Genomic DNA, 144,179 nt, shown 5'->3' with positions numbered 1-144,179 from the left:
TAGCAAAATATATATTTTAAATATAGTTTATCCTTCATGGGTCAATACCTCAACTCACAAACGCTGCAGTGTTAGCTTCAGCAAAGAAAGCTTGGTGACCTATAGTGCTAATTTGTGGGCAGAAAGTTTGTAAAATAGCATCAGAGCACACTCTAGATCAAGCTGCATTGACCTCTTCCCAACCTGCCTCATGGTGGTATGTTCTGATGCCACTTGTCATCATTTATTTGCCTGCTGTGATGAGAATGATTACCGTGATAAGGAAAAGCAAGAATATGTGTTCTCATTCAGTTATGTCTGATGTGAAGTCTATTTTATCTTTTGTGTGTGCATGCATCATTTTTTCCCCCTGGGGAAAAATAACTCCTCTCTAATGTTCATTGACCTAAGGCCTGATGTGCAAATAAGAGAGGGAAAGTTCTGCACCACTGGAAAAAATTCTGTGTAATTATTATTGTTATTCCAGTGGACTTCATTATTGCAGCAAGCGGCCAAGATTCATTCTTTGCCACCGTGTTGTCTCTGATTAATTATTTCGGTCTTAGTAAAGTAAATATTATTCATTCCTTCTGATACCCTAATTATGTCTACTGCAATGTGGAGCAACTTATATCAAAAGTACATTTTGTATAGTATATGTATATTCTATTTTATTCTGGAATGTAGTTTTAAGGGGCCTGCAAATCACACAATATTTTTGGCAGTTTTTGGTGTGCTTTTTGGCACAATGTCTTCGTTCACCTACACAACACTTAACAGGGCAGTTGAGGCTGCTTTCTCTTACAGGCTGTAATGGTTTTGTGATTCTTCTCCTCTTGAAACTATGCAGACAGGGAGCATTTTCACGTTCAGAGCATCCAATTAAAATCCTGTCTTTTACACATGCCTGAGATGACACTAAGTTTCCTCAGTTTCTTCTTCTTTAATGTAAAATACAAGACACTATGGCTCAAAAGATAAATTCTGCTATAGGTAAGCAAGGTCTTTGTATGGAAATGTCTCCTCCACCCAAGACGTGGAAAGAGAAGCATATTGGGTGTGTCTACACTAGCCTCTTGTTTTGAAATTAATTTCAAAAGGGGGCCCAATTTCAAAAGAGTCTGCGCCGCATCCACACGCTCAACGGCCTCTTTCAAAATTGTTTTCGGTGAAAAGGGGCACAAGTTTCAAAACCGCTCTTCCCATTTGGGATTGGGAAGACCAGCCCCTTTTGAAACCAAATTTCAAAATAGAGCATGTGTAGACACTCTGGGCCTGCAATTTCAAAATTACAGGTCCGCCATGGCAGCAGCTCCAGGGAGCTTGGAGACACACTAACAAGCCCCAGCGGGGCTCTGTGGGCCCCAGGACAGACCCTTAAAGCTGCATGGCCCCGGAAACCCCATGCAGGAAGCTGAGAGCGTGCCCAGGCCCCGAGGAGCACGAGCTCTGCCTGGCGCATGCTCCAGCAGCCCAGACACAGCACACAGCCCATCAGCTGGATGGTGAGCTCCCCACACTCTGGGAACCCCCAGGAGGCCCAAGGGGTCACCTGAGGAGAGCGATGGCCAGAAAAGGAGGGGCCCCTCCTGCACAGAGGCCGAGGTAAAAGACCTCTTTGGCCTCTGGGTGGAGGAGGAGGTGCTGCTCCATAACATCGGTCATCCCCGCAATGCAGCTGCCTTCAAGCAGCTGTCACATGGACTGGGGAAGCAGGGACACCCCCAGCACATGGCCGTCCAGGTCCAATCAAAGGTCAAGGAGCTGAGGCAGGCCTATAGCCGGGCCTGGGACGCCTGCAGGTTAATGGGGGCTGGGGCCAGCCTGAAGCGCCTGCATTACTGGGCATTGGAACAGATCCTCGGCCTGAAGGACATCCCCAAGCCATCAGCAGTGGTCGACACAGGCGGGCTCGACACCAACCAGGAGATGGACCCGCAGGAACAGCCAGGACCCTCAAGCCAGACCACACCAGTGGAGCCAGGGAGCAAATCGGGGGTGGGGGGGCGGGGAGTGCTGCTCGTGATCACCGTCAGCTCTGGTACCTCCAGCCAGGACCCCTCGAGGCTGGTGTCCTTGGACCTGTTCTCTGGAGCCCCAGGTAGTTAATGGGTGGATCAGGCAGGCCGGGGGGGCCTATCAGTTGGTCCCCTGCCCCATCTCAGACCCAGGTGCAGCACCATCCAGCACCCGCACTCATGGACAGCACCCCGGCCCTCCCGACTGGGAAAGGATTTGGGGGCTATGCCGCAGCCAGTGGTCACCCCACAAATGAAGTGCCAACAGGCACATGGGAGCCCCAAGGTGGGGTCATCAGGGGAGGCATCACCTCAGAGGATGGTTCGGAGATGGCGGGGTTGGTGCGGGTGGAGCCCCCAGGCCTGGATGACTGCACTGACGGGTGGCCTCTCTCCTCATTGTGTCTCCACAGCATCATCCTCTGAGGGCTGGACTACACCCATGCCACCATCCGACGGAGTTGGGGAACCCTCCTCCCCATCACCTAGGCTGCCACCTGCCCAGTCCCAGAGGGTCCGACGGCGATGCCGTTATGACCCCTAGGAGGCGGCAGAGGCTCACACTGCAGCCATCCAGGAGCAGGCCACTGTGCTCCGGGAGTGGCTGCAAATGGAGCAGGAGGGCAGGGCCACGCAGAAGGAAGTCTGGGCATAGGCAGCTGCAGCCCTCTGATGGCTGGCTCCCCACTGACCCCACTGCCACCCTCATCCCCTCCACTGCCCCCCAAACCCACTCCCGCTGCCCCTGAACTCACTGCCCTCATCCCGCCCACCCTCACCCCATCCGCCTCGCTCACCATGGGCTGCTGACTAATTACCAGTGCGAGCCAGGGGGAGGACCTCCCCCCCGCCAGCACCACCAGCACCCCAGCCCCCCAACCTCACCCAGCCCACCCCACCCCTTCGCCCCTGGCTGATCCTACCTCCCTGTCCTGCCAGCCCTCTCACAGCCCCAACAGGGCCCCCCGTACCTGCTGGGGGTCTTACCCCCCACCCCCGTGGGGAACTAGACCCGCCCATGCCTGTGGCCCTGGCCACGGGGGGCATGCCCCCACCTCACTGTATATAGTTCTCCCCATTCCCTCTCATTTAACTCCTATAGGAAGACCCCACAGCATTTTTCCAGAGCTGTTTATTTACATGCGTACAGTTGGCCCTCAGTTATTAAACCTTTTTTGTGCACCCCAGTGTCCCCTGTGTGTGGGGGGCGGGGGTGCACTGCAGGGTGGGTGTGAACTGGAGGGTGCCCAGTGGAGGTTCGTGTGGCTCCCATTCAAAGGCCTGCCGGAGGGCTTCCCAGACCCTAACCCCTTCTCGATGTGGCTGGTGGCACAGGGCCATGGGCAGCTGCCCATAGCCAGGGCCTCAGTCTGCAGCCCTCCCTGGCATGTAGTGCTCATATTTGCCCTCCATTATATTGTGCAGAGCACAACAGGCTGCAACCACCCCGGAGATGTTGGGCAGGCTGACGTCCAGCCATGCATTCAGGCATCGGAAACACCCCTTGAGGCATCCAAAGGCCCGCTATACAGTGTTGCGGGCGTGGTTCAGGTGATTGTTAAAAGTGTGCTGGCCGGGGGTGGTGTGCCCAGTGTAGGGGCGCATCGGGCACGGCTGCAAAGGGTACGCCCCATTGGCCACTATACATGGTGGCATCGTTTTGTCCCCCATGGGGAGCTCTCGGGCAGGGATGTAGGGGCCCTCCTACATGTGCTGCCCCAGCCAGGAGTTGCGTAGTACCCAGCTGTCATGGGCTTGCCCAGACCAGCCAGGCAAATGTCACAGAACCGGCCCTGGGCATCAACAAGGACTTGGAGCACCACTGAGTCGTACACCTTACGGTTTATGTAGCATCCTGCGCTATGGTCCAGGGCACAGATAGCTATGAGGGTGCCATTGAATGTGTCGAAGTAGTTCGGGAAGCCAAGGGCTGCAAATCCTGCCATGGCGTTGTCCAAGTCACCGAGGTGGACGCCCTCCACAGGATGATGCAATTGATGGCCCAGACCACCTGTAGAAGGGGGGCACCGACATGTGGGGCCTGCACTTGAGGGTGCCCCCCTGCCCCCTCCTCCTTCCCCTGCAGGCCTCCCACCCAGGAGTCCCCCTCCCCCTCCCCCTTCCTGGGGTGGGTGTGGGGCCCTGGTCTGACTTCCTTCCAGGAGGGTGGCTCTGATGGTGGCCTTGCTTACCCAAATTGTTGCCCCACTGAACGGTTGCTGTCCGGGGTGGCAAGCTTCCAGACGGCGATTCCCCACATGCTTCTCGACTGGGAGCATGGGCCACATGTGGGTGTCCGCATGCTGCAGGGAGGGTGTGAGCCATTGACACAGCTCCAGGAACGTCTGCTTTGTCATCCTAAAGTTCTCAAGCCACCTTTCATCGTCCCACTGGCCCAGTACCAGCCTCTCCCACCAGTCCCCACTGCTGCGTTGGCTCCAGAGGCGCCATGCGGGAGAGGGGATGGGGAGCAGCAGTTGCCCCATTGCCAGGGCCTGCAGGACCCCAGTGGGTGGGAAGTTGGGCCCCAGGACATCCACCACGCCCAGGATGGCAATCACCACCTGGGTCCCAGTGTGGGTGGGGGCATTGGCCTTGGGCAGCTGCTGTTGCTCCATTCTCCTCCCGTTCTTGGAGCACAGTCCATGCAGTGGTGTGTACTGCTCTGTGGTGCTGTGTGTATGCAGGGTGGGTGTGTTTGGGAGAGGCCCTTTAAGGTGGCTGCTGGCTGTTGGACCCGGAAGGGCTTGTCGGCCATGTGACCCTGTGCATGGCGTTTCCAAGCTGCTTATTTTGAAAGCACTCACGTTCCTGTGTGGACGCTCCTTTTTGAAGAATGGGGGGGAGTTCTTTCGAAATAGCGGATCGGTACAGCAATCCGTTTTATGTGTGTAGCCACGCTATTTTGAAATCCCTTATTTTGATTTTGTTTTTCGATGTTCCCCCTTTCGAACTTTCTTTGTAGTGTAGACACCCTCATTGAGAATTAAAGTTACTCTGTATTACAGTTAGACGAAAAGGTTTTTTGAAATTCAAAGGAACAGTCGAACAATTTTCATGATACTTTGGTTCTCCATCCCTTCTCTTCTTCTCTGAATAGTTCTTCCCCACACCAGGTAGGACTGTCCCCTATTGAATAGGTCTCGATCACCACATTGTTATATTCTCCCATTTGTAAAATTTCACATTATAATTTGTTCATTTTGTCTTGATAATCTGCATTGACATTTGAGGATGAATTGTTTGCCTAATTCCCACAGACTACTTCTAGTAACATGTATACTGTAAGGGGAGGGTAGCACTCAAAGGCTGGACTTTTAATAAAAGGATATATATTTTAAATTGTTTGAAGATATCCAATGTGTGTGTCCTGGAAGCTATATATGCTTGAATTCTCATTCATTAATTTCCTGACGGGGATTCTCCATTTGTAATGAAGAAATAATGACCAATCCCTGATTTTCTGCAGTAAGAAGTACGTAAAATTACTGTTTTTATACCTCCTCAAAGTGGTAAAAATGGGCAAGTAGCTTGTCTTCCAGGGCGAGTAGAACTTCTGTGTGATTTCTTGTAAAGATGATTTATACCGACCAATCCAAAAAGATACATGGATATGCACTTCTGGAAATGATTATCTGACATGGTATTGACAAGAGCTGTCAAAGAGCCAACTACTTTAGTGGTTCCATACATTTAAATTCCCCACACCTCATTAGTATAGGGGCACATGATTCCGGAAGGAGGGTTTCTTTCCGGAAGATCCCCACGGACCGGGAGTCTGCATGTATATTTTGGAGTCCGGAAGAGCTTCTTCCAGACTCTGAATCACATGCCCAAATGTTAATGAAGCATGGGAAATTTACATCTGTGCCTCATTAGCATCTTCCAGACAACTCATTACCATGCCACTTCTGGAAGACGTGGCACATGTCGACATAGCCTGTGACTATTGGGGATAAATGGAACAGTAGGTTTACAAATTAGCCTTTTAGCTTCTGAAGGCCTATGTTTAGGGGATGGCTGGAAAATGTGTTGATGTTTTTACCTTCTCTGTCATCACGCATGTCTCTGAACTACCACTCTGTCAACGTCTCTTCATGGGAGTGCTTTGATAGAGTTCTCAGTTGTTAGGAGTGAAATTTCAGGGGGAATTGAGGAGAGGCAGGATTTTTGCACATCTTGTGTGTGGCTGAAGCCAGTGCTTTTACAAAGCTTTCCATTTCATTTAATGTCTGCATGACTTGTTCTTCTATTTAATTGGATTAAGACTTAAAGAACTAAATCACTTGCATTAATAATGAAACATCCTCCACCCCTTTAAAATCATTTTTGGTTATAGGGAGAAGTCATTTTATAGAAAGAGGCAAACCAAGACTCTCAACAAGGCTAGGCCTATAGGATACCATATCAGCAACTGAAGGTTATTGTGTCATTTCTGCTGACAATGTAAGTGCTATTGTGCCCTATCCCTTGGTGATTTATATGGTCAAATGAGATCAATTATGTAAATTAGTCAAAAGTGATAGGAATGGATTAGATTGAAAAAAGTAGAGGCTTCAGTTCCCTAAAACAGTACGTATTTTTAACAGGGGAAATAAGATTCTTAAAAGGCTGCAGTGCAGTTTCTTCACCAATTGTGAATAACATCAGTACTAAACAGAAACAGCCTGTAAACAACCAGTTCCAGGCTTTAATATTTCAAGGTAAATTTCATATAAAGTTTAGGGATTCTGAATTTAAATACAGTGGCTGTGGACTTCTAGATTGTTAGTACTGTTGAAGATTGTGCTGTATCTTTTTTTAAAGGTTTGCTTTCCCTGTGTTTGCAGTTTTGACTGAAGATCTTTGCTGTCATGAGAACTTGTCCATTTTTAACATAGTGCTGTAGGTGATTTTTAGATGGGTCCTTCCACTTGGTATTTTGAGCATCATTTTTAACTGGAACAAGCCCCGTTCTTAATATTAAAGCTCCAGGTGTGTCAACTGTCATTTTTTATTTTATTTGTCTTCCTTTTTGTGAAATGTGAGAATTTCTAAAAGAAATTTGTGTGTAACTGGTATGAAAAAAATGACAATATTCATTTGTCTCATATAAAATGGGGCAGAGGGCTCCAGAAGGTAGAAGCCATTTCTTCATGAAGTCCACAAAGCAATTGAAATTGAGGGAGACCTTGATGGGCTTTTCACCTGAAAGCTGCATGACACTGGCATGGGAAATCATGAAAATTGGGAATACAGGGAAATAAAAAGCTACTTCTGTTAGTGGTTGTGCTTTCTTTTTCTTGCTTCCCTCTTGTTCTTTTAATTTTAGTACATGACACTTCCCTTTGTTGTGGCAATGCCTAGAGGTCACCTAGACCAGGGCTGTCAAGTTGCTGAGGTAACTGGATCCTTGAACTGTTCATGGCCTCCTTGAAAATACCTTACTCAGGTGTTGGGCCTTTAGCTGTCACTTTTTTATTAGAAACACTTACATCTCTCTTAAAGCCAGGTGTTAATGCTGAAATTTCCTCCTGACACTCACTGTGCTCCCCTTAATAAATCTGAGTTTAATTCAGCACCTTTTGTCAAGTTTTTTCCAGGCGGCTATGACATGGTTAACCAATGATCATCCAGCCTTCATAAAGCAACAATAAGTGAGATAAAACTTATCCTGAAAACAACAATCAACTTGTATGCATGCTTGTCTGACCAGGTGCCTCGTATCTTCCTCTTGAAGGCCTTGGTAAGTTTCAAAGTCCTTCAAAAATTTTCTGCTGGCTCTATCCCTCCTGTCACAAAGGCTATGTCTACATCACAGCAATTTGTTGATTCAAGTCTTTGTTGGCAGATATCTTCTAACAAAACTTCTGTCAACCATTTGCATCCAAATTACCAAGCAGATTGCAAGATCTCTCAACAAAATGCCTAACCAGAAGCACAGCAGACAGGACTGCCTGATGTCTCAGAAGCCCTGTCTGTCAACAGAGGGACCCCCCTGAAATGTCCAGACTGCCCTTCTGTCAAAAGGAATTTGTAGACAGAGGTGTTATGCTTCATGGGGAGCATGTTATGTAGGATACAGCTAAATCAATGCTTAAGGTTTGAAAACTAGAAAAAAATGGTACTAAAAACCAAATCAACTGTAGTTCTCCTCCAACTCCCTTTTTATTAAAACAGAGCAAATGATAAGAGTTTATAGGAGTGAACACAAAATACACTTGATGGAATTCTGTGCAAAAAAAACCCCCAAAAAACCTAAAATATTAATAATCCCCTTTTTAAAAATTCCAAAATAAAACTTAACTGTATAAAAGTAAACTTCGTTTTTGAAAAATATGATCACTTGCATAAAGCATTGATATCTTCCTTTTATTTTTCAACTTACCTTAACTTACTTAAGGACCCATGCAATGCGAAGTAAATCTGCTTGTATAATAAATAAGAGTTCTTATCTCAGAACCCACAAGCTAAAGGACAAGATGTATCATCCATGTATCCAACCAGGAACGGATAAAGAGGCAGGGAAGTTGGGGATAACAAAATAATAGGCACCTCCATTTAAAGAGAAACTTCTCTAGCTATGGTGGATTATTTTCAACCTTTTTTGCCAGGAGCATAAACATGGATGTAGGTTTACAAATGTCAAATCAAGTTTCTTTAAGTATCAGAAGGGTAACCAAGTTAGTCTGTATCTTCAAAAACAACAAGAAGCCCTCTGGCACCTTATAGACTAACAGATATTCTGTAATATAAGCATTTGTGGGCAAAGACCCGCTTTGTCAGATGCATGAGTCGGGGGTTCCAAAGAAGGGTTTAAATATATGGGCTTAGGAAAATGGGGGCGTCTCAGTCAAGGGAAGGGCCATAGTTGACAAGGTCTATTCAGTCACAGAGGACGTCACCCTTATCAGCAGTTAATGTAGAATTGTGAACATCAAGAGAGGAGAAATCAGGTCAGTTCAGTCAGGGAGGATGTGGCCCCTTAACAGTAGCTAATGTGAAGGTGTGAACATCAAGAGCAGAGAAACTGCTTGTGTAATTGACCAACCACTCCGATCTCTGTTCAGTCCTTGGTTGATGGTATCAAATTTGCAAATGAATTGCAGCTCTGCAGTTTCTCTTTGGAGTCTGCTTTTGAATTTTTTTTTTTTTTTGTTGTAGGATTGCTACTTTTAAATCTGTTTGAGTGTCCAGGGAGACTGAAGTGTTTTCCTACATATTTTTGTATAGTAACAGAGAGGAAGCCGTGCTAGTCTATACACTATCAAAACAAAAAGCAGTCAAGTAGCACTTTAAAGACTAGCAAAACAGTTTATTAGGTGAGCTTTCGTGGGACAGACCCACTTCTTCAGACCATAGCCAGACCAGAACAGACTCAATATTTAAGGCACAGAGAACCAAAAACAGTAAACGAGGACAAATCAGAAAAAGATAATCAAGGTGAGCAAATCAGAGAGTGGAGGGATGGGGGGGAAGGTGAAGAATTAGATTGAGCCAAGTATGCAGACGAGCCCCTATAGTGACTCAGAAAGTTCCCATCATGATTTAAACCAGGTGTTAATGTGCCGAATTTGAATATAAAAGCCAGCTTGTCACTATAGGGGCTCGTCTGCATACTTGGCTCAATCTAATTTTTGACCTTCCCCCCCACCCCGCCACTCTCTGATTTGCTCACCTTGATTATCTTTTTCTGATTTCTCCTCCTTGCTTACTGTTTTTGGTTCTCTGTGCCTTAAATATTGAGTCTGTTCTGGTCTGTCTATGGTCTGAAGAAGTGGGTCTGTCCCATGAAAGCTCACCTACTAAACTATTTTGCTAGCCTGTAAAGTGCTACTTGACTGCTTTTTGTTTTGATATTTTTATATGTTACTGTCCCTGATGTCTGATTTGTGCCCATGCATTCTTTTACCTAGAGACTGTCCAGTTTGGCCAATGTATATTGCAGTGGGGCATTGCTGGCACATAGTACTAGGCATCCTTCGATCCCGAGGGATCATGCGTTTGCTCCCCAGTTGTACTGATTCGAGCAGCATTTTCTGTGGCTGTGCAATCCAATCCAGGAGTGGCAGTCCTTTCCGCACCGTGAGCAGCAGTGGGCAGATGTTGCTCTGGTATCATGGGCACGGATCTTCCTGAGGGCTCTCCTGTCTTCTGCTTCCTTCACCAAGGTAGTTTCATACATAACAAGAGCTTCCTTCACTCCCTGTTTCCAGGCATGCCTGTCTGAGGCAAGTGAATGCCAGCTGTTCACACTGATAGAGAGAGCGCTGAGGTCACACTTGCACGTGTCCTTGTAGCGCAATTTAGGTCGCCCTTTCAGCCTCTTTCCAGATGCCAGTTAGCCGAAGAGGAGGTCCTTTGGTATTCAGCCATCCGTCATGCGTGAGACATGGCCCAGCGGGCGCATACGCCTCTATTTGAGAAGGGTGAACATGGAGGCAGTGACTGCCCTCTCAAGCACTGTTCTATTGGGACCTTGTCCTGCCATGAGATACCGAGTATGCGCCTAAGGCAGCGCATGTTGAATGTGTTGAGCCGCTGCTCTTGTTTTGAGCGCAAAGTCCATGTTTCACTGGCATACAGCAGTGTGCTCAAAACACAGGCTGTGTAGACCTGCACCTTGGTGTGTACAGTGAGCTTATTGTTAGCGCATAGTCTTGTTGTCAGCCTGGAGAACATTGTAGAGGCTTTTCCAGTGCGCTTTTTGATCTCGCTATCAAGTGACAAGTTGACCGAGATCGTCGAGCCTAGGTACACGAACTCATGGACGACTTCCAGTTCATAGTCTAGCACGCTGATAGATGGTTCATTACCCACATTTTGGCTCATCACCTGGGTCTTCTTTAAGCTGATTGTGAGGCCAAATTCCATACATGCATCCACAGAGTGAGTTATGAGTGACTGCAGTTCCTGCTGAGTGTAAGCAGCAATAGCTGCATCATCAGCAAAAAGGAACTCCCTTAGACACTTTGTAAGCACCCTGGTCTTCGCTCTAAGCCTCAACAGTTTGAAGAGGTTGCCGTCTGTTCTCGGGCGGAGAGAGATGCCCACTGTAGCAGTTCTGAAGGCATATTTGAGCAAAACTGCAAAGAAGATGCCGAACAGCATTGGAGCCAGCACACACCCCGCTTCACTCCGCTGAGAATCTCAAAGGGTTCGGATGTGGATCCGTCGTATATGACGGTCCCCTTCATGGAAGGCACTAATAATGCTGAGCAGAGTTGGCGGACAGCCAATCTTAGGCAGAATCGTGAACAGACCTTTTCTGCTGATGAGGTCAAATGCCTTGGTCAGGTCGATGAAGACAATATACAGAGGTTTGTTCTGCTCCCTGCGCTTTTCTTGTAGTTGCCTAACAGAGAAAACCATGTCTATGGTGGACCGTTCAGCTCTGAACCCACACTGAGACTCAGGGTAGACTCTCTCCGCAAGAACATTGAGCCTTTTCAGAACAACACGTGCAAATAGCTTCCCCACGGTACTGAGAAGGGAGATGCCATGATAGTTGTTACAATTGCTTTTGTCACCCTTGTTCTTGTAGACAGTAACGATGTTAGCATCCCTCATATCTTGCGGTACTCTGCCTTCTCTCCAGCATTGGCAAAGTATTCCATGCAGCTCTGAAACTAGGGTACCATTGGCACATTTGAGGCTTTCTGAGGGAATACCATCTTTCCCTGGGGCTTTTCCAGAAAAGAGTGCTTTTAGCACGTCACTGAGTTCCTCCAAGGTGGGCTCAGCATCGAGTTCAGTCATGGTGGGCAGAGGCTCAATGGCATTCAGGGCTCTCTCTGTAACTACGGTCTCTCTGGCGTACAACTGCGAGTAGTGTTCCACCCAGCGTTCCATCTGTTTGGTTCTGTCCTTCAAGACCTCGCCTGTGGCCGACTTAAGTGGGGCAGTCTTTCTTTGTGATGGACCGGTGGCCTGCTTGATCCCATTTTACATTCCTTGCATGTTACCAGTGTCCACGGCCTGCTGAATCTTGGAGCAGAGTTGGAGCCGGTAATCATTGGCACACCGCCGAGCAACGTGCTGCACTTGACTCCGAGCAGACCGGAGCTCCTGCAGGTTCATCTCACTGGGAGAGGACCTCCATGCATCCAGTACCTGTCTCTTCTTCTCAATCAGGGGCGTCAGCACTTCAGTGTGGGCTTCAAACCAATCAGCAGACTTGACTGTCTTCTTCCCAAAGGTAGATATCGCAGTATTAAAGATAGTGTCCTGTAGTTGTTCCGATCTCTTGCTGATATCAGTGTCATCTGGGCGGGGCAAGGCTTCTTCAAGTGCTTGGGCAAACTCTCATACTTTTGAAGGGTCACGAGTCTTGCCAGTGTCAATACGTGGCCTCCCTTCCTTTTTGGAGCGAAAGAATCTTCGTGGCTGGATGTGCACCTTCCTACACACGAGCAAATGGTCAGTGTCACAGTCTGCTCTGTGGTAGCTACGTGTCACCCTGACATTACCTAAATGGCTGTGTTTGGTGAGGACGAAGTCAAGCTGGTGCCAATGTTTCGATCTTGGGTGTCGCCACGAAACTTTGTGCTGGGGTTCAACATTGAAGAAGGTATTGGTTACGCAGAGCTCATGTTGGGAGCAGAGTTCAAGGAGGCACTGTCCGTTTTCATTCACCTTCCCTATTCCAAACTGTCCCAGACAGGATGGCCAACTGTGGTGGTCGCTGCCAACTCTGGCGTTGAAGGCGCCAAGGATGAATAGAGGCTCATGGGAAGGTACCTCACTGCTGGCAATGCTAAGTTCACCATAGAACTTGTCCTTAACTTCCTGGGCAGAAGTTAAAGTAGGCGCATAGACGCTGAAGATGTTGACCATGCCCACTGGTGTTTGAAGCTGGATTTTCAGCATTCTCTCAGTTCCCACATTTGGTGGTATGACTGAGCCAACTAGGCTGTTTCTGATTGTGAAGCCAACACCGTGTTCCCTGCTCTCTTCTGGAGGCTTCCCATACCAGAAAAAGGAAAAGTCCTTCTCCCTGAGACATCCAGAGGACGATAGCCTTGTTTCCTGGAGGGCCACGATGTCCATCCGCAGTCTTCTCAGCTCATTGTTAATGATTGCTGTCTTCCGGGCGTTACTAATGCTCTGTAGGTCTTCTGTAAGGCCCGGAGTCATGGTCCTTACATTCCATGTGCCCAGCCTGAAGGCTGGATTATTTTGTTGCTTGTTTGTTTTGCCTGGTGTAAGGTTAACAATCCAACTGATGGCATATATTATATTAGTAGATGTGCAGGTGAAAAAGCCCCTGGTGGTGCGAGTGATTCTGTTAGGTCCTGTGGTGATATTGCTGATGTAGATGTGTGAGCAGAGTTGGCACCGAGGTTTGTTGCAGGGATTGGTTCCAGGTTTAGAGTTATTGTGGTGTGGTCTATAGTTGCTGGTGAGAATTTGTTTAAGGTTGGAGGGCTGTCTGAAGGCAAGGACTGGCCTGCCTCCCAATGTCTGTGAGAGTGAAGGATTGTTGTCCAGGATGGTTTGTAGATCACTGACTATGCACTGATGATGTTTTAGTTGGGGTCTGTATGTGATGGCCAGTGGTGTTCTGTTGTTTTCTTTGTTGAGCCTGTCTTGTACCAGGTGGCTTCTGGGTACACATCTGGCTCTGTCAATCTGTTTCTTCACTTCCTTAGGTGGGTATTGTAGTTTCAAGAATGCTTAGTAAAGGTCTTGTAGATGTTTGTCTTTGTCTGAGGGATTGGAGCAAATGTGTTTGTACCTTAGTGCTTGTACAGCTTTTGGTGTATTTCTAGAGCTTCTCCTGATGAGACATTTTGTAACCTGCCTTCATATTTTTGCATTTTATTTATTTTTTTATATCCCTCCCCCAGCATTTGTTGTATGAGAGGCAAAAAAATCAATTACAAAATGATAACATTTAACAAAAATGGCAGATTCTTTCAACCAAACAATGCAATTGTATATATTGTTTGTTTTTGACAGTCAAATGTTACATTAAGGATTTTGCAGCTACTGTGGGGTCATGTGGATGAGTGTTGTCAGGCGCTTTGAAAGATCCCTGTCAAATTATCATCAGTTTAAAAAAAAATACTTACTTTGCTTTCACATTTCTGAAAACGTCTAATAAAAATGTCTACTTCAATAAATCTCTTGGTGGGGTGAGTCAATATTGGGGATGATGGCTGTTGTTTATTTTCTCAACAATAATTCAAAGACAATAGACAAGAAGCAGAGTGGTGATTGGTGTTGCTTTAGTTAACGATCTCTTATAGCTCTTGTTCAACTTCATTCTGCAGGCATTTCCATATAAATGCTTTTGAATTTCATAAGTAGAATTTTGGTGTAAAGATTGGCTCACTTAAAATTTTTTCTACCCCAAATCATCAAAATCCTTACAGTTGTTTTCATTTACGGACACCTCTAATAAACAGCAGTGATAACTGTAGTTGATGCTTTGAAAAAAGTAGTCTGCAGTAGTAGTGCTATGATATGTATTGCTCCCTCTTCTATGCTTTTCTTAACTAGAAAGAAGTTACCGTCTCAAAAATATCCTATTGTATTTTACTGCAGTACCCTGAAGCACTGTAGAAATACTCATGGGAATTACAGTACTTCCCTACATCACATTGACTTACTGATTAAAAGTGTTATGTGAGATCTAGATATTTGTTGTTATCAGTCCTGGATCATTACTGAAAACACGCAGAAGCGTGTTCTTGGGTTTTTTTGTTTGTTGGCGCTTTTTTTTTTTTTTGGAGGGGGAGGATTGAAATAGAGAGGTCTCCTTAACCTTCTATGGAATTATTGTTTGCTTGTTTGAGACAATCTACAGACCAGGCCTGCAGATGCCTGCTGGCAGCAGGTATGAGGAGTGGCAATTTTTTGGCGCCCAGTGTTTCAAAGGGGCCCAGAACTCCAAGCTACCACCACTTACTATGATAGATACTATGACAGATGGAGGCCCTGGGCCCTTTGAAATGCCATGGAAGTGCCACTCTGTGCAGCTCTGAGGGTTGTGGGAGAGCCAGTGTCAAGCCTCAAGGTGGCATTAAGGGCCAACTGTCCTCAGCCTGCCTCTTCTGCCTGAGGCAGAACAGGTCCCTCCCACATCTTGTCCCCAGGCCTGTGGTGGCTCTTGGCCCCACTGCTAGACTATTTATATGAACAAATAATTGCTCGTGCTAATTGCTTCTGATCAGTTATTTTCTTTTGTACCTCAGCATACGAAACTACACAAGGTGGAACCAGAGTCCCTTTAAAGAAAGGGAGAGTAAAACACAGGGTTGCTTCTCACCTGTTCTGCTTTGCCAGCTATTTTAGAATTGCAGTCAGAGGAATGATGTACATCTGTAGGGAACATACTGATTACTTCAAAAAGGTCAAAGGCCCCAATCAGTTCTTCAAGTGACGGTCAAACTGCCGCACAGGCACATCAGATCGGATTCTTTCTGTCAGCAGTGTGCAGTGAGGGGCACGCATGCACTCTAGGTGGATGGATGAACACACACACAATGGCTTGAAGGTCAAAGTAGGCCCACATGTGCCGCAGTTCCTCTTTGGGAATGTTACATTGTGCGCTTTTCTCTGGGCAAGGTGCACTTTTTTCTTAGTGTATGTGTGTGTGTGTATCTATATAGTACAGTGCAATTTCTCTTCCCTTAGCACTGGCCTTTTGAAAAAAAAAAAAACAGCAAACTGTTTTTCCTGTTAGTTAGGAACTTCCCTGGTACTTGGATATAGCCTCTATGGCAATTACTGAGTCCAACAGAGCAGTCAAGACTTTCTGTACCCAGTAATTAGAAAGGCGTGCATGGAACTGTTCCCACAATGAGTACACACCGAGGTTACCCTCCCCAGGGCTTTAAAAAAAGAGCAGAAAATTTCAACCTGCTCATCCAAAATACAGTTCAGTCTATGCTCAGATGTTCAAGGGACTAGATACAGTCCCTTCACAAAATACGTAACACTGATACAACAGTAGCAATTCACCCAATACTGACCTCTGAGTACAGATATCATCTCAGTGGTTCCTGGCTCCAATCCTTAGGCATACTGAGAGAGATTTAAAGAGTTGATGACTTCCCATTTCATAGCTATGACTGGTTTAACATGTAATAATGAATCATTGAATAGTAGAACTGGAAGGGACCTAAAGAAGTCAGTGGGTCTGACCGCTGCTACAGGCCCTGGGGCAAGGTGGGAGGCGGGGCCAGGCTCTAGGTCCCTTTGAAATGTGGGCAGCTGTGCAACTGCCCTTTTTCCCTTCCTCCCCATCAGTGGGCCTGACGGAGAGTTACAGTCCTTCCCCCGCAAGGGAATAGGCAGCCACCGAGGCTACTACTGAGCTGCTGCTGCAGGAAAAGGTGGGCAGCGCCTCAGAGTATTCGTGGGTCCTGTCAGAGCTGTTCTGGGGGCAGCAGTCAAAATAGTGGGAGACAGATGGAGCAGCAGTGCTTGTACCTCTTCTCCCTCTTTAAAGACCTCCTTGAGATTCTTCTGTTTTAAATGTCTCAAGGTGTGACTCAGCAAGCATGTTTCCTGTGCATAATGAAGTACAGATTCTTTAACATAATTGATTTTGGAGTGTAGAGCAATAGGAGCCACAGAGTGGACAATCTTGCATGACAGATTTCCTTCCTTAAAATATAATATGCTCTCCTGATCATTTGCCTAATTGTTTCACCCAATTGGTGGGGTACATACTATCCCTTCCTGTGATGGAGAAATGATCACTTTGTCAGGCACTGACTCCCAGTAGTCAAGCCTAGCACTTGGATTGGAGGCCAAACCCAAAGGTACTGTTGGAGCTAGAAGTGAGATATGAGACCAGGCTGGACTCAGAACTGAGATGAGCATCCTCACCAAGCCAGAATTAATTCTGTGACTGGAGTCCAGCTATTGGTCAATGGTCAAAGCCAGGTAGTCCAAATCTGAGCATCAGGAGGCAGAAGTAGGTTTGCAGTGAGGTCAAAGTAGGGTAAGGACAAGACAAGAACAGGGCTCAGGCAAGGATTGGGCGGAGATAGGTTCAAGAGCAGTCTGAGAATCTGGAGGATCTGTTTGGCTACGGTTACACTGGTGAGTTTTGCCGACAAAACCCCAGAACTGGAGGAACGTCCACACACAAAATGCGTTTTGTCGACAGCTTGTCGACAAAACCCAACACTTTCTCTGGCAGGCTTCTGCCTCTCAGCCATGATTCTGTCAACAAAAAAGCTGTGTGGATGCTCTGGGCAGGGGGCTTCTCTCAACATCCAGAACAAGGGGCAGCCCTGTCTGCTGTCCTTCCGGGTGCCTGTTTTGTAAAGAGAGCAGAGCGCTCTTCATACTGGCTTTTGTGTGTGGCTGCACTTCTGTCAACAGGGTGTAACTGCAGCCTTAAACTGCAAGGCAGCAGGATGGTTCCTGGCCAGGTAGTACTGTTGCACAGTCTGATCTGTAGATCTTGTGTGGACGAGGAAATACTGGAGCTAGAGCTAGAGGGAGCATCACGCTGAGATTCCCTTCAGGGACAGCTTGCTGCTGCATGCCTAAAGGCTGAGTAACTGCAGACACCAGCCGAAGCAAAAGACAGTACAGCTGACTTGTTGTTGCATGTTGTAGTGAAGACTTGGTGCGGCTCTCTTGGGGTGATGGCTGAGTGAGCAGCACTACTTTTGGCTCTGGGTTTGCATCACATCCTCCCTAATAGGCAAAAAAAAACCCTGTGATTTTGCTGAAGAGTTGAAAGGGTAGCTCAGCTGAGACTAAGCTAAAGGGGAGCCATCCCCTCTCCTCCTCCACTTTGTGCTCCCACAGTACTTGGATTTCTTTAATAAAGTCTCAGCTGATTGAATGCCCAATAGACCCAGCTCATGGTACCAATGACTGAGTGCTTTGCCATATTAGCTTGCAAATTAAATTGCTAATTACATTTCTGAAACTGGTCACTTTTCTTGGTTAATTTACTCAGTGGACAACTTTACTTTAAACAGTCTGCTGCTGCAGAGTACACGAGTCTTACAAACATAATTACTTAGAGCACAGCAGAAACCAGGACTTGAAGAAAATAGATGTTTTTATAATTTATAATGAAAATGAACAGGCTGTACTCTTCAGTTGCCTTGGTAACTAGGATCAGCAGTTCACCTGGTTTATTCTGTTATGAGCAGAAGAACACACACTAATTTACATGGTTGGGTCTGATCCAGTTGTGAGAGAGGTAGGGGCCAAAATCAGCTTAAAATCTGTCTGTTACATGGGCATGGGGAGAAGAGGGATCAAGCAACAGAGAACAGACCAATGTATCCGTGCAATTTAAAGAGCTTTGCCTGCCATTTTATTTTTTTCTTATAATGGCTAATTCCATCACAGCATTTACTACACTGCCCATCACCATGGTATGTGAACTGAGTGTCTGACTGGATTTCCAGCTGCTTCTGGCTGTCCACATAAGCAGAGGGGTAGATTTTCCATCTGCACTAGTCAAGATTATAGACATATATTTTGTGTGCAGACCACATGTGGAGCTATATTGGAAGAACATTCAGAAATCTGAGCTGGTGGTGTGTACTATGTATATCTGCATTCTTAATGTTACCTCTTGCAAGGAACAGATCAGAGCTTCCAACATCTGGCTGTGTGCATTGCAAGGTGTTGAAGTCCTAAAGGTCTTGGAAGGTCCTGCCCTTGGAGATCATAATTCTCTTTGCTTGATACTGCAGCAATTGCGATCCGCTGAGCCCAAGATTGCTGATTTTCAGAACATGCTGCAACGAAAAACTGTTTCATCGGGCTTTTGTGAAGAGCTTGAAGATGAAAAATTCAAGAGCCATCTATTCTGTTGGAAGAACGTGTGTTTAAGATATACTGATCCAATTTGCAACACTGAAATTTAACAGTATCAGTATCAGTAATGAGCAGCAGATCTTTCTCTCTCCACCCCCACAGCCATTTCTGATGCAATCCTTGTTGCTTCCAGGTTGGGACTGAGGATTTCAATCACTTCTGCTCACTTTAGTTAATAAATCCCCTTTCCTTAACTGTGCTTGAGGACACCATCAGCCTGTTCACCTTTTATTTTCCAGAGTAGCTGCAACTGTTTCCCCAGTTTCTCCTCATCTAGACTGAAAACTCAGGGGAGACAATGCATTGAAGCTGGAGCTACTATAGGCACAGAGCAGGATCATGAAAGGATGCTACTTTGGCCTTAATGTTCATATTTCATTTTTGACAACATTTTTCACTGAATGGCTACGTCTACACGTGAAGCCAACATCGAAATAGGCTATTTCGATGAATAACGTCTACACATCCTCCAGGGCTGGCAACGTCGACGTTCAACACGTCTACACGCCAAAGTAGCACACATCGAAATAAGGGTGCCAGGCACAGCTGCAGACAGGGTCACAGGGCGGACTCAACAGCAAGCCGCTCTCTTAAAGGGCCCCTCCCAGACACAGTTGCACTAAACAACACAAGATACACAGAGCCGACAACTGGTTGCAGACCCTGTGCCTGCAGCAGCAGCCAGAAGCCCTGGGCTAAGGGCTGCTGCCCACGGTGACCATAGAGCCCCACAGGGGCTGGAGAGAGAGCATCTCTCAACCCCCCAGCTGATGGCCGCCATGGAGGACCCAGCAATTTCGATGTTGCGGGACGCAGATCGTCTACACGGTCCCTACTATGACGTTCAACGTTGAAGTAGGGCGCTATTCCGATCCCCTCATGAGGTTAGCGACTTCGACGTCTCGCTGCCTAACGTCGAAGTTAACTTCGAAATAGCGCCCGACGCGTGTAGCCGCGACGGGCGCTATTTCGAAGTTAGTGCCGCTACTTCGAAGTAGCGTGCACGTGTAGACACAGCTAATGTGTGATTTAGCTAAATATATTCCAGAGTCTATCTGCTGTAATTTATTCCAGACACATTTGTGCTGCCCCAGGAAAATCCACAGTGAGCAAGAATGGAATTTTAGATGGTTCTATCTCCCATTTAGGTGCCAAAACAAATGACCAGGCACGCAGTTGAAAATCTGGCCAGGAGCATCACAAAAGAAACAGATGGATTCTGAGCAAATTTGAAAATCTCTCCTCAATTGTGAATGCCAGAACACTTGTAAACTCTTCAATCTATCATCCCACATGATTTAATACCATAATTAGAGACAGGAGCTGTGTCCACAGATATACTACAAATGTCCCCCGTCAGCTCTACTGCTGAGTCTGTGATACTCAGAGACACCTGGTGGGAGTTTGTTCCCAGTGAAGACTTGGAATCAGACCAAAAAGTGCTGCCATTTTCTAACCAGAACAAATACTCTCAAGACATTTTCCTTTGTGATCTATACAGAATTTAATGCCTGTACTTCCAGCAATGAAACTCCAGTATAACATTGGTGTGTGTGTGGTTTTTTTTCCAGGAGCTTTCACAGAATTCTATTTGCAATGGACAATTTGTTCATTCTAAACACCTGTTCTTGGCTCTGCCATTGGATACTCTGTTTAAACCTATGGATTGCCTGTTGCACACCCTTTCAAGAAGTCCACAGAGAATGTAGAAGGACTGTACGATCTTATTTGTTATGATAGTCCTGGTAGCTATGGTAGCACGCTGAGCTGTTTCGCATATCATGCTCCTGCAAGTGAAAAGTCACGTAATGTTCCACTTCTTTGTTGTTCAGTTGTTGAAAGCCTGCATACAACCCCCCTAAACAAAATCTGACAATAAATGTCAGCTGATGTTAGTAAAATTGAAAACTCAGCAGTAGAAAGTTTAGAGGTTTACTGGTTTACTCGGTGCCATGGCTTCTTTCTTTAGTAGATTTACTTTGCCATGCTTCTGAGTAAACAGTGCCAGACAATTGCATTATAGGCTTTTGTTCTCTGCTCCTAACCTGACTTTGCTTCACAGTTCTAATAATAATACCTTTTTAAACTTGGGCTCTGTTTTAAAATGATGTGTTTGAAATGGAGATTCCATGAGCGCAAGAAGCAACGTGCTAATGATGTGGAAATGGTGGTGCCTGACAGGTGAATTATTTGGTGAACATTTACCAAGGACCAAGGAGAAAAGGTTTCTGCCAGCAAGTAGACAGTGTGCTGCTGCAGTCTGAATAATTCATCCAGTCATGCTTACAGAACAGCATGGGTCCCTGCTCAATGTTAGCCAAGCAATAGCTATCCAGAAAACGTGCTAATGTACTTACTTTTGGATTATCCCCTTACCCTTCTGGCCTCTTTAGTGCTATGTAAGAACAGCTCATCTCTAATATAAAACTTGTGTCCAACCTTCACTTAAATCAGCACAAACTTCTCCATTGTGATGCTTACTGTGCTCTTAGTGAAAGGCAAAATTAAAATAATTTCTGTTGATTAGATCTCCTAATCATTGCACTTCAGACCAAGGGTAACCCATCTTTCCTAGAATAACACTCCACACAGTACCATAGGGATGTATTGTAATAGAAATGGATTCAGCCTCTAATCTTCTGGATAATGGAAAAGTTGAAAGTCTGATTTTACTGATAGTCTTTTGTTAATAAAACCGTTAATTTAAAATAATATTGATTTATTATTCTAAGTCCCATAATCAATTTCAGACCGAGACTGGATGTATCCATTGGCTGGACTAACCATTAAGGTCAGTATCAAAAAGTTAGCAGCCTGTTTTAAAAATAATTTATAATATAAGCAGATCCCAGTTAAGTATCGTGGAAATTTACTTGACAGAGGAAGTGAATTGAAGAGTTTATTGCAGCTAGTTTCTGGATGAAAGCAAATTTTCTTTTAATTTTTTTCTTTTAGTGGGAGGCAAGGGGAGTGAATAAATTCATGAAGGTGAATGAATTCCCACACAGTGGTTTCAGCTATCGTTTAAATTATACCATGTTGGAAATAAAGTAGATGTCCCTCTTCTGCCAAAGTAGCTAATGAAAAGGAAAGCTGTCAAGGGGGCCAAGCCCAAAATGTGTGTCCACCTGACAAAAGAAATAGCCTTTCCATAATAAAGGCAAGAGTCAAGTGAAATTCCTTGATTGCTGAAATATTGATTGGTAGGTATTGAGAGGCCAGCAGAGTTTACTAAGGTTGTTATAATGAATTAGTGGAAGAGCTGACTACAGAAATCAAAAATTGGGTGCCAGTTTTCTGTACCATACCAAACCATTCAAAATGGAGTAATCCAATGCTAACTAGGTGAACTGACCTGGATAGGCTGCTGCTGCATACATTTCCATCCCAGAATGTTGCCATGTTGTTAACGTTTGCTAACATGCTTGTCCACTCAAATTGATAGCAGAACAGGGAAAATCCATTAGCCACAGGAAAATATTGAGCACATGCCTAGAGGATTTTAGATGCCCTGTTAAATTCATAGAATGTAGGTTGCTGGCACTTGTTTCCAGCTTCATCAGTGTATCTGGAAGCAGAAATCCATTGGTTAGTCAAAGCACTAATATGTAGGCTTATAAGAAGTTTGAGAGGAAAGTACCCTGTCAGCCTGCTGGAGTTGTCAGAAGCGTGTGAAGTTCCTAAGGCCATATAAATAACAAGTTGTGTAGGAGGGAAGCCATATGGCAGTAACTGCTTTAGTGGAGGTTGGTATGCCAAATAAGTTTTTACCTCTTTAAATGTGAAAGGTTTTGCCCTTGACTTTAAAATAAGAGAAGGAGAGAGAATTATCATGCTGTCTGCTTTTTTTTTCAATTCATACACAACACTCCCTACAGCACAGTGTCCAAGAAACTCACCAGATTCCCAGTACATAATCCGTTACCTGACCTACCTGTAGTGCCATTGAAAAGTTGTAAAATGGAGAGTTAACACAGACTGTCAGCTTTTGCACAGTTCAGTGCAATTAGATTCTGCCAGCCTAAATTTTCTCTTGCACTTTCTTAAAACCCTTCACTGAAAGATGTTTTATAATATTGCTATATGCTCTTAATTGGCTACCACTTTCCACCTTAACAACAATTGCATTTTAGCAGCCAGTGAAATGACTGTATTGTGATGGTGTCTATGTAAGAAACTGTAAAACCATGTGAAGTATCATTTTCAAAATACCTCTCACTCACCGTGCCCTCTGCCGACTGATTATTCGTGCTATCTGTACTTCTAAAGTTTTACTTCTAGTTTCTTGACAAATCAAATTTTGTTTCGAAGACTGTTTACTTCTATGTGATGCTCAAAAAGGCTATTGTGTCAGAACGTCAGTACCTGGCTATTACATTAGCAGTTCTCGATCAGCTTCTTTTTCAATGTTTGTTTCTCTTTATTGAATGTGCAGGGCTTCATTAATAATATATAATGATCATTTGTGTCCATGAAGGTAGAAAAAGCCTCCAACTTGTTCAACCAGCATAGAAAACAGGTTCCACGTCTGTTGAAAATGCCATGATTCTGAACTTCAAATCTAGAGGCTATGAAGAAGTGTATATCGTATATTCATAACTGACAAAGTAATGTGCTAGGATGTACACCATCATAAAAGTAGCTAGGATGCAAACTATATATTATACAACTTTGAAGAAGAGTACTGTTTAAGCCTGTATCAGAGAGGTAGCCAAGTTAGTCTGTATCTTCAAAAACAAGAAGTCCTGTGGCACCTTATTGACTAACAGATATTTTGGAGCATAAGCATTCGTGGGCACAGACCCGCTTCGTCAGATGCATGAGTTGGGGGTGTGGGGCTCCGAGGAGGATTTAAAAAGGGGGTTCTCATTAAAAGGGAGGGCCAGAGCTGAGAAGGTCTATTCAGTCAGAGTGGATATGGCCCATTATTGGCAGTTAATGTGGAGATGTGAACATCAAGAAAGTCCATTCAGTCAGGAGGGGATGTGGCCCATTGTCAGTTGCTAATGTGGAGGTGTGAACATCAAGAGTAGAGAAACTGTTTTTGTAATGGTCCAACCACTCCTAGTCTCTGTTCAATCCCTGGATGATGGAGTCAAATTTGCAAACGAATTTCAGCTCTGAATTTTTTTTGTTGTAGGACTGCTACTTTTAAATCTGTTACTGAGTGTCCAGGGAGATTGAAGTGTTCTCCTACAGATTTTTCTATGTTACTGTTCCTGATGTCTGATTTATGTCCATTTATTCTTTTATGTAGAGAATGTCTAGTTTGGCCAATGTAAATAGCAGTGGGGCATTGCTGGCATGTGATGGCATATACCATATTTGTAGATGTGCAGGTAAAAGAGCCCCTGATGGTGTGGTTGAAGTTGGGTCCTGTGATGATATCACTGGTGTAGATATGTGAGCAGAGTTGGCAGCAAGGTTTGTTGCAGGGATTAGTTCCAGATTTAGAGTTACTGTGTTAAGGTCTATAGTCACTGGTGAGAATTTGTTTAAGGTTGGCAGGCTGTCTGTAAACGAGGACAGGCCTGCCCCCCAAGGTTTGTGAGAGCGAAGGATCATTGTCTAGGATGGGTTGGAGACCACAGATGATGCACTGGAGAGGCTTCAGCTGGAGGCTGTATGTGAGGGGTATGCTTACCTATATGCCTTGAGCTTCCATCCAGGGCACACTATACAATCCATTGTATACAGCCAGGCACTAAAGTACAAGATCCAATACCTCAGACAGAGACAAACATCTACAAGAAAGAAAGAAACAGATTGACAGAGCCTGGTGTGTACCCAGAATCCACCTGCTAAAAGACAGGCCTATCAAGGAAAACAAGAGAACACCGCTGTCCATGCCTACAGACAGCAGAATGCCATCAAGAAGTGAATTGCCAGTATGACTGGGTCCAGACACAGAAGACAGAATCACAGAATCATAGGGCTGGAAGGGACCTCAGGAGGTCATCTAGTCCAGCCCCCTGCTTCAAGCAGGATCAACCCCCACTAAGTCATCCCAGCTAGGACCCTTTGGCCATTATCTGTGAAGACTTTTGGAGATTGGGGGAGATACTGGATGACAGAAAAAAGGGAAAAGTAGTGCCCATCTTTTAAAAATGAAAGGAAGACAATCCAGGGAACTATAGACCGGTCAGCCTTACCTCAATCCCTGGGAAAATAATGGAGGGAATAAAGATAACAGAGTACAGTAGAAAGTTGCAGACTTGTTTTCAGAAGCTGAAAAAAGTACTATAATGACCATCCCACTAAAAGATCCATAGATTTCAATCTGTCACATTCCTACTAATCACCCTACATTCAAGAAAACTTGGGAATGTCATTACTGAGTCTATGCTTTGTGGGCTTTGTAATAATGAACAGCATTCACTGTCAGGTATTCTGTGTCTGAACTGAATCAAAGTTTTTGTTCACTCCTTTTTATTCAGGACCCCTTGAACTGTTTGTTCTTTCCCTGCTCCATTAGAATGCAGATTGGTCCTGTGAGAGAACTCTAAAAATAAAACATATGACATGACTTCGTTAACAGATAACGAATAATGAAAAAATTAGAAAGCTATATGGCATTGGAGATGTACAGTTATGTTGCGGAATCTGCTCTATTGTTAACTATAAAAGAGCTTCTTTAGTACAAACCTAAATGTTTTATAAATTCTAGAATAATAATAGTTCCCAACTTCACATTAGTTGTGGAGTTTTAATTCATCAATGTTTTGTACAGCCCTGTAAGAGTCGTACAGAAAAAGTGATGAGAAATATATTAGTAAATAAAAACAATGAACTTAATCAATTAACCTGAATGAAGAAGCAGGTAGATGCACTACATTCAGTTTGACTACTGATATAAAGAAAAAAAGCAATAATTGGCTTCATCTGGTTCTAGTGATAATACCTAGAGTGTTTTTCATTAGTAAATATAAAACCTTTTCCTCAGAGTGAATTGTTTAGCCGCTGACAGCTGGCAATATGATCACCGTGTAAAGGGTCATAAATGTAACTGCTTTTAGGAGAGCTGTTTCTGTAGCAAAGTGCTCTGTCTAACAGTGGGAACTGGCAGGCAGAATATTTAGGTTGTAAAATACAGTTACTTAAGGAGTTGTCTTACTCACTGCCTGATAGAGGCTGAAATTTTAGTGGAAAATCATATGTGAAATTTCTCCTCAGTTACTTCATCTCCTGCTCTGAAGTTTGACGCATAATGTACTATGTAGATGTGCACTTGTATAGTGTTCTACTTCAGTGTGTAGTTTATGGCTTTTTTAGATCAATCAGATGATGAACTGGTATAAGAAAGCTCTGTAATTATCTAAGAATTCCCTGATAGGAAATTAAATAATTCTCTATAAATTTCTATGGTCTGGCACCTTGTTGAACTATCCTAATATCACTAAAGTCAATCAAAGACTTCCATTCATTGCTGTGGTTTGTGATCAAGACCGAAGCTGACAGTGAGAGACACATTTCTCCATTCAAGGCTATAAGATTTTCTCATAAGAGTAACAGAACAGAAAAAATTGTAAGTGCATTAGTTTGCTTTCAGTAAACAGCCACCTTGTACAATTAGGGTGAAAATGTGGTAATATTTTTTCAAGTGTGGGAATGGTTTACAAATTTTAAGAGCATAAGTATGCAAAAGAACCATAGGGGAATTTAACTACTCCACATTTCTCCCGTTGCTATAGATTTGATTTCTTATTTATTTCTTATTTACATTCTGTTCCATTTTACAGTAATGATCTTACTTTTAATAGGCAGACTTGCACAGCATTGTCATTTATTTAGCATTCATCTTTGGATGTAGTTATTATAATATATGCCATAGATCACAATATAAGCACCAGAAAATATGTGCGTCCATCATATCACATGACTCATCTCATAGGCCAAGGTGTTAGCTGCTGGTTCTGGTGGCTGGAGCAGGAGATTGGAGCCAGTCAGAAGCCAGAGCTAGATTAACTTAAGAGCTTGTCTACACTTGGCCCCCAACTTTGAAGGGGGCGTGTTAATGTGGGTGACGAGAGATTACTAATGAAGTGCTGCAGTGAATACAGAGCACTTCTTTAGGCTAATTCTCCCCTGTGGCAACTTCAAACTTTCAAAATGCTGGCATGCCTGTAGCCAGAGGAGTAATTTTGAGGAGTAAAGGGACTTTGAAGTAGCATGGGCACTTCAAAGTGCATGCAGCTACACACATGCCAGCATTTTAACATTTGAAGCTTCAGAGTTGCCACGGGGGAAACATAGCCTAATGAAATGCTGTGTATTCACTGCAGCACTTCATTAGTAATCTCCCATCACTCTGGTTAACGTGCCCCCTTTGAAGTTGGGAGCAAGTGTTAACACGGCCTAAATAAGGCAAAGGCTACATCCAAGTCAGAGTCAACGTTGGCAATAAGCAGGCACAGGAGCTATCATACATAGTATGGGTGAAAGGTTTGAGCAGGTTCTGAACTACTGCTACTTGTGGGCTTAAGAGCAAGTTAGCCGATGTCATTCACAGCAGTTTGTTGGTGTAGGCAATCAGGGAGCCAGCTGCCGGCCAGATGTGCTCATTAGGTTGTCCAGAGACTGGCTCTGCTGCAATGCTTGATTTTTGACACTACCCAGTCTTGAATAAGTCTCAAGGGGACCTCAGGGCCTGGATTCTCAGGGTACTTCTGATAGAGCTCTTGAAATAGGTCTGGAGCGTGAACATTCTCTTCTGATTACCAAGACTGCTTGTCCAGATGGTAGACTTCCAAATCCACCAGGTAAGAAAGTGTTCCCCTAACTGAGGATTCAGTGGACCAAACATTCTTTCTTTCCACAAGCTGTTATTGGGGGTGGTTTGACTATGAGCTCCCAGTTATGGCCTTTAAAAGTGAAATATGAAAGGGTACATCTTCAAGGATTTGAGCAGCTGTAACCTGAAGGCCACTGGATTTACTCATTTTATAATCTTGGAAGAACCCATGTTTTGGTTATCTAGTGTGGCAGGTGGGCAGCTCAATTCAAGTTCTGGGTGCAGAGATGCAGCTTGCCATCTGTGGCTAGTTTGGGGGCATCCCAGTGCTCCTGGCCACATTGTGTTTACAGCATCTTTGGTACATTGCCAAAACATCTGGCATATGTGGCAAGTTAAGTCCACAGCAGCTGATACTGGGGAGCTTGCAGGTAAATCTGGGTACATGGGCTGCATGGTGCATAGGTAAATTCAGAAGAGCACAGCAGGTGAAGCCAGTCATCCTGGCGCTAATTCAGAAAGCACCAAAGATAGTGCTCCAAGATTTAATTGACTCCTTCTGCTGGCCCATTAGTCTGTAACTGATAAGTGGATGAGGCAAGGGACTGTGTGACAAGGAATCTGATAAATTGCCCCTGAAATTGGGATGCGATTGTGAAACCCTAGTCTCATACGATGCCTGTGTTGATAACTCGTGTTAGTGAAAGTCATTTCCAAGAATAGCTATGCCATTTCCCATGGGGTAGGAATAGTCCACCACAGTAAAGTTTTCCAACCTTTTTGGATTACTCTCTGTCCCTGACAGCACAGCAACTCCACAATGAAGTCCACAGATAAAGTAGCCCAAGCTGCAGAGGTGTAGGTGGAGACTGAGGAGACTTATGGGTTTTTATTGTGGGTTCTTGATATATGTGTCCATAGTCCTGGACAACAGGAACTTCTAAAGACCAGGTTCCAGGTCCTCAATAGGCCAAATCTGAATTTTGACAGTGCCCAATGCTAGGTGCCTCAGGGGAATGAACAGAACAAATAGTCACCAAATAGCACAAGGTAATTTATCCATTAAACAGCGAATATACAATTTAGCACAACCTTCATATAGGCCTATATATATCAACCTATATATGTCAAGAGACATATAGGCAATAATACTACTATAATCAAGTTTCTTCACAAAGGTTTATATTTGCTTTTGATCCTAAATCAAGGCTATAGTAATAGACATGGTCATTCAGCCTGCAAACTGGTTAATCCTTTCTATCAATTAGCCACATCTTTATCAGATGTTTAACATCTCAACCACATAACATCACCCCATCCACATCTGGATCAAAGTTTAAAAAAGACATAGATATCTTCAAAGATATCACATCATAGATATCTTCAAATTGCTCAGTGAAATACATTCTAGAATCTAGTCCAAGAGGTAAATATATTGGGACTGTTTGGAAATATTGACCACAGTGTAATAAAATTTAACATCCTTGTAGTGGGGAAAATAGCTCAGGAGCCCAATATGTGACGTTTAATTTCAGAAAGGGAAACTACACAAAAATGAAGAGATTAGTTAAACAGAAATTAAGAGGTACAGTGCCAAAAGTTAAAAAAAAATTTAAAAGTTTTAAAAAATAACAAAGCTGAGGAATTGTCACAGATTGAGGTGTCATTAGAGGAGGTTTTAGAAGAAATTGATAATAGTAACAAGTCACCAGGACTAGATGGCATTCACCCAAGCATTCTAAGAGAACTCAAATGTGACACTGCAGAACTGTTAGCTGTGGTTTGTAACTTACCCTTTAAATCACCTTCTTTACCAAATGATTGGAAGATAGGTAATGTGATTCCAAGATTTAAAAAGGGCTCTGGAGGTGATCCTGGCAATTACAGACCAGTAAGTCTAACATTAGTACCAGGAAAATTAGTTGAAACTATAGTGAAGAATAAAATTCTCAAATGTATAGATAAACATAATGTGTTGGGGAACACTCAACATGGTTTCTATAAAGAGAAATCATGCCTTACTAAACTACTGAGTTCCCTGAGGGGGGGCCAATAAGAATGTGGACAAGGAGGATCCAGTGGATATAGTGTATTTAGATTTCCAGAAAGCCTTTGACAAAGTCCCTCACCAAAGCCTCTTAAGTAAAGTAAGTTGTCATGGGATAAGAGGGAAGGTCCTCTCATGGATTGATAACCGGTTAAAGGACAGGAAACAAAAAATAGGAATAAATGGTATGTTTTCAGAATGGAAGCTGGTGACTAGAGGTATCCCCCAAGGGTCCATACTGGGACTAATCCTGTTCAACCTATTTATAAATGTTCTGGAGAAAGGGGTAAACAGTGAGGTGGCAAAATTTGCAGATGCTACTAAACTGCTCAAGATAGTTAACAAAGCAGTTGGTGTAGAACTTCAAAAAAGATCTCACAATACTAATGATTGGGCAACAAGATGGCAAATGAACTTTAATGTATATAAATGTAAAGTAAAACACATTGTAAAAAATAATCCCAGCTATACATACAAAATGATGGAGTAATTAATTTACAACCGCTCAAGAGAGAGATCTTGCAGTCATTATGGATAGTTCTCTGAAAACATCTACTCAATGTGCAGCAGCAGTCAAAAATGCAAACAATGTTAGGAATAATGGGGTAGGCAATAAAAGAGAGAATATCTTATTGCCGCTATATAAATCCATGGTATGCCCACATCTTGAATACCATGTGCAGATGTGGCCTCTGCTTCTCAGAAAAGATACACTGGCATTGGAAAAGGTTCAGAAAAGGGTAAGGAAAATGATTAGGAGTTTGGAACAGGTGCCATGTGAAGAGAGATTAAAAAGACTGGAAATTTTCATCTTTGAAAAGAGGAGACTAAGGAGGGAGGTCTAGTAAAGCATGACAGCTTTGGAAAAAGTGAAAAAGAAAAAGTTATTTATTCCCATAAGATAAGAACTAGGAGTCACCAAATGAAATTGATCACTAGCAGGTTTAAAACTAACAAAAGGAAGTTTTTCTTAATGCAGCACATGGTAGGCCTGTGGAACTCTTTGCCAGAAGATGTTGTGAAGATCAGGACATTAACAGGATTCAAAAAAAAATAAAAGACCTAGATAAGTTCATGGACGTTAGGTCCATCAATGACTGTCAGTCCGGATGGGTAGAAATGGTGTCTCTAGCCTCTCTCTCTTTGTTAGGAGCTGCAAATGGATGACAGGAGAGGGACCACTCAATGACTACCTTTTCTGTTCACTCCCTCTGGGTCATCTGGCATTGCCCACTGTTGGAAGACAGAATACTGTGCTAGATGGACCTTTGTCTGACCTAGTGTGGCCATGCTTATGTTCTTAATATTCAAGGAGTTGACTGAGATATCTGAGCCATTAGTGATTATCTTCAAAATATCCTGAGCCATGCGAGAGATTCTAGAGGAATGGGAAAGGGCAAATATAGTTATCGTCTATAAAAAGGTGCTAAGTGAAAGTCAACATGGATTTGTCATCACCTAATAAATTATTTTATTAGTCTTTAAAGTGCTAAGACTGTTGTTTTGTTTTGTTAGAATACAGACTAACACAGCTACCTCTCTGTTACTATGGATTTGTCAAGAACAAATTGTGTGAAACCAACCTAATAGCATTCTTTGACAGGGTACCACTTGTGGGTGAGGGGGAAGTGATTGATGTTGAGGTTATCGCTTGATGTTAGGAAGATTTTTCATTGTTTCACATGACCGTCTCATAAAAAACCTAGGTTGTGTCTACACAAAACGTTTCAGGAGTAAGGGAACTTTGAAGTTACAGGGCTACTTCAAAGTGCCCACAGCTAGACTGCTTGCTGCTGCTTCAAAGTTAGCAGCTTCAAAGTTCATGTGGTAGGAATTATGCTAATGAGGTGCTGGATATGCAGCTCAGCACCTCCCTGTTATTTTCCACTTGGGCTCATTTACCTGCCCCCTTTGAAGGAGGGGGCTAGTCTAGACAAGCCCTGTAAGTGGTAAATACAGAATTCTATAGGTTCACAGGCCAGAAGAGACCATTTGTCTGAGTCTGACCTCTCGTATAATACAGGTCATACACATGAATCTATTTACCACTATGTTGACCCCAATACCTTGTGTTTGACTAAAGCATATCTTCCAGAAAGATATCTATTTTTGGAGACATCAAGAGGTGAGGAAATGTAGTGAAACATAGGCATCTTCATAGGTATATTTTTGTTTTGTAATGTGATGCCCAGGTGTAATAGTGACTCACGTCTGAAATACTGAGAGTGAAAAAATGCCAAAATTGTCATCTCAGTGTGATTTGCAAGGAATAAAACAGCTATGAAGAAAGATAGCCATGTATAAGAGTACCTTTTGCTGCAAGAGATTGGACAACATTTTAATATAGTGGAAGTGCTTGAAATTAGCAATACATAATTAAATGATTCTCTAAATGGACCAGCAGCATCCTAATCTACACAGTGGTAATTATACAAAAAACAGCTACACTGTTGCTGAGGTTAAAATGAAAGTGTGATTTAATGATTTTGCAATGGAGAAACTTCCATGAGGTTACCTAGCAACCACAGTTAATTATCCAGGAACATTGTGACCCCATTGCTAGATGTGAACTCGGTGTCTAGAATATGCACTATTATGAAATGGAAGTTCTAGTCAACAGACAGAGAATTTAAATATTAATTATTATCATTTAGAATGAATTCCAGCTGTGTTCAAGATATGGCTGGGAAATACTTCACCAGCAGCTACCATTTGAACATCTTCAGTGAAGGTTACAATTCATTAGCTAGTCAGTCACCATAAAAAAATGTGAGATTGGTAAGCATTCCTTCTATTTTGAACATACGAAAATAGATAGGTATAGTATGAGGTATCTGCACCTGTATTCCTCCTCGATGATCCCTCCAGGGCATTGCTGATTGTGGGCCATTCAGAATCCTGGGCAAGATGGACCATTGGTCTGACCCAGTATGGTCATTCTTATGTTCTTAATTGTTTACATATATATTAAGTTTTAGGGGGTGAAGGCAGAGACAATATGTAGAGTGGCTGTGAGTCCCCCCTCTTCTATCCACAATTACATCACCTCTGCTCAGATCCAACATTTTCACTAGCGTTCACTACGTAAGATGTCCAATTGCTACGAAACTTCCTGAGAAACTGAAATAAAAAAGCATTTAGCACTTCTGCCATTCCTATATTTTCTCATTGATTTCCTCCCACCTTGAATAACAGGCCTAACCTGTCCTTGATGTTTCTCCTCATGTCATGTATTTATACAATCTTTCTTCTTACCTTTTATATCTCTAGCTAGTTTGATCTCATTTAGTGCCCTTCATGCTAGTGGTGTTCGTTTATGTTCATCTTTTGTAATTGGACCTATTTTCCACTCTTAGTAAGACTCTTTTTTTCACAATTTCAGATTCTTGAAGAGGCTTATTGAAGATGATCCAGGGAACAAAGGCTCAAACTGTCCCTGAACACACAATCTCAACTGATTGCAGAACTTTAAATAACCTGAAAGAGGAAGACAAAACAAACAGATATTGAAACTAGCTCACTCACCCCAAGATTAATACTTGCACCTTGTTTGGTCAGCAGTGGAACCTCCTCTTTTCCCTTTCAAGCTAACTTCTACTAGCAACGTATCTTTGGCGTGGAAACATATAATGACCTTACTTTGGGTTTCTAATGTTACCAAAGAGAACCTCCATTGCTGATGATGTCAGTGATTGGAACATCTGCAGAATATACTGTCATTAATGTTTTCATGCATTTTTGTAGAATACAAAGTATGCAAACTGTCTGCTGATATCCTGACCTGTATTTGTATATTACTAGCCAATAGGAATTGGCCTTCCAGAAATAATTAATCTTACAGAATTAACAAGTGAAGATAACATCCCATGTCATATATATCATGCTGTGACAATGGCCACGTGAACAAACTAATGTGTTGCTACTACACAGCAACTGCTCATTTCAAAATTAATTTTCAAAATTAAAAGGCATTCATTTTGAAATGGTTATTCCACTCCCATTTTGGGAATAACTCCTCCTTTCGATTTTAATTTTGAAATTGTGTGTGTAGCCACTCCCTGGCTGCCATTTTGAAATGAAAAGTCCTCCACAGAGCTGGCCCCTCCACCAGCAGCCAGAGCTCTATGGCTGTCAGTTGCGGGTGCCTTAAAGCTGCATGGACAGAGAAACCCTGTGCAGCAATCTGAGAGTGTGCTGGCAGACGTAGGAGCACGAGGTGGCCAGATGATACTCCCTAGCACCCCCAGAAAGTGACACCCCACTGTTGCTGGGCCACTGGCCAGCAGCCAAGACCCTCAGGATCACTGTGGAGCCAAGGGGTCTGGGCGGTGGGGCTGCCAGGGCTCTGGGCAGCCCCCAAAGAGGAGGAGGGCCCTCTGGCTGGAAGCTGAAGTCCAGAACCTGCTGGTTGTCTGGAGGAAGGAGGGCATCATGCTCAGGATGGAGGGGTGGAAGAGAAACGCCTTCACCCACCTCGCCAGCAACCTCGCTGCAAAGGGCCACCCCCTCCAGACCCCTGGCCACGTCCGCTCCAAAGTCAAGGAGCTGGTGGGGTACCACCAGAGGCGACAGCAGGGCTGGAAGGGGGGTGCTCCGGATGCACCGTGCGGGGGAGCCTGCAGGAGGTTGGCTATGTTGGGCAGCACGTACCCTCATGCGGCATGCTGTCAGAATGGCCATCAGGCTGGCCATGACGTCCAAGGTGTCCCCGTCAGTGAAGTGCTGCAGGTTCATAGCAGGCAGTGGTGTGGTGGCTAACCAAGGCTGTGCTGAGTGCTGTGCTGGAGGTCCCTTGCTGCAAGCAGCCAGGGTCCTCAGCATGTGCATGGGGGATGTGTTTGGGAGGAGTCCTTTTAAGGGGTTGGCTCGCCCGTGCTCCAGGAAAGGCTTGTCAGCCATTTGACCCTGTCTTTACCATTTCCTGCCCTGTTAATTTGAAATGAAGCTGTGGCTGTGTAGCCGATCTATTTCAAAATGACTGGGAGTCTTTTCAATATTGCAGATCACAACATCGATCCGCATTTTGTGTGTAGTCACTCCCATGCCACTCATTTTGAAATAGCTTATTTCGAAATAACAGATAGGGATAAACCATTTCAATGTCACTCTGAAGTGTGGCCACAGCCAAGGAGTGGTATAAAGGGGCAGGGGGAGAGGAATAGGACAAAATAGATCCTTTGGCTGTAAATTCATACTTAACATTTCCTTTGTGCTTAGATGTAACCACTTTTTCTACCTACATACTCCCTAAATAAATGAATAAAACTAATTATTCTATATCTTTTAATCCCATCAGCTCAGAGTATAACTCACTAATTTGCCCTAGCTTGTTCATTTCACAGCCTAACTATTCCCCACCTTCTTCTCTGAGTTCTGTGGCTGATTGCCCGAAAAGCTGTTGCATCATGAATTCCTAGTTTTATGAGGGAGCCTAGTACATGTAACTAATTTCAAGCAGCTGCAGCAATTTGCAAAGAAAGCAAACTGCAAGAAGTGCCCATGGTTTTGCTTTTTGTGTTGTTTTGATTTGGTTTTGATAGGCAAAGGTGAAATTCCCAAGACTGATGCTTTGTCACTGTGTGCTGGCAGAAGCCAGGAAGGGAAAGGTCACAGAGGATATGAAAATGAAATGTGAAATGATATTGCAGTTGGCCTTGATTTATGATAAATTGAGAGCCTTCTAAAGATTTTATTAATGCAGGGACATTAAGAAGCAGTGTACAACAAATGAAGTTCTGTACAAATGGTTTTGTTAAAGTCTTTTAATATAGGTCTCTCTTCATTATGGAGTTCTAATCCCTCCTCTTCCCAATATTTTTGGGCAAGTTTTTTTTTTTAATTTTGACAAAAATGTGTTAAAATACCTGAAGGGTGGACTGGAAACCTATAGTAGTGTATAGATCCTCTGAGGTAAGTAAAACATGAGCTTTTCAGTGGCATGTGGGTCACTATGTATTTTTTGTTCGAAGTGTTAAATCTTTTTGCCTTTACAATATTAGCAAGTGAACAAAATGAAAATCTTTTACAAATGAGTATTAAAACACATGCAATGAAAAACAAGTAGCTTGGTTTAAAAGTAATAGAAAATAGAAATCAGCAATTAGATTCTAGAAGAAGCACAACTGAGATTTCTAATTTAGAGCTCTTTATCATTCTTTTCTGACCAATGTGGCTTCTGGTCATAGGACTTTAATTCTTAAATGGAAACACCAGAGTACTCTTGCTTCTCCTCCTTCTCCTGTTGTCTTCTTGCATCCATTAGAGTGGGTACTTCTGAACCTGACCAAACCCCTCACACTGTGTTCTCTGCAGACTCAAAGGAAAAGATATCTCAAATTGTTCAGAGTGAAATTACGAAATAAAAAAAAAATGTGGTAGGAAAGCTGGCAGAGCTTAACAGTTTTGAAGGACTCTAGGGCTACGTCTACACTAGAAGCATTTGTCTACAGAAGTTCTGTTCGAAGAGATGTTTTGACAAAACTTCTGTCAACAGATTGCAGCTGCACATAAAAGTGGATTGATCTTTCGATCCACTCTCTTGACAAAAAAGCTCTGTAAATGCTCCAGGGGACCCTTTTGTCAACAGTTTCTGTTGACAAAACACATTTTGTGTGTAGACATTCAGCAAGTTTTGTCTACAAAACCCCAGTGTTGTCCGCAAAACTCTCTAGTGTAGACATAGTGTAGGTATTTACAGTTATCAAGATATCTGCTAGTGCAATTTCACAAGTACAAAATGGTGACCAGCATAGAACCAATAAACTAACCTACTCTTTATACCATTTTTTGTAATAGAAGAACCTGGAAGCTTTCAATTAAATTAAAAGGCAACAAATAGAAATTAATTAACTTTTATATAATACATTTTACAAGTTGCATAAATAATCTATTATATTCATTGCAACAAAATATTGAGACTAAGAGCTGAAGTAGAATTATTTGCAGTGGAGATAGTTACTGTACTGCCTCAGGAAAGAAAATCCCAGAGCCGTCTTTTCTTCTACTTTGGACTTTTGTTCCAGCAGCAGGAGAAACATGGATGTATTAATGAAGAGTTAGTTGAGTGAACGGACTTAGCCATATACAAATGACCTTAGTTTTGAACCATTTTCAATATATTTTCTATCACTTCAGACACTTGGTGCTAGAACATGTTAAGTGGTGTAGGCTTTTTACAGCCATCTCTGAGGTTGGTATTATTTGCAAAGGCCCTCATTTAAATTAGCAGTTGGCAAAATCAATAATTTAAATGAGGCATTTTAATTGATTGGGGAAGCTGTTAAATTTTTGAATGTTTTCAATTCTGAATGTGCATGTTTGTGCTCATTCTTTAAAAAAAAAAGAAAGTGAATTAATGAGTTCTGTGACAGAAAAATTTTTAGGAGATTGCATACTCAAACCCAGCTCTACAAGTCTAAAGGGAACTCTCATATGTCAGCCACCACTGAGCAACTTGCTGATACTAGTATGTAGTATGGGCCAGTAGTTCCTAGTTCACCATATGGACTGCCCACAAAGCTCTTGATTGGAGTAGATGGCCAGCATATCCCCTTGAATCAGACTCATTATTTAAGCCAAAAGGAGAAACAGGAAGTTGTCAGAGTAACTATGTGAACCCCTGGTACATTACTCTCTGTTCTCACTTATTCATGAGTGCTGCCTTTCCCCAGATCTCTTCCCCTCTGATGCCATGTCGTGAATAAATGCTTGTAAAGGGTTAAACCCAGAGGCTACGCCTATGCTACAGCAACCTGTCATCTGAAGTCACTGTTGGAAGAGATCTTCCAACAAAACTTCTGTTGACAGAGTGCGCCCAAACACAAAAGTGATCCGCTCTGTCCACAAAGAGTGCCCAGACTGCCCGAACCTCTCTCAACAGAATGGCTGACTGGAAGCACAGCAGACAGGGTTGTCTGTCTGTCAACAGAGGGCTCCCTGAGCATCCACACATCTTTTTTGTTGACAGATTCTGTCAAGAAAGGTGTTCTGCCTCATGGGGGAGAGTCGACAGCCTTCTGCCAAAAATGACGAGTTCTGTCTACCATAGTTTTACAGAATGTGTATTTAGTGTGGACTTTCTGCAGGTTTTGTTGACAAAATGTCTGTTTTGTCAAAAACCAAAACAAACAAACAAAAAGCCCTCTAGTGTAGATGTAGCCAGAGAGAGTGGATAAAATTGTTAAACTGAGAGTTGGCAAGTGATGAGTGATAGTCATCTGTCTAGATGAGTGAGCATTACTCCGTGGTAAGATAGACAAGAGCCAGTGTATTCACATCACCTCTTCAGATTGTTCCTCCCAGTTTCTAGACACCTGGGCTTGTGCTCAGACAACTTGTGCTCATTCATAATATTCATAGAATATGACAAGGCCTTCAGTCTCAACTGCTAACTGTGTGGGAATTGCCAAGAATGAGGGATTCTGAAGTGGACTTTGGTCCTGATGTCTATCATGTCTTCCTTAATGGATCAATGATGTATGTGGGAAGATTCTGTTTTGGGTGATGAAAGAAAATGACAAGGTTGTCACAGACAGTTCAGCAATGTTATTCTTGAATGAATGAATGAATGATATGGATTTTCTGTGGGGAGGAAGCTAGGTAGTGGGTTTTAGGTGGGCATTGATTATATTGGTGGTTGTGTCTTAACATGTAACAGGCCAGATCACAATAAGGTAATTGCAGATTTTCCTCTCTATTTGCATGACCAACACTAATACATCAAAAAAGCAGTGTATTCACCACTCTTGGACTCGTTTTTTTCTTTTAATCACATGCATTTTCAGGTCATCCATATTACAAAATATTTTTTAAAAGTCAACTATTTAATCATGTTGTTTAAATACAAGCAGTTAGTGAACCCTTCTGGGTGTTGAATGGACATTCCTTTCAGGTGGTTATGTAATTGTCTTCTCATTGAACTTTTTCCCAAGCTGATCAACTGAGGTAGAACTGTGCCTTGTACATTCTGGCAGTGTTTTTTAGAGTCTTTGTTATCTATCTCCATTTAATATAAATAGAATCTTGCTGGGGCACTTTTTTTTTTTACTATTCAGAGATGGGGAATTGAGATCAAAGCAAGTCAACACACATAAAAATTCTTGCATAAAATTCTTGCATAAACACACAGAGGATCTTCTGGTCAGTTCTCAATTTATATTCAAGTTTTCTGATTTGTAATAGATGTGTTCTTATGGGAATTAGGCAGTGTTTTACATCTGCAACATCATAATTTTGATCACAAGAACGTTATGATCCTACATGCTATAAGTATTAGATTGTCTTTTAAAGACCACTCTACTTTGATTTTGAAAAAATGTGGAACAAAGAAGTTTACTATTCAGAGGATTGCTTTGATTCCAGCACCATTTTCTGAGTTAAGAAGTAAATGTATTCCACAATGGAATGATGAGATACGTAGTTTTCTGAGTCAGTGTTTCCCAAACCTAAAACATTTGCATACCCCTTTTGGGACTTCAGCCTTATTGGAGTACCCACTCTCCCAGTGTCATCCCAATGCTTATCTCCTGATTTTTAATAATTTATCTTCTACCAGATACCCCTTGAGATCCTTTCACATACTACCAGTGGTACAAGTGCCACACCTTGACTGAGTCTACATGTGCCCCTTCCTTTCGAAAGAGGTATGTTAATGAGCAGGTTCAAAAGATGCTAATGAGGTGCTACAGTGAATATGCAGTGCCTCATTAGCATAAGGGCAGCTGTGGCGGTTCGAAAGCGTGGCTTTTCGAATCGTGTGCTGCCCGTGAAGACGGGACCTTCTGAAAGGACCCCCCAGTTTTCAAAAGCCCTTCTTCTGATCACTAGATCACCTTTTGGAAGGTCCCATCTCCACGGGCAGCACGCAATTCGAAAAGCAGCACTTTCAAATCACCGTGGCTTCCATTATGCTAATGAGGAGCTGCATATTCATTGCAGCACCTCATTAGCATCTTTTGAACCTGCTCATTAACATGCCCCTTTCAAAAGGAAGGGGCACATGTAGACACAGAGCTTGGGAAACACTGTTCTGAGTAAATACTGCTTACAAAAAATTATACATAACACATTCAGGGACTATATAATATAAAAAGACATGGGGCATGAGTGAGATAGTAGAATTACATGCTGCACTTTAGCTGTAAGACATAACGAGCATCCCATGAAACACAGATTGCCAAGCAACAAGGCACTCAGTTTGTCTAGAACGTGAAATAGATTGAGAACACCCAAATGAGGAAATGAGAAAACACACCAGCACAGATGCTTTTCATGCAATGCGTACAGAGGAGCAATTAAATGATGATCAGACACACAGAGATACTAATAAAAGAAGTCCAGAGGGAACCTTCAAAACCAGCATGCTATTTCCACTCAGATGGGCTGCCAGTGCATTAAGTTTACATTTGACCTTATAAATAGTCTCAGAGGGATCTGTGTTAGTCTGTAGCTTCATAAATAACAAGCAGTCCTGTACTACCTTAGAGACTAACAAATGTACTAGGTCATGAGCTTTTGCAGGTAAGACCCACTTCCACAGATCATCTGAATAAACAAATAGAATCCAGGGTTTATATAGCAGAGGTGGGGGAAGAGGGAAGGAAAAATGGCGGGGAAAGGCTTATCTGACACCAGGTGATGAAGCAAATTGTTGGATCTGTCCCATTCCTGTGCGTATCAGCACAACTGGCATCTCTCTGCCAGCCCCAACCAGGGGGCCCCCCATTGAAGCTAGCTGTAGTTGGTGGGGCGTGGCCCCACAGCAGCCAGCCCTGGACAGGCAGCCAGCCACATGGCAACCACCCCACCAGTGCTAGATAACAAAATTTGCTGGTTATCCCAGAGCCAGATAATTTGGCTTTTACTGTACTTATTCACTTACATAACTATATCTCTGCTGGGTACTCATCTCCTGCCTCCTATACAGAGGAGAGAATAGTTAATAATTAGGCTAATTTAAGAGTTAAACTGGTTTGTGTACACGTTTGTAATTATGGTTGCTCTAGCCAGTTTTAAGTTAAGCTTTCACTTAAGTTTTAATTCAGCCTAAAACATGCATGTTTTCCGTAGAGATTAATTCAGCATCTATACGAGTCAGAATTCATGAATCTCTTTCCCATGAAGTTTAACCTATTGGCTCATTCCAAAGGATTTCCTTTGCCTAATAATCATTTAGCATAGCCTATTGGAGACCATTGTTTGACTGTGGGATCAGGCCACTAATGTATTAGTGAGGTACTAGCTCAGTGTTAGAGTACTGCCTCAATCAGCAGTAGTAAGTTTGATCCTTGTTAGGGTCTCAAATGTATTTTACGATAGCAGCTTTGAAGAACCTGGGGACAGATTAAATAAACATCTGTCGGGTGATGCTAAGCTGTTGGGGGGGACTGGATTCAATGACCTCTTGAGGTCCCTTCCAGTTCTATGATTCTGTGCTGAAATAACCTCTCGTCCACAATCACTGAAAACTCTTGTCCTGGTCACCTCTAAGTTCAGTTTACTAACCAACTGTCTCTAACAACTCTGAAGACCCATTGTTCTATTTTTTTTTCCTGCTTGGTTGAAATGATAGGGAAAAATGTAAGTAGGCCGGATGTAATTATGGAATTGGAGTTAGGCAAGGATGACAAGGCTAATGCACCCTCTGCTTGTGGAAAATGGCATGAGAGATTTCCTGAGCATGGAGGTAATGGAGCTGGATCACTCTATGTCTATCATGTTGACAGTTAATTTTATAGAAACTCTGTATGTTCAAATAATACACACATCTTTAAAAGTTAAGTTATGCTCAGAATTTTTTTTCACCAAGAAATACACAACTAGGATTCTTCACTTATCCTTTGCTCTACCTGAGAAGTGCAGATGGATAGTCACCGTGAAAGAAGGGCTATGAAAGGATAGTTAATTTCTATGTAATTCCTCCTATGGACAAGCAACTAATAATGCAGCAAGACATAATTATTTCTCTGTGCAGTATCTTCCATAAAAATGAGCTAAACCAACCATCCAGTGCTACTACATTCAGACTGACAGTATCCTACTTGAGGAAAAGCCATTTGGTAATCATAGTTGTCTTTATGATCTGAGTGTCAGCATCTGGTGAGAGCTCACTAGTTTGGAGCAAGTCTTAATCATGCATCTGTGGCTCTTTGCAAAATCTGGTTCACTAAATGTGCTGCTGTGTTGCTCAAGCTGACAGAAATTTGTCAGGGACTAAATCTTTTGCCTGCCTTGGGAAATGTGTTATAATTAACCCATTACTGCAAGATTCTAGGATAGATTTCTCCCATTAGGAAACAAAATCTAGTCACTGCATAAAAAGCCTCTGTTAGTCTAATAGAACAATAATAGAAAGCAGTGCAATGTAGCCTAACGATGCATTAGATTTATGTAAAGCTCCTTTCTATTTATCCCACAAAAAGAAATGTTGTATAAATTTTAATCCCTAATGCATTTCTGTGGAATGAATGATGGGGAAGTCTGCATTTTTGGATAATCATTCCTTTAGGACCTGTTTTTAACTCTTTGATCTTCCCCCTTGCCTTATTTCTTCAAGATAGTGCAACATAATTCCAGATGTTTAGCGGTTGCTCATGAATTACAATAAACATCCTCTCTCACCCCATTCAAGATTTTCATGAACCTTCACCTGCCAAATATATACATAAAATAATATTAGGGCTGGATTGACTGGATCTTGATTACAGGAAGATTTATATAACATAGCAAAAAAAATCAGGCTGCTTTCTAGCAGATAATTGCAATGCATATTAAAAAAAAATGTTGTTCAGCCTTTTTAGCGCTCTGCTCACTCAGATGTTTATTTCCCTCACCAAACCATCCTAGAAATGATTCACTTGAATGGGTGCCATATCTTTCATATGAGGCAACACAAAGAATAAATTGCTGTTTTCAGTTAGGAAAAAAAGACAATATTTTAAAAAAATTGGAATTCAGAGTTTAAGGGAGAATAAGTGTGCACGTCTGCGTGTTCTGTTAGTTCCTAAGTAAAATATAAGCTTGGAGAGAAATAGTATCTATTTCTTAGTCACAGATTATTAATGCACACATCCCTCTGACAGTCCCTCAATGAAATTACTTGTTTTAATAACATGTTACATTTAGAACTTCCATTCTGTCCGAGTTTTTGTCCTGGAATAAAATTTTCACAAGCACCTGCATTTCCATTGACTCCTAAGCCTCCTAAATAAGTCAGGACTGTTTGAAGATGTTATCTCGATTTTTCTTTAAACTTTGCATTGTTAATGTCTGTATATTTTATATATAATATAGGTATATGGTAGGGTATTTTCCTGAATTGGGTCCTATTCCTTTTATGAACAGACTGCAAATCCTTGGCCACACAGATACTAGCAACTGAAAGATAAAAACCAAAGGAAAGTATAATATAAGTCATGGCATACCACATTTGCTAAGTGCTGCCCTTTGACAATGCCTAGGCTGGAGGCAAAATGCCACTATGGAAAGTCAGGCTTGTTTTACTTAAACCTGATTTTCCCACTTTCCCCTCATTTGTTTCTTATATCCATGTATTAAATATTGTTATAAACCAGGACAATAATCTCTCAGGCAGGGATGTTGTGTTCATAAAGCATCTAATATAGCAAGGCTTTGTTCCTTTGTTAGCACCAGTAGGTGCTGCCTCTTAATGCACTGCTATCTGCCCTAAAATATTAGGAAGAGACCTCTCATTAGTGGCAGGTAGGAGGGAAAAGGAGAGATCATAAGAGATCTGGTAGTCACACTGGCCTTACATGAGGAATTATAAATTCCTATATAAGTGAAGAGCCAAGAGAGCATCTTTCCCATTATTTTTGGGGTGTCAGGAAACGTAAGGGGAGAGACTCTGGCACCAGTGATTTGCAGCATGTCATTCACAAGAAAGGACAGTATCCCACAGATGGACTATGCTGACTTTGTTTGCAGTTCTGGCAAACAAGATATGATATGTGGGCTGTGTGTATAAATGCCTTAATTTATTGGTGTTCTTGCTGCATCATCTTTAAAGTGGGAGATGCTCAGTTGTTCTGGTACCATATGGTGAAAAGATCTGCTCGTTACTTTCATCAGGTATAGCACCCCACCATTACAGGCATAATATAGACCTATAAATACCATGTTTACTGTATTTGTGGATCTGTAGAGATTTTATACCACACCTTTTTAAAGGAGAGCTAGAGCAAACTGAGGGAACTGCTAGTACGATTTTTCTAAGTAAATATTTGAAATAGATTCTCTGCTCTTCAGAAAGTTGACCAGGTGACACTCCAAAAGGCAATTAGTATACTTGGGAGAACCTGGATGCCAATTAGCTGATGAAAGATGATACAGAATTCACCAACAGTGCCTATGTGAGATCTTGTCATCTCCTAACAGAGGTGACAAGTCAAGTCCGTCTTTATTCTCCATTATCCCAAAATATATCTTTTGCTTTCTGCTGTTTGTTTTTCCCACCTATTTCATTACTGTGACATGGAAATCATTTATTTCTATTTTGCTTATATATCCAGCAGTATAATGTTTTCATTTCATAGCAATTGTCCTTTTGAATAGTTTATATTAGGAAATGTTAAAACGTCATATGACTCAGTTAATTATATGTTGGCTCCAGTCAAAGTCCATTTCCACAAATGCAGCACAATTCATGCCCAAAGCAGGAAGGAAGCCAGGATGCGGGGTGGTGGTTGGGAAAAGAAAAGAAAAGAAAACAATGAATCTAGTAGCATCTTGAAGACTAACAGATTTATTAGGGCATCAGCTTTTGTGAGATACAATTGATTTCCTCAGATGCTTGAAGTGAAGCCATTTGACCTTTTTCACTTCAAGCATCCGATGAAGTTTTCTCTCACAAAAGCTTATGCCCTAATAAATTGTTAGCCGGTGGCCGGGTAATGTGCGGTGAGGTACCAACTATGCCCTTATCTTTTACTGCTAGAGCGCTGGGCTCCTAGCACTCTCACCTATGGCCGGGCTGTGGTAACCAAACGGTTAAAGTTCTTTTTATTGTGCCAGCTGTGTTGCAGTGACAAAGAGTAACAGCAGTCAGACTTAGATCTTAACTAGTTACAAGTTTATTAAGCTACAGTTATAAGCATGCGGTTACGAAAGGCTATTGTCTACTTCTTATATGCTAGCAGAGTACAAGTGCTAACATGTTACGTTACAATCCAATACAAAGATATCTGTTACCATCTAACATAATGATATCTTAATACAACAACATCTAGTTACAGAGCTCTAATTCTTTATCTGTGTACACCAAAAGGAGACCTTAATGTGGGTGTATCTTACCCTCCTTGCATCTCTCGATACCAGCGTAGCCAAGCCGGATCGGTCACTCAATTCCGTGGAAAGACGAATACGAGGTTGGGCGTCCCCAGTTGCGGACCTCGGGAGGCAATCACCTGACCTGACCAGCAGGTAGTTGGTGGGAATGCACTCAGAGTCAGAGTGCTGCTGGGCCCATCTTTATACCCCCTAGGTCACGTATTCCCTTTCTTATCTGTGGTGCCAGATCGTACTGGTCTGTCTTTTGTGACGCCAGTTTTTACAAGGGCAATTCTTACTTTATTTGTACTTGTAAGACAGGAGATAAAGAATTTGGGAGTACAGGACATTCTTTTACAAGGGCAGAGATTTCTCTTCTGGGATGGCTGTGTGGGCATCAAATCCATCAATGCCAGCTGGGGTGATTTCCTGAGGCCCCCTTTGTTGACAGTTAGCCTGCTAGCCCTCTATCTGTGTTTTCTGTTTCTCAGGGTCACGATGAGGCAGCACATCTGGGCCTCAGTGAGAGACATCAAAGACTGTGCTGTTTAACTGCTGTTCAGTGCCCTGTGTGCTCTGAGGCACCTTAGAGGAGAGGCAAAAGCTGGTCTGTAGTGGGGAGATTTTGTCTGGCTACATAAATTTGTTAGTCTTTAAGATGCCACTGAGTTCCTTGTTGTTTTTGCTGAAAAAGAATAACACAGCTACCTCTCTGAACCTTAACATGAGAAATTTGCTTCGTAAATTGAATTAAACTAAGTAGGGCAAGGTTATTCCTTAATTAATTAGTTTTAATGAAGTAGGGTGATTGTAAGAAAATAGCCTGAATGTCAAGAAAACTTCATAGTTGTGAGATCTGTAAGGTTGTGGAAAAGTCTCCCAAAAGAAACGGTGGAAGACATTATTTTAGAAATTTAAAGTTATATTGACCTATAAATATACCTACTTTTTTTAACTACATGAAGAGTTAGGAGTATTAAGAATTTCAGGGTTCCTATACGTTAGTCTAAGTGTGTATTTGGCATGTAGTATATATAATTTTATTGGTGGCATACACAATATAAAAAAATCAGTGAATAGCTAAGAGCCCAAGCCTTTTACATTGGCTATGTCTACACATGCCTCACACTTGGAAGGGGGCATGGTAATCAGGCTGATGAGCGATTACTAATGAAGTGCTGCAGTGAATGTGCGGCACTTCATTGGGCTAATTCTCCCCTGCGGCAACTTTGAAGTGGCAAACTTTGAAGTGCCAGCATGCCATGTAGTCATGGGCACTTGGATGTGCCCACTCTACTTTGAAGTGCTTTTACTCCTCAAAATTTTGGGGAGTAAAGGCACTTTGAAGTGCCCACAGCTAAATGCATGCTGGCCCTTCAAAGTCTGACATTTTGAAGTTGCCGTGGGGGAGAATTAGCCTAATGAAGTGCTGTGTATTCACCACAGCACTTCATTAGTAATCTCCCATCACCCTGATTAACATGCCCCCTTCGAAGTTGGGGACAAGTGTTGACAAGCCCACTGTGTCATAGTAGGTTACTTTTCCTCTGTATGACTCAGTTATATACATTTTTAAACATGAATAATTTAAAAAATATAAATATTTATACCTGGAACTTCATGAAGAGAATGTCTGGGAGTTCACACAACATTTAATAGGAAAGGGAATTTGGAAGAGGGTGGAATAGGCAGTAGCTTCATGAGTTTTGGGAAACTAAGAACTTGTCTATATTAAATGTGAACTGGTCAAATTTAAAATAGTTTAAAAACTAATTTACTTGAACAAAAGATAATCTGGATAGTGTTAATCCTATTTAAATTTAGCTGAAATCAAATTTGCTTAAGCAGATTCTTTTCTGAATTTAACTAAATCAGTGTTAACATAATTTAAATAATATTAAGATTGTCCACATTGTATTTTGCTAGTTTAAGTAAATTGGTTTCAAATCAAAACTAAGCTAAACCAGTGCATCTTTGAATATAGTCAAGGTTTGGGCCTTTTTTGTTTATACTGTACCACCTGTTTTGTGTGACTCTACAACCCCTATGCTCATGCATTTTACTGTGGTGGTTGGAATTGGGCACTATGATATAGAGCCCAGTGCAGGACCTTTGAAATCAGTGAGTGTTGTGCTATTAGATTCAGTTGGAACAGGATCAAGGTCTTTACTCTGTGGTTATGTTCCAAGCTGTACCATTACTCTATTTCTACACTAGAAGCATCTGTCTACAGAAGATACTGTCAGAAGAGATGTTCCAACCAACCGCCTGTTGAAAGATCGCGTTTACACATAAAAGCAGATCAGTCTTGATCCTCTCTGTCAACAAAAGGCTTCACCCACCCCAACCATCTACATGGCTTTTTGCTGACAGTTTCTGTGGACAAAAGCGCATTTTGTCTTCAAAACTCTCTGGTGTAGACGTAGCTTTGCAGCATGTAAGTCACTAATATTTACTAATAAGTTGCTAAACCTATCCAAACAGTAAAATGCCCATTGTTTTGTTCCTTGATGACTTCTGCAATCATATCGTATTTCCATGAAGATTGAAGAATGTTTTCCTTTTGTAAATGTAAATGAGTTTAAAACACCATATCATTCATTCTCATCATAGCCTTTATGTTTGCCCTTAAGATACAACACCTGAACTGATCGCCTTTGTAAAAGAACATGAACCATCATGCAAAAGTCAGAGGCAATCAAAGAAAAATTACCAAACAGCTTTGGTTGCAGCAGTTTGATTAAAGAAAATGATATAGACTTGGAAGCATAACAAGCAGTTGCAAACAATCAGTTTAAATCTGCCTTATTTGCATTAACTTACAATTAGAACACAGAATCATAAAGCATTTTCCCACAGAGTGAGAAATGGATTTTTTTTCTATATTAGATATTTTTGTTGTACCAATTAACTTCTGTACAGAAAGCACTAAGCGTGAAGCTGGACACGTGCACTGGACTGTCTTGTTCTCTGCTTTAAAATCCTCACTGGCAACACACAAAGTGAATTTGTTACCATAAAGAAATTGGTTTTCAGTTCCTGTAATGTATTTCTTTTTCAGTTGTACCTTGCTTCTCTGGATGGCTTTGTCAGTGGACTCAGCTTTGTATCGTTGTCAGCGACTGGCTGCAGAAGCATCCTCCTGGACTCCATCAGAATCAACACCTCTGCTGTCTTCTGTCAGAAAGAGTCTGAAATACAACTTGAACAAATGGAGGGTTGTGTTTCCCAACTATAAGAGCTTTCAACAGGATTGGGAGAAGGCCTCTAGGTTTTGTTTTGGAAATGGGATACAGACCACAAAATACACCGTGCTCTCCTTTGTGCCCCGAAACCTCTTTGAACAGTTTCACAGGTATACACTTGCAAAAATTAAGGAAGTGATGGACCAACTTTACGCTCTGTCCCATCCTAAGTGATTTTGGGTGGCTGAGGGAAGGTGAAGAAAGTTCTGAGTTTGATATTTTTGCTAAAACCTATATTGCAACTGTGGAAACAAATGTGAGTGGGATTACAACTGCAGTAGAAGTCACCAATGTTCAACACACACACGCACACACACACACAAGGTGAATGACAATTCTGTCTAAAAAATGTATACTGAAACAACTTACTTCAAGCTAAGATTTGCACCCTGGCCTGAATGTGTCAGTCTGAGCAGCAAGTAATCCTAAAGGAGAATAAATGTCTCTGATTTAGAATTGCACAGAGGGCTCAAAACAATATAGTGAAAGCAAATTGTTCTCTTAGATTCTGTAGGGTTACCTCAGAATAATTTTATTTTAAAAAATGTTAATTTTACATAAGCACATTGATGTCATCAATACTAAGTTATTACAGAACTTGTCCAGAAAGGGTGATAAGAGCTGAGTTTGTATGGATTAGTCTTTCCCATTAATAGTGGTTGTAGGATGAGTGATCTTGTCCTGAAAAATCCTTCCAAGAGCAGCCAGTGAGAAGTGCCATTTTTCTCAACGTCAGTGAAATTTACCCATCTACCTCCACTATGAAAATAAAAAAACATTCTTTAATGTAGTGCCTGGTTCTGTCATCCCTTGGTGTCTCTATTTTTTTCTTTACCTTATGTCTGTAAATTCATATAGGACTTAATTTCTGGCAGTTTTAATCTGTTTTTGACTTTCTCAGGTTGGCTAATCTCTATTTCTTCTTCCTGGTCATCCTAAACTGGTTCCCACATGTGGAAGTTTTCCAGCGGGAGATTACAATGCTTCCTTTCAGTGTGGTGCTGCTAGTCATCATGATTAAGGATGGCATTGAAGACTTCAGGAGATACAGATTTGATAAGGCAATAAACTCATCTAAAACCCAAACATATGACACGTAAGTAGAATAAAACAATTACTTTTGGTTTTTTACATTGCATTTATTTGGCGCAATTTAGCCATGTTAATTTGCATTGTTTTCTCCCCGTGATCACAGTAAGTGAAATTAATAATTTTCGAATAGTTTAAATATAAAGACTGGTTACTATTGATATTAATGGTCATCAGCACGTGAGGTTTGAGTTCAGCCCTACCCCTCCTCCCGCTTGCAGCTAGGAACTTGTTCAAAGCCAGGCCACCTGTGGATTAACACAAGACTGGCTAATAGTATCAACCACCACCAAAACAGCAAAGCTCTGCATCTCAATTTATTTATTAATGAAGCTTCTGTAAGTAGGACTCTTAGGCTACGTCTACACGTGAAGCCAACATCGAAATAGGCTATTTCGATGAATAACGTCTACACGTCCTCCAGGGCTGGCAACGTCGATGTTCAACTTCGACGTTGCACGGCACCACATCGAAATAGGCGCTGCGAGGGTACATCTACACGCCAAAGTAGCACACATCGAAATAAGGGTGCCAGGCACAGCTGCAGACAGGGTCACAGGGCGGACTCAACAGCAAGCCGCTCCCTTAAAGGGCCCCTCCCAGACACAGTTGCACTAAACAACACAAGATACACAGAGCTGACAACTGGTTGCAGACCCTGTGCCTGCAGCATAGATCCCCAGCTGCCGCAGAAGCAGCCAGAAGCCCTGGGCTAAGGGCTGCTGCCCACGGTGACCATAGAGCCCCGCAGGGGCTGGAGAGAGAGCATCTCTCAACCCCCCAGCTGATGGCCGCCATGGAGGACCCAGCAATTTCGACATTGCGGGTCGCGGATCGTCTACACGGTCCCTACTTCGACGTTGAATGTCGAAGTAGGGCGCTATTCCGATCCCCTCATGAGGTTAGCGACTTCGACGTCTCGCCACCTAACGTCGAAGTTAACTTCGAAATAGCGCCTGACGCGTGTAGCCGCGATGGGCGCTATTTCGAAGTTGGTGCCGCTACTTCGAAGTAGCGTGCACGTGTAGACACAGCTTTAGTGACTTTAAAAAGTATCACTGGCACTCAGACTGTACCTAAAGGTCAAAAGGTCAAATTTTGGTATTCTGCCTCAGAAAGGTTCCTGACCCTTTCTTTAGAGTTTTCTTCTAAACTTGGTTCTGTAGAGACAAAAAGCAAATAACAAATAGGGGTAGTTTTAGGAGATGAAGTCTTAGCCCTGTTGAAGTCCACAGCAGACCTCTATTGACCTCAGGGAGGTCAGGGCTTCCTCTTTGAATTAACTTTGAGAAAATGGTTTTAACATCTTACATATTTGCAAAGAGGGTTTCAGAAAAGTCAAGAAGAGGACTGGGCATATGTCTTCAAAATTATCCACCCACTATAAAACTTAGCAAGGAGAAGATTTCCTGGCACAAACTTCAGGCAGTACAGGAACGCAAATAACAGCACATATCAGGAGTTCTTTTGTCATCAGTGACCTGCAATGAGGCAGACTTTAGGACCCAGAGTCAGCCTGTCTGACAGTGGCAGAACTGGTTTCTAGGAGGATACTACCTATTCCTGTGACGTCTGTATTCCAACAGGTGTAATTCTCAGTCAAGTGAAAGACAGCAGTCAGTTCAGAGACACAGATCCTCATTCACTGCTTTGCATTCTTCTGGATTATTTCACCACTTTACCTTATTTTTGTTATTACTTGAAACTACATTTTAAGGGGAAATAAGATGTCAAGAAAATATGCTCTGGGGAGCTGTTCTATGAAGATCATAAGGGAAAAGCTCTTTTTCAAGAAAGCTTGCAGCCACCATGCTGCTTCAGATGCTGAGACACAAAATGAGGAGTCAGAGATGAGAGGGAAAGGAAAGAAAAGAAAAAAGAAAAATGAAAATAGATGGGTGGTCGTCTCCAACTTGCCCTTTGAAAGCTGCAAGTGGAAAGAGAACCCAAATAGACACTATGATTGTAATAAAATCAAGACCACCAAATATACTTTCTTATCCTTCATTCCAAAGAATATCTACGAACAGTTTCACCGCTTTGCCAACTTATATTTTGTGGCCATTGCAGCATTGAACTTTGTGCCAGTGATAAATGCTTTTCAACCAGAAGTTTCTGTGATCCCAATTTGTGCTATAATGGCTATCACCGCAATAAAAGATGCCTGGGAAGACTTTCGGAGATACCAGTTGGACAAAGAGATCAATAATATGGTCTGCCTCGTTTATAGCAGGTAAATATATCATACATTTTTTCTACATAATTGCCTCAATTTTGTTTTATTTAGAAGCATCTGAATAAATGACAAAGTTTTGGGAACAAAATAACTACTGGAGGAAAACCTCTTCCATAGTGTAAACCAATGCATTTGTGTGTTTTATAGATAAAATTAACAGGGTGCCAAACAACAAACTTTATAAATAAAGGGACAAATTCTGATCTTGCTAGATTAACTAAGAAAACACTAATTTCATAAGTTTATAAATGTGTGACCCTGTCTATGAAAAGTTTCTCTCAATACCAAAATTGTCCATGATCCCAGTTTCCTGAATTACCCACAGACTTGCTTTCTGTTTTCTTTCAAATCATAGCGTTGATGGTATTTTCAATCTTAAGAAAATGCTTCATCATAACAGAGGAGGTGAAAAAATATTGACATCTTTATAGACAAGAGAGTGATATGAAAGCTGGTTTTTTTGTTTACAGTAATTTACTTTGCTCAGAGTCTGACAGAGAAAAATAACGAATGTGCTAGATATGAAGGCTGTGTCTACCCTACAAGGTTTTGCTGACAAAACTGACATTTTGTTCATAAAACCTAGGGAGTGTCCAGATTCCCAAGGCATTCTGTTGACAGTAAATCGACAGAATGCAGCACTTTTGTCGGCAGTCTTATCCCACTCCTGAGGAGGCATAACTCCTCTGTTGACAGAACTCTGTTGACAGAAAGAGAGTCTGAACATTCCAGGGGGTCCTCTGCTGACAGAGCTTCCAAGACACCGGGCGGCCCTGTGCAGTGTGCTTCCTCTTGGCCATTTTGTCAAAAGAGCATTCAGGCAGTCTGGCCACTCTCTGTCAACAGAGCAGATATGGCCGCGATCTGTCGACAGAAGTCTTGTCAGAAGATATCTTCCAACAAAAACTTCTGTCAACAAATTGCTGTAATCTAGACATAACGTAGCTGAGTGAGTCTGTGCAGGAAGTCTTAATTATCTCCCTTTTGCATAAATGAAGCACTATAAATGGTTCCTGAAATCCATTTACCAGAGATGACTAATTCTAAGTGTTATGTGGGGAATGCACAGAAGTTATTTTTCTCTCTTCACCCTTCCTCTCATGCCATTTTGTATTGCTCTATGTTCTTTCTGAAGCTAGTAAACTTAATATAGCAATGAACCATCTTTGTGTTCCTGGAAAAATCTGTGTTTATGGTTGTTTTGTGTGTGAAAAATGTCTTCCAACTTACAGATATACCTATAAATGTTTTGTGAAAGTGAGCATAATGCCTCCAGCTCATTTTTTCCCTGGGTACGGGACACAGTATTAGTCAAACGTTAAAAATAATCATTGGGCCACACCAAGATGATAATGTATTCATTTGGTTTGCAGTGGTATCCAAAGGCTCTGAAAAGAGACCTTTTCTGTTGTCTTTCGCTGGATATTTGTGGCCTTAAAGAAGATATAAAGCAAGGGAAGTGAGGTGTCTTCAGGACAATGGAAATTCAACTTCTCAGAAAAAGTGGTAGATAATACAATTGCCATTAGACTTGTTAGATGCTGTAATTAATCTGAATTACTTTAATTCTTTGCAAAGCTGACATTTCTTGTTCTTCTTGTTTGCTGCACTGTCAGAGGAGTTTAGAGTGTCCGAGTTTTTTTTCTTCCCTATGAATCATCTATCATAGGGTACTTTGTATGAATGGTGAAACACTTTCTCTAGACGTTGGAAGCCTTGCAAAACTAAATCATAATCTTGTTGCAGTAGAATGTTTTCTTTTAATGCACTAACTGATCTCCCATCTGAAGGTGAACGATTAATCAGATTTACAGTATTACCCTAGGAGAAACTGAATTGGATACTATGTTTTCACTGTTGTTTCAGATTTCAATCTAATGATTTCTGGTACTCGGTTTTAATGGAAATATGAAAGCAGAATTCTATTTTTTAATCTCTGATAAAAAGATGCTTTTCCAAAACCTTGCTAGGAGGTTGGTGAGGAAATTTTCCATCTTTCCTTTACCCATGGCCCTTCACAATTTTCTTTTTTTTAACTGAGTTGACTGGCTATGTCTACACTGCATTCTGCTTCTGGAAGCAGAATTCAAAGGAACGAGATTGAAAATGCAAATGAGGCATGAATTTACATATCTTGTGCCTTGTATGCATATTCGCTCATGATCTTGCTTCCAGAAGAGGCTTTTCCAGAAGCAAAAGCAGCCATATAGACAGGATTCCTTCAAAAACAAACCCTGCTTTCAAAAGAACCCTTCTTCTGGCTGTTTTTGTCTCCGGAAAAGCCTCTTTTGGAAGTGAGATCATATGAGAATATGCAGTTGAGGTGCAAGATATGTAAATTTATGACTCATTTGCATTTTCATGTCATTCATTTGCTTTCTACTTCTGAAAGCAGAATGCAGTGGAGATGTTGCCATTGAGGCAGTGCTGGTAACAGAGAATGTTCCCAAGTAACATATTTACATAAAATTCAGCTGACAACAGGAGAGAGGGCAGCAGTCATTGGAAAGTGTTTTAGGCTTTAATGGCTTATGGGCTCAATAACTGGTTATGGAGACTTGGACCCATAGGCTGTAAGTCCACAGAAATCATGGGTTTATAAACTGCAGCAATTTGAGCATATATATTAAAACATTAGTAATGTAATTGCAGATTGCATAGACTTATCTATAGTTACCTCCATTCCCTATGCCAGTAAGTTTCATTTTCATTTTCAGGAAGTCATAAAATCACAGGATTGGAAGAGCCCTCAGGAGGTGATCAAGTCCAAGCCTCTGCTCAAAGCAGGATCGATCCCTACTAAACTATCCCAGATTCCACCATCTCCCTCGGTAGTCTATTCCAGTGCTTCACCACACTCCTGGTGAAACTGCGTTTCCTAATATCCAATGTACACCTCCCCTAGTGCAACAATAGTCCATTGCTCCTCATTCTATCATCTGTCACCGCTGAAGACAGCTTCCCTCCATCCTCTTTGGAACCCCCTTCCAGGTAGTTGAAGGTTGCTGTCAAATACCTCCTCGCTCTTCTCATCTGTAGACTACATAAGCCTTAATCCATCAGGCTTTCCTAATAAATCATGTGGTCTAGCCCTATAATCATTTTGCTGCCCTCCTATGGACTATCTCCAATGTGCCCACATGCTTTTTGTGTGCGGGCCCCAGAACTGGACACAATATTCCAGAGATGATGATAATCATTTCCCTTGATCTGCTGACAGTACTCCTACTAATGCAGCCCAATATGCTGTTACCCTTCCTGGCTACAAGGGCACATTTTTGACTCATGTCCAGCTTCTCATCCACTGTAATGCCCAGGTTCCTTTCAGCAGAACTACTGTTTAGCTAGTTGATCCCCAACCTGTAGTGTATTGGATTCTTATGTTCAAAGTGCAAGACTCTGAACTTCTTCTTAAACCTCATCAGATTTCTCATGCCCAATCCTCCAATTTATCTAAGTCACTCTGGATCCTATCCCTACCTTCCAGACTGTCTACCTCTCCACCTAGCTTAGTGTCATCTTCAAACTTGCTGAGGGTGCAATCCATCCCCTCATCCAGGTCATTAATGAAGATGTTGAACAAAACCAGCCCCAGGATCAACCCTTTGGATACTCTGCTTTATAACAATCACCAACCAGACATTGAGCCATTGATTACCACTGGTTCAGCCCAACAATCTAACTGGATTTCTATCCACCTTACAGTTCATTTATCCAATCCATATGACTTTAACCTGCTAGCAAGAATACTGTGAGAGACTGTATCAAAAGCTTTGATAAAGTCCAGATATATCACATCCACCACCTTCCCCATATCCACAGAGCTAGTTATCAATCAGATTGGTCAGGTATAATTTGCCAAAGGCAATTCAACAAACCTAGTTTAAAGCCCTCCTCACTCAGTTTCTCTCACTAGGCTTAAGTCATTTGTCATACTCAGTTTATATGTTCTCTTTCTTAATTGCATTCCATTCCTTCTACCTGTACTCCTTTGTATAATCCCAATTAATTCTTCTTTATCCTTACTATTTAATTATATCATTTAAATATTTGTGATCAAAGTCTCTTGCCCATTCTCCCAGCTATCTCTTCCCAAAGATATGCATTCAGTCTTTTCAACTGTTCTTATATGCCAGTTCCTCAAGCCTCCTCATCGTTTTAGTTGTACTTCTCTGAGCTCCCTCCAATTTGTCAACCTTCCTGACAATATAGCATTCCAAACTAATAATGGTCTGATTCAATCCTCTCCCTGCAACCCACAAAAAAAGCAGGAATAGATGAGCAATGAATTCCAAATACCAAAATCATAGGCAAGATGTGGCAGTATCCAGTAAAAGCAATGATCTATAATAACCCAGGCAAGTATAGTTCCACACTGTGAACAGAATATATATGCGAGCTTGTTGTATACACAGAGATACTGGAACTGAAGTGCTTTTCTGTCATGTTCAGTTCCTAGGGATTTCTGCCTACTTTCCACAAGCCTCCACCTGCTATTTCTGTGCTGATTTGATTAATGTCTGCATTATGGTAAACACAGGTAGCTATCAATGAGACTACTATCTATGAAACTAGTATCAGAGAGGTAGCCGTGTCAGTCTGTATCTACACAAACAATGAGAAGTCCTTTGGCACCTTATAGACTAGTAGATTTATTGAAGCATAAGCTTTTGTGAGAAAAGACCCACTTCATCAGATGCTTGGAGTGGAAATTCCAGGGGCAGGTATAAATATACAGGCACATAAAGAGAAGGGAGTATCAATCAAGCTGAATGCTAGAGTTAACCAGGTTAATTCAGTCAGAGAGCATGTGGCCCACTCCCAGCAGCTGATATGGAGGTGTGACTGATGTGGAGCTATGACTATATGTGAAACTGTCAGGTATGCTTAGCATCAGCTTTAAAACAGTTTCAGAATTTCTACATCTGCAATAAACATTGGACATACTCCCATGGTAACACACTTAGAAGTGCTGTAAAGCTCATTCCTTCATTAAGTCAACTAACCAGACACTGCCCACTACTGGGAAACATAATGTGAATTTTGATATATTTGCTGCTTTGAAAGAAAACTGGTATTCCATTTGCTGTAAACATTATAGTATAGGAGGCAAAACCTGGAGTTCTGATGCAATTTTTACTCAGGAAAAATTCCCACAGATTGATGAGTGTTTTTGCATTGCTGGCCACAGCGAAAGCAATAGCCTATGAACTGACTTTCTACACCCAGTGCAGCCTTCTGGTTGTGACATATTAGCATGTTACCCACACACATAGGATTTCCTGCCCTCTTATCCCAGTCAACACATGTGCATGCCACGCTGTTGAGACAGCAGTTTCTCACAACTATGAAAATGATGTGTGCAACTGTGCAAATGAGCATCCATTTGCATTGGTGGGTGCCCTCATTTGCATGATCCTGCGGGCAGCAGCACCCCATGGAGATGTAGTCATCCTGTTTACTTAGAACTAACCACTTTGCCTGATATGCCAGTGCGATGATGAACTCTTCTTGGGTTAACGCTCCACTAATGGGCCTAAGAAGTACAAAGGAAATCCAAAGTTCTAGAAGAGCTGCATGCCATTTTAGGATCTCAGGTTGAATATTCCTTATCTAGCACCTTTCATACTGAGAGGACATCCCAAAAATGAAGAGAGATTATTTAGCTAATACAAGTCCATTCTATCATTCATTAAAGTTTGTCTGGATGAAACGGATTATCTGGAGTTTCCAGACCTGTATTAACAAGCATGATATTCAAGCATGATATGCAGGCTTTTAGTAAGTTCTGCATGTGACCATAGAATCATAATAAATGGCATGTCTGTTGCAGGCTGCCAAGCAACTTACTTATTCAAACCAATGGTATCAAAGTTGTGAGTGAATAATCAAAAATGGAATTTATACTTTGCAGAGACTGCTGACTATGTGGTAAAGGAGTATGTAACTTGCTCAGCTGACTTCAACTTAGAAGGACATCAGATTATCAACTGTTACTTTGGTTAGATCCAAAGCTCAGCACAGTAAATAAAAAAGCAGTGAGTGAGCAATTCTTGTTGCCAGTCAGAGCACTTCACTGCAGTCATGACTCTTGGCTTCCTTAAATTAATACCTGCCATAGCATTACTAATGCCATCCTCCATTTGTGCATTGCAACCTTTTCTAGGGCTATTGCATCACAAACTGCTTCACCCAAAAATGTGTGTGCAGTAGTTTGATAGACTGCAACACCAAACTAATGACAAAAGACATAGGGTAAACAGACTCCTATGTTTTTGGTTTAATGAACAACAGACATCATGGCAAGAAGCGCCATGGAGACGGCACTAAGTGGCAGAAACAATGGGTGAATAGTTCATTGGGATGCTGCAAGGAGACAGGCAGGCCAGAATTGTGCTTGGGGATGTCAGAAGGCGACTGCGATCAAAGGAGTTTTGGACTGAGCCTCCCAAATGCTTTACAAGTCAATAGGTGCCATTGGAAGCTAATGCAGAATCTGATAAGCAATCATTAAGTAACTGAGCTTGAAGTGGTGTTGTGCTCGCTCCATCTGCTGTCAGACGGAATCCTAGCAGCAGCATTTTGCTCTCTGTGCTATTACAAGAAGAGCCTGGAAGCAGAAATATTGAGGTATGAAATCAGAAAACTGTCAAATGTACTGTTTAGAAAATGAACCTGAACATTACTGGACAGTGATGCTTGAACAATGTCCAGAAATACTTTTTACTATACAGATAAATACATGTCAGTTGATCTGGTTCATTGTTTTCAAAATGAATTCTGACCACATCTGATAAATCAAAAAAAAATACATTTATATGAGTCAGTTCAGACTTGGAATTCATCATCATCATCATCGTCAATAACTGTGGACTCAGCGCTCATCGGTGTCTGATGCCTCTCTCACTATTTCCTTCCATCTTTCCCTGTCCGGTGCTGAGTGGCTTAGTTTCTGCAGACTAGCTCTGCACCAATCTACTGTATCATCTCTCCATTCTCCATGGGGTCTGCCTCTCCTGTTCGAACCGTCCATTATACTGAATACTAGGGTTTTGATTTTTTGTTCGTCATTCTTTCTGCAAATATGTCCAAATAGTTGTAGCTTCCATTTTATAACCTTCTGCAGCAGGTTGTCTTTTGGCTGTGTCTTCCTATATAATTCCTCACTGGTGACCTTCTGCACCCATCCTATTCTCAGAATCTTTCTATAACAACTCCTTTTGAATGCCAATATTCTTCTTTTCAAATCTTTCATTATCACCCATGTCTCACATCCGTACAACATGCTGCTGAATACACGTTTTTAAGATGCTCAACTTCATTCTTAAGCTAATTGTTTTGCTTTTTCCAGATCTTATCCATCGCTTTCAAACTCGCTCTTGCTTTCGTTATTCTAGTCGCTATTTCCTTCTTACAGTCTAGATCATGTTATGTTGCTCTCCAGATATGTGAACTTCTCTACATTTTCTAGTTCAATACCATTGACACTGATCTTCCTTACTATTTCCTTATCTCCAAATACCATAGTTTTTGTTTTATCGATGTTTGTAATCAGTCCCTACCGCTTCCCTTCTTCATTTAACACCTGCACCGTTGTTGCTAGCTTCTCCTCATCTTCCTCAATGATAACTATATCATCCGCGAACCTCAAGTTGTTAATTCTTTTCCCATGCACAGATATCCCTTCTACCTCTTCCTTGATCTTGTCCATCGCTCTCTCCAGATGTGCGATGAAAATACTTGGCGATATTGGATCTCCTTGTCTCATACCTCTACTTATTGTAAACCAACTTCCCAACTCTCCACATGTTCTCACCGCTGCCACCTCATTATCACTGGTATCTTTCAACAACTGTATCAGTCTGCTATCCACTCCATGTGACTCCAACACCACACAAGTCACTTTTTGATCTGTACTGTCAAATGCCTTTTGAAAATCGATGAAGCAAGTGTATACGTTTTTGTTCTTTCATCGAGCTTTCTCCTCTATCAGTCTTAGTGCCAATATCTGCTGTATGGTACTTCTATCTTTTCTGAACCCTGCTTGCTCATCTGCTATATGTTCTATCTGTGATTTTAGTCTTTCAGTCAGTATCATCATCAGCACCTTACCTAGATGATTCATTAGGGCAATCGTTCTGTAGTTCTTGCACTCCAATGTACTTCCTTTCTTGGGTGTTCTCACTAGCACAGATCTTGACCATTCCTTATGCACCTTCCCTTCTTTCCGTGCCATATTACATAGTCAGTGTATTTCCTGAATCATGCTTTCTCTGCTGTATTTGATCATCTCTCCAGTGATCTTATCATTTCCAGGGCTCTTGTTGTTTAGTCGTTTCACTGCTTTTTCTACTTTCTGCTTCAAAATATCGGTCTTGCTCTTGATGCTTGGGGGGGATATCTCTTTCAGTTCTTCAATCAGTCTCTCTGAGATACTCGGGTCCAATTCTGCTTTGTATAGATCAGTGCAATATCTTATCCATCGCTGTACAGTCTTCTCCCTGTTCATGAGCACTTCTTTGTTCTCATCTTTGATCACCATCTGTTTTGGTTGCCATTTCCTATTAATATTCCTAATTGTTTTATACACCTCCCTGGTTTTACCTTCACCATAATACCTCTTTATATCTTCACATTGCTCCTTGAACCATTTCTCCTTATTCTTTCTGGCTGTTTTCCTTACCTCGTTGCATTTCATCCTATATTGCTGTTCTGCCATCTCAGAAACATCTCTTCTGATCTTCAATGCTCTCTTCTCTTGAACCAAGTTCAGTGTCTCCTGTGTAATCCACTTCATATTGATCTTTTCTTCTTCTGGAACAGTCTGCTCAATTGCCTCTTCTATAGCGATGGCTATCCATGTGACTCACTTATCTAGGTCTTTCTCTGTGGCGATATTCTTAATCTTCTCTTCGAGCACTGCTCTGTATGCATTCCCTGTTTCTTCTTCACATAGCCTCACCACATCTCTTCTTTTCTTAAACTGTGTCTTACATTTTCTTTTGAGTTTTGTCTTGATGTTTGTAATCACTAGCCTGTGGTCTGAGTCTATATCCACTCCTTGGAAAGTTCAGCACTGCAGTAGTGATGTTATCCATCTTCTTATCAAAATCATATCTATCATGTTCTTGGACTTCCTGTCATTCGATTGCCACGTCCACTTCCTACAGTCTTTTTGTTGGAATCTCATGCTGCTCTGAAGCAAACTCTAGCAGCTTCTCACCTCATTTGTCTTTCTCCATATCCAAACCATCCCATGAATCTCTCCCAACCTTCGTTATCTGTTCCAACCTTTACATTCCAATCTCCTCCGATGATAACACATCTTTCTTCGGTATCTCCTCCACTGTCTTTGTCAAGTCTTTATAGAATAGCCCAATCTCTTCCTCCGTACTGTCCGATGTGGGTGCATACACCTGAATGACTGAGACGTTGAACGGTTTTGCTTCGAATGTCGCTACCATAATTCTTGCACTCACCGGTTTGTATTCTAATAAAGCTTTTCTTGCTGTTTTGCTAAGAAATAATCCAACTCCTGCTTCATGTTTCATTTCGTTTCCTGACTAAATGACTTCACACCTGCATATCTCTCCTGATGCCATCCAACGCATATCTGCCAGTCCAAGTATATCACATCGGTATCTCTCCATCTCCTTCTGAAGCAGCTCTAATTTTCCAGTTGCCCACATTGTTCAGACGTTCCATGTTCCAATGGATAACATATGTGTTAGCTGTAATTTTCTTTCGGTACCCAATTTATTGACTCACCCCCCATCGCTCAATTGGTATCACTGACCTTGTTTATGCAGGTGACGTCTGAGCCAGCATCTTTTAACAATTAGTTGTACTGGCATCAGATTTCATTCGTATTGTTTGATAGTCAGTGCATTGACACACATCTGACCAATCCTCCTCCTTCATACAGGCTTGGGGCTGTCATGGACCTCGCAGTGGCTTCATGGTGGAGTTAGACTTGGAATTGTTACTCCGTAAATTAAAAGTATTGGTATCCTTTAGTGTTGAGAGATTAGTGGCCATGCTAGGAGGCAATAGATTATTTTATCAAGTATAATAACATACTGAGATGCACATGTCATAGAGTTGGAAGGGACCTTAGAAGATCGTGGATTCCAGGCCCCTGCCCTCTTGGCAGGGCCAAGTACCATCCTGGACAGGTTTTTTTGTTTAAAATCTATTTTGCCCAAGTCCCCTAAATGACCTCCTCAAGAATTGAGCTCACAACCCTGTGGTTATTAAGCTAATGCTCAAACCACTGAACTCTCCCTTCCCTCGATTAGAAGTAGAAATTGTGAGTCTTTTTGCGGCATTAAAAAAATTCATTCCCTAGAAGGTTGGATTATTTTAATGGTATATGTTTTTATCTTCTAGAAAATTGCATGTCAGAACAATATCAAAGGCATTGTTACTTCTTATCATTGCTTATCATTCAAGGCCAGTCCTGAGCAGTTCCAATTACAAGGAATACATAGCTGTTCTCAGATGAGGACCTGTATGGTTATGGGTTTGAAAGATTGGTACAGAATTGGCATCTGGGAAAGGAGCAGGGCTGCTCATTCCAAATAGATAAGCATCTGCTTCATAAAAATCACTTACAGGCTACTCTAATTGACACCCTGGTGACAATGTTTTCAGAGTAACCCATGTATAGATTAGCATGGAGACCAAACTATTTTCTCCTCCTCCTGAGAGGTGGGTTCTTCATGTGATGTCAGAGATGAGGTATGTTATGCATCAACCTGTATGGTAATGTGTTTTGTTAATACACTTCAGTATCTATTCCATGTCTGCGTGGAGTCTTTCACAAGTGCTAAATTCATTACTAAAAAGTTACTCCATCATTTATATTTCCAAACTTTACAAAAGAAGTTTTAAAGATGGTTCTTGCAGCTGTTTTATGAAGTTCTCCATTTTTTTGCTGAACAGTTCTTTTGATAAATTATTTTATAGCCTCTCTAGCTGCAAAGATAACTGACCAAGAATAAAAAATGGCAGTAATTCTGTTTACTGAATATGTAACAAGTCCAAGACATGTAGAATTGATTACAATTTCAATTAGAAACAATAGATGATGATGCTTGATATAGTTTTAAAAAGTGGATTGTTATCAAATGTATATGTGAAAAATTGGAATGTCTGCTTTGGTCCATACATGGAACAGTAAATGTTTTAAAAAGGTGTACCATACAGCATTTTTCTAGGTGACTGGAAAGAAGGTGGGGTTGTTTTGGTTGGGGGAAGGGTGTCTTAAAATCTTGTAGCAAAAGATTCTGGGGTGGAGGAACAAAAGATTCAGGGATGATACAGAAAAAAGCATCTGGGAAGCAAAGTACACATGGGAGAAGTTGCGAATGCTGAATAACTGAGGACATTTCCTTTCAGGGAATTAGCTAGATAACTATTTCAAAAGGAGTTACAGATGAATCCTTTCGTGTGTGCCTGTGGCTGTCTTGCTGGTCCTTTATCCCAAGCCAGGCTCAGCTTGCCTGTGATCAGACAACTTTCCTCCAGCTGAATGTGACGGTCTCGTAATTATGACATGGGATGAGAGAGAAAAGTACTTAAACAGAGCTGTGAACTCCTGCTAAGGAGGAGACACATGAGAGTGGAACAAGAGACAATGCCTTGTCAGGGAAAGGCCTGGGGAAATCAGGCTGGAGGAGGCACACAGAAAGCAGGTCACTTTTTAAAGAAAATAGGTCCTGTAAAATCAGGGCGTTCTCAAATGGAATTGGCCAGGGTCCATGGGGAATGGAGGCAGTGGGGAAAACTTCTGACTGGAAGAAGCAGCAGAGAAAAAGCTCTGAAGGACTCAGCAAAAGCAGAGGACTTCTTGGTAGCCGAAGAGAGGCATGAGAATGAGGATTACTAGTGTGGTTGTTTATGCCAACTTAAAATTGGGCCTTTGTTATTTTGGAAGAGAAGGGAACTGAATTTATATTTGTGCTGGCCCTCAGGCAAGGCCACAGAAGACCCAGACAACGACAGGCTATCTCATGGGCGATCAAGAGGGCACTCTTGAGGTAAAGACCCTTGCAGTGCCCCATTGAAGCACCTGGGGCATGTTCCTGGTGAAGACTTGCTCCTAAGTGCCCCAGCAGAGCTAGCTTTGATTTGTTTCCACTTGGAGAAATTAATGACCTTTTTTCTTTAATACCCATTTGCCCCACTACTTATCTCAGTCTTCTTTGAATCCAAGAAACAACTTACAAGAAATGTTGACACAATGTAAACCATTTATTCATGCCCCATATCCAGCAATTTCCAGACACTCTTTTTTTTTATGAGCCTTTCTTCTCAGATACAGGCTTAGAAAGGACATCTTGCCCATGCCCATGGCTGCATAGGGGGAATGGATGAGAGCACAGGGAAGTAGCAGTGGCCAGGGCACAACTGATTGCTCTTTGCTCTGTGACTGTTGGGTGGGCCTTTGGGACAAGCGTGGAGGAAGATATGCAGGCCCATTAGGAGCAGTGGGAAAAAGAATCGCTCCATTGAAAAGTCCATATTTTGAAAGATCCAGTTTTATTTTATTTACCATTTATTTTTTCCTTGAGATTCCTGTTCTTCCTGTATCCACCTTCCCTAAACTTCCTCCGTGGCAGAGTCTTCACAAGGGCAGCTCTCTTTTTTCTCATTTGTTTGATCAAGTGCTGCTCTTCCTCATTCCAATGTCCTGACATTGCTTACGGGAAGCAGTAGCCAAGCTTCCAAGCTCTCCACCTATCAGAAATCACTTCAGGCTGACTTTTTAAATTGCATAATTGTTTGCTTTTTATATGTTTGTTGCCTGAACAGCCTACGTTTGCAAAGCTGATTTGTTTATTTAGCAACAGGAGCTTGGGATTGTGCTATGCATGTCAATCCATGGAAGGCAAATGGACATTGTTCCCTCTCTATATTCATGAGCAACTGTTTTGTTTAATGGTCTGATGTAGATTCAAAGTTATAGCTGAAGTGTTGGTGGTGGTGGGCTAGGAGGGACTCCTCGTAACAAGATCCTTTGTGCCTGGTATCTATAGAGAAGGCATTATAAAATGAGAAAACATAAGTGATACTTTGCACTGAGGAAACATCTTAATCTCACTTCAACAAGTAGTGCTGTAATTGCTGTGGGATAGGGAAACACTCTTCTGATACAAAGAAAATATGTTCATTTAAGTGACCTAATTCACTGTGAAAGGAGAGAAGAAAAGGGTCTCGTGGAAAGGAAACAGACCAGGAACCCAGGAATCCTGAATATTAATCCCAGCTCTGAAACCAACTCTCCTTAAAACCTTGAGCAGATCACTTTGCATTCCTGCCTCAGTTTCCTTCTGTAAAATGAGCTACATATTATTCTGTGAAGTAAAATTAAAGTTTCTAAAGCTCCTTGAAGATGAAAGATATTGTCCATGATACATGCTTTACACAGTTTATAATTCTGAACTCTTTCTGATGGTTTACTCTCTTAACAGGTTCACTATTCAGAGAACTTCCCTGTAACTTTATGTATGTTTCATTGAAAAATCACAAACAAGTTCATGCTCTAAATAAGCTATTTTTGTTTACATAGGCTCTTTTTCCCTTGTCAGGTAATTGGGCCAGGCTTTTCTGAGGATCTTTGTGAGAAAGATCAATGGAAAAGAAAGAGTTTGATAGATATCAGAATTAAATGAGAGGTGGGGTGAGAGAACACAATAAGACTGCATTGCAGCAGTCTAGCACTGTGCCAAGTACGTCTCATGGAGATTATGACACATCATCTACCTATTACAGGCTGCCCCTGTCCTTTTGTTTCCATGTTCTGTGCAAACAGATTCTAAAGTTTTATCAGGACTGTGTTAAACACTGTTAGTATTAAAGGTCACCCAGCAGTTGTATCATATTCATACCTGTGCTCACTTTTGTGAAGCATTTGTACTCAACTGATTAGATATTTTTAAGCAGAAATTTGTCAGCATTACCAGGGTGGAACCTTTTTGGTTTTTAATATATAAATAACAGTGAGCATCAGCTTAACTTAAAATAGAATTGACTTATTAAGGTGTGGGCTTTCAGCTTATTGTTACAGAGCTCTGGTGATAAGGAAATAGTTCTTAGCAACCAGCTTTATGGGTGGAACAGATGTCTGAGAACAGCTGTGCTAACAAAATTAACCTGCAAGCGCAGAGTCTAGCAGGCCCTTACATGGGATGCAGAGGATACAGAGGTAAGGAATTGCTTCCTGATCTAGCCTTAGTTGCAGGCCTCTGGCTGGCCGGGGCTCAAGGACTGTTCCCTGGCTTGTGCTGTGAGTTTCATTATGCACCCCAAATTGAGTTGGGGAAGAGTGGACTCACAGCCCCATTCCCACTCTACCCTGGCTAGACAGCTGTGGAAGGCAGCAACGGACATGATCTCCACGTGCTCCTGGAAACACAATGCCTTCAGGAGGTCTTGCTGTGGTGGTGCAGCTCTACATATCTTCACTGATCCCTAGCAGGGTCATAAAGACGCAAGTCCTTTAGTGTATAGCTTTATATGAAACTCTCATGATATTCTCCTGATGTGGTCTCCAGGCCCACTTGTATGGCCAGGATCATGTATGGTCCATGTTGGACATTAGGACATTGGTTAAGGGTACTGTATATCTATGAGATCAGTGGGTTGCTAAATAGGTACTGAGACGGAAGTGGTGAATTAGAAATTTTGTGAAAAGTAGAAAGTATTTTTCTCTTTGGCTACATCTCCATGAGAGGCTTTTCCCAGCCAAACTGGGCTTTTGTCTGGAAAACTGCAGTGCATCGACTCTCAAAATGTGCTTTGTTAACAGTTTATCAACAAAACCTGGCACATGGAGCAGCAGCCTTATACCTCTCCCCATGCAGGTATAACGCCTCTTTCAACAGTGTTCTGTCAACAAAACATCTGTGTAGATGCTCTGGGGCACCTTTGTAGACCGACAGGGCTTTCAGTTCACTGGGCAGCCCTGTTTGCAAAGTTTCTGGTAAGCCATTCTGTCGAGAGAGCTCCAGGCAGCCTGGCTGCTCTCTGTCGACAGAGTAGATTGCTTTTTTGATCTGCTTTTATGTGTAAACACAGTCTGTCAACATACGTTTTGCCAGGAAATCCTTCCAACAGTGACTTCTGTCAACAACAGTTTCTTGTGTGGAGGTGGCCTTTCATTGTAGGAAAAGAGTTTGGCATCCTTTGATTGAGAGGTCCTTCCAGAGAAGTAGGGTGACATCTAAGAAGGCACGAAGTCGGAAATGGGTGGACACAAAAAAACAGAAGTAGTATGGCGCATAGGAGTAGAAGGGTATGAAAGATGAAGATTTAAGGCTGCATTATTATTGCTATATATATTTAGCAACGTGCAACCTATGTATTCCCTGAGAAGGGTTTGGGAAGAATAAGATTTTATAGAACAGGATTTTAAGTAATAAATGTGAAGTAGATTCAATAAGGAAATGTTATAGCATTTGTTTTTGCTGCATGCAACAAATTTACCAGAAAATTGTGTGTGTTGCCTTCAAGAGGTTCCTGAGTCACAGTGTGTTATCTTCTTCCCTCTGAGATTGAAACACCTGAGGATAGATAATATATATGTTATCTGTCAATATTTAAGCTGATTTACTGAGGTGCAGAATTATCTTCTGAGGCAATAAACCTTCATAATTGATGAAGATCCATAGTAAACTGTGTGTATTGTAGGTGGAGCAAACTTAACATTGGTTCAATGTCCAGGACATGCTTTTTTTTTGTTACACTCTGAGATTTTGTGATTGCTCAGAGCTATAAAGTAATGTTTATTGCTAATCAAATGTAGGGGTCATTACTAACCCTGGTATCTTGAGAAGTATTAGACATTGCAATCACTTATTTCCATTTGTCATTGCATTTTCTGCCTCCCACTTCATTTCTGATTTATTTATGAGCAGCTGCTATCTCCAGACTTTAGAGGCAGTACATGGGCCTGTCTGAATTCTTGGGATTTATTTATTTCTAGATCCTCAGGCTCATGAGACAAATTTTCAGATAAAATAATGGTTGAAATGAAAAGAGTGTTACAGGGAGTAAGAAACAGTGATGTGGAAAAGTTGATTTGTGCTGCTTGGGTATTAAAATCTTAGAAATACAGGGCTGGAGGGGACTTCAGGAGGTCATCTAATTGGAAGTAAGACCAAGTAAACCTAGATCATCCCAAACAGGTGTTTGTCCAACATGTTCTTACAAACCTCAAATGATGGGAATTCTATGAGTTCACTTGATAACCTCTTGCAGTGGTTATCTACCCTTATAATTAGAAAGCTTTTTTCTAATAGCCAACCTAAATGTCTTTGCCTGGAAGTTAAGCTTATTACATCTTGTCCTACCTTCAGTACACATGCAGAACAATTGATCACTGTTCTCCTTATCTTTATCATATTCTTATCAGGTCCCCCTTGTGCTTTTTTCCTCAAAATTAAACATTCTTATTAGTAACAGAGAGAAAACCGTGCTGGTCTATATACTATCAAAGCAAAAAAGCAGTAAAGTCTCCTCAGAAGCTAGTTCTACTAAACCTTTTGGCTATGCCTACACTAGAGAGTCTTGTCAACAAAACTGGCTTTTTTAGTTAATGAAACCTGCAGTGTCCACATTTCCAAGGGCTAAGGTTACACTAGAGAGTTTTGGTAGACAAAACTGGGGTTTGTCAACATAACTTGCAGAGTGTCTTACATGCAAAATGAATTTTGTCAACAGACACTGTCTACAAAAATGCTGTGTAGACTCTCTGGGGGACCCTTTTGTTGATAGAGTGGATCAAAAGGTTTGTGTGTAGATGGGATCTGTTGACAGAAGTTTCATTGGAACAACGCTTCCAACAGAGACGTCTGTAGACAGATTGCTGTAGTGTAACCATACCCTGTTCTGTTGACAGTAAAGTGACAGAATGAGGTACTTTTGTTGACACCATTCTGCCACATCACCATGAAGGATAATGCTTCTGTTAACAGAAAGCCAGTCTGGACTTCCCGGGAGGCCTTCTGTTGACAGACAGGGCTTCTGGAACACCAGGCAGCCCTGTCTGCTGTGCCTCCAGCTGGCCAGTTTGTTGAGAGAGTGGCCAGGTAGTTCAGTTGCTCTCTGTCAAGAGAGCAATTCACTCTTTCAATCCGCTTTGCAATCTGTCAGCAGTTTTGTGGGAAGATAGTGTCTGACAGTAACTTCTGTTGACAGATCACTCTACTGTAGACATAGTCTTTATGTTTTCTGTTGCACTCCTCTTGCCTTGACAATATCTTTCATAAGATATAGAACCCAGAACTGGTCACAGTATTCCAGATGCCAAGTGGAAAGAGATAGCTACCTCCCATGTTTTACACATGACATTCCTGATAATAAAGTGAGAACTTTATTAGCATTCTTTGCAGCTTCATTGCTTGGTGACTCATTCAATTTGTGATCCACTGTGACCCCCAGATCCTTTTCGATAGTACCAGCTATCTGCTTATTCTCCATTTTATAACTGAGCATTTGCTTTTTTTCCCATTTGACAAGATCATTTTGAATTCTAATCTTGTTGTCTAAGATGCTTGCATTCCCTCCTAGTTGATGTCACCTACAGATTTGATAAGCAAGATTTATTGTCCAGGTCACTAATAAAAATATGAAATAGTACCAGACCCAAGAGGGCCACATTAGATCTATTCTTCCATTTTGACAGCAAAACTTTGATGTTCATTGTTTCATTTTTCCAATATTTTTCACACAGAATTTAAACTATGTAAAATATCAATAGTTTTAGAGAACTTGGTCAAAAAAATAATGGTCGTCATTGACCCTACAATGAAATCCATTTGGCAGAGCCGAGACGAGTCCTGACTCCAAATCTGGTGTAGACACCAATTCTTCTCTTAATTAAAATTAAAGTCAATTTTTGGAAAAACCTGCAGTGAAGTACTACTGGGATATTTATGTAAGATGAAAAGGAGTGGGAAGGAACCTCAGAATGAAATCTCTGGCATGGCTCTGTGGCCTTTTTCATTGCACTTTAAAAGTAAATCAAGCTTCAGAAGCTCTTAGGTTCAGACTTGGCAGACCATACTGGTGTTTCAGAGACAGTATTAGCAGGAAACAAGCAGGACAATTGCCTTGCTACACACCGGGGGGCCCTGCATGGTGGCTCTCAGGCTTCAACTTCAGAAACATTGCAGAAATCAGATGAGTTAGCAGGCAAAGGAGACAGGGTGGTGGCCCGCTCTTTAGTTTCTGCCCAGAGCACCAGTGAGTCTAACACCAGACTGGGGTGGGATTTTCAAAGTCTCTCATCCTTAGCTTTACCCTTTTACCACTGTCGTCAAATGTAAAATTCCCAGTGATTTCAAAAGGAGATGAGTTAAGCCAGTGCTGAGTGCTTTGATCCCACCCTATAGGATGTTTAATCAACTTACAATGTTCTGGAATCCTTCACTCATGCATGGCTGCATTGTTAGTTTAAACATTGATAGCCCAGAGGAATATTAACAGCTGTGAATTAACTGGGGTGGGAAAGGGTACCCATAGCTCAAGATGTGAAGAAATCCATCAGAAAAGTGCATGACCCCATTTGTATGTCAGGATGCAAGGCTGCATCATCAGAGAATTTGGAAGAAAATTCAGTGATCTGCTGATCTGCTCCCAGAACCACTTTGAAAAAAGAGTCATCTGCACAATTAAAACATCTGTTTTGAACCTCCTAATGAGACATAGTTATCAATTAACGGATAACACTGCAGGTGGAAAAGTGTACAAGGCAATAAATAGCCTTTCTGGGTGATAAAATACTGAAGAGAAACTGGGGTGTTAAATCACCACTTAAATCATTTAGTAAGCACCTATTCTAGTATCTGGAGCATGTTCCCCATTGTGGATTCAGAAGTAAGATACTTCTACAAAACACATTACAAACATAACATTTTTGTTGCAGGGGTTAAAAAGAACTATGTTGCTGTTTCCAGCGCAGACTTTCAATTGACCAATTTTATAGCACGCCACAAGATTCTTTAGTTTATGTAAGTTTTCCCCATCAACAGTAACTGACGGACAACTGAGCATCATGGAGGAGAAAAGGAGGGAAAACCTAAGTGCTAACATGTGGCTAACTGAAGAAAATGCATAGGAAAATGAATGTGACTTGTATTTATTGCCAGGATATGCAGCTATGAGCATTTCAGAAGTGTGAAACAGATAATCTCGGGCTCAAGGCTTTGGTGAATAAACTGTTCAGATGAAAAGTTAAATAGGATATAATGGTTAAATGAAAATTGAGTGATTTGTTAGGATACACTTCAGAGCAAGAAAACTGTATACACCTGGAGAACCAAAAAAATAAAAATACAAACTTGGTGGTATAAGAGCACAGCAGAAGATGCAGAATGGAGCTGAGTCTGGTAAAGAGGATAAAGATGATGTACTGGAAGTATAGCAAAAGTATCACAGCTCTGTTGTGAAGAAAGATAAGTATTTAACTCATTTCTGCAATGGAAGATTCTCTGGCTTGCCTGTTTTGACTAGCACAGTCATCGTGATATACAAGAGACAGACTTGAGTTTGGGGGACAGAGTTGTAGCTGAATAGTTGTGGGGGTGGGGTGGGTCTTTCTTTCCAGCCAACTGCTGAGGATTCAGTCCAAACTACTTACCATGGAGAGCTGACCCCTGGACCTACAGCCAATGAATCATGCTGTTTTAATGGCTTTGTCACTGCTCCTCAGTCAGACCATACTCTACACATGCTGTAAATGAACTGTGCTCTAAGCTGCTTTATCTTAGTTGCAAGCATTATAAACAGAGTTGTAACTCATTGCTGCCCTGTACACTCTTGATTTTAAGAGGGGACTAATAGACACTGATAAAATGGTTTCATGTGTCATAACTACTTTGCTCTATGGCCTAACTAGACCAAAGTGCAGCAGGCAAATCAGCTATCTCGGGCTTCCTTTCATTTCCTGCGACACGTGGCTGGAATTGGAATAGGTGTGGGAAAAGGGCCTGGAGACAGATCTCCGGATAAAATGTGATATAAGAGTTTCACACATCCAAAGGGAATCTGGGTGGAATGAGAAATAAGCAGGCAGATGAGTCTCAAAGCTGGAGAAGCCTGAGGCAGCAGGCTGTGCCAATAAGAGAAGAGGCAATCCCAAATCTACTGGACCCCAAAGCTGTAATTTGGAGCCACTGTTAAAAAAAGGTTGCCCTCCTTAGAACTAGAGTGAGAAAGTCTGTTCAGTTGTTTTCATTTGATTTATTATACTTTGAAATAAACCATAGTCCTTTTCTGTAAGTCCCAAGGCTATAATTCTTTTCTGCTTTCACTAATTCCAAACCTATAAATGTTCTTCACCTTAAGATTTTCATTACCCTTATTTAAAAAAAAATCAGTATGCTACTTATTTTTAAGGTGGTACCACTGAGTTGTTACATGTTTTAAAACCAGGCATATGAGCTGAGCCTGGAGATTGTCACAACCTTTTTATGATCTAGAGAGAGCTGAAATAATTGCACTTGAGGAGTCATTTTGGCTTGTTTAAATACCTCTGTTGTGTTGTTGGGATGCCCAAAGAGGAATCTTTACAGTTTAAAGTAAAGTAGCATTGTCTGTGGCATCCTTGAAACTCACTATATTAGTTAATTCATTACACCTCTAGGCTACTTCTACACAAAAAAACACTGTCAACAGAAGTCACTGTTGGAAGGGATTTCCCAGATAAACTTCTGTCAACAGATCACATCTATACATCAAAGGAGATCGAAAGAGTAATCCGCTCCATCGACAGAAAGCAACCAGACTGTCCACCCTCTCTCAACGGAACAGCTGACTGGAAGATCCGCAAACGGGGCTGTCTGGTGAACCGGAATCTCTGTCTGTTGACAAAAGGGGCCGAGTGTGTACACTGCTGTTTTGTCAACAGAACACCATTGAGAGAGGCCATATACCTGAACAGGCAGGGGCATAACACTGATGGATGTGCCAGGTTTTGTCGACAAACTGTCAACAAAGCACGTTTTGTATATAGGCACCCCCTGTTTTTCCTTGACAAAAACCCAGTTTTTCTGGGAAAAGCCCCTTGTGTTGACATAGCCTTAGAGCTTAAGTCTTAAAATAAGGTGTTTTTTTTAAACTGCCCATTACTATGAGGCTTTAAGACCTCAATTTTTCTAGCAGTATGCTAAACATGACATGGGGTCATACCAATGTCTTAAAGGCCATGTCTACACTAGCCCAAATCTTCGAAATGGCCGTGCAAATGGCCATTTTGAAGAGTACTAATGAGGCATTGAAATACACATTAGCATGCTGGTGGCCACGGTTCTTCAAAATTGCCTCAGCTCGCTGCTGCACGGCTCGTCCAGATGGGGCTCCTTTTCGAAAGGACCCCAGGAACCTTGAAATCCCCTTATTCCTATCTCCTGAAAAGGATCCCTGTCTGGACAAGCTGCGCAGCAGCAAGCCACAGCAATTTTGAAGAGCCGTAGCCACCGGCATGCTGAATATATATTTCAGTGCCTCATTAGTAATCTTCAAAATGGCCATTTGCATGGCCATTTCGAAGATTTGGGCTAGTGTGGATGTAGCCAGACAATCACCATGCTGTCATTTTGCTTTGGTTAAAGATCTTATTGTTTCACAGCTTCCTTTCCAACATAAGCTGGGCAGAAGTGGTACCATGAGACCATAGATTGATGCTCTCTGTTTTCCTGGGCTTTAAAAGTTAAAGTGTGGACTCACATTTCTTTTTGCGTAGAACCAGTAGTTGCAGCCTGTTGTTCCTAATGGGGCTATTCAGATGTGGTACTTTTTTAACACAACAGAAAAGAGCAAGACTACATTGAGAAGTGCTGGAAAGATGTGCAAGTGGGAGACTTTGTGCAGCTTCAATGCAATGAAATCGTCCCAGCTGATATCCTGTTACTTCACTCCTCTGATCAGAATGGTATCTGTCACTTGGAGACTGCAAATCTCGATGGGGAGACCAATCTTAAACAAAGACAAGTCGTGAAAGGATTCTCTAATCAGGTAGGCCTGTTGGAAATGTGACAAAGAATATTCGGTCTTTTCAGCCTCTGTTTCCATGACAACTAGTCTCATGAAATACAATATAAGCATGTTTGAGGAGCTGAATAATACTTGCTCAGTCTCATACAGCCACAGATGCATGCTGTCTCAGGGCATGAATGTATAATGTGATAAGCAGCAGAGTGCTTCAGCATGTTTGTGTGGGTGTGCTACAGACACATACAATTATAAATGAATGTTGTGTGACACAAGTAAGTGCATATATTGTTGTGTTTCCTGCCTGTAGGAACAGATGACAGTACCTTCTGGGCTGCAGGTGTTGTTCTGTTTCCTGTTTTGGAACCTGAATCTGCAGCAGCCATTTCCCAATGTCTGAGGAATTTCATCTCCTTTAGACTGTCCTGGGATAAACGATAAAAACATGAGAGCTGAGTGAGGCATGACCTGCCTTCTGCATAGAACTAGGAAAGCAATTCACTATCACATCCTTCACAATTAGGTCTTTCTGCAAGAGAGAATAGGTGTGTATTTAGTTCCTAGACCCCCTTTCACACTGCGAGGTTTTTGTGGTTAGGTTCCCATACAACACTTGGCATATATTAACTAGTGGATAAATAGTTCCAGTACATAGTAAGTGGAAAATAACTTTGTGAATGGCCCTGCTTGAGAGTCCATATATCAGTGCTGCATGGCTGGGGATGGGGACAGAGCCCAGCCTCTGTCTCAGAGCTCCTGCTGTCATGTGGGACCAGGCCCCCACTACCCCCACAGAACCCTCTGCAGTGTGGGGCTTGGGCTGAAGCCCTGCTGCAGAGGACAAATTTGAATTTAAACTAACTTTGAAGACTGGCTGTTTAGTCATTAGTTTGAGCACTGGGCAGTGAGAAGTTGAATATTTTTGTATAGTTTGTATTCCTCCTTTCTCAGAAGCAACTGAATTATTCATTTGGAATCACCTTTTTTTCCTCAATAAATTTTAAAACTGAGAGCAAGTGACATTACAAGAGTAGTATCCTTCACACTTTTGAATGACTTTTCAAGCATAATAGGGACAGGTGACAAGTAAGACAAAACAAATTTAATCAGCTGTATCAGGTGGAATGTGGGTGTTTATGGTTAGGTTCCTATGCAACACTTTGGTATCTATGAACTAGTGCATGAATGGTTCTCGTGTACGGAAGTAACTTTGTGAATGGCTCTGTTTGAAAGAACAGTTTATATCAGAAGTCAGCAACCTTTCCAAAGCAGAGCAGAAATGTGACCTTTTGATTCTACATCCGGACCAAGTGCTTTGTGTACTTTTTAAAGTTAGTGATAGTCCTACTTACAACAGTTTCATTAACAAATAAATAAAGCCCATCAGTGACACATCTGTCAGTTTGCCCTATAAGCCCTGTACTGTGGAAGGGGCTCCAGGAGGGGACTCCAGCCCCAGCCCCATGCTGTGGAGGGGGCTCCAGAGAAGGGGGCTCTATCCTCAGCCCCATGTTGCCGCAAGGGATCCAGCAGGGGGAAACTCCAGCCCCAGCCTGACACCACAGCAGGAGCCTCTGTAGCAGGGCTCCAGCCCTAGCCCTACACTGCAGAGGGGCTCTTTGGGGAATGAGGGCTCCGGCCCTGGCCCCATGCTGCAGCGGAAGCACTGGAGAAGAGGGTAGGTTCTGTCCCCAGCCCAGCCCCACAGCAGGGGCTCAGGGGACAGGGGAGATGCCCTGGCCCTGGCCCTGCAATGCAGCAGGGCTCTGGCTCTAGTTCCAGCCCTGTGGTCCCACCCCCTCCCATGCCACATGGGGGAGGAGAGGCAGAATCGGAGCCCCAGCTGCATGCACTCTAAATCGGCTCACATGCCAACACTGGCACGCATGCCAGGGATTTCCAGTTGCTGACATATATTGTTATCTGTCAGTATGTAAGCAGATTTATTGAGCTGCAGATTGTGCTCCCTTTTTTTAAAGAGTTTTACTTAGATGAAAATTTCTGTGAAAGGGTAGGGTGCGAACAAAGAAATAATTTTACTCAGTGGGCAAACATTTTATTTTTTGAGCTTATCAGATTTCAGAGCCCAAGCTATTCTCAACAGCAGTCACATCCCATTATTTCAGATAATTGTTCTTTAAAGTGTATAGACCGAAACATCCAAAGCTCATTCTTCAAGGATCTGAGCATCCTTACCTCCCAATAAATCCAATGGAAGTTAAAGGCAATAAGCACCTTCCAGCATCAAGCCTTAAATCCGTAAGGCCCATTTCACTGATCTGTTGTTCTTTTTAAATAACTTGTCTTCCCCCTAGCTTTTGTTGTAGCTATTAAGGTACAGAATAATAAACCACATCGTGCAGTAACTATTATCTAGCTGTTTCAGGTTCTGAATTATCCATCCCATTTTCACTGTGAGAGGATCTGTGGTTTCCGTTCATCTCCTAATGCGCCAATTAATGTAATCTTCTATTAATCTAATAGTTTATTTGTCTGTTTGTGTCACTATTTAAAGATTAGCCCTAATTAAAATTCCCATTTAATAGATTTGCACCCCACAGTTAGTTTGCATTAAGACTATCTACTTAATGGATTACAGCAGTTCAAAATTGTAGCTAGTTCTCTTTGCAAATGAAAGAATATATTAAACAGGAGACTATTTGCAGCACAATTGTTGTACTGAGGAAACAGATCATCATCATTGTCCCAGTTCAGGACAACTGCACCTGTATTTCTATCTCATGGTCTCTTAAAGGGATCTACTTTAAGTTCCCCGCTCCTCAGCCATCAGCTTTCTTGGTCAGACACCCAAGTCTTTGTCTCTCCTGACCTGGATTTTTTCAGGTTGCAGAATGAGCCCCTTAAGTTTTGTGATAGCCAGCAAGCCAGACTGCCTAAACAAGCTAGTGTCTGTCACATGTTACAACACAGCCTTTTTCAGAGCAAGCACATTTACATTTATCCTTATGATGAAAGCACTACATCAGGGATGAGCCATAAGCAGCCCATAGGCCAGAAGTAGGTTTGTCAGGGTTAGCTCCTGGCAGGCTGCTAGCACTTTATTTACTTCCATGTCCAAGGTATGACCACTTGAAAAGACCATTGGCTGAATATCACTGCTCCCAGCCAATGGGAGCTGTGGGAAGTAGCATGGACAAGGAAACTGTTTCCTGAAGCTCCCATTGACGGCCTGCAACCAGTGGGAATTGTAACTGGCCATACCTGCAGATGCTCGGGTAAATAAAATAAGCACACACAATGTATACACACACACAAATAGCAACATCACCTCTTCTAGTTCAGATTTCACTCCTCTGACTGTAGCTGCAGGTAAGGAAGAAGAAGGAAGAACTTGTTATATCCTTTAAATAAGGGTAAAATACCCACTGCTGGTTGTAGTCAGGTGAAATAATGCTACATATTCCTCATCATTAACATGGAATTTATCTTGTGCACATGCTTAAGTGCTTTGCCAAACCTATAGTTCCATAAAATTCAAAATATCTCTAAGTTTGTTGAAAATAAGTAGAGGAGGCTCATGGTAAGAAGAGCTTCAACATGAGCTAACTGAAAAATTGTTGAAACTTTTTTTTTGTTGAAAGATGCTATAGGATCAAAATCAAATTGTTTCACAGAATCTTTTTAATTTAACAAAAAAAAAAGTAATGGGGAGTTCTCTTGGCTCCAGAATGGACGATAGGAAGTGGAAGAGGGAAACCAGCCCTTCTTGGAATAGCCAGTCCAATAGTTAGGGCATTTGGGGTATGGAGGGACTAGATTCAAATCCATGCTCCGTATCGTGGCTGTTGTCTATTTCTGTGGGTACCTTTTCCTCTGCTTTTCAAAAAATATCGGAAAGTCTCATTTTCATTCACTTCAAACTGAAAAAAATTTTAAACCTCAAAATGTGTAATGAAATTAAGTTTTCTGTCCGGCATGGTTTAATTCTGCATATTTAACAACATGAACCAAAATGTATTGAGCTACATCTTTAACCAGGAAAATTAGGAGTAGAAAATCTTTCATTTGTATGTTGTTACCATGTAACTGATACTTTATAAATTTTATCTTTTCTATTTCCTACCTTTTATATTGTAACTGAGCAACCTGAATGTTAAACAGAAGACAAAATTTGACTCTAATGGGACACCCTTAAGCCATCAGCTATTAACTCATTTACACATGTGCTTTGGACTGTTTTGCTATGTTATTAACCTTCAAGTTATCTAAACAAAGGAAATGCCCTAACATATATTTCTGTACATATTAAATGTGGATCACAATAATAAGCTCGGTAGAAAGCAGCATGGATTGTGGTGGTACCTATTAATGTGAGAGGTTAAAATTTAATGAACTAATGACTCTGTACCCCAGTCATCCTGCTGATTGTATATTTGTTGTGAGCACCACATCGTGTGGCGAGCACGTCATTAGCTATATATGCACTGTTTAAAAGTTAAAACAAGAGAACGGAGCTAGTGTTCCCAGAAAAAAACAAAGACTAAATGAAATGTTTACTATACTGGAGAGGCATGAAAATGTGCAGTTAAATCTAAATATGGTCAATTTAAGCTTTTGTTAATTATAAAAGGAACATGCCTGGATCGATTCACATTAAAAAAGTTATATTGTAAAAAGTTGTATCATCAACACAAGGTTTTTGGAGAGGCCAAACGGCAAATTTTAGCCAACTTCTGCTTTTGTATGTATCCACCACTCACAGAATCCAATAAAAGCTCAGAATACAAATCCAAGTCACAATTTCTCTTTGGTACCATAATCAGAGACTAAGAACTGGACACATCCATCTATTGCAAGCCATGAATTTGCCTCAGCAGCTCTTTCCCATTGTTCATTATTTTGCAGTAATAAAGCAGGTCTGCTAGGACTGATGCATTTGATTCAATGTCATATGAACCTTTCAAGCTCCAAGTTTGCAAGCATGGAATATTTGCTGGGGACTTGTAGCCTGCTTGCCTGTAAGGTGGCTTTATAGTAGCAATAAACTAGTCAAGGCTGCATTAGGCCTAAAGCTGCTAAGCTAAAAGGCTGCATGCCAAGTTAAAGCAGATGAGCTCAAAGCAGACATTGTGGCAGTTTGTTTTTCTCTAACACTGAAAATACCAGGGTTATGGGGCAGAAACTTCCTGCTTAATTTGCTTTAAAGTGGAAGGTTATGAAGCCACTTACTCAGTTAAAGGCAACCTTTGTACCTATTTGTCAGTCTATGCCCTATTACCTTTGGACACACCTAGAGATAGTGGTGGGACATCAAAGGCATCCTAGGGGTGACAGGCATCCTATTGTTCTGGTAGAATTGAGGCTGAGGTCCTCAGGAAACATCTTGTGGGTTTTCTTAGAATCGTCCTGTGAAGTATGCCTTTATATCCATGTTGTGACAGTTCCTTCTCGAAATTCTGCCAATCACTCATGCCCCTCTGAAATTAAACCTATTTTAGGGGGGGAAGACCCTATTTTGGGTGACATCAAAACCCCATAAAAACCCAACAGAAAACAGAGAAAGGTACATTTCTGTCTCCTCATCTTCCTCAGAAAGGGCAGTTTTTACCTTCCTTTTGTTTAACTTATTTTACCTGGTACCAGTCCCCTTGCTATTATTGTTCTTCAACTTACCCAACAACCTCCCTTTTGGCTGTCTGTTTGCGAGGCATGGAGCTGGTCTTGCCTCTGGCAGATTTCTCCACTGGGGAGGGATAAATGATCTTTTCCTTGTAAGGGCTTAAAGCTGTCACTATTCTAGTAATTAATCCATTTATATTAAAGCCTTGTAACTGCTTTATAACTCTGTACTCTAAAGCATAGGCTGTTGCTGTAATATTTATATATGTTAATGTAGCCCATTCACTCATCTGTATTTTGAGTATATGTGCAAACCAATTGGCTGCTTGCTGCTTGAAAAAATAAAGGAAAATAGTATTAAAATTACTGGGGTGGTTACTGGGGATCTCGAGGGTACCTTCTCATGTTGCATCCTGGGGTTCTTGTGGCTCTGGACATTAGTAGTAAGTTGGGTAGGAGTTTGGGTACAAACTTGTAACTTTTGGGGCCAAAGTGGTCCATCACATCTGCATCATCACTCCCTTCCCCTTCTCTCCCCACTTCCCCTCCTCCTTAGTCAACAACTGCAGTGATATGTTTTTATTTTTACATTTTTAAATTATTTGTTGAACCTAATTCCCAGTGCATTTGCTATTGTAGAACACTCCATTTGATCCAGAACTTTTCCAAAACACCATAATCTGTGAAAAGCCAAACAACGATCTCAATAACTTTAAAGGCTATGTGTAAGTACATGCTATGCATTTCTATAAATGTGTCAAGTCACCTCTGAGCTATAAATTACCATTTTTAAAACTAAGGATTTTACAGAAACTAGAGGACTTAAAACCTGCACTGCTGCATAAAAGTGGAAGCTGTATTTTAGGTCCCATGGAGATGGGATTTGGTGGTTGTGGCTAAGACAATGTTAATATTTGGGTTTAGATTCAGTGTTTTCAAAATCACATGAGGCCTTCTCAGGAAACTTTAGCTCAGTCTGAACCCTGATATAGGACTTGTAAAGTTTAAATCTAACCTGGAACCGATACTATAAGCACTGATCTGGGCCAGGTTCTAAATCAAAACCTCTCCTAATGTTTAGAGGGGTACAAGTTCAGGGCTCTGGTTTCTTCTTATATATGTTGACAGGAAATAAAACGCATCCAGGAATGAGCTAACCCTGCATCATTTTCCTGTACTTGTAGAAATCAAGTGTAATACCACGGAGTTCAATGGGATTATATTAATGTAAAATATGTACAAGGGAGGAAAGAATATGCCTCTGATTTTTGTTCCCTTTTCTAGAATGCTTGCAAGAGGCATACATATTCATTCCTCTTCAAAGGAGCAACACAAATATTAAATCATCCAGAAGATACAGTAAGGGCAAGTCTTCTCTTGTAGCATAGTCACTTTGTGCTGCTCCAGGAGTATAGGCCCGCTTGAATCTGACTTGGAGGATTTGTGCTATGTTGATGGTCCTCCATTTGCTCTCCAGTCTGATATCTTGGTAGAGACAAGGGCTGTAGCAAGAAAACCCTGATTTATAACAACCCACTTTTGGCCTCTCAGTTGCATGGAACATAAAGTATGGCCACACTTTCAGTTAGGTTTCTGTGGCACAGGGCAACTGGCCCTACCCAGAAGCTCACTCAGGAAAAGGGAGTGGAAGAATGCTCTGTATGTCACCTAGACACACACACAGACTCCACTCTGTAAAATCACATGAAACTCGGGATCTGGCCCTCAATTTGGGAACCCAGGCATGGGTTTGGTACAAGAAATCCATTCCAGAAATCTCCCAAGATTAACGAATGCAGAATCCACTCAGTGTCTCTCATCATGTTTGCTCAAGGACAGCAGGAAGCATTTCAGCAAAAAATATTCACTGAAGTTTAATGAATTTAATGGTCAATGAGCCTTGAATTCTTCCCTGTAGCTTAACTATTGTTTAAGACAATTTAGAAACATAGTCATAGGAAACCAGCATTATTTTAAGCAATTTCTCACCAAAAGCTGATGTTCCAACAAATGCGTGACTCAGCATACAATGAACAAAATGAATTCTCAACCGGGTATATGTATATGTCTCGGGGTACACAGAGGTCTCCCGGGGGCACATCCACTCATCTAGATAGTTGCCTACATCAAATGCGCTAGTGAAGTCAGCGAAAGTTAAAATTTCATACTGACAATATCTATATCCAGTTGATTTATTTTATAATTGCATGGTAAAAATGAGAAAGTAAGCATTGTTTTTTCCGTAGCAAGGACGTTTTTGTATTTTTAAGTCTGCTTTTGCAAGCAAGTCAGTTTTTTTAAGTGAGGGGCAACTTGGGATGCAAGATAAATTGGGCTCCAGAAAGGAGTATACTAGTATGGAAAGGCTGAGAGTCACTGCTCTAAAGGTGTGGGTCTAGCATAACACAAGACAGTGTTGCCCAGTTACATTTTTGTCCAAGAATTATTTCAAAGATATATAATTATTTTCTGTAGCTCCACTGTAAAGCTATATTAGCACCTAAAAGTGGCTCTACTGACATCACAATTAAGATTTAGGCACCCTATCTGACATTCTTGAAAAAGTACTCCTTGCCAGAATGAAATTTGAGCCAAAGGGACATGCAGAAGCATTTAGGAAATGATCTTTCCAATGCCTTATCTAGATGAGGGTAAAAAGACCGAGACCCGACCACAGCCCCACCTCCTCCATAACGCCCCCTCGTCCTGGCCCCATTCCAGCCCCAAACAGGGGCCTCAAACCTGCGGCAGGCAGGGATCCCAAAGCCAACACTGCTCAGGGTCCTGCTCACCCTCAGATTCATGGCTCCCCACGCACTCCATATTTTGAGGTTACCCCCACTCCCTTCCCCACTTTATTGAGCAGAGATCAGCTGGAAGTGACGGGGCAAAGGGTGGGGTTGTAGAGGGGATGGGATAGGGCTGTGGGCCTGATTCTCCCACTGGGGGGGCCTTGTAAAGGGTTACTGGAGGCCATGGGAGAAGCTTTCCCTCAGGGCCTCACGGATTTATACCCTCTCCTGATGGGCCTGGCAGATGGGAGCTGCATGTGGCTGCTCATACATATGACCCTCACAGCCAGCATCTGTCCCCAACCCCAGGAGGAAGGCTTCCCCCTTCCCTGCCACAATGTAGGGCACAACATGCAGCTGTAACTGTGGGGACATTGTGCTCTCCCACATCCAGGTGAGTGAGCAGACACCTAAAGAGTGCCCTGAAGTGGCCAAAGGCACACTCGGCCTGCATTCTGGCCTGGTGGAAGTGGGCATTGAAGGGTTCCCAGCTGAGGTCCAGCTGGCTGGTATAGAGCTTCATGAGCCACAGCATGCGGGGGTTCATGTCTCCCACGATGCAAAGTGGCATCTGCCTCTCTCCAACCACCAGTTCATGGTGGGTGGTGCAGCATTATTGAAAAGGATTCCTTCCAGTTAATATACTTGGCTGTGCTATGCTCTAGGGCACAGATTGGGATGTGGGTCCCACTGATGGCCCTGATGGAGTCTGGGACTCCCAGGGCAGCAAATCCAGCCACAGCTGCTGCCACATCTCCCATACGGATGACCCTCTGCAGCAGGATGGTGTTGATGGTCAGCACAACCTGCAGACGAAGGGAACCAAACACACACATCAGGAACTGAAGGAGGTTGTCCCTGGGCCCCCCTCCTGAGCTCTCTAGAAGTGCCCCCCGGTGAGGCAACCCCCCTCAGCATCAGGACGGCATGGTCCCCCAGGGATAGACTTCTCCCCCACATCTTAACCCCACTCTTCTCACCCCCAGCCCCATGTCCTGAGGGTCCCCCTTGGGTGGGACACTCCCCCCATGCAGGGACTGCATCCCAAGAGTGCCTTACTTCCATGATGAGGTCCCTGACAGGAGGCTTCCCTATGCCAAACTGGTTGCCCATTGAGTGGTAGCTGTCTGGGGTGCTGAGCATCTGGAGGGTGACTGCGACCCACTTCTCCTGGGGGATAGTGGGCCTCAGCTGGGTGTCCTGTCTCTGGAGGGCAGGGGTGAGCCAGGTACAGAGGTCCAGAAAGGTGGCCTTCTGCATTTGGAAGTTCTGGAGCCACAGCTGGTCATCCCACTGCCTCATGGTGAGCCAGTCCCACCAGTCGGGCCTGGTGCATTGCCTCCATATCCACCTGTGCACCTGGAGGAGGACACAGGTGCAGGAGTGACCATCCTGCAGCCATGATGAGGTCCTTGAAGGTGGTGTGAGGAAGAGGAGGGTGGTCATCAGAGGTGCAGCAGGTGCTGAAGCACCTCTGTGCAAGGGTCCAACGCATCCCCAGGGGCTGCTCTGGTACCGTGGCTCCCTGCAATGAGCTGTGTCTTCCAGAAAGCCCTGCTCTAGCTGTGCTGTCCCTACAGGAGGTAGGCATGCATGCAGCATAGACAGGGAATGGGTGTTCAGTGTCTCAGCAGGTTGCTTTATTGGAGCGTCTCACCAGGGCTTCTATAAGGAAAAGTGATATGCGACCCTGTCTGCTGTTGTTTTGTGTGGCTGTTTTGCTGATGGAGCATCTGGACAGTCCAGCCACTTTCTGTCGATAGAACGAATTGCTCTTTCGATCCGCTTTGCTGTCTGGACAAGATGTGTCTCCAGAAGTTTTGTCGCAAGGTATCTTCCGACAAAATCACTCTAGACATAGCGTATGACAGCAGTAAAATCATACCTTTTCAAAGTGGTCTCAGTTAGGTCACTAGTTTTGGGACACTTTAATCTTCATTGCTCCAAAAGCTGATTTTTATGCACTAACAACATTTAATTCTAACTGCCTGATAGTCATGTGCAAATTGCTTTTTTGTGAGCAAATGAGAGACTGATTACAGGCTACTTTTGAAAAGCTGTGCCTTCAGTCTCCTGACCCATTCCAGGGTTACATTGCAAACTGGACAATAAGCTATTTTGCCCTGCCCTTGAAATTGAAGAATAAAGTCGTTCCCAACATGTCTAAAAACATTCTGAACTGATTCTTCATTGCCTTGTACCTTGTGTTGTCATTTCCAAAAGAGCCAACTGGCTTGGAGACATTTCAGGCAAACTCACTTACCTGGCATTGGTTTGCACAGGTGTACATAATTGTGCAAGGTGTGAGGTAGTGGATAATCCAGCCTCACCTACGAATAATACCATGCTTAACCAATAGAAGTCAGGTTGAATATAAAGGTTTTCTTTAAATCAAATGGAAGCAATGAATGCTTGGGAATCTCCTGTTCAGTGCTGATGTTTAAAATAGCAATATCAGTTCCACCATATTAGGACTGACCGACATCAGAAATCCCAACTTGTATGACTTAGCTTGGCGTTAGAACAGAGACTTAGAACAGTGCAAGTCTGATGTTTTCAGCCTCGAGAGGCTGATAATGAATTGTTTACCTGAAGGAAGAGCTTCATACTGATTTGCTCAATATGCAAATTACATTGCTTAACATACAAATCATGCCTCTGCCATAGTCCATCTTATTAGCAGTGAGGTCTGTCTTGTGAGTGTGTATTCTAAACTGGGATGCTGCAAAGGAGGAAGAATACTGGGATCAATAATACAGAGAGGCAACAAGTTTGAAAAATCTCCCCTCCCAGTTGGCTGTCTCCCAGAGACAAGCCCCTGAGTAATAATCACAGCAGACAGAGGACATTATTTATATGCACATGTGATACATAGAAAACTGTGTTTCTACAATATGGCAAAATTTATTAATCTTAACCATTAACCCCAGAGAGAGAATTCCTGCAAGATTTCTTTAATTCTGTTTGAATCCTGGGTGAAATTGCAGTTTGTCTTATCTTCATTTATGAACTACTAAATCTGTCAGAGAAAGAACAGAATATGTGGCTGCAACCACATATATTATCTTCTGGTTTAATTTTTGATGCTTTAGTCCATATGAAGACTTCTGTGTACCTCCACCGAATCCTGATATAGTAAAGCGCATTTCTTAGTCCTCACAATTTGTTCATTGAAATCTGAAAGGAAAATCTGCATACACTAAAGTGCAAAGGGAAATCATACCATTTTATTTACTTCTTTATAGAGAGCAGCCAGATCAGAAACGGATTGGCTTTAGCAGTGAAAGCCTTTTGCTTCGTGGCTGTACAGTCAGAAATACAGAGACTGCGATAGGAATTGTCATTTATGCAGGTAACAACTCACTTTTTTACCTTTTCTTTTAGCTAAGCATGGAGTAGCTCTTAAAATATAATGAATAAGTATAGTCTGATATTGAACTATAATTTTATCTTGGGAAGTGGTAGTTTATAGGAGTAAAATACTCTGATAAAGTGAAAGCACTGGTCACTTATCTCTAAGGATTTGGTTCCTCTCTGAAACTCGGGTGTCTTGGCCATCAGTTCCTGGTGGCTAATAATTATGCTGATGATTGCGCTTGTTAGTTAATTTCAGATATCCTGCTGGCATTACTCAGAAATTGCCAGGCAGAGTGAGGAAGACATAAAGTGAGCTGCGCCATATTACAGGTCTGAATTTAGTATAGGTGCTGGGGAAAGTAGCTTTCAGAAACTACATATACATATATGATGAAGGCATCAGTGCTCATAACTGTAGCAGCAGGGGTCACAGGTGTAGTCTGACCTTCTATTTCCAGTGTGTTTTAGGTGAAATGTGTTCAACAGGTGAACAGTGGCCAGTCCTCCCAGTACGCTTGGTAGCTGACATGTGACGTGTCATTCACCATTTGTATCTCTGGTTAAATGCCAAATGTTATCACAATATTCATCTAAAGATACCTGTTTCTGTCGTGGCTACCACTGTACCATCCCAGAACAGAATGCCATGTCTGACCACTCACCACCTTGAAAGAGCTGAAAACTGGGGGAACCAATCACTGCAAAGTTCATAGACTTATAGAAAATTAGGAGTGGCAGAGATCAAAGCAGGTCATTTAGTCTAGCTTTACGCAAAGTTGGGTTAATTACTCTTCACTTCTCCTTTTAGAATCCTGCTCCTCTCCTTGCAAATCTAGTGACAGATTTTATTATCTTTGGGGCCAGGCCGGTATTTCTGTGTATATATAAAGCACCTAGCAAAGTGGGGCTGTGATTTTGCCTGGGGTCTCTAGGCACTACTGAAATAGGAACGAATTGACAAGTTTATTCAGTGAATGTTTGCAAGCAAACATAAAGCATTACTACTACTACTTAACCCTTGTACACTGTGTGGAGGATAGGTCATCTACAAATCTCCTCCACTTCTCTCTGCCAGGGGACAAAACTTCTAGCTGGCTGTAGGAGTACTCCAGTTATTGTCCTTCAAGCTCAGTAGACCTTCTCCACATTGTCCAAGGCCTTTATCATTTGAATTTTCCTTGCGGGTTCCATGTGAGAGCTTGATGGGCTATGCTGGATGATGGTTTTCTGAGAGTGTGGCCTACCCATCTCCACTTTCTTCTCTTGATTTCAATGTCAATTAGTTCTTGTCCTGCTCTGTTCCAATAAGGCATTAAGATGCTGTAAAATATGAATTTGGGCTGCAAAATGGAACAGTAACAGCATTAGTGGTATTGCTGTACCACTCACAGTTCACTTCCTCTTCATGTTAGCACTTCTTAAACTAGTCTCTTATTTCCAATACGAGCAAAGCAATTTGATTCTAGTTTGATACGTTGAATATTTTTTTCCTATCTCACTGTGTCGTTTGTACTTTACAGTCACATAGTGAAGAGCTAAACAATAAAATTGCTCCCTTCTGGAATCTGATGTACTGGGTTTTCTGTAAGTTCATACATAGCAAGCTTGACTAGCAGCTTCTTATTAAGCCACTTCAGCTGTTAACATATTTAAATGTAGTTAGAAATCAGTAGACTGCCTAATCACGGATCTATATGGGAATGAAATAAGTTAAATAAGATAAAATTGTGTATTATCTTCTTGTCTAAGATTGTTCTATTTTACAAAGCTTCCTCTCCATATCAAACAGATTTAGCTGTTAAGTAGAAGCATGTACATGTTTTCACACACCCTCAAAATCTTGTTACAAAGCTTAAACAATGAGAAGTTCTTTGGCACCTTTTAGACTAACAAATATATTGGAATGTAAGCTTTTGTGAGCAAAGACTCACTTGGTCTTTGCCCACGAAAGCTTAGGCCCCAATATATCTGTTAGTCTATAAGGCACCACACAACTTCTTGTTTTTGCAAATAGGCTAACATGACTACCCCTCTAATACTTGTTACAGAGCTTATGGTTCTGCTGACTCTTCTGCCCTTGTGAGAATGCAATGTATGTGGTAGCTGAAATCTGTAATGTAATTGTTTTTTTGGAATCTTTCCAGACCTAACTGGAAGTTTTACTTCCTTCTCACAGTTGTAAAGCTTGACTGTAATGTGAAACATGCTCCCCCTAATGTCTGTCTCATGGATAGTCTTAAATGTTTTTCTGTTTTCTGTTTGTAGTTAAGCATGTGCATTACACAGTGTGTATATTTGTCTGAATATCATGAAAGTATAAGAAGCAACTCCATAATTAAGCTTGTATTAATGTTTGCATTATAAAGCAGGATTCAAATTCTCAGTTGCAAGAATGAAGTGTATTAGACAGGAAGTGAGAATGGGAAGGAAAGGTGACTTTTTCAGCTACCTGGTGTTCAGTCTGGTGTTCTGAGATAGGAGGGGGCCTACCTGGCTCTGATGTAAGTTAAATCCACTCTCCTTTGCTCTGTATCCTGTGGTCACTGAAAAGCCGACATTAGCTATTTGCACATTTCACTCCAGCCAAAACTTCAGTCAGCCCCTCATATGTGTTGCAGGGATTGGGACAGAGCTGGTGTAAACCTTATGCTAGCCAGGTCACCTCCTTGCAAATGGCTTGCTTATGGGGTCTCACTGTAAGTAAGAATGGGGTCCTTGTATTTACTGCATAAATGCATGAGATCAGTATAAAAGTAAATGTCAGGGACAATGGTCTGGATGGTGTGTGACATTTCAGAGCCACACTAGGCTGTACAGGTGAAATGCCCATCTGACATGCTCTTGCTGTGGATTAAAGCAGAGCAATGCATCTGTTAGGGATGATCTAGATGGTGCTTGGTCCCAAATGAGGGCAGGGGCCTGGACTTGATGACATATTGAAGTCCCTTCCAGGTCTCTGATTCCTGGCAAACAATACCGAGTGAAGGCAGGGAAACACTTCCTCTCCTCCTGTGGTTTTCCAGTCTTGACACCTGTCCTTTCTGAAACCCCTCCAGTGAAATGCTTGGAGTCAAGTGAAGATTGTGAGGCACCAGCATGCTGAGTATAGATATGTATTAAACCTATCTTCTCCCCGCTCCCACCCTGCAACACCATAAATAAACAATAAATGAAGCTGTCTCTATTTGTGTTTTTGAAGGTCATGAAACCAAGGCCATGCTGAATAACAGTGGGCCTCGTTACAAACGCAGCAAGATGGAACGGCGGATGAACTTTGATATTTTCTTTTGTGTGGGGCTTCTGCTCTTCATGTGTCTTGTTGGAGCAGTAGGTATGGAATAATGATGTCTTCCATCTGAAACTTTTTTTGGAGTGATTAAAATTTGTCTTATTGGGCATGTGTGTGCCAAAGCCTTGATCTGAACACCTTTTTACTCTGGGAATCTTCAATAAGGCATTGGGGGAGGGATAGCTCAGTGGTTTGATCATTGGCCCTCTAAACACAGGGTTGTGATTTCAATCCTTCAGGAGGCCATTTAGAGGTCTGAAGCAAACAGGTTAAAAGAAAAAATTTCTGGTATGGTACTTGGTCCAGGTAGGGGACTGGACTCAGTGATCTCTTAAGGTCCCTTCCAGCTGCATGGGATATGTATGCCCCTGTATTAGGGCTAATTTTATAAAAGGTTCAAAGCAAAATATCAAATCTGAATCATGCCAAATCTATGAGGAAATTCAGTTGTGTGTATGAATTTTCATCTCTGGTTCTAGTAGGATTTTCTAAATGCTAATTTTGGAAATGGTCATCTTCATTGCATTGCAGAAGGCTGCACCACAGGCTCACATTCCAGAAGTGCCTATCTTAGTAAGGACAGGATCAATAAATTCTTTTAACTCTAATGAAGAAAACACCAAAGTTTGAACCCAGTGAGTTTCCCATGACCCATATCTTTGTAGAGGTTACAAAGGCTCCTGTAGGTGCTTCGTGGTTTCCAAGGATTTTAATTAAATTGCAGCACAGCCATGAATTTCCCTAGTGTTACTGCTTGATGGAGTTCACACACATAGTGGTAGCATACTGAAAGATCTAGCAATTTTCCTGGAAGTTGTCCATGACAGCTGTGATGTGACGTATGGGGAAGCTATTAGATTAGTACTTCTAGAAGTAAGGAAGCATCAGAACAGAGGAATCTGTTCACAGTGAACAGTAGAACTCAGATAATCCCTTTTTTACTTCATATTGGAATGAGCTTTTTATTTTATTCTATTTTATTTTGTGTCTTAGAAATGAGATTTCAATTTGACAACTGATTTTCATTGTTCCATGGCTGTTGTCATGTATATTTAGAATCTTGTATTTGTCATGCTCATGTACAAAGCTCTGAGTAGCAAAATTCTTTAATTTAAGACTCGTGTGGACACATGCAAAAAAAAGTCAACGTTTAAAAACTAATTTATCTGCTTATCTTATAAGAAGGAAAAAGAAGAATTAAACATGAAACACGTAAAATAGTAAGAAATCCATGAGATTTCATCTAGTCATCTACTCTAGTGCCAAGAGTGGTTTAATAATTTATACTTTGCATAATAAACTTGTCTGAATATATTCAGAGAAGTAGCCATGTTAGTCTGTGTCTTCACAAAGCACAAAAAGCAGTCTTGTAGCTGATCTGAAGAAGTGGGTCTGTCCCACGAAAGCTCATGACCTAATAAACTGTAATGTTAGGCTGTGGTTACACTAGCCCCTCTGTATGCAGAGGCTATGGTAATGTGGCACTTCGGGATATGGTAATGAGGCACTGTCATGAATATGCAGCACTTCATTAGCATAAAGGCAGCCATGCGCACTTCAAAACTGCCCATTTTGAAATGCAGCTGCCTGTGTAGCCGGGGGCCTTTCGAAATGAACCCCTGATTTCAAAAGCCCCTTATTCCCAAAACCAGGTCAGAATATGGGGCTTTCAAAATCAGGGGATCATTTTGAAAGGCCTCTGGCTACACGGGCAGCTACATTTTGAAACCGGCAGTTTAGAAGTGTGTGTGGCAGCCATTATGCTAATGAGGCACTGCATATTCATGGTAGTACCTCATTAGCATATCCCAAAGTGCCATATTACCATAGCTTCTTCAAAAGGAGGGGCTAGTGTGGCTGCAGCCTAAGTTTTTAAGGTGCTACTGCTTTTTTTGCTTTGTCTGAATATCATATTTCAGAAAAAACATTACTGGTGACTTAGGCTTTGTCTACATTGGCAAGTTTTGTCAAGCAAATGTGCCTTTTGTCAACAAAACTTCATGAGTTCTTGCACAGCAATGTGACTTTTGGCAAGAAAAAAAAATGGCCATATTTATTGATTAAAAGAATTCCAGCTCCAAGGGGATCATTTTTCTTTTCTTTGTGTTGTGAACAGTCAGGCAATTTAGACATTTTGTGGCTGATTTGGACCACTACAATTGGCCCACAATTCCCAATTATCTACTTTGGTCAGCAGTTTGAACTCCATTGCTCTGCAGCCAGATGACCAGCTACCCACCCCACCACTTTGCAAGCCCCATGAAGTATAAAACCCATTTCCTGCTGGGTGGCTTTTTTCTCTGAGTTCACTGGAGAGCATAGTGACTGTCTGGTTTCATACATTTGTCTGTTGAGGAATTTGATGCAATGAATGAGGTACACCACACAGGGATGACCTTACAAATCACGATGTCCTATGCAGCCTGAGCACACAGACCCCACTACCCCAACTAGCTGGCTCAGCATGCAGTAGTCTCAAGGCATCTTCCCAGGTCCCTGTACCTGGTCATCATCCCAACCCCCTTGGGCCACCATAGAACTATTGCTCTGGCCAGAGTATGGGGAGAGCAGTCTGTTCAATCCCAGCGGCAAGTGACCCATAGGAACTGGGATACCTACAAGCACGTTTCTCGATCCATGAAATAAAGGGAAGAAGCATGCTTTCAAAGATGGGTTTGCTTTCGAAAAAGCCGCATCTACATGGGCTTTCTTCTTTCAAAAGAATCTAGTTTGAAATTAGAATATGCAAATGAGATGTCAAATATGCAAATTTATAACTAATTTGCATTTTTGATTTGCCTAATTTGCATACCTCTTTTGAAAGAGGAATGCAAGTGTAGACACACCCATGGACAGAGAGGTGCACTTGAAAGAAAGAAAGATGGATGCTGTGGTGTTCTTCATTAGTGATCAGGTTTCAGTAGGCTTATAATGTTGCTTGGATTTATTTTTCTTTTTAGTAAGGGTGTAAGAAATGGAATGAACCTACTCCAGAACTCTTTCCCCATGACTATTTTGTCAGTTTATTCCACTAACATAGTGTTGATTCTGTACAGGTCATAGCATTTGGAAAGGGAGCTTTCCAGAACACCCACCATATGAAATCCCAGATTTGAGTGGCAACTACCTGTCCTCTACTCTTGCTGGTTTCTACATGTTCTTGACAATGATAATCCTGTTCCAGGTAAAATACAAATTTAAAAAAAAATCTGTAGGTTTGGAATCGGTGATATAATGGCTGCCAAACAGCTACAGCTTCTTGAAAGTTGAATTTATTTTTAAAACTTTTGTTAACGTACTTTACAGAAATGCTTGAAAATTCTAATGTACAATAGTTAGTGCAATGTTCTGGACCATTACTGCAGAAAGTTTAAGTGATAACAGCATTTTTTGTATTTATAAATAAAAATCAAATGATAGACAGCCAATTACTGTAGGGCATGTGGAAGCACCCTTCTGATTTTTGAAGCTTTTTAAGTTTCAGGGTTCTAGTGCATCCAGAAAACACACGTAATTATAGTCAATTCACAGTAGACACTATAATCAATATAGTATGTTTCTGAATACATGCACATGTATGTAGAGACATAGTATTATATATATTTAGGACGCTGCTTTTTCTTTATTTCTTCTGGCCCTTCCTTGATGAATTGTTATGAAGGAGTTGGTAATATCATTGAACTAGTTCCAGAATTAGTAACATGCACACAGAGGAGGACAATTCCCTTAGTATGTTAGAACTTGCAGTGCTTTCTCCCTGATTCAGAATGAGAGTTCTACTTAGTAGCTCAAGGAAACACTGAAACAAAAGTTGTGGTACTTTTTGCCAACAGGCAAAAACTAGATAAGGCTGTGCTATTGTGTAAACAGAAGATAAATTAGAACTGGGGAAGTATATATCTGAGTCTGATTAAGCCTAATGGAGAACATTTTATGGGGCGGGGATTTATTTTTCATATTTATTATTATAACCACTGAGATATAAGCAGACAGAATTTGTTTAACATGAATAAAATATGAAGACAATTTCCTGAGCTGTTGGTAGAATCCCTAAGGAAGCTGAGCCTTATTACTGAAACAGAGCACTGATATGTTTTTTGAAATTCAGAAGTTTTGGGGGACCAACAAGCCAGGGAAGTGGTAAATCAAATAGCTATCTGTGAAATGTATTTATGTTAGCATTTGAAAAATATGCTAACTGATCCTATTGTGGGAATGCCATGAGCAAGATGTGCCTAAGGCTAGAAACACAAGGTATGTCTATGGCTGTGTCTACACGTGCCCCAAACTTCGAAATGGCCATGCAAATGGCCATTTCGAAGTTTACTAATGAAGCGCTGAAATGCATATTCAGTGCTTCATTAGCATGCGGGCGGCAGCCGCGCTTCGAAATTGACGCTCCGTGCCGCCACGCGGCGCGTCCAGACGGGGCTCCTTTTCGAAAGGATGCCGCCTACTTCGAAGTCCCCTTATTCCCATGAGCTCATGGGAGCTACAAAATATTTTGTAGACAAAATATGGCTTTGTCTACATTGACAGTTGAGCGATAAATCTTTAGTTGTCCACAGGTGCTTACCCCCACCCCATCCCAAACGACAAAAGCTTTGACATGACAAGTAACGCTGTTCCTAGGAGGAGGGTTTTTTGTTGGCACACAGTTTACACTGCTTGACTTTTAGTGACATGACTGTGTCAACACAGCTGTGTCACTTAAAAGCTATGTAGTATTGGCTGTGTCTACACGTGCCCCAAACTTCGAAATGGCCATGCAAATGGCCATTTCGAAGTTTACTAATGAAGCGCTGAAATGCATATTCAGCGCTTCATTAGCATGCGGGCGGCAGCCGCGCTTCGAAATTGACGCTCCTTGCCGCCGCGCGCCGCGTCCAGACGGGGCTCCTTTTCGAAAGGATGCCGCCTACTTCGAAGTCCCCTTATTCCATGAGCTCATGAGCGCTTCATTAGTAAACTTCGAAATGGCCATTTGCATGGCCATTTCGAAGTTTGGGACACGTGTAGACACAGCCAATACTACATAGCTTTTAAGTGACACAGCTGTGTTGACACAGTCATGTCACTAAAAGTCAAGCAGTGTAAACTGTGTGCCAACAAAAAACCCTCCTCCTAGGAACAGCGTTACTTGTCATGTCAAAGCTTTTGTCGTTTGGGATGGGGTGGGGGTAAGCACCTGTGGACAACTAAAGATTTATCGCTCAACTGTCAATGTAGACAAAGCCATATTTTGGATATTACTATGAATCCCATCTGAGCACTTCCTAATATATCACGCACATCCACTGCACCTGTCTGTAGCCCCTCCTGTTCACTAGCCCAGCATGAGGTTATTCAGCACAGAGGAAGCCTTGTGGTTTCTTACATAACTGAGGGAGATGAGACCTGAGGCTCCTTGATGTGCTCTGCTTTGTGTACTAATGTGTGTGTACCTCAGACCAGACCCACTCAGAAAAACCACCAGGAAAAGGCTTTATTCTGTAGAAAAACACATAACAGATCACAGTTCAGCAGCCCCTTTTATCTGCCTGCAGCCTGCATGCTGCTTCCAGGTCAGTCTCTGCTGAGACCCTGTTGTGGGCCAAGGATAGATTCTACAGTATAACCCACCTTACAAACATGTTCTAACTCCCACATTAACTAAGCCCCACAGTACCCAAGCCCATGTCCTCCCTCTGTGTCACTTAAACTCTTCTCTGGGTGCCCAAAAAGCCCTTTTTGGACCTTCCTTTAAGAAAAAAAAACCACCAAACAGGATCACAGTTCAGCAGCCACACTCCTCTGTCTGAAGCCTGCATGCTGCTTCCAGCTCAGTCTCTGCTGAGGGTAGTGAGCACATCCTGACAGGAATTAGGAAGGTCTCCCAGTATGCTGCAGTTTGTAGTCCACAGCTGTTCACAGGGCTGCTGCTGAAACGCACTGGTCCTTGGGCTACATACCCATAAGGTGCTATTATGTCTACAGCATCGTTACACTTTGTTTGTTTGTCTGTTGGTGGCACCATAGCCTAAGTCCAAGAATATGGATTTCCTGGTAGTATGCCATTCCCATAGATACATGTTTAGCTGAGAGTCAGCAAATGCACGAACATTATTCCTCTGTACTTATGGTCAAGATGCTAAATCAAGGAGACCACAGCACTTCACTGAGGGTGACTATGACCTATAAATTCCCTGTGAATTACAGGGACAGTGAAAATATTCCTGCCATTGAGTTAATAAGACTAAGGCTATGGCTAAACTAGACAAAGAAAGTCGATCACAGGTACACAGTTCTAGCTATGCCAATTGCGTATCTGTGCTCAGCTAACTTGGCTATCTGTACAGGGAAAGGTCGATGGGAGAGTTTCTCCTTTTGATCTTCATTATTCCTCACATCTTGTGAACAAGTACAGGGGTCAACTGCGACCCCTGAGAGATTGATTTTGCACATCTCTACTAGAAATGTGAAATCAAACTTCAGAAGATCAACCCTGGACAGGTTGATCTTTCAGGGTAGTGTAGATCTGCCCTTGGGCTCCAGAAAGAACTGGTTCTTTTTTCTTCTCCATAAAGTATTGGGAATGTACTGATATGGGTCTTGGCTGAAAAGTGTGAAAAGTAGAAAGAGAAAAAAACCTACCACTGAAGGTTCTAACATCTTGTGCAACATTCTTCTTTCAGATTTTAATTCCCATTTCTCTCTACGTGTCCATTGAGTTTGTAAAGTTGGCTCAAGTTTTCTTAATTCACAATGACATCGACCTGTATGATGAAGATGTAGATTTGCCCATACAGTGCCGAGCCCTAAATATCACTGAAGATCTGGGGCAAATTCAATACATCTTCTCGGATAAAACTGGGACGCTAACAGAGAACAAGATGGTGTTTCGGCGCTGTACCATTGATGGAAATGAGTTTTCACATCAGGAAAACGGTAAAACACAAAAAATTTTTATTGTGTTGTGATCCTACTATACTTTCTCCTGACTGGCTAAATGTGTTTTAGTGTTCCATTTTGTGGTTTGTTTGGGGGTTTGCTTCATTGGTTTTCTTCAGTGACTGTCTTATTATAATGATTCACAAGAGATTGGAGGTTTTTTAAATGATTCTGAGGCCACATATATAATTTTCCTATTGCCACATATAACATCTTAGCCTCTGCTGTATTTGATCAACAATTCAAGACTGGAAGGAAGAAATAACCTCTTAAATTCAGCCCTGTGCAGTAATTGCCAGACCTGCCTTTCCTTGATTTGTAGTAAGAGATAAGTCGTAATTAAACTCAGTGGGTCCAAAAGTAATTGCCATACAACCATCTGGGTAATGTGGAAGATAGGAACAATTATGTGCATGTTGTAGATGGGCTAAACTACAAAATCAATAACTGCAGTTCCCCACAGTCTGAAATATTTGAATCTGGGGGGTTTGGCTCAAGTCCTTTGGTGACAGTTACTTTTTCATTTATAAAAGCTGCTATGGATTTTGTTAAAACCTCATTGAAGCAGATGGGTGCGAATGCCGTCTTCATTTAAGACAGCTGTAGGAGATAGTTAGGAGCCCAACCTAAAACAAGGCATAATGGAGTCTGCCCTAAACCTCACACCAAAATATGTGTGTGTGTGTGTGAGAGAGAGAGAGAGAGAGAGAGAGAGAGAAGCTGAAGTATAGACAAACTGACACTGGGACAGACAAACTCAAGCAAGATCCACTGAGAAATCCTGGTCAAGAACAGTCTATGACCCTAAAAAGAATCCAGAGAATGGGCCTCTGGGTCTGATGCTGGCTAAAGATGCTTGGACAGAATACACAGAATCTTGTCATTTTTATTCCTTTTGCTCTCAGAGATGTAGGATTCTATATGCTCCTTTCAAGTAAATACGTTTTCCTCAAAGAAGACACCAGATCTCATTGCTAATTTTCACACCCAACTGTGGCCACCACAGGGCCACAAAATTTGACAAGATAGTTTGGTCAAAAAACAATAACAATGCTATTGGTCTAATTTCATAGTGCTTACGAGAGCAAAATTCCCATTTAACTGCAGCTCCCTTTCATATTGTATTCTTCAGTGGGAGTTTATCCTGTAGGTAATGCAAGATAGAGTCCAAAATACTTATTATGCATATAACTACTCCACCTCTGCATTATATTTAGAATGTCATTAAGCTGGCCAGCAGCTGCCAAATAGATTTTCACGCTCACTGACTGAAAACATTACCAAATTTGTGAATTTCCATAGTTCATTCTGTTCCATTGAACTGCAAAAATTGCGGCTAAAGAGACTTTAGTTAAAAGAAGTCCATAAAAGTAATTGGTCTCTTAAAATTTTAGTTGTTTTGGTTTATAATGATAAACTTTTCAGTGGAAGGCATGCCAAGAAATTGAACTGTGCATGGAAGATTTTCTGGTGATGGTTTATGAATTATGTACCGGATTCCCAGTGTACAACCTGGAATCATGGGTATGCTGCGCCCTCTCACTCTCCAGGCTGGTCTGTCTCTCACAGGCTACAGTTAACACTAGCGAGTTTTGCTGGCAAAAGCCCAGTTTTGTCAACAAAAGTCCTGGAGCGCGCGCACACAAAATGGGGTTTGTCAACAGTACCTTGACAAAACACAGCACTTTTGCCAGCAGCTTTCTGCCTCACAGCTTTGAGACACAACACTGCTCTCGACAGATTCTGTTGACAAAATAGCTGGGTAAACACCCCCGGGGGGCCTCTCTCAACAGACAGGGCATCCACAACAAAAGGCAGCCCCTGTCTGCTCTGCTTCTGGGTGTTGTTTTTTCAAGAGAGCAGCCAGGTAGTCCAGCTGCTCTGTCAACAGAGCAGAGCACTCTCCCAATTTGCTTTTGTGTGTGGCTACACTTTATCTACAGAAGTTTTGCTGGGAAATCTCTTCCAGCAGTGACCTCTGTTGACAGAGTGCAGTAGTGTAACCATAGCCACAGTGTTTTGCTAGTGACAAGCAGCAAACCTCTCCAGGTGCTATGATCACTTAGTCAACAAGATGTAGAAACACACAGTTCAGTTACCTGAGTGCTTTCTAAGCCAGTGGTCCACAAGCAAGATATATATACCCCATGGGTACACGGAAGTCTTCCAGGAGGTACATCAGCTCATCTAGGTATTTGCCTAGTTTTACAATGGGCTATATAAAAAGTACTAGAATTTCAGACAATGACTTGTTTATACTGCACTATATAATATAAGCTGACATTTAAGTACAATATTTATATCAAAATCAACTTATTTCATAATTGATATGGCAAAAATTAGAAAGTCAGCATGTCTTAGCAATAATATTTGATGACACATATTTTTGGGTCTGATTTTGTGAGCACATAGTTTTCAAGAGAGATGAAATGGGATATGTAAGACAAGTCAGACTCCTGAAAGGGGTACAGTAATCTGGAAAGTCACTGCTCTGAGCTTCTCATGAACCATACACAGGGAAACAACAAGCAAATCCGCCAGCCTTGAACCCCTGAAATATATGACATCTTACACTGCTCAAGATCTTCTCTTCATCAAAGCAAGGTCATTAATCAGTTCACCACTTCATCGAAGGATAGTGGAAAATCCCCATTCTTTACAAGCTGAGCAGATTCCCTAAGCACTTTAGACAAACTCACCGGTAAGGACAAAACATAAAATAAGTTTATTAACTACAGAAAGATGTTAAGTGATTATAAGAGTTAGACATAGAGGTCAAAGTTCGTTACATATGAAAGAAAAATAAAAATTGGAGTCTAAATTCTAAATTTTATCAGACTAAGTAAGATTTGAGTCACTGTGTTCTGCCCCATTGTATCTTGCAGATGGGTTGCAATTCTTAATATGCAGGCTAAATTCCCTCCTCAGCCTGAGACCAGTCTCCCAAGTTCCAGGTCTTTGTCTTCCCAGAATTCTTGTTCCTTTCAGAACAGGCAGGAGAAGAGAAATACCAGTGGTTGATGTCACCATGCCCAATTTATACACCCCAATCCATATGCATGGAAAGAATGTCTCAAACGCGACGTTAGAGGTCACGTTCTACATGCCCTACTAAGCCACTGGGCCTCCATCTTCTATGTGCTTCAGCATGTTCCCTCTGGGAGAGTGAACTATCCTTAAGGCGTTAGTCCTAATGTGAATCTGGCTTGGGGGTCTCAGTTGCTCCTTTGTTGCTACTGAAAGGCCTACTGTGCCTCACAGACTCACAATATATTTCAGTAACAAACATAAAGCAAACTCTATAACTTCACACGCAGTGGTAATATATAAAATTCCACTGGATAGTAATGTTCCAAAAATCATGATTTCTCAAACAACACTTCACAAGGCATAGTTTGTACAAAGCATGTAGACATATAACAGCAGTGAATATGTGAGTAGAAGGTGTCATTTTAAGGTACGGAGTATCACAGACTGTTAGAGAGTCAGTAAAAAAAATAAAAATAAAAATCTGCTAGTAACAAGAAAAGACTTGGCAAAATCTTGGTATTTTTCTTCCAGCCAAACGTCTGGAGAACCATAAGGAACTGGACTCAGATGATGAAGACGGGGCAAGACATCAGCATTTTGTTATTCCTGTTATCAATATTAAGAAACCTCACACCTTACCACAGAAAACTGCTAAGCCCTTGAGGAGGTGCCAGAGTGCCCGGGCTCATTTTCAGGGACATGCAAGAAAGAAATCATTGGGACGTTGTGACAGCCTTCAGTCTCAAGTAGCGTTCAGCAGTACCATAGTGAGTAATATCAGATTCAGTCAGTACATTTTTGGGGATTCTGATTCATGAAACTTCTGAAGGGAAGAAGGAATCAAAGGAGAAAAGAGTCAATGAAATAGCACTTATTTATTAAACTGAGAACAAGAAAACTAGAACCTACTAGTTGACAGGAGATTGCTACATGGTCACCCATGATGAATTTCAGTCTATTACACTATATCATAGAAAAGTGACAAACTGAGTCACCAGAAGAATTACTCTGCCAGAAGGGAGTATGCAGATGTCACTGCAGATAAAATACACTGAACATACTACAAAATAAAGCTCTAGTCCAAAAAAATGCTGAGCATTCTGGCCTCAATCCTTGATTTCAAGCACGAGTAGTCTCATTAACTTCCAGAATTTCACAACAAGTTTGTCAGAACTTTGGCAGAAAAAAAAGGGTCAATATTTCCAGCTATAATTTTTTCAAAAAATTTGTCCCATTTTTGTGATCAGCTGTAAAGCAGGTTGAAATTTTTCAAAAAACTGAATTTTGATATTTTTAATTAGAAAAAGTATAATATTTGGGAACCTGTTGTTTTTCTGTTCTAATCTCCTCTGTTGCATACATATTCTAGTGCTTCACTGGATGTAATCAGAATGCTCAGCACTTCATGTCTTTGTCTACATCACAGCAATATGTCTCCAGGTGTTACCATTGGAAGAGATCTTCCAGCAAAACCTCTGTTGACAGATCACATCCACACACAAAGGCAGATTGAAAGAGCAATCCACTCTGTCTATAGACAGTGGCCAGGCTGCCTGGCCACTCTCTCGATGGAAGGGCCAATGGGAAGCTCAGCAAACAGGGCTCCCCAGTGAACTGCAAGCCCTGTCTGCCAACAAATGGGACCTTGGAGTGTCTGCACAGCTTTTTTTTGTTAACAGGGAACTGTTGATGAACATATTATTCCTGAACGTAGAGAGGTACAATGCTGCCAGTGAATGTGCTGGGTTTTGTTAACAGTTTGTTGACAAAGCGCATTTTGCCTGTAGACGCTCCATGGGTTCTTTCTGACAAAACCCCACGTTTGAAGGAAAAACCCTTTTGTGTAGATATAGCCTGTGGGATCAAACCTAAGTCCTCATTCTGCAAAGAGACTCTGATGGTAGTCCCTTATGCTCACTGAGGCTATGTCTAGACTACAGGAATTTGTCAGCAGAAGTTTACGTTAGATAATATATTGCAACAAAACTGTAGGCAGATTGCAGCCAGACTGCCAAGTGGATCAAAAGCGCCATCTGTTCTGTTGACAGAGAGTGGCCGAACTGCTCACACACGCTATTGGCAAAATGGTCACTTGGAAGCACAGCAGACATGGTTGCACAGTGTTCCAGAGGCCTTTTCTGTCAACAGAAGGGCCCCCCAGAATGTCCACACCAGCATTTTTTTTGACAAATCTCTGTTGACAGAGGCGTTCTTGCTTGTGGCGAATGGGGTATGGCTGTTGGAAAACGTGCTGCATTCTGCCAACATACTGTTGACAATTCACATTTGGAAGTCCGGATGCTCCACAGGTTTTGTCAGCAAAATGACTGTTTTGCTGACAAATCCCTCTCCTCTAGATATAGCCTGATTACTATAGGCTACGGTTACACTAGCGAGTTTTGTATACAAAACGGGGGTGTTGTTAGACAAAACTCATGGAGCATCCATGCTACAAATGTATTCTGTAGAGAAACTGTTGGCAGAACTCAGAAGTTTTCTCAGGAAAGTTAAGTTGATCCCATATGAGGCATAATGCCTCTGTCGACAGATTCTGTCTACAAAAAAATAACGTAGGTGCTCCAGAGGCCCACTGTTGACGAGAGGCCTTCTGGTTCACCTGGCCCCCCTGTTTGCAGAGCTTCCAGTTGTTTGTTCTGTCGACAGAGGGCTGGGCAGTCTGGCCACTCTCTGTCGACAAAGAGCATCAATGGGGGAGCCTCTATTAGACGTGGACGCATTCTGTTGACAGAAATTCTGTCGGAAGATATGTCTCGACAGTAACTTCTGTTGTCAAAACTCTGTAGTGTATTCTGAGCCAAAATGTGTTTTGTCAACAGAAAATGTCCACAAAAAAACTTGTGTAGACACTCCTGGAGGCCCTTTTGTCAACAGAGCAGATCAAAATATCGATCCACTTTTTTGTGTAGATGCGATCTGTCAACAAATGTTTTGTCAGGACATCTCTTCTGACAATACCTTCTGTAGACAGATAGCTGTATTGTAACCATACCCAGTGACTTTTCTTTGCAGAATGTAGCCATAGGAATGCATATATTACAAGTTCCTGCCTTGCTAACTCAGTATCTCTTTCACAGGTATGGACAGCAGTTAGCATTCTGTTAACTTCTGTAATCTGTTTATTTAGCGATAATTTTATTGCTGGTTAGTCTGTCATCTTCCATACCATTTTTCCACACAGTACATTGAGAACTTCTCTGTTTCCATTTGCTTTATGGATCCTGATATTTCAAGTGTGTAAAATGTCTTCTTCAAAAGAATTTTTCTCCAGCTACTTTTTTCTGTTATCATAAAATTACTTGAGTCAGTTTCTTGTCTCTCTCCTCACTTTGCAAATTCAGTTAGAATTAGGTGTTCCTGTTTCTAGGAGTAGCTAGACCAGGAATCCACAACTGGAGACGCTATTCTCAATTTAATCCTAAGTGGACCTGATACAAGAGGTGAATATAACTGAAGCAATGGCAATCATAATGTAATTGAATTTAACATCCTTGTAGTCTGCAAAATACCAAAGAAACCAACCCCAGTAGGATTTAACTTCAAAAAGAGGAATTACATAAAAATGGGAAAGATGATTGAAAAGAAGAGTCATGAAAGATGTGTCTGCAAGCTACTGAAAAATATTGAAAAACATCACAGTAGAGGGTTGAACTAAACATATAACCCCAATTTTAAAAAAATAGAAGACCAAAAATTGGCTAAGAACAGCAAAAGAGGCTGCAGAAATGTACTACTTTAAAGACTAACAAAATGATTTATTTGGTGAAGAGCTTTCATGGGACAGACCCACTTCATCAGAAGCAAAAAATTGCATATGTTAAAATTGGAAGTCAAATCCTACTGTGGAAAATAGAAAGGAGCATAAACCCTGGTAAGTCAAGTATAAAAATATAATTAGGTAGTCCAAGAAAAGAATTGGAAGAGCAACTAGGAAAAGGCACAAATTAAGAGTAAATTATTTAAAGTGCATCAGGAGCAGAAAGCCTGCTGAACAGTCCAGGGGGCAACAGTCAGTGAGGATGATCAGCTTCCCTGAATGTTAAAGGAACACTGTGATAAGACAAGGCTATTGCAGCAAAGCTAAATGAATTCTTTTCATGGGTATTCAGTGAGAAGGATGTGAGGAAGATTCCCGTGCCTGAGCCACTCTTGTTATGTGACAAATCAGAGGAACTGTCCCAGACTGATGTATTGTAGAGAAGGTTTTGGAACAAACTGAACTATTAAGCAGTACTAAGCCACCAGGTGGCGTTCACCCAGGAGTTCTGAAGAAACTCAGATATGAAATTGCAGAACTACTAACTGTAATATGTAACCTATCACTTGAATCAGCCTCTAAGCCAAATGACTGGAGGGTAACTAATGTAAAGACTATTTTTTAAAAAGACTCCAAAGGCAATCCTGGTAATTACAGGCCAATAACTTTAACACAAGTAAATTGACGTAAAGAACAAAATTGTCAAGACTCATAGATGAATATGGCATGTTGAAGAAGAGTCAAGCCCACTTTTGTAAGGATTAATCATGCTTGAGCAACCTATTAGAATTCTTTAAGGGAATCGTGTCCTGAGGATAAGGGTGATCCAGGGGATACAGTGGACTTGGACTTTCAGAAAGCCTTTGACAAGATTCCACACTTATGATTTCTTCATTTGCCTAAAAGCCTGGGATAACAGGGAAAGGTCCTCTCATAGATCAGTAACTGGTTAAAAGATAGAAAACAAAGGGTTGGAATAAAAGGTCAGTTTTCGTAATAGGGGAAGGTGAATAATGGGGTCTCCCAGGATTTTGTACTGAGAGTAGTACAGTTCAACCTATTCCTAAATAATCTAGAACAAAGGGTAAACAATGAGGTGGGAAAATGTTGCGAGACAGAAAGTACATAATGCCGTTTATAAATCCATGGCATACCCACACCAGCCAGTAACCAATTCTGGTCACTGCAACTCTAAAAAGATATATTAGAATGGGAAAAGGTACAGAGAAGGACAACAAAAATGACTAAGTGCACCTTCCATATGAGGAGAGATTTAAAAGACTGGAACTTTTCCGTTTACGAAGGAGATGACTAAAAGGGGATATGATAAAGGTGGGGACAGTCATGACAGATGGGGGGAAGAGAATAAGAAAATGTTATTTACTCATTCATATAGCACAAGAACCAGGGCGTCACCCAGAGGCGTCAATAGGAAGAAGTTTGAAACAACCGTAAGGAAGCACTTCATCCCACAGTGCACAGTCAGCCTGTGGAACCCACCTGCTGGGGGAACTCGTGAAGGCCAAGACTTTAAAATGGTTCTGAAAAGAACTAGATGTGTGTAGGGAGGATAGGTCCATCCATGGTTATAAATGAAAATGGTAGGGGTGAAACCCCATGCTCTGGATGTCCCTAGCCTCTGACTGCATGGAATCTGGGGTTTGCTGGCAGAGGGCAGGTCACTCAGTGACTACCTGTTCTGTTCATTCCCTCTGAAGCATCTGTCATTGGCCTCTGCCATAAGTCATGGTTTGGGGCTTGATGAACCTCAAGTATATAGTAAGTAACAGGAGTGTCCTATGGGCCACAAACTGGGATTGGGGATTTTTGTTTTGTTTTTGCTTCTAAATGCTAAGATTTCAAGTGCAGTACCAGGCATGAAAACTAGGAGCCCCAGACAGAAGGAAAAGTGAAGCACTTTGCAATGCTGAAAAGAGGGGTTTTGCATACAGGTTAGCACCACATCTGCTGTGAGCACCTTCAAGGTGGGGCTGTTGCCATGAGAAATGTTAAAGCAGGACAGCAGATACAGAATGTGCTGAGCGTTACTGGAAAATAATTGTGCTGAACAAGAGAGAATCTTCTGAAAATGTCAAATACATGTAGAACCAAAGGGAAGTATAAAAAGTTCCTCTTTTATTTTTAAGCTCTGTTGTCCGTATCGTAGGATTGGCTGGAAAACAGCAATTCCATTTTGCAGAAAATGTCAAGGTTTTAACAGTTTCCAGTTTGATGCAGGACAAAGCAAAGACCTTTAATGAGACAAACAGGCGTATTTCTTCCAACTAGCTAATGACCCACTGGTTAGGCTGCATGCAGATAACCCAGGTTCAAATTTCTGATTTGCTTTGATTTTTACCATGCACTTGAATCTGAGTCCCCTGCATCCCACTTGAGTGCTCCTACCATCAGGCTGTAAAGTGAGGCTCTGTAAATCTCAGTAAATAAATAGTAACAGAGAGGGAGACGTGCTAGTCTATATACTATCAAAACAAAAAAGCAGTCAAGTAGCACTTTAAAGACTAACAAAGTCATTGAGAGTTTGCATCTTACTGAAGAAGAATTTTCAGTCTGCTGTAGAAAGAGAAGCTGCTGAACTCTCTTTCATATTCAAATTTGACACACTAACACGTTGTTTGAACCAGGATGCAAATTTTCTGGGACATTATAGGGGCTGTTTGGCATACTTGGCTTAATCTAATTCTTGATTCCCCCCACCACCCCTCTGCTCTCTGATTTGCTCACCTTGATATTTTTTCTGATTTGTCAACTTTGATTACTGTTTTTGGTTCTGTATGCCTTAAATATTGAGTCTGTTCTGGTCTGGCTATGGTCTGAAGAAGTGGGTCTGTCCCACAAAAGCTCACCTAATAAATTATTTTGTTAGTCTTTAAAGTGCTACTTGACTGCTTTTTGTTTTGATAGTAATTAAATAGCTGTTGGCTGGGATGGATAAAGTGAGGGAGACTGTTTCTTATGGCACACTCCAACAGAGGACAGATTCTCAGGCAAAAGGGCAGTTCTTTCTGGACCTGAAAAATCTTCCTAACGAATCTTCGACTAAAATCAATACGTTTCTTTAATGAGTCAACATTTTCCACAAAAAAGTGCTTATGTCAACAAGTTCTCAATCATCTCTACTGTACTAGTATTATTGCACTAGTGTTATAAAGCCAACGGGAAAGTGGTCTTACATGAATTGGTGATAAGCCGTATTCATTAATTACTTTTAAGTGCATTTGTACTGTTGGTAATCCATTGTGTATTTTGTATGGGTTTTGCACTTCATACCCATATCTTGAGAGATTTTAGGACTGTGGACCTAGATGACTACAAAAATTAACCAAACTTGAGTGTTTAATCTGCGTGTCTATGTTCACAGGTTTTGCTGTTTTGTTGAAGTATGAGATGTTTTCATCAATTAATATGTTGATGTCAATGTAACTCCGAGAAGCAAACAAATGATGATCATGGTTCTTCCTGGCATTTGATACAGTCAGTGAAAGTGGAGTCTGCTGATCCTGGGGAAAATAAGCAGCGCTGTGCAGACCATTCTAGAATAAAAATTACATAGGTGTAATGCAAGAGTCAGTGTAGTCTAGATATTCAGTCGTGTCCTCTGTTTGTGCTCCTGCAGTAAAGTGACCATCCATCCCGTATTGGGTAGGACAGTCCTATATTTCGAGCACCAGAAAGGCATCCCTATTTATTTTTAAAAGGGTTTAATTGTCCCATATTTGCCCCCCACCCTGCCTGCTGATCTCTTCCCTCACCAGCTGCACAGGCGCAGCTGCTGGCCGGAGAGCACGTACTATACAGCAGGAGGCCCCAGAAAGATTGGAGCTCTTTCTCACCTCCCTGAGGCTTGGGGAAGCCAGGGGAAAGCCAACAGCTGCCACCTCCTTGCTGCCTTCTTGCCGCCTCCACATGGCTCAGGGAAGCTGGGAGGGGCATGGGCACTGCTGTCATCTCCTTCCCAGCTCCACAAGGTGCAGGGAGCAGGGAGCCCATCTGCACAGCCGCCGACTACTTCCCAGCTCCCTGCACCTCAGGGGAGCTGGGAGGAGCACAGGCACTGCTGCTGAATCCTTCCTAGCTCTGCGAGACATTGGGCAGCCCTTGGCAGCCACAGCCAGGGAGCTCCACCCCTCCCCCTCCCATATCTCTCTGTCCTGTATTTGGGAATTTGAGATAGGGAAATATGGTCACTCTATCCTGAAGATACTTGCACCTTCACTTTTTATCTTGTAAGTTTTAGGATACGTCTACACGTGCAGCCAACATCGAAATAGCTTATTTCGATGTTGCGACATCGAAATAGTCTATTTCGATGAATAACGTCTACATGTCCTCCAGGGCCAGCAACGTCGATGTTCAACTTCAACGTTGCTCAGCCCAACATCGAAATAGGCGCAGCGAGGAAACGTCTACACGTCAAAGTAGCACACATCGAAATAGGGATGCCAGGCACAGCTGCAGACAGGGTCACAGGGCGGACTCAACAGCAAGCCGCTCCCTTAAAGGGCCCCTCCCAGACACACTTTCACTAAACAACACAAGATACACAGAGCTGACAACTGGTTGCAGACCCTGTGCCTGCAGCATAGATCCCCAGCTGCCGCAGAAGCAGCCAGAAGCCCTGGGCTAAGGGCTCCTGCCCACGGTGACCATAGAGCCCCGCAGGGGCTGGAGAGAGAGCATCTCTCAACCCCCCAGCTGATGGCCGCCATGGAGGACCCAGCAATTTCGATGTTGCGGGACGTGGATCGTCTACACGGTCCCTACTTCGACGTTGAACGTCGAAGTAGGGCGCTATTCCTATCTCCTCATGAGGTTAGCGACTTCGACGTCTCGCCGCCTAACGTTGAAGTTAACTTCAAAATAGCGCCCGACGCGTGTAGACGCGACGGGCGCTATTTTGAAGTTGGTGCCGCTACTTCGAAGTAGCGTGCACGTGTAGACGCAGCTTTAGTGTAAAGAACTGCAATTGGATTCCATGCCACTGGTTTATGGTACAACTAGCAATTGTCCCTGAAAAATTAGGGTTTGAGTTAAAGCCCTGTTGAGAGTGGATTTGCCTAATCAATTCCCTACAAGAAAGGGGGATTATTTAAAGTTCAGAATACCCATCAAATCTGTAGTGTTTTTACCTGGGCCAGGAATTTGTATTGCCTCTGCATAACCTAAGATCATATGGAAGGAAAAGGAACAGAGAATGGTAGAAAGTTGTATTTCAGAAAGCCCCAGAGAGAGTGTATGTGTTTTCTGTATCATTAATTTTTTCCTGCTCTGTGAGGAAATCGGGAGTGAAGGTAAGGAAGGTAAAACATCAATCCTATCTAGATGGGAGAAATCGGATTTCTTTTTCCTTCAAGCCACAGATAAAAACAAAATCTAATTTTTTTCATATCCATCAAACCCCAGCTTCACTAGAAATTAGCCTGCAGGCCAATCAGAACTACCCATTTCATGCTGGGACTTACAAATGTTCCCTATGGTTTCTATTTGTGGCTCAAGTGGAGGGATCACCAATTTATTTTATTAACTTCGTCTTCTGCTGCTACTGTAACTTCTCTGAACCAAAAAGGCTGAATCAAATCATGTGCTACAAAATAAAAATAGACCCTGAGATGGTGAGAGGACTTCCTTCTACTGTGAAAGAAAGGGAAGAGAAACTTTACAATATAAAAAGAAATAAATTATGGAACAAGACACGAAAAGATTTATCACTTTGCCCATATTCCCTTAGCTATGCCTTTTAAATTAAGGTTCTTACAGCAATCTTTATCTGGATTTAATATGTTTGCTATTGCATGTCCTACAAAGATCACTATTGTTAGAAACATTTCATGCAGACTGGCAGTTTTCATAGTTAACTTTGTCATTTGAAGGAAGAAACTTATTTTTAATGTTATATTCATTTAAATGGACACAAATGAAAATTATTAAAAAATGACCCTTTAAAGCTTAAATCCGTTATCCATTTTATAAATAATAAATTAGCTTACTAACAGTGGAGGAATATTTTAATTGATTTTTCATTATTAATGCTGATTGTTTAATTTCTTCATTTCATTCAGTTTCATCAGTAAAAATAGATGCCAGTTTCATTATCAGTCTCTCATACCATCCAGCTACATGGAAACATAAATATAAGCCAACAATATATTTTCATTTAAGATAACGAAAACATTTCTTCTAAACTTCTGTGGTGCATTATCTAGCTTTTTAAACCTGACACTGTTCCCTTAATATTAAATAATTGTAATATGCACAGAAATGCAGTACAGAAAGTTTCTGCACAAGCAGAATACCTGAGGTTAAATAAGTCTTCATCTGCTGCATGATACTGCAGTACTGGATACTAATGATATACATGCAGTAGAGACTGGATGGATGATGGACAGGAGCAAGAGAGAGGTGTATGTTGCTATGCTTTACTGTTTTCTTCAGTGTGCTTTGATGGATTTGAAAACGAGCACAGATACAACATAAAGAACAAGATGTTCAGTAATTGGTGATTAATGGTTCCTGTATTAAAAATGTATAGAGCCTAGAAAAATTTGCTTTGGCTTTTGGGGGTTTGTCTGCACATTTGTGTTTTTTCATTGAAATTAGGCACATAATTAGGCAGCTCAAGGGTTTCTCTCTTTTTTCCATGGAGTGATGGTATAGCACAAATCCACTTTCTTTCTAGATCTTTTCACTTATTAACATTTCAAAGGAATGTTAGTTTAAATCAGCAGCCCCAGCGGCCCAAGGAGAGAGTCTTCTGTAGCTGAGAGTTTATTGCATTATCTTGTTTTTGTCTTTAGGTCTCACAGAAGCTCTGTTCAGTATAATTAGTGATAGATTTGTTTTTAATTATTAGATAATTTAAGACTCTCTATTCACCTTAGCAAGTAGGAGTTAAAATGTAACACATTCAGCTCAGCGCAACACAGCCCTGAAGGTTATTGATCTATTCTTGCTGCATACAAGGGAACTTTATAATAATTGTGCCAGGTTGAAGGAGGAGCAGGCAATGGCTGAGATGAACTGAGAAGGAAGCTACCTTGTTTTGGCAGTAGTTTCAAGAAAAAAATCTAAAAGCCTTGGTTCATACAGAGGCTTGTATTTTAAACCTGTAAATGCTTACTAAATATGGCCTCAACAAAATTCATATTTATTAAAGATAAAGGGAAAGCTAGGTATTGCAATACCATATCACAGGAATTAACGATACATAGAAAAATCTCACTGGACACTCTTTGAGAGATGTGATCAATTTCATGCTTTTTTTTTTTTTTTTTGGAAATGACATTATGGTCTGAGAACAAGAAGTGAAATTGGCCATGCCGGAACAAAGAGCAAAAGTTAGACCCAGATTCTAAATTTGCAAGTGGATTCACTTGAGTGGTCACTTCCTCTCTGTTAGGCATTCCATTCAACTCAGTGGTCAGTGGTTTCAAAGATCCTGCCCCTTTAGGTCTAAATATGAATTTGAGAGCACCCGTAATTTATATTATGAATTTTAAAGATCTAGGATTTGATTCTGGACTGGTGTGCTCTTTCAGCAAACCCAGTGAAGTGACCACTCTTTTGTTTTATTCTATGTGGGTTCTTATTCTACTCTCCATCCTCATATCTGAGCATCTCACAGCATAGTCTCTGAGATAGAAACTGTTGTCTTCAGGAAAAGTCATTAGTGAGGATGTCTGAGCTTGATGACCTGTTTATGTGGCAGTAGGAATTTGATCTTTTTTCTGTATGCCAAGTCCATTATATGTTCACATTATATAGTCCTTCACAAGCATTTTTGGAAGACTCATTCACTATTCCCAATGTGGGGAATCCTCACTGAATAACTTCTCTTCAAGGAAAAGGATGTGACCCCTGATAAGAGGCTGCTAATGAAAGTGAGAGATGCGGCACTGCAGATAGAGTCTTTGGCATCATTTCCATTTGCAAAGGACGCCTGCTCCACGACATCCATTACTGACTTTTTTCTTGCACTGGCCATCTGTAATACCGTTGTGGTCTCCACAGCTACTGAGCCAAGACAAAGGGTAATGTTGCTTTAAATACATAGCAATTGATTTGCTTAAAATAGAATTGATAAATTGAAAGCAATCTGCAATAGTATAAAAGCACTGCTCTGGAATTGTCATATGGTTCTCTGTTCTGCCTGCAGTAACTCCAATGATTGCTATTCATCCTTTAAGATTAGAAGGACTCAACATGATCATCTAGTCTTACTTCCTGCCCATTGTAGCCCACAGAACCTCTGTCACCCACTCCTGCAGTAACTCCTGACTGAGTTACTGGAGTCCTCAAGTCATGATTTAAATACTTCAAGTTACAGAAAATTCCCAATTTGTACTAGTTTAAACCTAACAGTGACCCATGCCCTATGCTGCAATAGAAGGTGAAAAAAAATCCAGGGTTTCTCCCAGTCTGATTGAGGGAAAATTCCATCCCAGTCAAAACATAGTGATCAGGCAGACCCTCAGCATGTGTTCAGATGCACCAGCCAGACACCTGGGAAAAAGTTCTCTGTAGTAATTCAGAGCACTCCCCATCTAGTATCCCATCACCAGCTATTGGAGATATTTGCTACCAGCGTTTGCCAATCAGCTATATGCCTTTTCAGGCAGTCTCATTCTGCCATCCCCTCCACAAACTTATCAAGCTGTCTTGCAGCCAATTTTTTCTTTCTTTTTCCCCTTGTCTGTGTTACTGCTCTTGGAAAACTGTTCTAGAACTTTGCTTGCCTGATTAGTAGAAACCTTTGCCAATTTCAAGCGTAAACTTATTGATGGCTAGTTTATATCCATTTGTTCTTGTGTCCACAGTGCCTCTTAAATTAAATACATCTTTTTCCCTACCTGCTTACCTCCCTTTCTAGCAAGGTGGCCCTTAAGAACTTGCCAATCTTAGATATGATAAATCAATATGACTACTTTATTGTCTGCAGCCATTCCCTTATACTTTAGGAAATATTTTGAAAATTGCAAGGTTCACTCTCTGTAAAACTTTGAGTAATCTTGGGCAGTTGGTCAGTTTTTTTAGGCCACTACTCTGTTTCTGCCAAAATTCATTATCAACTGTAGATGCTATCTTAACTCTAAATGTTCTCCTGAAAATCCCTTAACATAATTAGTTAGAAAAAGGACAGTCAATTTAAAAAAAAATCATTACTTTGATGCACAACAGTACACTGGGAATTTGCAGACATCCCTGTGGTTTACCTTTTTAATGCCCATTGTAAAGTTCCTAATGTCTTCTCATGTCTCAAGGTTACAGCCCCACCATTACTGAAACCATCTGGGATCTCCCTGGAGAGGATCCACCAGCTGCTCCTGCGGCTAAAACTAGCAAACCTTGGTCAATCTTTCTCATCGACTCATTCCAGCTCAGACCTAGAAACGAATTTTAACACAAAGAACAGTAAAGAGAATCCAGCTGCCACAGACTCCTGTTACAAAGATGACATGTCCACACAAACCTGCACCAGCTCAACAAGTGGTGATAACGAGGATATTGTTACAGGGAACACAACTCCCGGGAAAGACAGCGCAGAGATTGTGGGCGCCTCCTTGGATGAAGTGTTTGGATCTGTTAGTCAAGGCCATTTGCAGCCAGAATTTTGTTATGAGGCAGAGAGTCCAGATGAGGCAGCTCTTGTCCATGCTGCCCGAGCTTACGGTTTCACATTAATGTCCAGGACCCCTGAGCAAGTAACTGTGAGGTTGCCACAAAGTACCCTTCTGACTTTTGACATACTTTGCACCTTGGGTTTTGATTCAGTCAGGAAAAGGATGTCGATAGTGGTAAGGCACCCGTATACCAATGAGATAATTGTCTACACCAAGGGAGCTGACTCTGTCATAATGGATTTACTGGAAGACCCTGCCAAAGGTAATTGGAGAACTAGCTAGTGAACAATTGTCATTATGCTGTTTTGTAATAAGTACTGGAAGTTTACAGTTTTCCATGCATAAAATATTGTACTCAAGCTTTAGAATTACAGGGGAATAATACGTCCCATGTAATAATATTACTGCAGATCAAAATTAAGGTTGATGTTTAACCTGAAGAGCACTTGGAATAAGGAAGATCCTAGCCAAGATTCACAGACCTCCTAAACTAATTGGATGGTGTACTCTGCAATATTGTCATATAGACCCGAACAATGTATTTTAACTTGGCAGCAATGGAGCTGTAAAATGAAGAAGATCAAAAAGTGCCATCCTGGTGCATGCTGCAGTGTTAAATGTTATGCTTCTGGGGTTATGGAACACAAAAACTATATTGATGGGCTTTAAAAGGGATTGCTTTTCTGTAATACACAGGTTCTTATGTTGCTGATTATTGTTATTATTATTATTATTATTATTATTATTATTATTATTATTATTATTATTGCTGTTGGGTTTGGAATATTCTGTACTTGATATAAGTAGCTGACTGCTTGTTTTTCACAGCTGACTTTAATACCAGGAATAGGCTGAGAAGAATACATGCTAAAACACAGAAACACCTGGATGGGTATGCACGATATGGCCTGAGAACCCTGTGCATTGCTAAGAAGGTAAGAAGTCATTGGACTGATGCTGTTAGTTAATGATGCTCTGTACATGTGAGCACATTTATTACTTGAAAAATGTGGGATGTATAAACACTTATCCTTCATGTCACAAGCCAAATGCTAACTGCCTGGGATTTTGCCTATGGACAAATTTATCTTGCACCTCTTTCTTTAAAAATAGTATTTGGTTACTGTCAGAGACAAGATAGTTTAAATAGATGGGTCACCAATCAGTAGTATATGTCTTCTATAACTACCCTGGCTATTTCTAGCGAGTGATTCCAGGCAAGATCTAACAAAATCATAATTTATTAGCTGCTTTTTTAAATTGTATTTGACATTCATCTTTCAAACATCTTGTACTCAATTTGGACCAGTTGTGTTTAATCCTGATGGTCTTAATGCAGTGGGATGAAAACTCTGGCTATGGATAAAATGTAGGCAATGAAGGTCCAGCCTTCAGAAATATGTCCCAGCATGCAATGGTACATCTTGATCTGTTCTGAGCAGCACTGGGACCATTAGTATCTCTTGGCGGTGCCTCTGTAAGAGATGCAACAGCTGCTGTCTTTACTATTTTATACAAATTGAGAAGGCAGTCTCTTTCCCCTCATTGCTACTTGTCCACGTAGCCTTCAGTTGGGCAATATTAAAAGTGACATTGTAAATTGTGAATGGACTCTTGGGTAGTAATTTTCTCTCTGGGTTCCAAAATATTGCTGCTCTATTTTCCTAGTTTAGCTCAAAGTGAGCTTTTCTGAAGTACGAGATGCAAGATTGTGATTTACAGTGTAAGACTCAGAGAAGCTCAAATTCCAAGGAAGAAGTTACTTTTAAAACATAATCATCATCCATTGTGGCAGAGGATTCTCTCAAAATCTCTTCTTCAATGATATTCTGCCCATGCCAACTTTCCATTATTCATCCATACTTTCCTCTCCCCAATCCCCTCCCCGCCAATTAACCCTTAGATTGTTTCATTCAGTGAACTATCAGGAAAGCGTTGTGTTGTGCCATAGTGGGCCACAGACCACACACAGTTTTGGTAACTGCTCTACTTAAATCTGAATAAGCAACCTGCCTGTATCCCTACTGCACAGGTTCTGAGTGAAGATGACTTTCAGAAATGGGCCAATTTTCGTCAGGAGGCAGAAGCAGCGATTGACAATAGAGATGAGTTGCTACTGGACACAGCACAGCATCTGGAGACCAAACTCACCTTGCTAGGTAGCTAAAAATAAAGACTTCTTACTGAGTGAAATATTACTTGCTTTCAAGTGATGTTCCTGGTGACCAAAGAAACAATGACTTAGACAAGTGTATATTAAAAGGTCTTCCTGTGACCCTGTGCAATTCTTTGGTATGAATAGAAAACTCTTTTCAGGCCTGAATGAAGCTTCCACAGGCAAATATTTATATATATAATATGTGCACACTGTGTCCAGCATGCTAGTATTGAGGCATGGTATTTTATATTGGTAACTAATGTTTGTGTGTTTGTGCGCTCTTTCACTACACACACACACACACACACACACACGTAGATCCGCACACATGTATACTAAGGAGTGTATGATTATCTGTGTGTTTCTGTTGGTTTTCTCCATTTTGAAAAAAGCTATAATAAAGTATGCAAAAAATTATCTCGGTACTTACAATACACCCATCCCTAAAATATCAAAGTACCATTGTTTCGTTATGTACAGCATGTTCAGCATTTGTCATTCTGATCTATATAATTGCACTTTGTTATTATGAAGGCTCTTCATAATCTCTGCAATAATGTTTGTAAAAATTAGGGGAGCACTAAATACCATGAACAGAGTTATAAGTGAGCTAGTGTAGCTATCAGAAACTTCACCTTTGCCAATTGCAAAGCCTCTGTAGACCCTCTTACTTAATTTACTCCAAAGATGTATCCTTAGTTGCTTTAAGTAATACTGATCTTTAATGTACAGTAAGACTAAAGCCACACTACAGCAGAAGATCAACCCACTCAGGGACAGTCTTCCAGGATTTTGTTTTTTGCGTGCAGGAAATGGTGCTTTCCGGGGTCAAAGTTGACCCTGGAACTTCTCGTGAGCAGTGAGGAATAAGGAAGGTCAACAGGAGAAATGTTCCTGTCGACCTTCTTCCATTAAGACGACGTTGAAGTCAACCTCTGATAAGCTGATCTTAGCTATGCAATTGGCATAGCTAAATCGTGCATCAGTAGTTGACTTCTATGTCTAGAATAGACATAGCCACAGTATCACTGTTAACGGTAACTTCAAAACTGACTTCTTATGGGAGAGATAAGAGAAGACTGTTTGTAGCTCTTTCATATGGTGATTCATCTTTTGTAGAAGTATTGGCTTCTTCTCCGATGTTTGTACATTTCCAAAGAAGAAATTTAATGTATCCCATCTCATTCCTTTGATGGAGGAAGCATCAAACTTGCTGGTAGAGGGCATTTCAATTAAAGAGCCACAATTCAGTGTAGAATTGCACCTTTTCAAGTTGCTATGGTGAGAACTCATGCAGTACTTTAAAGCAAATGCAAGTAGTGTATTTCTTGGCCAGCCAATTGTCATTCTGGAGTATTAAAAAGAAATGAAATGAGACAACTAAAACGAATGCCCACTAGACGCTGATTGCTGGGTTTTTTTTTTAAATCAATCTAAATGCAGATTTTTTGTGCGTGTTAATCACTTAGAACTGTTCAGTACTCATCCATATATTCCCCACAGGACTGATGTGAAGCTTGAGATAATGCAAAAATATAACAAATCTGCATAAAGATTCCCTTCCTTCCCCTCCCCACACACACACTACAGGCTCAATTTTATGCCTTTTGAAGTCTATATCAATGACTGCATGGTACCATTGGCTTAGCTGCTGATACATACCAGACATTTATTTATTTAGGATCAAAGATTTCAGATATCTTTTTAAAAAAAAATCTCACCACAGCTTTCAAAGGGAAATAAATGTGCTCATATCTCATTTCCCCTTTCTCTAGGAGCAACAGGGATTGAAGACCGGCTGCAAGACGGAGTGCCTGATACTATTTCAGCTCTCCGAGAGGCTGGGATACAAATCTGGGTGCTGACTGGAGACAAGCAGGAAACTGCAGTTAATATTGCATATTCTTGTAAACTTCTGGACCAAAAAGACACTGTCTTTACCATTAATACAGAAAATAAGGTGCGTCCAGAAAAGGGGAGAAAGTCTGCTGAGAAGTGTATTCCATTTCCTTCAATGATTTGGGGTTTGGAAGTGATTCATTTCGCATTATTGCTTCATGAAAAACAAAAAGAATTTTTTTTCTCACAATCTACTAGAAATAGGGCCTGGACTCTTCAGATCACGCATCATGCTGTGTGATTCAGAGTCCAGGCAGGCTTTATAGATTAATTTTTGAGATTAACATGTAATGAATTTTTCACATGAAAATATTTTTCCCTGAGAAAATGGAAGGATTGAATATTATGCTTTTGAGTAAAGGTAATTTGCATCTCAAGTGCTTGATCGCATAATAGTACTGATGTTTCGCTTCGCTCCTTGCAATAGAATTTTCACTTGCAATGATAACTCAACTCCAGGTGGTATCTGCAGAAGGATAATTTTAAAGTACTGCTTGAATCAACTTGGAAAAAAATGTGCAGGTGTAGATTCCATTCCTGTCCAAACCTCATAGCAAGGCATAGTGCATGCTCCTTAAAGGAGTTAGCTTCATAAGAAAATAGATTAGTGGGAAATATTTCTTTGTCTGGGTCAGCTGCGTCCATTCCATTTGACCCTCTCATAAAAATCCTCCTGCTTCTGAAAAAATGGTGAGTCATTTCCTAGGTACTTCCTGTGGTATGTCTAACATTGATTTGGATGCAATAGGTGTATATTCACTGGAAATAAGAGGTTTGTACAGAAGGTAGCATAGGCATACTCCACCACATTGTGAGTCAAGTAACTTCTGGATTATCATTCTCAGCCATTGTTACGGAGAAGTTAAAAACATAAAATACTCTTTCTGGAAGATTGCAGCATCATGCTATGTTATTCCTTAAACTCTAACACACACGAACCAAAAGCCAGACAAAGCGGGCTGCACCTCCAGGCAGAGAGTCACAATTCTAGGCTGGCTTGACTGTACAAGACCCTCGCTGCATGCTTCCTTCTACTGCACCTTCGTGTGCAAGCAGGACCAGGAAACCTATTATTCTTACGTTAGCTTTTCATTTTAAAATTTTCAATGCACCTCAACAGAAGGCATAGGGATGAATCAATCAGAGCAGACTCTGTCTGATGGAGGAGCTCTTGCAAATAGAAGATGCCAATGAGGAGAGACACAAATCTGTCCATGTGAGCACAACTTTTTCATAACTTCAGATGAAAAAATTAATTGCTGTAAGAAGCTATTCTGCCCTAGCAGCCCCAAAAGGGAAGAGAGGCAGCTGCCACCCACCTCCTCACTTTTCTTTACTCACAATCCAGAGCATTCCCACTGCCTAATGACCCCACTTAAACTCAAGAGCCACCCAATGGGCCTTGCTCGTTTCCAAGACCTTCCCCAGCCCTACACAATTACGGCACAATGAACTATTGAATTATGCAGCAAGGGCTTATGTGTTCCTGCCAGCTCAGTTCTTACCTGCATAAATGATGAGTTGATATCTAACTAGTGTGCAGGAGAGCTACTCGTTTCCCATACTCTGCAGTGGTAGGAGACGAAACCCAACCAAAACAGAGCCTGAATGTTATCCTTGCTCCTGACCAGACCCGTGGACCAGCTCACAAGTGAGCTAGAGCAGGTCATCTCTAGGCTTTGCTTGGAATATAAAATGATGCTTATGTTACAGTTCAGGTGGGATATGGCAAGATCATAAAATTTATCACCCTGTGTGACAGTCAGGTTACTTTCACACCTACTTTCATTCAGCTGCTGTAAGGAATAATTAAATAATGTTTTGCAGATGCTTTTGACGGGCATTTTTATAGAGCAGGTAGATGGCCTATTTTGTAGTTCCTTTGTCTCATGGCTAGCAGTTCTGCAGACAGGAACAGAATTCTATAAAATTCCCTTTTTTAAAAAAGTATTGTTTTGGGGACTAGAAAATAAATAAAGCTGATACAGATTCTGGCATGAAACTGTAAATTTAATCTAATACACCTGTCCATCCCACTCCCAAGCCCAACATTACATGACCTGTTTCTGCACAGGTGAGAAACTTCCTCCAAATCTCTTCTATACCATATTCATTTATACCACCCCCATTCCCATTAAGTGGGCAGAGAATTGTTGTTTTCTCACCTATTCTACAGGCTGTCCATCTTGAGCTACAACATAAAACCTTTCTTGCCTCCCTACCAGGATATCTGTACCATCAGTCACCATTCTGCATCATTCAACTTCCTCCTCAGCTGAGGAAGAGGTGGAATGCAGCTTGAAGGATAGACTGCTGTCACATGCTCCCTGACAGGCATAGTAGGGAATACAACCAGGCAGGCATACTGCAAGAAGGGTTCCCAATCTGTCTCCCCACTGGTCTCAGTTGTGTCTTCTCTTGGGTACAGTTACCCCCAAAGACTTACCAGAATGCTAGGAATTAAATGGATTCCTGTTGAGCAGCACTGGGAAAATGGCCAATTTCTTTAGAGATTAATTTAAAAATACTTTAAGTTTTCCGTCTGTATTTCCTGGTTTACACACAGAAAGGTGCTGTTCCCCATTTCTGCTTCTGGAGCATTTTAATGATGAAGTTTCCTCTTAGGTGTCAAAGGTACACTTGATTTCAGAACTTCCCACTTAAGTGTAATTTAAATCTTACAGCATTCTACAGGTGAACCTTATACAACATAAAATGAAAATAACATTTTAGAACTGAATCCTGACTCAGGAAGGCTGACAGAAGTGAAGAAAGGGAATTATCAGCTCTTCAGCTATTCTGTGACAGACCACAGAAAAAGACTTTTTGCCCTAGCAGCAAGATGAACTTTGAGTGACAATTTGTTTCACTATCACTGTGCCCTTATGAAACCTTAGGGAAAGGAAGGCAATTCGTAACAAGTTATCCACCCTGAGATAAATTTGCATCTAACTCTTGTTTAAGCCCTTATGGACTCTGTCGCTCTGGAAGAAGGATTTGGTCCAAAATGAGGAAATGAACTACCAAGGAAATGTGGTTTGTGCCTAATGCCCACAAGCAGATGTTATAAGAATCCCAATTAAGTTCCTAGCTGTGCCATGCATTTGATGCATCAGAACACAATATTAAGTTTTCAAATCCGGTGCCTACTTCTAGAAGTCAGAAATCAGTACCTTAATTTTTCTATCTGGTTTTGTGTGTATGTGTGTGTGTGAGAGAGAGAGAGAGAGGAATCATGCCTTCACCAACCCTCACATTGGAGTTATCAGATTCCATGTGTGCATGTCTTAAAGAGAAATATGAATAATGGCTTCACTATCCCTCAAAGGGACGTTTGTTGTTATTATTGTTAGGGATGCGTGTTAAGATCTTGGCATGGAAAAGGTGAAAATAATGCAATTTATTATTAAAACAATCTATGTTGCTTTCCCCAAATTCTTAGCTTTGCCTGCACAAACATAGGCTTTCTGTGGGAAGATAAACTTTCTTTTCAAATGAATGATCATATTCGAATGAAATAGATGTGAAGATGATCAGTGTTTTCAACATACTTTTCATGGGTGGACAAGTTGGGGACTTCACTGATGTACTCTCCAGCATAATAAATTGTTCCTGTGCTTTGTCAATCATGCCTAATGTTTGTGTGACATCCTCAAATGTACCTGAGCAGGCTAGACATATACATGAGTTACATGGTCATGGAACATACATATGAGCATTCTATAATCATCTCATCTTCATCCAGGAAACCTGTGAATCTCTCTTGGATTTAACATTGGAAGAAGTAAGGAAAAATTCTAATACTGAAAAAACAAAATGGAAAATTTTTGGCATCAGCCTGTCATCATCTCCAACAACCTCTGTGGCTCCCAGTGTTGACGTTGGGCTGGTCATTGATGGGAAAACACTGAGTGTCATTTTCCAAGGAAAGCTGGAAGAGAAGTTTCTGGAGCTGACAAAGTACTGCAGCTCGGTGTTATGCTGCCGTGCCACTCCTTTGCAGAAGAGCATGGTGGTCAAACTAGTCCGGAGACGCCTACAAGTCCTGACCCTGTCCATAGGTATGTCAGTTCTTGTGCATCTCAATTATTTTGATTTTCCACTTTTATATTTGTCATGAACTTTCAGCCTGTGGGGAGTGTTGGTGTATAATATTCATATTGTGGTTCTTGCTTCCTTTCTTACCGATGGGAAAAGATGGGGTTAAATAGAGTCCTCGCTTAGCACGTGAGAAGCAGTGGGCATGATGCCCATGTTCTCCAGTGGCGTGGGTGCCCTCATTCCTTCCCTTAGCCTTAGCCATGCAGTTGGAGGTGAAATGTCCTGGTGAAGAGCCTGCTACAATTCAACAATCTCAGCTTCTATGAAAGTCAAAGATCTGATGAGGGCACCTGACAACTTCCAATATCTGCAACTTTTTCTCCCCACCTCCCCCCAGAAATCTTCAGTTCAGGAAAACCAATCATAACAGATACTCAGCTTGTTGTTGTCATTCTTGGATTTTTCCAGTTTGTCAAAATTTGCCAAAATAGGGCATGTCCCCAGGGCAGCATTACACACTGGCATGCTTGTTTCTCACCTGTAAGTAAATTAGTTAATGTGAAAATCTGCAAGTACCTTGTCTCAGTGTATGTGATCCTGCTACAATCCTTGAAGAGCTGACTTAAAACTTTCACCATAATGAAAGCCTGCCAGGGACCAAACAAAATAATAACAGGAAGGGAAAAGTCTGATACATTTTTACATTTTTAGATTTGTGCCAGAGGCTTTATTAAAAGGAAAACATAGAAGTCAGATATTTATTTCCATGCTTCCAGTTTGTTTATGCCACTTCACCTGTTTACCTTGCTCACAGACTACTCATTTATGTGAAAACCTGCATATTCTTGCCACAGGGATATTCCTTGTATTCAAAGATCTTGAAAGTGCTGCCAACATTATGATGGGTAGAACTGTGGGTTTATAATGGCTTATTGTACTTTATAGTTTGCAGTATCTTTCTGATTTAAGTCAAAGAATTCTATAAAATGAATTACTACAAAAGATGCTTTTTGATAATTTGTGTTCCATCAGGAAAAATCAGAATAATGATTGTTAAAATGTTTTATGTTTGGTATCAGGTGATATAAACAGTCTGACAGAAGGAAGTCCTGTAAAACTATTATAACTCGTATTTCTCTTACTCATAACTTTTGGAAAAAGTGCACCTTTGGACTGAGTTTTTCTTATGCATGGTCCCTATCTGAGACCTGAATATTTTAGGCCTTTTGGGGTTCTGAGATGAAAAAAAATGTTTTGTGAGGCCATTGAAGGAAGAGGGGACAATTTTTTCTCAAAAGCTTTTTTGTTTGGCTTGTTGGTTGATTTGACAAAGCCAAACATGACAAAGTAAATGTATTTTTGGATTAAGGACATAAATAAGAGAATCTACTTTGGAAAATTTGAACAAATGTGGCAGCTGAAATACCAGGAGCTTATGTATTCTCTTCATGCTTGCAAGTATAGAGGGAACTCTGCCACTGGTTTCAATGGGGCTAGAATTTCACCCCAAGAATTCATGACCCAAAGGTGCACAGCAGAGAGGTGTCAGACACAAGTTTCTTGACTACTTGACCTAACCCTAATCTACATGACAACAAGGCCAGGTACCACCACGTCTAACTACAGATGTGTATTATTGTGAAGATATTTGTCTATCGGGAGCAGTTTGAGATCTTGCTCTCAGATACAGGCATATGACACTGAGCAAAACAAACCTTAGCATTATTTTATCCTGCATTTTCATGTTTCTATAAATTGGGTCTTTTTCCTCTTCAAGGTGATGGTGCAAATGACGTGAGTATGATTCATGCCGCTGATGTTGGGATTGGAATTTCTGGCCAAGAAGGCATGCAGGTATCCCCCTTTCTGTTTTATGAAGTAGATTTGAGTAGATTCAAGGGTTTAGAGAGGGATCCTGATTCTGATTAACAACTTGAAATGAAGTTACACATTGGCATTATTGTAGTCCTCGCATTATGCTTTCCATCATTGTGGCAAACTGGATCATCAGTTAATATGGATGTATGTTTATCCTAAGCTTCAAAAATCACCCAATGTGTATCTACCAATATTATGACTCCTGTTTTTGGGGTCACTCCTCTGTGGAATTTCCCCAGGAGTTGGAGAGAGGGCTAAATCTCATTCTAGTTTCTTTCCAAAAGTTTCTCCTCCTCAATCATCCTGGGCACATTAATATATTTTTATGATGCACTCTGGGGAGGCAGAAGGATGCAGGTTCATAGTGGGAAGACTGAGAGCAGGTTTTTTTTTTGGTTAATCAAAAAAATCAGCCTCAAAATATCAACACAATAGTGGGTGGTTGCCTCAAATGTTCATTCTTGAATCAAGTCATGTTGGATACAGAAATAGAATTTACAATAAATAATCTCAATACCTTTTTTATTTAAGGCTGTGATGGCCAGTGATTTTGCAATATGTCGATTTAAACATCTCAAGAAGCTGCTTCTGGTTCATGGACATTGGTGCTATTCTCGCTTGGCAAAAATGGTGGTTTATTTCTTCTACAAAAATGTGGTAAGATGCAAAGGCTCATAGATGCCTTGGTTTATTTCAGTCAAGCTACCTTAAAGCACCAGTTCTTGTAGACAATATTTCTTTAATTTTCATTGAATAAAAACTTATTTTCTTCACTTGGACAGTTCATGGTTGCTCCCAAATCCACCCGTGCTATTCTGCTTCAAAAAAAGTAGCATCTAGATCATTCACTGCTCAGGTTGATCATCATCATGCTATTGGAGAGGAGGAAAAAAATCCCTATTTAGTGACTTTTATTATTCCAATAACTTTTCCAGTAAACTCATGAGTCTCAAAATAAAATTTGCTATGTATTCACCTAAGAAATCATAGATTAGTGCTAGAACATGGAAGATGACTTTACATTATACAAGAATTGCCTCTGAAACTTGTGAATTTTGCTATTAATTTTATGGGAGCTGCTTGCAAGCACTGGTGCAGTCATATCTAGCATTTTTATTAAAAGTTTAATGTATATGCAAATAAGCTGTGAGTTGAAGAATAATGTAAAGCGGATAAACTTGAGAGTAATACACTTCCAGCAAGCCTGTGCAAACAAGTCTATTTGACTTGAAATGCATTCTGAGCATGAAAGACTATTTACTTAGAACTCAAACTGTTCACATTTTAAATTTTTTTAAAGTCATCATTTCAAATCAGGATCATGTCTTATCAATATTAAAATTTATAGTGGAAAACTTCTTTGGTCTGGGCATGCTTTCAATGCTTAAATATATTTATTTGCAACATGAAATAGTTTTCTCAACTGGAATGCTGTTGTTCATTATCTCCCTGCTGCCATTTGGGACTGGGGAAAGACCTTTTGATTCCACAGTCAAAACCAATTTTATAAAAGGATTTAAAACTTGGTGCTCAGAACTGAATAATTTAATTGCTCTGCTGTATTTTCTTAAATCAAATCCACTGTGAAGCATTGATTTAAAACCAAAATGTTCCTTAAAGGTGCATTGCATTGATTAAGTGAAGGAATGCATAGCTATCTGTTCCAGATTTCTCTAGATGAAATGGATGTGTGGTGTGGAATATCAAGTAGCTGAGGTGAAATCGTGTGGAAAAAATATCTCAGAGTTCTCCTTGCTATTTAAAGCCCATTGGTGGATTGATTGGCTGAGATTAACTATGTGTTGCAAAGTGAGGAACTCATGCCAGCCCCAAATAGACTGTCCAATGGTGAAAGTCCAAAGAAGAGGCTGCAGGAGATCTCTCACTTTGTGGCTTCTGGAAAATGAAGTTTATATGTCCTGTGAGAAATTTGTGGTGCAAATTCAAAATGTCGGGACTGTGTCTACTCGTCATGCCATCACGTGTCGTTTTCTGTTCACTTCTCTCACAGAGCTACGTGAGCCTGCTATTTTGGTACCAATTCTTCTGTGGCTTCACAGGGACCACTATGATCGACCAGTGGCAGTTGATCTTCTTTAACCTTTTTTTCACTTCAATACCTCCCATCCTTTCTGGAATCCTGGATAAAGATGTATCTGCAGAAACACTCCTAAGTGTTCCTGAACTGTATAGGAGTGGACAAAATTCAGAGGTGAGTTTTGTCTGCTGGAGTAACAGTCTGAGATGTACTGTTTTGTTTGATAAGGCAGGGGTTCATCCTCCCCCCACACCCTCACCTCTGTGATATCCACTGCCCACCTATTCTTTCTCCTCCACTGACAGCCACCCAGGGGACTGGGTAACTGGGGTCATGGCAAGTCCTTGGGAGTAGATTTGGAGTGGAGGTGGTGGAAGAAGCTGGGCTGGGTGCTGATGCAAATAAATGTGTAAACTAGAGGGTTGGTGCAATCACAAATCTCCCGGGCCTTACTGGCTGCTGCATTACTCTAGTTTCAGTTCTGGGTAAGTCCATTGAAGGCATAAGGTAGGTGAGATAATACCTTTTACTGGCCATTTCTGCTGGTGAAAGAGAAGCTTTGGAGCATCTACACAGCTCTTCTTCTCCAGAAGTTGGTGCAATAACGGTATTGCCTCCCCTCTCTTGTGCCCCTAACATCCTGGGGCCAACCCAGCTACAACACTGCACACAACATAATTCTATTGAAGCCAATGGAAAGCTGCATTAGTGAATGAAGCCCTAGATACTGAAACCATGAAGACTCTTTTAACATCAGAAAGGTGTAATATCTCTGACCCAAAGAATGATGAAGTGGAGAAATTTGTAAGGACCTTTTGTTTTTTCAGTAGTGGAGGGCTTAGGAAGGAATAAATGAGTAGAATTGAAATACAACAGCGGAGGATAAAAACAGTCTGTTTCCTGATTAAAATCCGAAGTGGTCTGAGTATTTGTAACCTAAGGAGGTGTACTAAAGGAAAAGCTTTTAAAGTAAAGGTGGCAGTAGAAAGTGACAAGTAATCTTAAGCCTTTAGATCAACAAAAGGCCAGACGACTGTGTGTATGTGTTCTTGCTGTTATGATTAGAAATAGGCCCTTTACTGTAAAAAGTACTTCTGCTGTCACTCTAAGAATTTGGTGTCTCTGCTTCTCCAGGCCTGCATGCTCTCATATTTAATTTGAATACTCAGAAACTGATAAAAATCAGGGAGTATGTATAAGTGACTGTATTAAGCTCTTTCTCAAAGCAATTATATTAAACTCCCTGTGCAGTTCAGAGAACCAGACTGGTCTGTGATTTATTTATTTTTATTTATTACAAACACAAACACACACACTCTTTTTTTTCTGTCATTTTCAAATATTTAACCTGGCTTGAGTTCGACTGTTCTTTTCTCATGTGTTCTAATCCAAACCTTTTTTTAAAGACAGATTTTGACCTGCCCTTTCCATGTCCCAGAGCAGTGGAATACATAGGTAGACAGGCCATAAGCATTTAGTCTGGATGTGATTTCCAGGGGTGTTGAGAATCCATGGGTCAGACTGTTTTTACTTTGGTGTTTGACAGTTCAGCCCTTGTAGTACAAAATATGGAGGGCAGTCATATTGCCAACAAACTCCCTGAAGAGGTCCCACCTCTTACAGCTCCAGCTCTTGGCCTGGCCTCTGTGGAGTGTATTTCTTCATGTTTTTAAAGGGGGTACTCACTGGTGGTCTCTCATTCTGAATAACTCAGTAAGAGGGCCTCATCAACCTGCCCCTCCCATAGTGACCCTGCCTATTACTGCTGTTGTGGTATTAAAAGTCAGAATAAAGGTCTCAGTGTCAACATGTGCAATCAAACTTACTGTTCCATGGAAAGGAGTTTTAAAGGATAACATTTGGACCAATCCTACAGCTCTTATGGGAATTTTGTCTGAATAAGAACTGAAGGATCAGGTTTTCTAAGACAAGGCGTTAGTGGATGCAGCACAAGCTTGCAAGAACAGTGTAATAATGGATATTCCTCACTTCCTACAGACCTACAAGCTGTCAACTTTTAGCATTACCATGCTGGATGCCTTCTACCAGGGTCTCATCTGTTTCTTTGTCCCTTATTTGGTAAGTATGTAGAGGACTGAAATACTCCTAAAAGAAGGATAAAAAAATACCACCAGTTTTTTCCCATGCAATCCAACTAGTCAAGGTTTATCTAATTTTGTCTATTTTCTAGATGTACAAAGACTCTGACATTGATATTATCTCGTTTGGAACCCCCATCAACACCATCTCTCTCTTCACAATTCTCTTGCACCAAGCTCTAGAAATGAGAACTTGGGTATGTCTGTAAATGTGCTTTGTACAGATAGCAAGTTTAGTTTTTGCGTGTTTTGTTGTGGCTATATTGTAAGGTAGACAGAGCCTACAGAAAGGCCTGGCATTGTCTTTGGGTTATTTTTGAACTCTGCTTCACACACAAAGTAAGTAACTTGGTTTATATGCAGTAAGGAGCCATCAGGAAGTCATTAAAAATGGATGATTTGCCTAGAGTAATAGACTCCCTGCCCTGCCTTAGAGTACAAAGTCTTTGGCCCAGAACAATGCAACATTTCTTGCAAGTAGACATAAAAACAGGAAACTTTATGCCACGCTTTTAGAGATAACTTATTCAAGGGACACTAACTTGCAAGTAATAGAAGTGTGGGGAAGATGGGATGTTTTATTCTGTTAACTTATAAATATTGTATTATGCAGTACTTCTCACTAACATATATCTATACAAGCATGTTCCTTCCAATAGCCTTGTATGTTGTCCTGCACTAAAACTAGAATCACAGAATCTAGCATCAGTGTTGGTGTCATTACTGCATTCTCTGCTTATGTTTGTAGACATGCTTCCATTGGATCGTGATGATTGGAAGTGTTCTGCTTTACTTTATCTTCTCAACTGTCTACAATGCTGTCTGCGTTGTTTGTAATCATCCCACAAACCCCCACTGGATTATGGAGGACCAGCTGTCAGATCCTAGCTTTTATTTGGTGTGCTTCATTACGCCAGTCGTAGCACTTTTACCAAGGTTTGAACATGTGATTTATTTATTTTTCCTTCCCAATGTTCAAATTTGAGGGCATTAGGGTAAAATAATGACAATGATGCCTTATACAGATGAAAAAATATTATCCTTAGATATGTGAGTCACTTTTGTTTCAATGTGAAGAGCTAGCTTCTATTCTCAGTTCAGCCATTGTCTCGGAAAATTATTTAATCTTTGACAAGCCATTTTTTCAGTAAAACTTGAAAAATATCTACTTCTATTGTGTTGCTATATTATACTACATCTTTAAATAATTAACATCTTAACATTTGGCAGTGATGCTGCAGATCATTAATAATATCTCATTCATATATAAAAGTATCTGCACACCCAGAATTTTGTTTACTATTGTGACGCTTTGCGGTTTCTCTCAGACCAAGAACAGCTTCTATCTCCCTCTGCCTTGTAACCCTGATTGTGTTTGTGCTGTGCACCTTTGCTTAGAGCCCTGACACTTGCAACATGCTCCCAGTATCATGGTCTCACTCTGATTCCACTCAGTTACTTGTTGCAGAGTGCCCTTGGTAACCCTTCTGGGTCCAATTCTCCCTAAAAATGTCCCCACTGAAGTGTTCAGTCCCCCTTACTGGGCACTTAAGCTACGTCTATATGGCAGAGCCGTTCCAAAATAATGGCATCCCTGTACACTTCATTGCAGGAGGAGTAAGTCATGCCTTGAAATACCACATTATTTTGACATTTGGTGCTATTTAGACAAGTGCCAAATGACAAAATGGCCTATTTTGAACTACACTCAAAATAAGCTATGCAATATGCTTATTTTGAGTTTAAGCTGCCATGTAGCTGTAGCCTTATGTTGGTAACACCAAGTTCACTACCTCCAGAGAGCCAGTACAAGCAACAGCTTGTGAGTTCAGCTGAGGTTATAAACACCACCTTGATACATTGCACAGGGGTGATTTATAGTAAAACTCAGAATAAATATATTTTAAAATGAGCATAGATTTTAAGTGATTTCAAGAGAGTGAAAGCAATATGAAAGGATTACAGAGCACACAGTGTCTAAAATTCAAACCTAGCACAATATAGTAACAGAAAGAAAGCTGTGCTAGTCTATATACTATCAAAACAAAAAAGCAGTAAAGTAGCACTTTAAAGACTAACAAAATAATTTATTAGGTGGTGAGCTTTTGTGGGACAGACCCACTTCTTCAGACCATAGCCAGACCAGAACAGACTCAATATTTGAGGCACAGAGAGCCAAAAATAGTAATCAAGGTTGACAAATCAGAAAAAAAAATATCAAGGTGAGCAAATCAGAGAGTAGAGGGGTGCAGGGGAGTCAAGAATTAGATTAAGCCAAGTATGCAAAACAGCCCCTATAATGACCCAGAAAATTCACATTCTGGTTCAAACCACACGTTAATATGTTGAATTGAATATAAGAGAGAGTTCAGCAGCCTCTCTTTCAAGACTGTTGTGAAAATTCCTCTTCAGTAAAACACAGACATTTAAGTTATTAACAGAATGTCCCACCCCATTAAAATGTTGGCTGACAGTTTCTTACTCATACTAAGTTGTCAGTGTTCTCCAACTAGTTTAGTAGGAGAACACATCTTTAGGAGATAGAAGATGGCTTCTTTCCTCTCCCAGTAGATGGATGATTCAAGTGTCTCTTTGCCCTTGCATATAGTCCACCAAAGTCCATTGCTTCTGTTTCAAGAGCCGGGAAGGCTTCCTGGGGTTATACACTCCATCCCTGATTGTGATCCCCTCCCCTGCTTGATGGCTCTGTTTACTTTATTTATGTATGTACCCAAATTGTCCTTTGCCTGGCATCAAGCTGGTCAGGCAAGGCAGAACAGGAAAAAAGCAATTTTGCTTCCTATGTCTGTTTACAGACTACAAAACACGAAGGCATGTATATTTTTCACAAGCAGTATTGTTATATGCATTTCACAGTCATAGGAATGAACATGGTATTAGTTGTCAAATGACATATTACAAGACATAAATTAATTTAATTACAATGCTATGTTGGGGCACTAGTATGTCAAGCCCCAACATAGCATTGTAATTAAATTAAGTATGTGAGTTACTGTTAGTGTTCCCTCTGCCAGCAGGTATGGAGAGGGTCTCAGGGTCAAAAGTATATGCCAAATACTGGATGTATTGGAAAAAAATTCAGTAATTCTACTATTGTTTTAACAGGTGACAGATTAAATAGATATATGCTTTCACTTCCTTATATATGTTACTATTAACACCTTAGTTTATTGGAACTGAAATACTTTCTAAACACAAATCTCCTATTCCCAAATTATGCTTCTAGTGTGTTTGTTTGTTTGGAGGGGTTCCATACATTCAACTTGAGCAATGAAACAAGAGTAGGGGTTTTTTTCCACTTTTTGGTTTTGGTCGGTTTCACTTTTGTGGTTGTCTGTACATAGTAATGGTGACTATCCATGCTAGTCATGAAAACAGTTTTTTTTAATCACTTTTGAACACATGGTAAAAATGTGGACCTAAATTGTCTATAAAATGACCATTTAAGATTAGATAGACATTATTTGAGAAAAAAAGTTATCTCCTGAGTACTATTTTTCTGTGTGTTTTTAGATTTACTTTTGTTTATATATTGAGCTATATAAGGAAAAGATAATGTGCTTCACGAAGGATTCAGTATAGTCTCACGTTCTCAGAATACAGCATCTACTATAGTCTGGTTTTGTTACTGTATGATGGTTGTCCCCATATTCAGTGTTGTCATTTTTGACCCTAAGCTTTCTATGAGGAGCTACATCAAACACATGGTTAAGAATTCATGTATCTATCCTGGAAATTCAGCAATGTTGCTGTTGCCTCAATAGGATATTGACCTTAAAGATTAGTGTCTTGATAATTTCAGGGTTGAAGCTCTGCTATCCCCTCTTGTTGACACCTAGAATATTTTCTATTCATGCAAAATCCAGATCAGAGTTGCCTTAGAACTCAGTATAGCAAAAATACTCCTTCCTGTGAAATATCAGTCCACACCAAAATTAAGTTTTCTATTGGCTCTGACCTTCTTCCTCTTGTCATGCTGCTTGTTCCTTATGTCCCCTCTTTCCCACCTGGACTTTATAGCTTTGAGAATCCTGACTATTTCTAGGAGGTGGGACTAAAATCCTTAAACCTTAATTCCTCCTTCTGCTGGCTACAACTTCCTGTTCTTATTGATTCTATATGTTGGATTTGCTAAGACATGTTGGCTACATCTACACAAGAAGCATCTGTTGACAGAAATGACTGTTTTTCCCAGCAAAACTTCTGTCAACAGACTGTGTCTACACATAAGGGCAGATCAAAGGAGCAATCTGCTCTGTTAACAGAGAGCAGCTAGACTGCCTGCTCCTCTCACAACAGAACAGCTGACTGGAAGCTCTGTAAACAAGGCTGCCCGGTGAACTGCAGAAGCCCTGTCTGTCGACAAAAGGGCCCCAGAGTGTCCACTTGGCTGTTTTGTTGACAGGAAACTGTCAAGAAAGGCATTATATCTGAATGCAGAGCAGTATAATGCTGCCAGCAGATGTGCCAAGTTTTGTCAACAGATTGTCGACAAGGTACATTTTGTGTGTAGACGCTCCATGGGATTTTCCTACAAAAGCCCTGTTTTGCCAGAAAAGCCCTCACTTGTAGATGTAGACATTTAGGGTATGTCTACACAGTGCTCCGCCCAGTGCCGCTGCCTGCAGAGCTATGCAAAATGAACTTCTCGGAATTGCAAATGGTGTTTCATTTGCACACTCCCAAAGCTCATTACCATAGCCCTGTGAGAGTTCAGCGTCAGCAGAAGGGGGTGCCAGCACTGCAGAGGCCATGGGGACATTTGAGGCATAAGGGGCTGGTGACGGAGGTGGGTGTTAGCCAGCAGAGGCATGTCCACATGGCCTCTGCAGTGCTGGCACCTCTTTTTGCCAATGCTAAACTTCCACAGGGCTATAGTAATGATCTTAGGGAGTATGCAAATGGAACGCCATTTGCAATCTTGAGAAGCTTATTTTGCATAGCTCTGCCGGCAGCAGCGCTGTGCAGAGCACCATGTAGACCCAGCATTAGTGTTTAGTGAAGGACATTCCTATTTTCCCCGCTTCTGTGCACGGTTTCTTTAGTAGTGCTGTGTGGTAGTTCATGCACAGAACCAAAAATTTACTGTGTTTTCCTGTTAAGTATAGAGTGTGAATCTTGCTGCTTTTGAGCTCCCAGTTTCATATAACTTTGTTTAACTTCCAAGCACTGCCAAGGAGCTAGAAGGAGAACTGGTGCAGCGGAGGCAGTATAAATGCAAGGAATCTCTGCCTGACTGGCCCTAGCCTCTACAATTTTCCCATAGTCCACAAATTCCCAGAACAGAATCCCCTACTCATTGTACTGGGAGGTGAAAACCCCATGCCCTTACTCCTTCATGCAATATGGAGATATACTTATCTCATAGAACCGGAAGGGACTCTGAGAAGTCATTGAGTCCAGTCCCCTACACTCACAGCAGGACTTATCACCATGCCTGACACATTATTACTTTTTTTTAATCTAACCTGCCCCTTCAAGGATTGGGCTCACAACTGTGGATTTACAAGGCCAATGCTCTGAGCACTGAGCTATCTCTCCCCCCAGAACGTTGCCTTTGCCTGACTCCTTGCCTTACTTCTGCTTTCCAACATCATCCGGCCTGAGTGTGAGAGCAACTTCAGAGTTAAGATCCCTTCCCACATGGGAGAATGGGGGAACTGGATCCTTTCTCAACAGAGATTCAAAACAGCACTTCTTTGTAATTGGTTCAAAATATATGTTGGCCAGTCAAAGCCCTTCTCAGAAACTGTCCTTAAGATCGGAGGGGTAGCCGTGTTAGTCTGGATCTGTAATAGCAACGAAGGGTCCTGTGGCACCTTATAGACTAACAGAAAAGTTTTGAGCATGAGCTTTCGTGAGCACAGACTCACTTCATCAGATGCATCTGATGAAGTGAGTCTGTGCTCACGAAAGCTCATGCTCAAAACTTTTCTGTTAGTCTATAAGGTGCCACAGGACCCTTCGTTGCTGTCCTTAAGATGATGCTTTCATTTTCAAATATGACCTGGTACAGTAATGTAGAGATAGGCACCATCCCTCTAGGAAGGCCAAGCTGTTTCATTGGCTCCTGAGGCACTCACAAGCTGTGATTGTTTTTACTTCGAAGTCTCAGATGAGAGGTTAAACTAAGATCCCTCCCACCCATTCTCTTTCTGAATACAGGAGAGTACAACCACGTTGTCCTGACTAATATTGCTTGTCTCAGTGAAAGCAAATCTGTCTGACCTTCCTTGACCTATATGGTGACTGCACACCTGTACGATCATCATTTATATAGCATCCTAAGTATAAATGACTTATGGGCGGGGGGCTCATGGGGCTTGGGTGACCAGCTTGCAGGGCTCTTGGGCATTATGCAAATGGTGCTATATAAATGACTGTACAATAGGAAGACTATGTGTTTTTAAGTGCCTCCATTAGTAACATTGCACCTCTCCGCCAGACACCTGCAGAATAATTAAAGCTGAAAGAACAGAGTTAGATTTTTGTAATGTTGTGGTAAATGACTGGTGAAGCCCATTACTAATGCAGTATTCTTCCTCACCTTTCACCAGGTATCTTGTGTTGGCTGTGCGAGGAACCTTCAGAGCATCTCTGATTCTGAAAGCACAGCAGCTGGATAAGCTCCCTAAAGAGCAACGAGACCTGGCAATCCAGAAGTGGAGGTCAGGAAAACAAACCACCCCAAGCACATCTGTAGCATCACCAGTTCTCAATGATGAGATTGACCAAACCAACAGCAACTTACATGTGTCACAGTTTCTGGGCCAAGCAGCAGTAACAACCCAAGGACTTTCCACACCTGAAATGAATTACCTAAGAGACTGGATGCTGGATGGAGAAGATAATTCTTCCATTAGGGAGTGGACAGGGGGAGAAACTGCTGCTGTCAACTCCATAGCAAGACCCTGCCCTGGCCGAGATCCATTTGAGTTTAGTAGGAGAGCATCTCCTGGGCTGTTCAGTGGCAATCTAACAAATGATAATGCTGAAGAACTTACTCCTGGAAGCCATCGGAGATCTGTGAGCGCAGTGACACTATAAAAGAGGTTGGGGATTGTACTTGCAGATACAAACAACTGAAAAATCATACTTCTTCCTGACAATGTGTTATCTGCTACTTCTACAAGTCATAGCCAAGATGACTAACTGGAAGAAATTAGAAAAATGGTGTATTTTTCTTTTTGTATGTTTTGTGCATGTAACAGTACTGTGAAAATGGTCAGTTTCACTGCTGCCCTTCTATAGTCAATTTTATTCCTTTTTGTCTGGGTTGACAAAGCAGAAGAGGGCCGTGAAAGAAAAAAGTGCATATATAACCACAAAAAAATTCGTAGGGGAACTATAAAAAAAGTGTAGGACTTCACACTTTTGAAAACTGCCTAATTTAAACTAAAAAGTGAAATAGGAATTTATTAACTTAGACCAAATTTTAGCTGGTGACATTCAACATAAGTAGATTTCTCCTAGTTTTTTTTTTCATTTGGAAATGGCATTCATCCCTTCTTGCCCTAACGTATCCTCAAAACTTTTAAAATACAACTCTAGATTCAGGGCGTTTTTTCTGAAGGAATGCCATGAAATGGCATTATGGCACCTTTTATTTCTGGTGCCACTACTTTGGAAGGCAGCTGGGCACCTCCAAGTTGCATGTGGCTCTTTAAGGAGCCATTTGCACTCTCACCACTGCTGCTGCCACTCTCTTCCAGCTTCCTTCCAGCCATGCTGAAAGAGGACTCAATTTAATTGGTTTAATGGCCATTAAACCAATTAAATTGAGTCCTTTCAGCATACCAGGACACTGGGAACTACCCCACTGCACTCTACATGAGCAGAGCCAGAGGGCTGGGGGAAGCCGCGCAGCCATGGTGAAGAGCAGACAACACAGCGAAGGAGCAGTGGGGCAGGGGGGAGGGCAGCACATGGAGCTCCTGGCCCAGTAAGGTAAGTCACTGAATCCTGAGATGGGGGGGTTAAGCATGGGATCAGGATGGGCAGCAGTTTGGGGCCTGGGGGAGGGTTAAGCCACCTGGGGACAGGAGGGGGGCAGTTTGAGATTTTGGGTGGTTAAGCTTGGGGACGGTTCAGGGCTGTGAGGGGGTTAAGCCTGGGGCCGGGGAGAGGCAGTTTGGGGCTGTGGGGAGTTCTGGCACTTTTTTTTTTTAGAAAAAAGCACTGGCTAGATCCTTTTCAATACCTCAAAGTAGAAAGAAATAATAATCATAAACGACAACAACTTTATTAACTGTTGCAAAAAAGTGAAGGCTGTCTCTATTGTTTCTCATAGAAATACTGACTTATTAATTCTTTGTCAGGTTGCAAGATGCCACAGGAAACTCTGCACAATGTGGGGCTTCACCTGAACCCAGTCATGCACTAATCCCACCTGCCCTGGCACTTGTGGCTCAACCACCAATTCTCTATTTTAATTTTGTTGATTTTTAAAATTTTGTTTAGCCTTTTACATCTGTATTATTTTAGCTAATTTGTTATGACAGAAAATGGGTGATCCCTTTTTAAAATTCCACTTAGCAATGGCCTTCAGTGTACTCTGAGGACTACTGTAACTAATATCTTCCAGATATGGTTACTTTCAAACAACTCAGGCTGGTCTGAACATCATAACCTAGCACTTAGATTTGCACTAAAACTGTAGTACATTTATAACTATAACCAATACCGTGTTGTCTGCTCAGATGGGAATAGAAGGCCATTTAGAAAGAGATTTCTTTTCTGAGTGATGTATGAATGAAGGGAAGTAGGTATAGTTGAGGTTATTATTAATGGGATGAGTGATTGCTCAATGGCCTACTCACTGGCTAGGACTGCATCCTTTTGATAACAAGTCTTTTCTACTCCCAGAAATGGTTTTATGTGATTTAGTCCATTTTCTCTGAACGGGGAAAATTAGGTACCATTCACCGATTTTTTCTTATGTACTTTATGATGATAAAATGTGGAATATTTTCACAGTAATAAAATTGATCCATTTATGACTCAGGGTGTCCATGAATGAGCCTTATTTGATGGCAAAAAAAATTAAAAATATCAGGATCTTTGATATAGCGTTTACTCAGCAGATCACAAAGTGTTTTAGAAACGAGCGTGGAATCATTATCCCCATTTTATAGATAGAGAAACTGAGGAACAGAGAGGAAATGACTTGCAAAGATCACCCAGTAGCCAGTGGCTGAAACAAGTCTCTGAGACCTATTGTAGTGATCTATCAGGCCACTTTGGCAACTTCAAATGGGCAAAATAATGGATACCTGCAAGACCGCTGTCAGGATGGTATGGAGAGGATGGAGGGGTATCCAAGACCGTCAAGCAAATATGGGGACTATTGAATAGTAACAGAGAGATAGCTGTCTTAATCTATAGTCTGTCAAAACCAAAAAGCAGTTCAGTCGTACTTGAAAGACTAACAGATAACTTGGTGAGCTTTCATGGGATAGACCCACTTCTCCAGACCATAGCTATACCAGAACAGACTCAATATTTAAGGCACAGAGAACCAAAAATAGTTATCCAAACTATTTTTGCTTTGTGACTTTTGAGCCTCTTAACTGAGATCCCTGAGTACAAGCTTCAAGAATGTGTGAATTTCCTTGTTACCCCTCCCCTCCCTAAAAAATTGCTGTGCCAAATGGGCTGGGAAGCCAGGAGAAATAGGAGGCTCAGCACTGATTTGTGGATGCACTGAAGATGAACAGCAGGTTTCAGTTAAACAAGAGGAATGAGGATTCCATGTCATGAGCTTACCTGTCTGAGAGTGTCCAGAGGTTTCGTGATACTTAGGGACACTTACTAGACAGTGAGAGATATATGGTGCTTGCCCAAAGAATTTACAATCTGAAGTATTTACTCCTTGGCGAATGAGTAGAAGTTTTCAAGTTTGCCTTGTCATTCAAATACCTGTTAGCTCCATCAAGTGGTTGATGATTACAGAACATGGCCTGATTTACTTCTCTGTCTGTGGAAGCAGTGGTGGTCTTCAGTACCAGAAAGCTTTGCAGTGTCAGCAGAGTGTTAACTTGCCACAAGCCCCGTTGGGAGGGTTGGGAGGGTAGGGGCAGAGTGAGCTGATGTAGCTCACACAGTGCAAGAGTCCTAGTAAGATGCCTAGCAGGACCCTCCATGGATAGTACAGCTGTCCTTTGGCAGTAGGGGGTGAGTAAAGGTGTTCAGGTGGTGAGAATGACTGCAGTGCTGCTACCTATTCTGCCGTAGGCAAAGAGTTGAAGCAAATTCAATAGGATTTATTTCCCATGGGGACTGTTTTGTTTGCTTACCAGAGGTTACTTATCTTCAAGCATCTAAATGCACCGGGATTTATTTAAATGAGTCCTTTTCAGTGCACACTCCATCAGTTCTAGTGTAAATGTCCAAAAAGCAGAGTAGTCTCTAGCATTTTAATGTGCCTGCTGCTGGCATTAACTTCGCTGTTTTATTTAGCTGGGCCACAAAATATTAAAAATAAATGAGTCTCCGTAAAATTGCCTCATATCCTTTTTCTGGTCTGAGACACTTTATCATAATAAAGTAATTGCTCAAATGACAGTGCTTTGAGCCACCGATGAGACAAACTGAAGGTGACTTCTCTTATGTAAGTGAACTGCTCTCTCTTATATAAGTGAGCAGGTGTTCAAGGCTATCTCTGAAGTAATGCAAGCTACCACAGAGCTGCTTGCAAAGATCAGAGATGATGCATCCATCTTGTTCCCAGAGGAGATTTTTTAAGTGCATGGGGATTGAGGTGGGCACACACCCTGTTATACAGTTACTGACTTTGTGCTTGTACCTCTTAGTGCAACACTTTGGAAATGCATCCTTTGGCCTCCTAGATGCTGGCTGTAGTTGTTCTGATTAAAAGCCAGAAAAATAAAGGCGGGGGGAAGCCTCTGTCTGTTCTTTTGTTCAGCACAAAGATGACATTAATGTTAGCTACAGAGAAGTAGGCATAATACCGCAGCAAAGAATGTCTGTATTGCCTAAAGGATAGATTGCTATATAGTTTGCAACTTGCATGCCACGTTCGTAATGTTTAATTCATTTGTTGACTGCGGTACCAGGCGCTGAACAAGTACAAAGCTGTTTGCTTTGGAGGGCATGGGGGAACATGAGGGAAGACAGGATGCAGTGTGATTTAGCTACTAGTGAGCAGGGTTGATGACTGAAAACATAAATGCTGAGAGAAGAGACTCTTGAAGATAATGAACCCAGAGGGTGGGATTTAGAGGGCTCACCAAATGACACTGAAGATCTATAAAGTACTTTAGACATTCCTGGTGATTGGAACTCGCAGCAATTATCAGTACATGTCTAACTATTGTAATCTAACACCTGATTATTCTTAGTTACGCAGACAGGCCAGAGAGGGAAACAGGTTGAATTTATTATGCTTTCAAAATGATTACTTGGACCTGATTCTCTTTTGCTTTGAGGCCCCAGGAACTAGCGCCTGTACAAGGCAGTTCCCCACTGACACAGAGCTGTTATAGCAGCCTTTGCCCTCCCCCTGTAAGCCCCTGCATAGTGATAGTGGAGGCAGTGGTAATGGGAGAGACAGGGCAGGTTGCAGTAAAGAGGGAATGTGGCCCATAGCACAAACAATGCTTTATGTCTATTCTCTGCTTACCAAGACCCACCGGCTGCCTAGGGCTGCACCTGCCCTCAAATAAGGGAGGAACACGGCTCAACGATGTCAGCTTCACTGAGCACAATCTATCACAGTGTTACAAAGAAGAATCTGCCTTCTACGCAGACTAATTCACATCCTTCCCATCCCTATTCCCATTTCCTGCTGCCACCCAACTTATGTTCTATCAACTAAGCTTGATACACAATCCCTCTTAATCCCCACCTGACTCTGACTGAACCTGGCTCTCCCCTCTGACTCTGCCTGTTTCTGCTATCTGTTCAATTAACTTAGATGGAATATGTGAGCTAAAAGAGGTCACATAACCCTGTCATTGGTTGACATTGCATGGGGCTGAACAAGGTCCAGGGTCTGCATAGTACCATGGCAAATAGAGTATAACATTTATGACTGAAGTTAGAAATGTATTGATTGAAGCATATGAAAAGAAAAGAAAATTAAAATACCAAAATGAGGTAAACAGCACTGAAACAGAAACCGTTTACACAAAGCACTCCAAACCTCTCAAAGGGCCATTTTGGAGCCAGTGAATATTGGTAGCAGTCATGTATTCTGTTAAACATTCTTTCCTGATGCAGGAGAACAGGTTGATGCTGTTGAGCAACTCTGAATCAGTAATAATAGTTATTTTCCCGCTTTACACAAAACTGATGGACACAGACAGCAAAGGAGAAATTGACAGTAAATGTGGGAGAAACACAGTTTTTGTGGATGGTCAGTGTGCAGTGTGGCTGGTCAGTCACAGTTAGATGCCTTGAGCCAGGAAATAGGTCACACTGGACTATAGACCATGGTCGATGTCTCCAGTCAAATGACTTCAACTGGTTGATCTGGTTAGGTTCTTCTCTTTCACTGGTCCTCCCCAGGCTTGGCAGAGCTGAAAGGGCTCTTATCTCACCAGGCAGGTGCCATGTAATACTGTTTATTTCAGGATCAGGTGAAAAGCATGCAGGACAAGAAAATCATGGAGGAAGAGAAAAGAGAGCAAAAGGGAGATCTCACGTGTACCAGGTTTGAGTCCTCTCTGATAGTGTGATATAGGTCAGGTATCCCCATTGGAGTATCACAGCTGTCATGGAAACAATCCTTCTATCACAGCTGGAATGTTGGTAAGAGATTCTTGCCTCCCACCCGCAGGCTCTTTCTTAAGGTCTCCAAAATGCAATTGGGGAGACAATATATTTTTGTCCATCAATCAGGTTTAATATCTGATGCTACAGTTTTGGTTCATTGATTTCTAATACTCTACGCCTTTTGTTTGCCAGTCATCACCTTAACACAGTCTTTGAGTGGTAGCAAAAGGCCCTTTCTGCTTAAAAATATTCAGTCTTTTCCTTCTCTATCTCACCCTGCCCTTGAATGGAGTTACATAACAGATCACTTTGGCGATTCATAAACCTTTTCTTATGTTTCACCAGCTAGACTAAGACTTCATGTAGGACTGCTAGGCCTCAGTTATTGCATCTCTCCCTATGTGTGTCTTGTTCTGCTCTCACTCCCACATCTGAAAGCCCTGGCATTGACACTGGCTTTCTCCACTCACTGTCCTGCCACTGTCAGCCCCCCGTTTGTCTTTCCCAGTCCACTGCAAATGAGTTAACATCCACTCTGCCTATTAACCTCAGTTGACCCCAGTCCCTGCTTTCTATCCTCCCTACTGCCTGTCATGCCTGCCTCAGTGTGTCCCTCCATGTTCAATCCCCCAACTTTATCCCAAACAGCTTCACTTTCCACATAACCTTGTCTGACTCTGCTCCCTCGCTAGCCCTCCTGTTCACCAACTCATTTAGTCCCACCCCAGGAGTAATCATTACTCTTCTGGTCTCTAATAAGCACTTTTCTTGCTGTCTTCTCTGAAGTTCTTTTCTGCAGTCAGGATTGTTCCAGTCCCTCTGCCACACCCACCCACCCACCCACCCAGACACACATCTCTCTAATATCAATTGGCTTCCATGCCAATATGCTGAGACCTCCCACTTCCTGTGTTCCTAATCCGTTGGCCAATTCCTTTTGACACCATTCCCCTGCTAATTAGCACTTGCTTTCTTTCCTCTCCTCCTTTCCCTCCATTGGCTCCTTTCCCTGGACTTGAAAGCTTGCCCCTATCTTTGCTCTACTAAAACATCCTTCCTTACTCCCACCTACATCTTCCCCTTTGTCTAGAAAATCCTTGAGCATGTTGTTACTGCAGCTGCTTAGACTACCTTGGTTCATCTCCAATCTAGCAGTCACACTCTATGTTTCATGAAATGTGCTTACCACTGATTCCCTCTTTGCTAGGTTAGATAAGCACTTCTCTTGTCTGGTTTTCCTAAAAAAAGGGCACCATAACAGCTCAGATTTAGTGGTTAGGAACAAAGCTGTGTGTTTTTAAGATTACTTCAAAAATTTTGTGATGATGGACAGATGCAAATGGTGCATATTTAAAGCTAGTTTACAATGCCTACAAGAGAGAGAGAATAATATATATGTGAAAGGATTTTGGGGGGGGCTAGAATCCAAGAAGCATGTCTAACTATATGTTTTAAACTATATGTATATTGACTGATCTATAAATTATCATAATTACAAATTAAACTAAATTATCTAGGTAAAAGCTTGCTGATGGCCACTTTGCTATTGATTTCACTGGGGCCAGGATTTCAGCCTCTTGTGTTCATGTCTTCCAGCTGAGACTCAGTTACATGTTTACAATTTTCACTGAACAAGATTCTGCCCTCTGTCACAGCTGTGCAACTACAACAGCAATTTGAAATCTACCTAAAGATACGTAAGGTTTTAGGTTACATGGGTGGCAACTGATTGATATTTAGCGCCTGTAATGCATTGGCACATACTCCAACTGCATCTAAGTGTCACTCTAAACCTGCTGTCAGTTGGCATTATCCCAGGAGATTTTCTTTAAAAGAAGAATTTTATGTAATTAGATAACTATGTGGACTCGACCTTGTCGTCTCAGCAATCAACTGAACTTCTACATAGAATGCTTCCACTGATCTGCACAGGCTGGAATTGTGGACAAACAGCATCAATTGTCCCATAACTTCAGCCATGCAGAACGCAATGCCATCCACAGCCTCCAACACAATTGTCACATTATAATCAGAGGCTGACAAAGGAGGTGCTGTCATCATCATAAATAGGTCATATTATGGACTGGAGACTGCTAGACAACTCTCCAACACTGCATTCTACAGGCCGCTATCCTCTGATCCCACTGAGGAGTACCAAAAGAATCTACCGCATTTGCTCAAGAAACTTCCTGAAGGAACATAGGAACAAATTCTCACAGACACTCTCAGAGAACTTAAGCCAGGATTATTCTGTCTGCTACCCAAGATCCATACTCCTGGAAATCATCTTCACAGGCATTGGTACTCTTAGAGCAGGGCTAGCTACATTGACTCCTTCCTCAGGCCTTACACAACAAATGCTCCCAGCTTTCTTTGAGATACCGCTGACTTCCTGAGGAAACTACAGTTCATTGGTGATCTTCCTGAAAAACGCATCATACCCGCTATGGAAGTAGAAGCTTTCTACACGAACATTGCATACAAGGATAGACTATAAGCCCTCAGGAACTGTATCCCTGAAGATGTCATGGCATAACTGGTTACCAAACTTTGTGCTTTTCTTTTCACCCATAACCATTTCAGATTTGGGGATGATTCATACCTTCAGGTCAGAGGCACTGCCATGGGTACCCACATGGCCCCACAATATGCTAACATTTTTATGGCTGACTTGGAACAATACTTCCTAAGCTCCTGTTTCCAAGTGCCCCTCCTCTACTTGTACAACCTTGATGACATTTAATCCTTAGTGCATGATGTCATCATATGGACAGATGGGAAGGAGGCCCTTGTAGAATTCCACTGGGATTTCAATAATTCTACTGAGATTTCCATCCCCTGCCCCATATATCTCAGCCTGAAACAGTCCACACACAAGGACCACTTCCTGGGCACTACAGTACAAATAAGTGATGGTCACATAAATAGCAGTCTATACTGGAAACCTACTGACCACTATACTTACTTGCACACCTCCAGCTTTCACCCAGGCCATATTACATGATCCATTGTCTACAGCCAAGCTCTTAGATACAACCACTTTCACTTCAAACCCTCAGACAAACACCTAGATGAGCTCTGTTCACCATTCTGAAAACTACAGTGCCCACCTGAGATGTGAAGAGACAGATTGATAAAGCCAAGTGAATACCCAGAAGTCACCTACTCCAGGAGAAGACCAGCAAATAAGAGTACAGAATGCCGTCAGCTAAAGATCTCAGCAAAAACCTCTCCTACACTTCAAGAAAGATCTACAGTCTATCACACATGATGATCCCATGCTTTCACAGACCTTGGGAAGCAAGCCAGTCCTCCACTACAGGCAGCCCCCCCAACCTGAAACAAATACTCACCACCAACTTCACACCCCACAAAAGACACATTAATCCTGGAAGCTATCCCTGCAACAAACCCTTGCTGCCATGTCTGTCCACACATCAACCCTAATGACATCAGCACAGGACCTAACCACATCAGCTATACCATCAAAGACTTAATTACATTCTCATCTACTAATAACTAATGTTATATGTGCCATCATGTACAAGCAATGCCCTTCTCCGGTATATTGGACAAACCAAACTCTCTCTGTGCAAAAGAACAAATGGAAACAAATCAGACATTAAGCATGGCTACATGAGTGGGGTAGCACTTTAGCTTCCCTGGATATACAGTTTCTGAATTGCAAACTGCCATTTCCAGGCAAAAAATAAAAACTTCCAACACAGACCGCAACAAGAAACTGCTGAGCTGGAATTCATATGCAAATTTGACACCATGAACTAAGGAGTATCTAGACACCTGGAGTGGTACTTACATTACAATAGACAATTTTCCATTCTGGTTCTCCCATCTTCTCATCACTGTTGGAGATGAGCCACATCCACTCTGATTCTATTAGCACTGATGTTACACTCCCAACTTTCTATCTATTTCTTGTCTGTTTGCTTTTCCCTTCAGCAGCTGAGGAAGTGAAATGTAGCTTACAAAAACTTATGCCCTGACACCCAAATGAATGTGTTAGTCTTTAAATTGCCCCCTGACTCCTTGCTTTTGCTGAAACAGACTAACAGGTTTATCCCTCTGAAATCTGTGCAGATAGCTTAGCCCAGGCTTCACATCTGTGCACTGCTTTTTAATCTGGTAGAAACAATTCAATTCTACTTTGCTCTAAAGAAACCAGGTACAAGCTCCTGTTCATATACCGGTTTTATTTCAAACACATAAACACGTGTAAATCAATAAGATGCAGGTCAAATTTATTGGGTTCAAATAAAAGCAGTTAAATTCAGTGTAACGCTATTCAAGCTATCTTGTTCTAATCTGTTAATTCTACAGGAGTTTACCAGAAAGGTTTCACCAGCATACCTTGCCATCTCAGCAGGCACACCCTTCATGTGTTCAGCCACCAGAGGCCAAAAATCTCATTTTCCTAAGTCTCCCTATAACTTCCTGATAAGTCAAAGGAGCAGATCCTTAGTTCTGTTCTTCGTGCCCCGGTGCAGAGGAAAGGGGATGCATAAAGGAAGATGACCCCATGATCAAGCCTGCAGTATGTCAAAGAAGATGAGGGGCACTTTGTCAGGTAGCAAAGGCCATTTAGAGGTGTATATATCAAACTTCAAATCTCTACCCAGAAACTGTTCAGATATATTGCACACTGTGGCATGCCCAGGTAATATGTTCTGTGTGATTCCATGCCGAAGCAAGCACCTAGATTCCTCACTAGCTTAAGTTTGAAAAACCATATGAGGCACCTCTCTGCACTTAGGAAATGTCAGTAACTTTGGCATCTTAAATTTGAGTAAGGGACATGGAGAGGCTCAAGGGTAAGCTCTCTCTCTCCCTCAGAAATGTTAACCACACCAAAAACAAGTGAGCCTGCTGCTCAGCACAGCCTTAACCAGTTCTTCTCCTTCATCACCTACAATTTTACAAGCACAAAAATTACATAGACATCAAAATGACTTAAAATGCACCTGCATAATAGGGTCACACTTAAATTCAGCCCTGCCCTACCCCAAATATGTAACTCAACTTTCTATCTTTATAGCTCTTTCCTTGGGAAGGTCTCAAAGCATAAAGACAAATACTATTTTCTCGGAGGAAAAGTAAGTACTTTGGATCTGCTTGCAAATTTGGTAGGCAATATATTTTAAAGGGAGCTGAGGTTTTACCTCATGGCTACAGTTGCACCACAGCGATCAATCAACAGAAGTTACTGTCGGAAGAGATTTTTCCAACAAAGCTTCTGTCCACAGAGTGCAGCCACACACAGCAGCCAATCCAAAGTATGCTCTGCTGTGACAACAGAGCAGCCAGACTGCCCAGCTGCTCTCACAACAAAACAGGCACCCGGAAGCACAGGAGACAGCATGTCCATTGTTCTGGATGCCCTGTCTGTCAAGAGAAGGTCCCCCAGAGCATCCATGCAGCTTTTTTGTCAACAGAATCTGTCCACAGCAGTGTTATGCCTCGTGGCAGAGAGGCAGACCGCTGCTGGCGAAA

General features: G+C 41.6%; 1 protein-coding gene across 1 annotated transcript; it reads left to right on the top strand.

Moving 5' to 3' along the window:
• The first annotated feature begins 49,141 nt into the window (after positions 1-49,141).
• Positions 49,142-132,983, top strand: ATP10B (ATPase phospholipid transporting 10B (putative)). Its single transcript, XM_075009296.1, has 22 exons — positions 49,142-49,186; positions 50,766-51,412; positions 73,231-73,435; positions 79,631-79,716; positions 85,029-85,135; positions 88,340-88,471; positions 91,486-91,613; positions 95,104-95,356; positions 98,921-99,156; positions 110,024-110,212; positions 111,443-112,064; positions 112,631-112,737; positions 113,835-113,961; positions 115,736-115,920; positions 119,605-119,920; positions 121,678-121,754; positions 122,310-122,435; positions 123,790-123,990; positions 125,815-125,895; positions 126,008-126,112; positions 126,664-126,851; positions 132,494-132,983. Exons 2-22 carry the CDS (start codon positions 50,907-50,909, stop codon positions 132,981-132,983), a joined length of 4,467 nt encoding a protein of 1,488 aa, XP_074865397.1. The 5' UTR covers positions 49,142-49,186; positions 50,766-50,906.
• The last annotated feature ends 11,196 nt before the right edge of the window (positions 132,984-144,179 follow it).

The sequence above is a fragment of the Carettochelys insculpta genome, chromosome 15, assembly GCF_033958435.1.
Source record: "Carettochelys insculpta isolate YL-2023 chromosome 15, ASM3395843v1, whole genome shotgun sequence".
In the NCBI taxonomy this organism is placed as follows: Eukaryota; Metazoa; Chordata; order Testudines; family Carettochelyidae; genus Carettochelys; species Carettochelys insculpta.
The sequence above is the reverse complement of the archived record's forward strand: the minus strand, read 5'-3'. Positions and strand labels throughout refer to the sequence as shown.

Bases quoted from the DNA above. Each gene is read 5' to 3' on its own strand.
- ATP10B (XM_075009296.1), top strand. From the start codon at position 50,907: ATGTCAAGAAAATATGCTCTGGGGAGCTGTTCTATGAAGATCATAAGG. The intron at 51,413-73,230 runs GTAAATATATCA...TTAACACAACAG, and splicing joins GTCTGCCTCGTTTATAGCAG to AAAAGAGCAAGACTACATTG. The intron at 88,472-91,485 runs GTATGGAATAAT...GATTCTGTACAG, and splicing joins GTGTCTTGTTGGAGCAGTAG to GTCATAGCATTTGGAAAGGG.